Raw genomic sequence first — 144,179 nt, 5'->3', positions numbered from 1 at the left:
TTTTGAAACATTTTATTTATTCATTTTTCTTCCAGACTCCATGTTTCCTAATCATTAAAATAGTATCTCGTAAAATTTGCTCATTCCAATCAGATCCCCACATTGAAAGGCCTACCTTCAATTCCCACTCAAGACACTGAAAACCTATTTTTATTTGCAAATAACACCACTAAGACTTTATCAAAAGTATGCCTTGCAGTAGTGGATGATAATCTTAATTTTGCATGATCAACTCCAGTGATCTTTTGAAGACCTATAGCCAGCAGTCCTAGAAATCCTAGCAAGATAGAATTGAGATCCCTTTCTATTTCTCTTCAATACTTCAATATCAAAAATATCTTACTCATCTGAGGTTTAACACTTCACTCAGAAGTCTCTCTAAATGTAACAGGGATTTAAGACTTTCACTAAGTTGAGTTCTAATTTCCTCTCATCCATTTCTCAAATTCTGAGTTTATTTTTTCTCCTAGGAACAAGAAACTTTAGCTAGCAATCCTTTGATTATTTAGTAAGAGTTGCACATTTTTTCCTTGGTAGAAATATGTCCTGTTACTGATGACACTAATATTTGTTCCTATTTTCCCTTTTCCCAAGCAGTACTATAACTCTGTCAGAAGGACACTTTCCCTTAATACAGCAGGTAATAAACTCAGCTTTGGTTGATCAATAGGCTATTCTGATGGTATTTTGGGAAGTCAAAAAATTATACTTTCTATGTCACAGGCTTACTATAAATGTTACAAAAAACTTTGCAAGTTAAATAACATACAGTCTTAAATTTTTCCCTGGTTGTGATTAAATCCTTCACCAATTTATAATGGTTTCCCTTTTATTTTCTAAGATTTCTTCTTTTGGTCTCATTTTTACAACTCAACTATTTTTAGCCAAATGTTATTCACGGTATCTCACAATTAAATAGTAATTTCTTTTTATATTAATTAGTCATTAAAGAGAGTTTGTCTGTGGATATCTTTTGAAGTTTCCAAATTTCACTTCATAAACTATCATTTTCCTTCTCCTATGACATAGATTCAATTTTTTACAATTTCATGTTATGCACCTTAGGTTGTTAATTTCTAATTGTACAATCCACACAAATAGTTGAAATTTAAATTTTCTCCCAAATGAATGCTGTGTTACTGCCTTAACAAATGGAATTGCTTTACCTTTCTGTCAATACCTTTCATGGTTGTCAACTTAAGGACTTTCTTTTTCAGCTATTTTTTGGCTGAGTGTAAGAAAGCTGACCTGTAATTTGATTAAAGTCTAATTGTGTTAGGCAGATTTCAAGAGGGTCCCGGTGATCCCTGTTCCTAATACCCAGGGCCTTGAGTAATATCCTCCTTTCGAGACAATTGCATCTAACCTACAGAGCACAGCAAATTTGAGATGTCCCTTTTAAAATTAATTTACAAAAGACTGTGACTTCGGTATGACTAGTACCATCTCCAAATTACTTTCTCACCTTGCATACATTGATAAAGCAAGCTGCCATGAGAGAGAGACCTACGTGGCAAGAACTTCAAGCAGCCTCAGGCCAAGAGCCAACAAAGAATTGAGGCCCTCAGTCCAACATCGAGAAAGGAACTGAATGTTCACTGAGTGAGCCTGTAAATGGTTTCTTCCTGAATTGAGAATTTTGGTGAGACCATACAACCTGGACTTGCACCATGATTACAGTCTACTGGGAGACTGTGAAACAGAGGGTCCAGCTGTGCCATACCTGGATTGTTGACCCACAGAAACTCTAATATGATAAGCATGTGTTGTGTTAACTGCAGAATGTTGGGGCAATGTGTTATTCAGTCAGTGGTAAGTAATACACATGTTCTGATAATATATCAAGTAGAACTTCTTTCTGTGTGGTTACTTCTTGGTGCTTCTCAACTTATGTTCCTCTGGAGGCAAGGATGGTTTAAGAGATAAGCTTGCTATGTCACAGAGGTTTTATGGTTTAACCATTCAGAAGCCATAATAATCAAATTTGTTGGTAACAGATATAACTCTTCCTGATTAAACAGAAAGAGAAGTTTTTGTGTGCAGGTGCTGATAGGACTGGAGAGCCAGGCATGAAACAAAGCCTCCTTAAATATAGAACAGGATGCTAAGGAAGCCATTCCAGCTCCTGCTGCCTCCATAAGCTCTAGAGGAAGCTTCCATGGTCACAGAAGCTGATACAGGAAAGGACTCAATCTTACAATCACTACCACTTCTCAAAGTTAAACATGTGCTTCTTTTTTCCAAGTTGAAGTCTCTTGTGGGTTCATCTTTGGCAAACCAATGCTGTACATCTAAATCTTGACAGAGGCTGATATCTTTAGTTTTTTTGAGATCAATGTTGAATTGGTGGCATTTAGGAAGCTGAAAATTCCCCTAGTATAGCCAGGGCATAAAGAAATAAAACCTTAAAAAATGTGGCCACACGTTATGAAGCATGTAGTGTGTTGTTTAATGAAAATCTACTGAGGGAAGAATTAAGGGGTATTGACCACCAGGAAGGAGATTATCATACCAGTTACAACATATCGAAGTTATGAGGACAATTCAAAATTGTCCCAGATTTCCAATTATTATTTTGAGGTTTGAAGTTGTAGGAAAAGTCCTTGCATGCAAAAGTAAAGGAAATTCCAATGCATAATAACATATACTTGGAAAGTGATTTAACTATACATTTTTGAAAGAAAAGAGGAAGGAAACAACAAAGTAAATCTACATCTGAAAAAAATACTTTCATATATATTTTTTTTTAAAGGAGAAGTTCAATAAAGGTAAAGTATATAGCTGGGAGATTTAAATACATGTTTGAAAACAAAGTGAATCAAAATAATTTTTAAGAAGAAAAAACAAAATATGTCAATGAAGAAGTAAAAAATATTGAAGATATATTTTGATGATTTAGTTACAGATGCTACAGTTACAGAAACTGGAATGGCTTCCTTAGCATCCTGTTCTATCATAAGGTTCTGTTGATTGTGGATGAGAGACCTTTCCCTCATTACTAAGCAGCCAGAAAACATTGCAGTTGTCAACTACATAAAATCCCATATGACACAATATGGTCACGCCATATCTAGTTTTCTAGAAATTTTTCAGGAGGATTCTACCCTGTATTTCCAAGGCTTGGATAGGTGTTGCTCTTCTAGTTTCAAGTATCAGTTTTAATTGTAACACTTGGCAAATTATAATTTCCTGTTTACTTTTCCAGAATACTATTTGAGTACAAATTTCTTTAGGACACAGAATAAGTCTCATCCACATTGGGTGCCAAAACCTGAAGCTAAAAATTATGGATACTACACAATTTTCTGTGGGCAAAAGTAAGACCATACATTTCACATACATTTGACAGACTAAATCATGTAAATCTATGGGACAGGAGTACTAGAATATTTTTTTAAGTTAGAAAGTCTACTGGAAAAAAAATTAATATTAAAGAAGTGATATTCTGAAAGCTCTATATTTTAAGATGTTAACATGATATTAAACTGGAAAGATGAACTTAAGAATTTAAAATCAACTCTTAAAATAGCTTCAAAAAAGAGGAACCTATATTTGAAATTATTTGGTATGCAGTAAAAGGTTTTTTTTTTATGTGTGCAATAAAGATTTTTTTTTCTTTTAATTAATATACATACTTTGCCTGGGATTGACTTTTCTATGGTTGTTTGGCAGTAAATTTTTAGAGTTTGTCTTTCCTCGTAATAGTATTATTTTACATATAGGTTACGGAGATAGAAGTCACATAGGACACCTCTCTCTTATAAATGTTATCTTTAAAATGCAAATACCCTTCATTAGCTCATTTATGGTAGTCTCTAATAAATACTGTAAAATATAGTTTAAAATATTATTATATGTTTTAAAATTGTCTTTTTTCAAAGAGGATATTTCCTGATCTATTCATTCACATTTTTATTCAAGTATTTTAACCGGGAGTGTATGTCAACACCAAATTTTCTAAAGACATCACTAAAATCAAGCTTACTGCAGTAAGAAATACTATTATTCTGCTATTGTAGGGTTTTGATAGTATAAGGGAAGGAGAGGTCAAAGGTGAAATACTTATAAGAGTTTGAGATTGGTTTAAGATGGATTTTTCAAATTAGAATCCTAATAAGAATTTGTGAAAAAAATAGTTTAGTTATAGTGCTCAGAGTGAGTTGAGAGTTTTGCAATGAATTTTAAACAGTACAACAATCAATTGCTCTGAGAAGAGGTCTATTACCCTGACAACTTGAGTAGGCTAGTGTTTGGATAGAAAGATATTGCGGAAGTTCCTGAAATAAACAATGTGATTTGCAATTTCACCTCTCTGGGTGAGAAATTTCCTTGAATAGTAAAGTTAATTTGACATAGGTTTTTAATTAATCAATTTAACTTAATGTAAACAGTGAGCTTTGGACTGGGGGTGGTTTTAGTTTGGACTTGCTATCTTAATGTTTTTCCTTATGGAGCCAACTGTCTATAAGTGTAGAAGACCAGACATATGACTAGGTCAAGATCATATACAGGATGTACAGGACCAGGAAATATTTGCTGTGCCCTACCTATATAAACAATTTGACTATAAAATCTATTATAAAATGAATGACCATGTGAGTTATAGTGATTTATCAATGAAGATTTAAATTAATGAACAGAGAAGAGGGACTAATGTATTTATTATTCAATCGGTGCCTGTGAAGATTTTTTCAGTGTCCAGGCACTATCTTTTCCTATGCTGGTATAGGGATTATTGGTGTGTGTGTGTGTTTCATTGTCAAATGTAGTTGTTGGCTAATTTCATATCATCTCCATTGAAAAAGCACAATACAAAGCCATGGCTCTTCAGTATGTGTTTATATTAAAACTATATAGATCTTCTTTCCTCACAGTTTCTTGAGACCATTTATTTAATGCTGGTTACATCATTACTCAAAGTGCTGCATCACCCATTGTGCCACTTGGAAGTTTTGGCTTCTAATGACTCAGTGTGTATTACTATGCTTCCTTGATGATGATGAATAATGCAAGTCTTACCCATTATTCAAAAGAGGATGTACAAGGTAATTTGTTCTCCACCCCAGGTTTTCTGGGACTAAGTGTGGTAATGAACCCAGTTATTTGGATACTACTGTTATAGACCTTTGGAAGATCACTTTGAGTAGGGACTTTCTTCATCTCCATTGTCCTTGGAGCTGTATTTATTTTTCTTTTATTCTAGTTCACAGATTTTGTAGACAGACCGCATGAAAGTCAAATCAACTCAATCATGTGATTCTCTTTGTTCCATTTATTAGATTCTTACAGCTTCCTTTAAACTGGGTGTAATGCTTGTATAGAAGTTGAATAAGTACCATTTTCCTGTTTAAGAGTGGGGAGAGATCTCTGTTGAACTGCTAGTCTCATATCTTAATAACTACATGGCTAGAGTTTATGAACTTTCTTCTCTTCCTGTCTTCCTTTTTTTCCTTTATCCTTACATGGCTAATGTTATGATAAAATGTGTCCACAAGACAAAGAACTTTGACTGAAGATGGTAACACAGTATCATTTGTCAAAAGAATATGATGTTAAGAAAAATTATCTAAAATTTGAAATAAAGCAAAATCGATTATTGACTGTAAAGTTCTTTTAGTATCAGAATTAGGCATTTTTTAACATGTCCATTTAATGATGGTGATAAGAAATGATTCTAATTAAAAGAGTAAAATCCACAAAATGAGAGATGAAATGAGACTTACTTCAAATTATTGGAGCCTAAAAGACACAAACTTAACCAAAATCGTAAACAAACAAGGGCGAAAAAGGAGAACAACGATAGCCATTAAAGAGCCTAGTAAGAGAAAGAACCAGGGTTAACTCTGGCCTTCCTTAACTGTTGACCGAACAAGGAAGGCGATATCACCCTGTCAAAATTATGAAGCCACTCTGCCTTGTTCTGCTGGAAGGTAATCAAGGGCCAGACAATTGTCAAGAACCACATCAGCCAAGGAAACAAGTTAAGGCTTCAAATAGGAGCCAACCCACTACATCATTTTGCTTATCTGCTGATGGTGTCTGTCTTTGGAATAGATATATCAGATCTTCCACTGGCTTATAGGTGTATTGTTATTCTGTTGTGATCTAAGGGATTTCTGGAGGTAAAAGCTTTAGTCTGGACAATTGTACCCAACTAGATATCCCTTGTAGTTTGACAGCAGAGGGTGTGGTTAAAATTGTTTTATTGGGGTCCTCCCATCTTGGCAATTGTTGGTCTTGGGGGGGATCCCTCTTTTCAGGTTTTAGGAAGAACTTGGTCCCCAGGGTTTATTTGTGAAGGAATTGTTCCTTCCTCTGTAGTTTTAGTGGTAACCTTGTGGGCATAGCCCTGGATTACCTTCTGAACTTGTCCTAGATTAATAGTATATCTCTGGGCCTGGTTCACTTTTTCATCCAGTAGAATGTCAGTAGTGAGAAAAAGCCTCCCATAGGTCATTTCAAATGGCCTAAGTCTCAGACCACCCCTGGGGGCTAACCAGACCCTGAGGAGTACAAATAGGGAGCAGGCTGGTCCAGGGTTCACACGTTTCTTGGCAGAGCTTTACTAAGGTTTTCTTTAGATGGTTCATTTTCTCTACTGTCCCTGAAGCCTGGGGGTGCCAAGAGGTGTGTAACTTGTAGTCTATCCCTAGGGCTGTTGTGAGGCCCTGTGTGACTTTGGCTATAAAAAAGGGCCCGTTATCACTCTGGAGGGACTTTGGGAGTCGAAACCGAGGAATTACTTCTTTTAAAAGGGACTTACAGACGTCCATAGCCTTTTCAGATTGGGTGGGGAAGGCTTCAACCCATCCTATGAAAGTATCAACAAATACCAGAAGATATTTACATCCTGACCATGGGGGAATTTGGGTGAAATCTAACTGTCAGTATTCCCCTGATATGTCTTTTGGCGTTGAATTGGCCTGAGTAACGAAGGGGGGATTGGATGGGTCTGTGGGTTATTATGGGCACATAAATCACAGGCAAGTGTTACTTGTTTTATGGTTCTTTTAAGCCTGTTCCCTGAAAAAGCCTTTTGCATCAAGTCCCATAGTGCATCCCATAGTGTATAGTGGGTGACATCATGTAAGCTCTTAGTGAGTTTCCATTGTTTGTCCTCAGGGATTAGAAGCTTATCATCCTTTTTATACCAGACTGTGCTTCCCTTCTCACAGACCCATTTCTCAGCATTTTCTTGTTCCTGTGTGGAATACTGGGGAAGGCTAAGGCGTTCAGGGGGACCATGTTACTAGAGCCATAACTTGTCCAGATTCCTGCAGTTGAGCTGCCTGTTTTGCAATTGATCAGCTTTGCTGTTCCCTTGGCTCACAAAAGATTCATCCCTCTGATGGTCCCTACAGTGGATCACTGCTAGCTGTGTTGGAAGCTGCACTGCTTCTAAAACAGCCAGAATCTTATCTTTATGTTTTATGGGGAAATTTGTAGCGGTTAACATTACTCTTTCTTTCCAAATGGCAGCATGAACATGCAGTACATGGAACCCATATCTAGAGTCAGTAAAAATATTTAATTTCTTATCCTTCCCTGATTTCAAAACTTTCATTAATGCAATTAGTTCAGCCTTCTGGGCTGATGTCTGTGGTGGCAGAGCATTGGCTTCTGTGACTTCATCTAGACCAACTATGGCATACCCGCCTTTAGGTTTCCCATTTCTACAAAATTGCTCTCATCAGCAAACCATTTGACCTCAGGTCTGTTAAGAGGTTCATCTAGAAGATCAGACGTTCTGGAGCAAGTTTGTTATATGGTCTCTATACACTGATGTGCTAAATCTCCACTCTCGACTGCTGGAAACAGAGTCGCTGGGTTCAGGTTTTGGCACACCATTAAGGTTATGTTAGGGGTGTCCATTAGAAGGACCTGATATCTTGTTAACCCCTCCCATCAACCAATGCTGTTCTTTGACTTCCAGCACAGATTGTACCTAATGAGGGGTTAACACATCTAAGTGTTGTCCCAAGGTGAGTTTGGAAGCCTCATTAACCAACAAGTCTGTGGCTGCTACTGCCTGCAGGCAGCTTGGCCATCCCAGGGCCACTGAGTCTAGTTGTTCTGAGATGTAAGCCACTGGTCTCTGATCTGGTCCCAGCTTTTGGGTCAGGACTCCTAGTGCTACCCCTGAACTCTTGTAAATGTATAGGGTAAAAGGCTTGTCCAAATTTGGAAGGTCCTGTGCTCGTGCTCTACTCAATTCAGGCTTTAGAGTCTCAAAGGCCTGCTGGTGGTCCCTATTCCATTGAAGGCGTTCCCTTTCTTCTCCCTTCAGAGCCTCGTATAGGGGTTTTGCTATAAGGCCATAACTTGGAATCCAGATGTGACAGAACCCAGCCATCCCAAGAAAGCCTAGGAGTTGTCTCTTTGTGGTTGGATATGGTAATGCACAAATTGCTGTTTATTGATCTATGGCCAGGGCTCACGTCCCTGGGGTCAAAACAAATCCTAAATACTGAACCCATTGCTATGAGATCTGAGCCTTGTTTGAGGAGACTTTATATCCCTTTTTTGCCAGAAAATTTAGGACTCTAACACTATTTTCATCTGAATCTTGTTTGGTCCCACTACTTATCAATAAATCATCAACATATTGTAGCAGAGTTCCCTTCTCCAGGCTCAGTTCCCTTGCTAAAGCATTTCAAAAAAGATGGGGGCTGTCCCAAAAGCCCTGTGGAAGTACTGTCCATGTGTATTGGGTAGCCTCCAGGGTGTCAGGGTCCCTCCATTCAAAGGCAAAGAGGTATTGAGAGTCTGGATGTAGTGGAATACAGAAAAAATGCATCTTTGAGGTCCAAAACAAAGAAATACTGAGCATTTCCTGGCACTTGGATGAGGAAGATGTATGGGTTTGGCACCAATGTGTGAACCGGGATGACTGCCTCATTCACTGCTTGTAAGTATTGCAATAACCGATACTCCCCGTTAGGCTTTTGAAGATGGAGGATCGGGGTATTGCAAGGGAATTGGCAGGGCCTAATGAGCCCGTGTTTTAGGAATCTGCTGAGCAGTGGTTGGATTGCCCCCAGGGCCTTAGGCTTTAAAAGATATTGTCTCTTCCATGGGTATTTCTCCCCAGGCCTTAACCTTATTTTTATTGGGGGAATGCATTTTGCCCTTCCTGGCACCGAGGTATCTGAAACTGCAGGATCTACCTGTTCTGTAACTTCTTGGGGGATGTCTTTGGGAAATTTTTGATGCCCAACAGGTGGGTCATCTGAGGCTACTAATAGATGCATTCTCTGTTTGGATTCTTTACCTCCTTTGACTTCAACCTGTCCTAAGAATATAGTAGCTCCTAACTTATTTAGCAAATCTCTCCTGAGGAGAGGGGACAGTGCATTTTGGCATATACAAAAAGGAGTGAGTAATAATAATGGACCCAATTCCACAGGCAAGGGGAGAGGGAAGTCGCCTTACCTTTGGCCATCCTTCAACTCCCATCATGGCTGGAGAGGTGACCAGTTGGCCAAGTCAGAACAAAGCAAGTGGCTCCAGTGTCTACAAGAAATTCAGTTCTCCTACCTGCCACATCAAGAGTGACCCGAGACTCTGCTGGAGTCATAAGGATGGATCTAGTGGGATCTGGAACCGGGCAGATGCTCGGGCCCATCAGTTGGTGTGTGGGAATCTCTCATCTGAGAGATTCACAAGGAACTGGGGCCAGTTGGGGTTGCCCCTCGGGCATCCCACAGGAGGGTGCTCAGGACATTCTCCCTTCCAGCACCCCCCTTTCTGACAAAAGGCACACTGGTTCGAGCCCAGGTGGCTTCTCAGTGGTCTGTCCAGCTTTCTCGGCCCTCCAGGGTCCGCTCGAGGTGGTGGGTGAATCAGAGCAGCCCAAAGCTGCCTTTTCTTTATTAGCCTCTTATCCTTATTGGCCCCCTCTCTTAAGTCTCAGTTGTTATAGACCTTGAAGGCCTCCTCTACCAAGGTTGACAATGGGGTTGGGGCCCAGACTCAAGATTTTGTAATTTTCTCTGGATATCAGGAGTAGCCTGGGTGATAAAATTCATGGCCAATAGTGTGCTCCCTTTTGTGGACTCGGGGTCTGTATTGGTGTACCTGCTGAATACCTCTGTCACCCGGCTTGGGAAGACTGCTGGTTTTCACCTTTTTCCTGTGTAACCACCTGTGTAACCTTTATCATAATTTACAGGCTTCACCATACACCTTTTCATTCCTTCTGATAGACAAATATTATAATGTTTCATCCTAGCCTGGCCTACATGATCTTCATAGTCCCAGTGTGGGTCAATGTTCTGGGATTGCATCCCCACCCACCTGATAAATTTGGTGGTGTGATTGGTGGCCAGTAGGCCATCTGCATGCTTCCTGGCCTTTCTCAGTATACGTCCCTTTTTATCTGGGGTGCAACAGTGGGTCATAATAACCATGATGTATTTGGGAAGTCTGTCAAAAATTTCAAAAAAATTTAAAACACCTGGACAGATAGAATCATAGGTCACTGTGAAGCAATTATTCCTTGAGCTAAGGTGAAAAAAATATTTCAAAAGTAAATACAGATCACTTAAAGGCACAGAAACTCACACGATCTGTTATCAAAAGCAGCATTTCAGGAAAATTTTGTTCTCTTGTGAGAGAGAGAAACCAAAGCCAGTCTTGCATCAGCCTACTCTTAATAAAATCCACTTACCTAATTAAATTTAATCCAACCTTAGAAGACCCTGACCACATACAAAATTCTTTTCTCAATGTTCCCCTTCTGAAAACATTCCATAACTTTCTGTAGCCATACTTTGTCCCTTATCCTTTCCATTCAGAAATAACCAGCTCTAGGACAAAATCAACTTTTTTCCTTGCAACAAAATATATTTCCATTCCTCATACCTTCTTTTCTGAGCACACTCATCCTACTTTCCTTAAGCAACCATGAATTGTCTTTTACATTAGCATTCTATAGATTGGCAAAGAACATCTCAAGGTGGCACCAAACATCTTTAGTTTCTCTCTCACAAGAAGACAAAAGTAGACAAATTTAGACCTGTTTAGCAATTAATATTCCCAATATTTTATCTTATTTGAAATGGCCTGGATATTCAGTGAATTCCTATCATTGAACTTAATTTTATTTCAAATTTACCAAAATTTGGAGAGGCTATTTTAGATGGATGTTTCCTAAGCATAATTATTCCTTTAGAGTTTACCAAAAGGTTCTTATCCTAGTTACATTTACTTAAAAATTTAATCATATCAGGTTGTCTTCCATATTGACAGATTTATAACAGAAACAATATGTATTTATTGACTTCCAGTAACCCTAAGTACAATAAAATATTATACTTAATGTTGGTAACTCTAAAGACAGGTCTGTATTAATTAAACCCACAAGCTTAAGCTAGCTCTAATACCAGATATTAATTAAATATTGAATATTTCCCAGATCGCATGAACCCAAAATGTATTCTGCTGAGCCTCCTTTATATTTCTACAAATGTATAAGTGCTCAATTTCCTTTAAGCCAATTAAATACAGTTCATTTACAAGTTAATTTCTACATAAAGACAGAATCAGAGGGCTTCCCTGGTGGCGCAGTGGTTGAGAGTCTGCCTTCCGATGCAGGGGACATGGATTCGTGCCCTGGTCCGGGAAGATCCCACATGCCGCTGAGCCGCTGGGTCCGTGAGCCATGGCCACTGAGCCTGCATGTCCGGAGCCTGTGCTCCACTATGGGAGAGGCCACAACAGTGAGAGGCCCGTGTACCACAAAAAAATAAATAAATAAAAAAAATAAAGACAGAACCAGAGACCTCATAGTTTCCCCACTTGAATTTAAAATGGCCCCCCTATTTTTCCTCAGTCTGGGGGACTACAGATGAATCAGGTAGTTCCTGAGAGCCAAGGCAGAAGAGTTACATTGTAAAAGCAGAGGAGGGAAAAATGCAAGCTCCTGTCTTTTCTTTTTGTTCTTTAAAATCCCCTTAAGTAACCTATGGCTGGAGTTTCAGACAATGTGGGCTGTGAGTACTTCAGGGTGTCAGTGCTCCACGGTGTCCACAATATCGGCAGAGACTTGCAGAAGTAGTTGGACAGACAAAACTACAACACAAACAGTTACCAATCGCAAAACTTAAAGACACACACAAGAAATTTTCAAGAAGGATATAGGGAATGGGACTGTAGGGGTGAGGAACAAGGGACAGGTAAAGGGAGGATGGACAGAAAAGACTGAAAAATAGAAAGAGAGATTGCCTTTTTCAACACGCCCCCTGCACGTGTCTATTCAGGCACCAACCTGCGGGGTTACAGAAAGGGCCAATGAAGGGGGGATCACCCTGTCCACTGCCCACCAGGGTGATGAAGCCCAGAAAACAGCCAGTTGTACATCATCTGTGGGACTGCAACACACTGGTTGGACTCTCACCCACGCGTAAGCCAGTGTATAGAAATCTGCCGCCAAAAAAAAAAAAAGAAATCTGCCTCTTCAGCCCATTCCCAGCAAGACTTCTCTTGGCAGCAGGAAAATAAAGGTGAGAATATTGGGACGACCAGACTTCCAGCCACTCCACGATATGAGGTTTGAACCTCTATCACTCTCATAAATCTCCAGTCAGGAGAGCCTGCTGGACCAAGGTCTGCATGGTGTGAGGTGAGCCTCTTCCACCTCTGCTTGTCACCCATCAAGGTGAGCCATTACCAGCCAGAGGGAGCATGGTCTCACAAGCTTCGAGGAGTGAGGCTGAGGCTGCCCGACGTCTGCTCTCTTGGAAGAATAGGACAGAATTAAGAGAGGACAGAGAGAGAAGTAGAGAGATTTCAGGAGAGGGAAAGGGACAAAGGGGAAAGGGAAAATGGTGAGGGAAAAAGGGCAAAGGTGAGGGGGAAAGTGTTGCCTGAATGAGGATACTGAGGCCGCCAGGGGCCAGGAAGGCAGACTTATCAAACTCGGTGATGCTGAAACAAGAGGTTCAGGTGGCCACGTGTCACCCACAGGGAAGCTGCAATCGGTGGTCCCGGAGGGGCCCAGATCCTCTCCCCAGATGGGGACAAGTGCCCCATGTTGGGCGCCACAAAATATGTTACCGACCAGTGTTCTTGGCCTTCCCCAATCAATAGAAATTAACTAGAGGCCAGACAAGAAATTCAGGCAAGGCTTTATTGGGGCCCCTTCTGCAACAGGAGGGAGTGAGAACAAACAACAGTTTCCCCTGCTTGCTCACTCCAAGATTACGTTTAATGTGTGTATGTTATCACTGTGGTAAATGTTTCTATTTCATACTTCATATGATTTCCCAAGTGCTAGCATAGGAGGGCAATGGTGGGAAGATATTAACAATGTCTGCAGCCTTAGAAACTAGCATGTCTGGGATGTTCAGGGAAAAGGACAATCATAAAGGGTTAATGGCAACAGCAGAAGTACTGGGCATTGTAGGGAAATTGGGAAGAAAAACAAAAATTAAAAACACTTTTGAGACATTAGCAGATCTATAAGGAGACATCTGAGAGAGTGGGACACATGATTTAAAAAAAAAAGACTTACAAGAAGGCAGGACTGAGGGTAGGCAAAATGGTAGATTTGTTTACCATAAGTTTAAAGTCCATTGTTGATGTCACTGGTATGGGGGTGGGTGCCTGAGGGAATGAATGTATATAGGCATGAAAAATGAGCTAAGGGTTAATCCTAGGATGCTCAATACTAGAAGGTAAAAATGGAAAGAGAAATTAAGTGTCCATGTATCCTTCAAGGCATTCACATTTTACAAAGCCTGGTTCTCACACATTGTACAAGGAGACTGTGATTCAAAGTACCTAGGATACGGAGCCAAAGATTGTAAGTTATATTCTTTTTTCTATCCGATAAGCATTATTTCTTTTTTAGCATTATTTAATGACTCTTCTTGGACTTGAGTTTCCTTATTTGTAAAGTGAAAATAATAATATCTCTCCTTCTCTACTAACAGCAAATTAAAAATTAGGGTTGCATTTTATGTAAATACTTAATTCAAAGGTATACAGATACAGGTTTTATGGAGTGGTTTAACTAAAATTAAATAAGATTTTCTACTTATCTTGGAACAATTAACACAGTGTAGATAAGGCAAGTTGGGTCACTAATGAACTCCATGCATTTCTTAGTTACTTTAATAGACAAGGTTAGGAGGGGAAACAGTGAAGACAATTGTCAATGTTCCTCTGCTCATTGGATGAAGCATCGTAAAATTCCGATAAGAAAAAATTTGGCCACTTAACACACATCTGGAAATAATGGCTGAGAAGAAAGGAGATGACTCATTTACAGATGTGTAAATGGAATATTAGGTTGACTGATACACAATTTTTAGCCCTAAAATAAGAGTCCATCAATTCAAAAGCCAAATCTCCATATCTAAAAAGTAAATTAACATTTTTGAAGGGATCTCTAAAACACCCTGAGTTTGGAAAAAATAATCTGTTTTTCCATTTATATGTAGGGCTTCCAGATAATGAAATGCAGTACCCTTAAAAGGGAAATAGAGATGAAAGTTTCATCTCTGATAAACTAAATCTTTGATGCCAAAATGAAAGTGTTGCATTTTCCAATGAAATGTGGTTTCTTCAATATTTAGAATTCAATATCTGCAAGAGCTGAATGGAAAGGAGCTTAATTGCTAGAAGGGCAAGGTACAAGAGGGAATGGGGAAGAATAAGTTATTTGATGCATGCATTTTTCCTCAATTTCAATGGATCTCCTTTGTTATGATTATCTTTAAGCCTTGAGGTATTTTTTTTTTTGTATATCATAAACTCTTTAATTAATCATTTGCTAGTGCATATGAAAAATAGTTAGATTCAGCTCTGAATTATCTATAGAAATGGTAGAAAATATTCACACGTAGTTTAAAAATTACAATATGGAGAGAATCAGTAAATATTTTTTTTTTGCAATAAAGTCCAATACAAAGACTCTGTCCAATGTTCAATTACCCATACTATGCATGCACTTTCAGTTAATCATTGCTTTAATTTTTGTACCTGACTCCCAGTTGCCTTTAACCTCACTCCTTTAACTGGATCCCCAAAAATCAAGTAGTTGGAAAAGCAGCTTATAAGTTCATGGGATTTTCTGAAACATGATTCATCATCACCATCATCATATGTGCCATCTTTTGGTCCCTGTCTGAACATGCTAAAGTTTTGTGAAGATGGCTTACTGAATGAAATGTGTATCTCTATAGTTGGAAGATATAAGACTCACTAGAGGTCAATATTATCTGTATTTAAAGAAAAATTGCACCTTGTATGTCCTGAATTTCTCTCTCAGAACATTTTCCACTCCCACATTATAGTGCCCTTTGCTTATCACAAGCATGCAACACTCCAGGCTGTTGATGAGAGTTTTCCTTTAAAAGATAAGTCCTTGTTCACATTTTTGAGTACTAAAATGTAAATAAAAGAGTAGAAAATTGAGAGAGAATTGCTTTTCTAGTTGTTTATTTTAAAAATGTGTGGTCTAGTTGGCAGGGTGTTTGATTTTGAAACATATATATTGCATATATGCAAAAGATCAATCTATCTGACATCAAATGAGTTATTATATGAATTCTAACAACGTTTGATTTTTTGTTTTTTGTTTTTTGGGTTTTTTTTTTTTTTAGTATTAATGTTGGTTAAAGCAAACACACTTAAAAGGCCCAGATCTGGATTTAAGGCAATATGAAAATTGTTTCCAGGCATTTTGGACATGTAAACTTTCATTGCAGAGGGTTATAAACACCTGACAGAATTCTCTGTTTGGAGCAAATCACACACTACCCCAGCGATCAAATATTTTCTCTTTTCTAAATTTAAGAGAGAAGACACAAGGAAGGAATTTAAAAGTAGTTCTTTGGTAATTAGCCATGACTGGAGCAATTCAAAATCACAACTTAATAGTGATTCTGAACTGGTTTACTTTACTTAAAGCAAAATGTTCTCACTTAGATCTATCATCCATACAATGAGACATATTAATAAATACTATTTTAAAAAGCAGAGCTTAATTGAATACAAATACTTAGAAAAGATAGCTTCATCTTGCTGAACATAATATTTACCACCTACTGGGAAAGGTATATTCTCAAACTCAGAGGAAATAAGAGGTTTTGAGAAACCATTCTCAAATTTCCAAAATGAAGCAGACCCAATGGCCATTTTCCCCACGTCTAAGTGACAACCAACTGTAACATACCTTTGTCCCCTTCTCTGAAAGACTGCTCTGAGTTCAAATGCATATCCCAATAAAAAGCCTACAATTTATTTTTAAAAATGGGTAGGCTACCCTTCATGAGGAGACAGTAAAGTTTTTATCTTTTTGGATATCTGTGAGGTCTTTATTTCAGAAAATTTACTATAGGCAATGCAAAATATGAAAGATAGTCTCTGATTCCTTCATTTTACACAAAAACTTTGTTTTTTTCTTAAAATATTTCTGAATTTAAAAAATCATACATTTCATGTCTATATATTATTATAAAGTGATCTACAGTATGGTTCAGTTTATCTAAGAAGGATAAAGAACAAAAAATATCTGTTTATAATAAACAAATCATGAAAGAATATTCAATGAAATAAAAATAAAGGTTATTTATAATGGAAGAAATAAGATATAGAGGATTATCTTCTCTTAAAAACTAGGCTCCTTTAAATCATCATTGTTTTATCAATTTTAGTTTAGATTTTACTTGTAAATTTTATTTTAGAGCCATGCAAATAGTTAATATAATTATTAAACAAAATTATCCTAAAATGTCCAAGATAATACAATCAAAAGTAAAATGTAATGAGTCAATATAAATATGCACACAGTTGTTCATATCCACACAGGTAAAATTATGCCAATGGATTTAAAATACAGTAATTTGACTATAAATTTATAGTGGAACAAAAATATTACAAAATATCAATTTTTGAAAAAAGTTATATCATTTGAAGTGGTGTGATTTTAATTTTGGAGGTGGCTGTATTTGTTGTAAGGTATAAATACTGAGTAATTGTATAATGTTTTAATTTCTAATTCTCAATGTTCTAGATAAAAGAGTCTCTGAGCAGGGGTAAAGGAGACGAAAACATAAGGTAAAGCAGGTTAAGTAAACATCTCATAATCTGCATTTTAAATTAAAAATATTGCTGTTAGCTCATTATGTGCTTTACTTTGAAAACCAGCAAGCAGACAACAAAATTTTTCTAGCACTTTCTACTAAAAAGACCTCAAAACAAAGGGCTATTCCTTAGCAATAGCATCTCGAGTCCATATAGGCCATCCACAAAAATGATCCTGGATACAGAGGAAAAATGTTTCATTCTAGCTACAGACAAGATAATACACAAGATGAGTCTGCAATATTCTAATGTCAGATGGCATGGAAGCTCTGAACAGTGTGAGGATCATGTCAAAAAGTCATAGGAACCTCTTAGAAAGAGCTTTCACTAGCCAAAGATGACATACTTTTGAATCACAAAAAGTAAATCCATCAATTTATACCCATGAGTTAATTAAATTTTTTAAGCATTCATTTTTTAAGCTTGAGGAAAAATTATGCTGAAAGCTGATAAAATCAGAAGAAAGAAGTATTTAAGTCTTTCCCTTAGGTATTGTATGTACTACTGGGTAATCAAGCAGGAAATGATAGGCAATTTCTTTTTATAGAAATTTTCCAGGTAATACATGAAGAATGAACATCTGGATTATAATTTATTTTGCTGTCCTCAATGATGCAACGGAGCAATGCATTAATCAAAAATAGCTGCTGATATCATAAAAAGAAGACAAGAAGATGATATGCACTGCCTGATGGAAAATATGCATCTCCTGTTGAAAAGACCAGACAGCATACAGATATGCTATAAAATAATCTTGTCAAAAAAAAAAAATCAAACCTGAATCTAAATTTATCTACCAATATACGGGGGAAATCGTGAACAGAGGAAGCTGTTTCATTACTCCACAACAGTACTATCAGCAAATTCCAGAATGTGGGAAATGCTACAGGAAGAAAAATTGTAAAAATAAAATAAAATGGAAATAACACAAAATATGAAAAACGTTTATTCCACAAATGAATGAAAAGGAGAGAAAGGGGGAAAGGGGGAGAGACAGAAAGAGAGAGAATGAATGAGAGTCTCATAGAGGAAAAGAAACTTAAAAAACTAAAAACAATTTAAATATTTTAAAGCATTGTTAAAAATGTGACCCTTATGTTTGGAATTTGAACACTGACACTCAATATTGGATAGTATTAATATATCAACACATAGTTTAGGTGTATTGATTATACTATGGTTATGTTTTTAAAATGCTTACCTTTTAGAGATACATACATAATGATATGAATGAAATGTTTTGATGTCTCTAAGTCATTTTATAATAAAAAAATAGAGGGTGAGGGTGGGTGGAGATAAAGATGAAACATGAATTGAGATGAAATACCACCATAAGATGATAACTCTGGAAGCTGAGTGATGAACACAAGGATCTATAATACTATTAAATCTACTTTTCAGTTGGTTGGAAGATGTTCCACTATAAAAATTAAAAACAGTGTTAACATTTAGAGAAAGTGAGAATGCTTGAGCACTTAGTTTTATTGTTAAGTGAACTTTTTATGCATTTGTTTGAAGCAACTTAAAGATACTGCTTTGCTTTCTAGATTTTCCTGTCCAGTATGGAGTCCACTAGTCATATGTGAATACTGAGCACTTGAAAAGTGGCTAATGCAAATTGAGATGTAAATATACAATGAATTTCATATACAGTATAAAATATAAAATATCTCATTTATAATTTTATATTGATTACATGTTGAGATGATAATATTTTGAATATACTGGTTTATGTAAAATATCTAACTGAATGATTTTTCCCTGTTCTTTTATTTTTTCTAATATGGCAACTAGAAAATTAAAAATTACATACATCACTTACATTATGTTTCTACTGTATGGTGCTGTTTGAGATAATATAGGAAGACAAACTAAGTGATACTACCAGGGGTCCTTTAAAAATTAGCTTTAATGTAAAAATATGGTTGATTTTACACATGCAGTGATTATAACTGGTTAAAGTATCTAAGCTATCAAGAAAGTCAACAATAACAAGCAACAAATTACTTATTCAGCTAACAGTATGTACTACAGAGAAATGAAAAAAATAAATAAATTCAAAAGTTCAAAGTAGAATACTCTCTGAGCATAATTTCCTGAATGTTGTCATTTAATTTGTTAGGATCAGAACAATAAAAAATAGTTTTGTTAAATGTTGAATGATTGATGGTTATTTTGCATAATCAAAACTTTTACTGGCAAAGTTTTCTTATATTTTAGAGAATCACTGTGACAATTATAATATCCTAATGCTACAAGATTATGCTTAAATATTTAATAATTTAGAAAGAAAAATGCCTTGGTCATATCAATTTATTTTATTGTTCAAAGAAAGGAATTTTTAAAAGCTGGTACTACAAATAATTAATGTATATGAAAGCAAATCCTTGAATTTACTAAAACTGAGCACCTTATATTTAATCCTGTATCATTTATTATGTGTCTATCTACATTAAAAAAATTAATTTTAACTCCTTTCTCCTACTTTTTGTTACTCTTTTTCTCCCTTGCTACTTCTCTGTGCACGTAGGTGCATGGAAATGTCTTGACTGAGCCTGAATCCCACCCAATTCTAGTATTTATCTCTTCTATGCAAGTCCTCTGACCTTCTGGGCTCAGGTTTGGGGTAGCCATAAAACACTGGGCTCATATATCTGTTGTGGTTTGGTGGGAATATATGAATTTGAAAGACTATTTTACCAATATGACATCAAATTCCATACAAAATTGAGATCTTTGACAGTACTACCCTGGAACTAACTTTCAGACTTTAAGACCTTGACTTTTCCCAAAGTGTCAGGAGTGTTACCTCTGGGTCTGGCACTTCAGTGGGAGGCACAGGTCACTGACAAAAAGTCTGACATGTAACAAAATTCTGCCTGTTTGTGAACTGTGCTTACCCAACAAAGTGGAGGTGCTTTCCTGTGAAGAATGGAAGAATGGAAGGGAACAGAATCCTCAAATAGCTGTTTTATATTAGGTGATGGTGAAATCATTTAAGCAACAAGAGGAAAACTCTTTAGGAATCACAGTGACAGCCTCCATCAGCCTTGCTCTGTGCCTGGATTATGGAATGGAGAACAGGTGGCAGGTGAGACTGGTACTCAACTGTTAGAGGCTGAGAACCTCTAGTTGAGCAATGCCCCAAACCTAGGAGACAGAGTTTATTATTAAAATAGAAGCTCAATAACACTCAATGGACAACAATCAGAGTCTTAATGGATAAACACTGGCCAAGGAGATGTTAACCTTAAAAATGATGATCAGGGAAATGTAAAATAGTTGGCTAGTGGGAAGCAGCAGCATAGCACAGGGAGATCAGCTCCGAGCTTTGCGATGACCTAGAGAGGTGTGATAGGGAAGATAGGAGGGAGGCTCAAGAAAGAGGTGATATGGGGACATGTGTATGCATATGGCTGATTCACTTTGTTGTGCAACAGAAACTAACATGGTAGTGTGAAGCAATTATACTCCAATAAAGATCTATTAAAAATAGTAAAAAAAAAGAGAAAGTAAACAATATCAGTGTGTATGCCTATGTATTTGTCTAAAATTTTTCAAAGCTAGTTTACTAAGACAGAAATGAATGAAATATCAGACATCTCTGGTTTTACTACAACACAGATAGTGTGGACCTCTTGTTTTCCATCTATGAATGCGAGTCTTTATAGGATGGACAGTATTACTGAAATCACAAAGCAATGATGTGTGGGATCCTTGTTTTATGGAAAAATGTTACACAATAACAGATGACCTAGTAGGGTATTTGTAAATGGAAAGAGAATATAAATGTGGACTTGCCTAATCCTTATTTATGTAAATAAAAGTAAAGCTGAATATCTGTTGAGACTACGTTATAAAATGGAGGGGGATAAATTCTAGAGACTAAGCTACCTCAGAAGACAAATTGCCTCCCTTATATTTTATTCTTTCTTGGACACGACTGCACTACTTAATAGAATGGTTGAACTGCAAAATTATGCAGAGGCTGCATGACCGAACAGAAAAAGTGGGGTCACAAATTTTTTTTCTAATGGGTAGTAGCCTATGGTTCTACATACTTCTTTTAATGACTGTATTAAATTTTTTTCATTGAATAATTATCCGGTGCTTTGCTGAAGAACACAGGGAATGAATATATGGCCAATTCAACTTTTTTATTTCTTTTAAAAATTTTAATGCAAAATGATTACTCTTATGTGATTCTTGTATTTTCTTAGGAAAATTTCTTTCCTAAGAGTAAATAAAATTAGAAATAACATTTCAACTTCATTTCTATCAACTTCTCACATCCTTTCTCTCTGGCACAATCACTGTAAAGGAATCTCATTCTAGTTTGGTTTCCATTGGCATAAAAAAGGACTCTGGCAGCCAGCAAAACAGAAAACAGGGAAAATCAGTTATTAAAATTTAAAGTGCTCTTTTTTCTTGGCAGTTGTAACTGTGATTTACAGTTCAGGAGTGTGGTGAAAGTGTAGGTGTGATATATGTGTGCCATATCATTGTAAAGTTGCTTGCTTAAGGCCGTCAATAATTTCATGTACTCAAGACTGCTCAAAAAAAAAAAAAAAGCAAACTTAGAGGAACTTCATTTCTTGTTCTGATTGTTTCTCTAATCTCTGATAAAGTCTTCAGGTATAATTCTAAGTAACAAAATACGAGATGTGTTTTTTTAAAAAAAACACATTAAAAGTTTATTTAGGGGAAAATTGTTACTTAGGAGGGCATGCCTGATATTTCAAGATTCAGTATAATTTTCTAGATTTTAAATTATAAGCATCAATTTGAGGAGGAATAAAGAGAAACTCCAGTTCCAAATCCGACTGTTGAAAAGGACATATCCTCCCAAGAATAATGATCTATAATTAATGTCAATCATTTGAGAAAGATTAGAAACTATACACAGCAGCCCAAAGGAAAAACCTAGTGTTTTTCACCCACTATTTTTACTGAGAGAAACGGTGATCAGATTCAATGAATGAGCATCTTTGGGTGTGATGGGATGATGGTGATGATGATGAGGATGATGATTATGACAATGATGATGAGACTCTGAGCACACAGAACAGTTTGAGGAAAAATGGTAAAAACAGTCAAATATGATGAAATATTTATTTTAGGTTGAAATAATAATTTAAATCATTCTTTTTCATGATCTCCTACTCTCTTGAATGATTTTTATTTTCTTGTATCTGTCCTGGCTAAATGTTAACCTTAAGATCAATCGCAAGTATTTTTCCTCATGTTCAGTGCTCATACTTAGTTCTTGACTATTGCTGGTTGGAGTTACTCAAGTGCGCATAGAGTTTACCAAAATAAATTACTATTTCTCTGTATTATTATTATATTATTTTATATTATATTATTATTATGCCTTATTTAGGCACTCAACACTGCTTCATATATCCAACCATTTTTCTCTGGTTAGTTCACTTTAGCACCTGCGGAAAAAACATAGTCTACATTATTTTCCAATTGTCTATTCTTATGTAACAAACCATCCCAAAACTTAGTGCTTTAAATCAATAATTTATCATTAATATGTCTCATAGTTCTGTGGATTGCCTCTTCTCTGCTAAGTAGTTGCCTCTTTTGGTTGTAGACAGATAATGTCTGAGGAAGGAGCAGTCTGAATTCTTAAGTGTGCTGGGAATTCAAAGTGGGTGCCTTACTCAGATTTTGTATTCTGGTGTTTCTTTCCCTATGTCTCTCCATGGTATCCCCTGTGGCCCCTCCTCATGGCTTTACCTTCTGCTAACATAATGGATTCAGAATAGCTGCAATTATTTTATGGAGCTGGCTTCCAAGAAGAATCGGAAGCTGAAGCCCAGTTAAAAGCTACATCTGGAACTGGCACAAAATCATTTGGGTTGCATTTTATTGGTGAAAGCAGTCACTAGACTCAGGAAGGTTGAGACAAAGACTTCAATTCTTGATGAGTGATAAGGCCACAGTGTTGAAGAGCACGTGACACAGGAGATCCTGTTGTGTCTTTGTTTAAAGTACTATCTGCCATGTAGTCCCTATTTTTTTTTAAATTTATAAGCCTTACTCATGCTTTCTTCCTCATCTGTACACTATAACTCTTCTAAATGCTCTCATGTCTTACTTTACAGATAACATTGAAGCCATAATGTAGATGCAACCTCAAATTTCGACCACCCATTTTATAAAATATTCTGCATCTGCATTCATCCATTTCTTTTTCTCACCTGTCACATGGAGAAGGATCTGTTCTTGACAAAGGCTAAACCTTCCACAGCTGATATGGATTTTTTCCCTACATTCCTTCTTGGCACTTCCCCAAGCCACTTAACTGCTTCTTTCCAAAATCTTTGACCTGCTTCTTTCTATTATTTAACTCTCTGTTCTTTAACATGGCTCATTTTCCACCCATTGTTAAAACAAGCAGGCACACATACAGCAAAACAAAGCAGAGCTTTCTCTGTATTCAATGTACCCATTCAATGTCCATGAGAATACAATCCTACTTATGTCTCCTGTATTTTCCACAAAATTTTAGGAACTTGTTGTCACCATTCACTTCCACTATATACTCACTCTATATTAAAGGGACTTGTGCTAGGGTCAAAAATAAACTCTTGTCTCTAAATCCAAAAAATAATTTTTAGTTTTTATCATACTAGAAATCTCAGCTGCCTTTGACAGACTAGACAATTTATTCTGGTTTAAAATATACTGATGTATTGCTGTTTCAGCCTCAATATCTTAGAATAGTTTTAGAGAAACGGTTCTTTCTGAATTTAGTTAAATTTGCTCCAGGGCTTAGAGAAGAATCCGAGGACAGAAGCTATGGCTGTTTCTTCCAATGGCTTAGTTAGGGCTGTTTCATTCTATCTAGATTTTTATCCCTTGAAATGATTTTGTCTAGGATATTCCTCATTGTCTTAACAGAATTCTAATTTTTCATCCTGCCAATTTTGTGTGTCAAGTTGACTGGGCCACAGGATGCCCACATATCTGGTTAAACATTATTTCTGGGTGTGTCTGTGCAAGTGTTTAGCATTTGAAAAAGCAGATTGCCCTCCCCAGTGGGGGTGGGTGTCATCCAATCCTTTGAGGGCCTGGACAAAGTAAAAATGTGGAGGAAGGTTGAATTTGCTCTCTTCCTGAGTGAGCTTGGATATTGGTCTCCTGCCCTCCCTGCTCTTGGCTCTCAGGCCTTCAGACCTTGACTGGAATCTGCACCATCAGCTCTCTGGCTCTCAGGCTTTCAAAATTAGGCCACCAGAATTCCTGGGTCTCCAGCTTGCAGAAGGCAGACTATTGGGCCTCTCAGCCTCTATAATCATATGAGCCAATATTTTATAATAGATCTCTCTCTCTCTAAGGATATATACACATACATATATCCTTTGGTTCTGTTCCTCTGCAGAACCCTGAATAATACAGGGTCCCAACTGCACAGAATGCTAATACTTGGTTCATTTTTACTTATATTCAAGGATCAGTGGTAATATTATAACATATATATAATCCTTCTAAAATATGTGCTTTCTTATAACACCAAATATCTAAGATGCTGCACATATGGATTTTTATCAGGTAATGAATACAAAATGTTTATGGTAAAATTTATTCAATTCTAGATCATTATTTGCATGGACCATGCCGTATATTCTACTCTGTTTAAAATGTAGTGTTCCCATATATTTTCAGAGTCCATGTGTTGAGTATGGACAAAGGGCATAAAGAAAATAAAAACTTGAACAGTATAAAACCTCATAAATGAAAACAGAGTTGTGAATTGTGTTCATGGAAAGGAAATTTGAAAACCAAAGAAGAAAATTATGCAAAAAAAGAGAAGTACTAATGTATATATGGTGTTTTACTTTGCTTAAAGCTACCTCCTTTAGTAATATAATAATAATATTTATAGAATTAATGGCATTTACTAAGAATATATCCTAAAATACTATGAGTACATGCCTCAGGTTTTCCAAGATTTCAAGGTCTTTAAAAAGTGTGGGGCTCCCTTGTGGCGCAGTGGTTGAGAGTCTGCCTGCTGATGCAGGGGACGCGGGTTCGTGCCCTGGTCCGGGGGGATCCCACATGATGTGGAGCGGCTGGGCCCATGAGCCATGGTTGCTGAGCCTGTGCATCTGGAGCCTATGCTCTGCAGGGGGAGAGGCCACAACAGTGAGAGGCCCGCATACAGAAAAAAAAAAAAAAAGTGAAGACCTTAAAGGTTTCTTCCTAATATAAATTCCTTAAGGTATAAATGTAGATATTTTATATATATTTGTGTGTGTGTATATATATATATATATATATATATATATATATATATATATATATATATATATATATATATATTCCTATTTGCTTAGAAGAATATCTTCTCTGGCTAGTCCTCAAATCAAATACATGTGAGATAAGATTTTAAAAATCAGTCATATGCTGAGTTGTTTGAACCCTCTGGTAACTTTTCTTATAACACAGAACAAAAAATATAAACAACACAGAAATCAACTAGAAAGATATAAAGCAAAATAAAATTAAATAGAGTTCTTTTCTTCAATAAGAAAATAGATAAAATATAGCATATGTATACCATGGAAATAAATACACACCATAAAAAATTATACAGCCATTTAAAAAAAAGAAATCTGCATCATTTCAGTTTAGTGAGAGAGTTATTTAAGTCATTTTTGGATAAAAAAGCAGAGTGCAGAAAAAAGTTGTACATTTTTTCAAGATTAAAGGCAAAAGGAGAAATGAATATTCAGTGTGATGGTTAATTTTATATGTCAACTTGACTGAGGCCTGAGGTGCCCAGATATTTGGTCAAACATTACTATGATGTGTCCGTGAGAGTGTTTCTGGATGAGATTAACACTTGAATTGGTAAACAGAGTAAAGTAGCCCTCCCCAATGAGAGTGGGCCTTATCCAATATGTTGAAGGGCTTAATAGAACAAAAAGTCTGACCTTCCAACAAGAGGGAACCCCTCCTGCCTGACTGCATTGAGTTGGGACATTGTTTCTTTCCTGAACTAATAACTCAAACTGGGTCTTGAGCCTCACTGGCATTCTGACTGGAATGGTACCATTGGATCTCCTGGGTCTCCAACTTGCTGACTGCAGATCTTGGAACTTGTCAGCTGCCATACATAACTGCATTAGCCAATCCCTTATAATAATACATATCTCCCATTTGTTCTGTTTCTCTGGAGAACCCTGCCTAGTACAAAGTTGATGCAATAACCCAAAGCATTGGGCTTGAAATCAGGTGCACACAAATTAGAGATTTTACTCAAATTTAATTTATTTCTAATAATTACAAGGATACAAGCAATCACAAGGTACAAACAATGCAGGGAGATATCAGGGACAGAAACACATATCACCAAGTGCTTTTTTATGACATTAAGTGTGTTGTGGCACAAATTAACATGTGAAGTTACCAAGCAATGACTGTGGCCACATAAATAATACCAAAAAAAAATCTCAGTCATAAACCATCTCCATTGTCCTCAGATGGTAACAAGCTTACATGACATTTCCCAGAGAGCCATGCTTGGTAAATGCCATTACAGTAATGTGCTTTTCAGGAAGCCTACAGTTACCATGTTTACTAGGAGGCATAGATCAGTTCACCTGACTTTCTCTTCCCTAAGGATGCTAATGTCTTTTCAGAATTGAGACTAGATACTAGATCTTCTACTCTAATCATTTACTTTCCAGGTGCTGATGTGGATTATACTGAAGCACAGGCATGAAGAAAGAAAGAAAAGGCAGGCAGGCAGGAAGGAAGGAAGGAAGGAAGGGAGAGAAAGCTTTATGAAAAAGGAAAATAGTAAATATAAAAAGGCTTTATTTATACAAAATAGTTTTGCATTGGATTATACATACATTTTCAAAAGTTTTTCCCTCATAGCACCTGTTAAAATGCCTTGCATATTATAGGCATTTAATAAATATTTATTAAAAGAATACATAAATCCAGTGTTCAAATAATACCTCAAGCAATCAAAAATTTTCTTACATTGCATATAATATTATTTTAAAATTAAATGTTGCCCTCATTCTTTATGTAAGTAATTCGGTTGAAAAAATTGGTGGAATGAGTTCGATTGAGAAGAATAAATTTTACTGAAGATTCTGTGGATCTGATTTACCCATGAACATTGACGTGGGATTAAAACAAACCCAAAATTCTCAATCCTTGCTTCATAAATTGCCTTAGAAATGTGCTATGAATATTGAAATCATGAACATTCTCATTTTTATAATTTTCCTAATGCACATGCAAATTCCATCTTTGATTCACACTGGGAATAGTCATTGCTTTCAACCTGATTGTCTCAAAGGGTAAAAGTCTAACGGTCCAGATTTATGACCAAACTGTTATAATAAAATTGAAATGCTTTTCATACTATCTGATGTAACACTTTTAAAGAGTATGCAAATATTAAGTTAAATAAAGTGATATTGCATCTTTTAAAACATAAAGTGTAGAAAGGAAGAGACACTTTGCAAAGTTGGTTAGCAAAAGGTTGCAATGATATTCAGATTTCTCTTTTTCTTCCTCCCCTTCCTCCTCCACTTCCTCCCTCCCTTCCCTTCCCTCTCCTCCCACCCTCCTCCTCCTCCTCCTCCTCTTGTTTTCCTCTTTTTTGTCATGTGGTGCCTCCTTTATCTTCCAGCATTCCTTATTTTCTATGATTAGGGGAAAAAACTCCTCTGATATTTGATGAAAAATAATGGCAACATCTCTAATTTATTTCATTTTCTTACAATGTAAGAACATTCACTGGCAGATTTTTTAATTTATATCTTTTATTTTTGAACAACTGTAATATGACACACAATAAATTTACCTAATTATTGAACTGAAAATGTTATCAACAAGATTCGGTGAAAAGTTGTCATTGATACTTTTTCGTGAATTACACTTCTTAAAATCCAAATGTCCAGCTATTTTGTAGACATATGGTAGGAAATGTGCTCAGTTAGTATCCTACCTATAATTTTTTTTAAGGTAAAGGCATGGTTGATCTAAATCAAACATTAGTTATCAATGTGTTGCTTTTAAAACATATTTGTAATTCTTTGAATTAGGTTATTAGTGCATATAGATTCTTCTCCAAAACCAAAAACAAGTTAAATATGTATGGAAAAAAACATTATGGGACAAATTCCATTTTGAAACCAGAGGTCAGAAAACTTAAGAGGAAGCTAGATTGAATATCTTATTCTCTCTTAATATACTTTTATAGTATCAACTACATTCTATTCATACTCATATTCTGAGTTCCCTGCTAATAAACTATAGTATTCTGTATCCACTGCCCATCCTACAGTACATACACACATGTATTTGCAATAAGATTCTGCTCAACTAATGCCTTCTTAAGAAATGTTGGAGAGAGTTCTTCCATGCAGTGTACGCCTTACATTACACTTGAAAAAGTTAGTGTTTTAAGATTATTCAATCATGTGTACCTGTTCCCATAACATTTATTTCTAGTTGTTTGGCTGCAAATATGCCTTATACTTACAGCACAATTTCCATATATCATAAGGGAAGTTCCTGTAAGAATTACTTATAAAATATTCATATTACCTCTATTGCAATTCTTTGCCTGAAGTGGTTGATAAAAGATTGTCCAATGGCATTAAGTTGTAGTAGTTTATTTGATTTGGTTTGGTTTTCACAAAAATTTTTAAAATAGCTCATTTTTCTATGCTATTATAGTATTAATATATGATATGGCCTCTGTTTTTAGTTCTTTGCCTTCCCTATCCATCAGCAGAAGTGCTAACGGTTTCTCCTATTTTAGAAAGTAAAAAGCAGAATCTAGATTCATACATTCCTCATTTTCTCCATAGAATATCTTATAACGATTGTTGAAAAACATGAACTATTCTGCAGATTTCACCTGGGAATTCAAAATTACTTGGCCTTACTTAAAAGATATTTAAATGTCCATTAAAGAAAAATAACTCCTGTGTTATAATAGCACTTTCTGTGTTATTTTTGAAGCTTGAAATCTATACTCTTCTCAAAACTCAGTAATAAGTATTTTTCTTTTATTAAAGCACTAAAATTTAACTGATAAAACGTTTGCCACTGGATGAGTTATTTTTATTAAACAGACTTATAAACTCATATTTTTGATTATTATAACCAAATCATTTTTGAACCAATAGAAAAATCACTTTCTTACAAGTAAATAAATAAGGCATGTCTCTATGTATGTATGTATGTGTGTATACTTGTTCGTAAGTAATCTGCTAACCAATAAACCTCTTAAATAACCTGACAATCAACAACCACAGAGATGGCATACATCAAAACAACGAAAATATTTGGAAATTTTTGGTTATAATTTCTTAGAATATTTTTAGTCTCATTTTTTATATTAAGTTGTGTAAAACTAAAGAAATATTTAGGATCAACACAACAATAGACATAACTTCTTACCTTAATTTTTAATTTTTGAAAATTCTTTAGGTTTGTCAAACTCACTGATGTAGACAAAATATTCTAGGAAATTACTTTATTGAAAATATTTTTTATCAGTAAAGACTCAATCAGGAAAACAAAAATATCACAGTAGGTATTTCAACAGAGCTAATTTAATGTAGGGTAATTTGTTATATGGTTGCTAGATGGTTGGAAAAGCAAAACAGGAAGACTCAGGTAACATAGATATCAGGTTAGAGGAACCTGGGGTTAGGGAAACCTAGACAAGTGGAGAGGGACCCCTTAACCATGGGGATGAGACCTCTCCAGAGAGGGTGTTGCCTGGCTGTTGCTAGCACCTCTGAGAGAGGTTAGCCCTGGGAGGACTGAAAGAAGCTGGAACTGTGACCAACAGCTGCTCTGCTCTTGCCAGGCAGAATATTAATTTGTGGCGAGAAGCTGTTCGAAACAGCCTGCAAATAAAACAGATTATGTTCTTTTTTGACCTTCCTGTCTTCCCATCTCCATCTGGTTCCCTCTATAAAGAGAATTATTAGAAAGTCAGAAAGAAAGGAAAGGACTTACTGACAGGCAGTTCCAACATCACAAAACAAAGGATAGAAGAATGTTCCATATTTGGAGTTAAAAGACAGTAGGTGAAAGAATGGCACCATCTTTTGGTGACTCAAACATCGAACCACAAAAATCCATTATTGAGATTAAAGGTAAAAATACTTCTTCCAAGATGAAGAATTATCAAAGCCTCAAAAGATACAAAACTGTTCATTACATTTTTCAAAACATGTTTTATTTGTCACATAAACTATGCATGAACTTAGATATGTTTTTTCTCCCTTCACAACTATAAAGAAAAGACATTAGAAATATTTAAAAAGTGTGCTTTTATCATTTTTGTATTTGCCAGTCCTTTTAAGTTATGATATATGGTTGCTCATCCTGAAAAAAAAGTATATATTTTACTAGAAGCCACATTGATTGACCCGTTCTGACGTGCATATCAAGAGGATTTCTAATATCACCTCTAAATAAATCTTGATCCATAAGCATTGTGCAAAGAATAAAGTGATATTTTTAGTGTTGAAATGTATATCATCTGTTGCTAACTAAAACTGATTTTGTAGCTACAACAAAAACCCACCTGTATAAACCACAATTTGACTAGTTCTTTTTTTTCAAGAATTATTCATAGAAAGAGGGAATTTCAGGAGAATGTTTTAATTGTGAAACATTTGAGATTGTTTTGAGTGCATAAATTTTGCTTGCTTAATGAAGCAACTGGAGCATAGCAAATGACTCACCCATAATTACCACACCTGGAGGGACAGAGACCCTCTGCACCCTAGATTACATGATGTCTAATTCCCATACTAAGTTCCTTGCACATGAAATTATTTCCTGGCAACAGCATACTTAGCTCTATATAGGGAGCGATATAACATGTCAATCCAAGTAAGGAGTTATGCTTCACAGATCATATTTCAAATCTCATTATTACTTGAACTTTTTTCTACTCTCATTTCATCTAACCTCTTTCAAAGTTCTCAATGTACAAATTCTCTAATCTTAGCTGTCTGTTGAACAAGTGTCAGTCAGTTGGTGTTGCTATTATTGCGAGGACAATTAATATTCAAATGTAATTCAAGGGGCCCTCATTCAAATGCCTTCAAACCATTGGAATAAGGTGTGTTGCATGTAAGTATTTAATTTAATATACTGTATAAGAGAGTTAAAAATAAAATGGAGTTGCAACCTATGAAATATAATTTTGTGATCTGGCCAATTGTGCTTTATTTATAGGTGAATATAAAAAGAATTTAACATGAGATATATCAACTTTTATTTAGGAAAACAGGATTTCACATAGCCTTGCCAGTCTGCAATATTCACTAGATTATATTAATGGTTAGAACACAACTTTCCTTAGCTCTTACACTATATAAGACCTGGGACGCCCTTTCCCATCAAATAAAAGTCTATATAAGGAAGACAGTTCCTTATCTGTCTTGTTTCTAAATATTTCCTCTTTGCCTGGAACAGTGCCTGACTATAGTTATCCCTCAATACATATAGGTTGAATGAGTGAATAAATTAATGAACAAATGTACTACATACCTTATGAAACACACTATATGTAAAAGAACATAGGAAGCACACTTGAAAGTCCATCATTTAAAGAAGTGATCTATTTGCCTTTTATAATATATTATTGAGCATTTAATTTACTAAAATTATGTTTTCATTAACATGGTTTATAATATTTTTAAAATATAATATTATGAGCTATCCTATGGCAGCATATGCTTTTTATGCCCCATATCATGTCACCTCTGCACACCTGCATTTTCATCACAGCCTTCGTGGAAAAATCTTATAGGCTGACTGATCCACCTGAAAAGTGCTGTGTGACCTTTCTCTGTCTTTCTGCCTGGTGCCTTTTTCTAAAGCTGAACTGGGCCACTCAGCCCTTCTGAATATGCCTCACATAAGTTCAAAGACTTTAAGACTACTGGGAACAACTTTTTCCATTAAGGATGGGAGTCAATGGGTAAATGTCCCAACTTCCTATATTTTGCAGGACAATTCTAAAGTCTATTCTACACAGTTCTTCAGAGGGTCTCTAGAGGGTTCTAGTCCCAGATGCTCATGGAAATAACAATATTAATCATTCATCCTTTGCTGTCTTTCTCTTCCTTTCCATCTCAATCTGCCTGCCCTTCACAGCTACTCTACTGTTACTCCAGCACCTGCTTACACTCAAGTCATTAATTAAAGCATTATTATTGGGAACCCAAACTAAGAAACACAGTTAAAAATACTCATGTCGATTTATTAAAGTCTTGCTCTTTTTAAAATATAAAGGGAGTGCTGGGATATTTTGCAGAAGCAGTTTTGACTTTGACATTGTTGGACATTCTGAGGGTAGTAGTCAAAGTTTAGTTTAGTCCCACACATATTTATTGAGTTTCTACCAGGTGTCTGGCACTGTTCTAGGTGCAGAAGGAACAAAGGCAAGAATCAATCTGCTTTTCTAAAGCCTGAGAAGGACAACAGGACAGAAAAGCTTTTTAGCAGAGATGCTAGAAAGTATGGAGGGCTGGGAAAATAACATTGCAAGTTAATTAGCATTAACTGACCACTTACTTCAACAGAGGAGATTCAAATATTTCTGTTTGTGTCTATTGTATTTTGGAACACATGGCAGCCAGGTCCATCACTGTTTACGCATAAAAAACACTGTTGATGGCTAAAATAACATTTAATCGAAGAGGCTAGTTTCATTGTTTTTTTTTTAGTTTAGAAAAAGAGATTGAATTATTAAGTTATTGTTTGGTGGTATATTTTTATGTGAGACATATTTAAGTCTAGAATACAGGTTTCCTAACTTTGAATACATTTTCATTATTATTTTAAGGAAGATAGATGTTTTACTTAGACTGGTTTTCTGTCCCATTGTGTGGTGGGAGGATGTGAACCTACATGGGCCTTGTAGGTTGCTGTGTATGACAGCACATGACAGAATTATTAAAGAGCTGTCTGCTTCACTTATATTTTTTCCTTAGGTCTCCCATGTCTATTTCTGAATCACTTGCCTTGCTGCCCTTTCTGAGTCTCTAGAACTCAGATATTTTGATTTCATTGTTCTATCCCCTACCATTCTCTAGCCCACTGATATAATAAAAACTTTGAATCATAAATTACAGACTTGGCTTTCCTCAAATTTTGTTTCAAATTTCCACTGCATTTTTATTGTCTCAAGCTACTTTGGATTTTTTCCCCTTCTTCCTGCTTTGACAAAGTTCACAGAACCATCTTAATCTGGTTACATCCATGCTGTGTGTTGTGGATTATGGTCCTTTCTGGTTTGCCTTGAACTTTTGGACAATACTCAGATATAATCTATTACTCATCTCATTTGAGACAAAAGAAGGTTTCTAAGTTCTTTCTGATTTTTCTCAATGCAATATATTGTACCTTTATGAATGGACTTAATACATTTATGTGAATTTACCTTTAGTGATTGTTTTTACCTATAGCAAAACTATTAATATTAGCACAAAACCACTAATTCTGAATCGAGATATTTCTGATGATAATACTTAGACAAGGCCAATTAATTTTTAAAGCATTTATCAAAATGCTTAAAATAACATTTGCCTAACTTTTCAAGGGTGTTATGAATTGTTAGCATGTGGAATTCAATTATTTTTCAGCTTGGTAGTGAAAGTACAAATGAATGTACCACTATGTCACATTCTATTTTAAAGACAGAAATTGCAAAATTTTCAGAAATATAGCACGTGGGCTAATTGCTGGCAATATATCTACTTGGACTAGAATCTTACTCTAATCAGAGCAAGATTGTGAAAGCTTAGGTCATCTTTTATTTCTTGAAGGTCATTATTCATTTCCAACTGTAGATGCATTTTTAAGACTAACAAGACTAAAAAAGAATTTCTCAGGCATGGCACACTTCCATAAGTGTCCTTTCTACAGTCCCACAAGGATCATTGCTCTCTGCACTTAGTAGAATGTGATCCATCAATGACTTTTATATTGTTGTTGCTCTCCTTTCTATGCTCATACAGTGAGAGAGTTGGCAGAGCCTCTCCAATCACCCTGTAGTCCCAGAATTACTTTCCATACTCATAAGCTTAACATTTGAATATTTAAAATGATACACATAACAATCTTCATCCACACATACATTCATTTATTCAACAGCTATTTATTCTGTCCCTGCTATATGCCATGAATTGCAAGTATCTGCTGTGTACAACTGATTGTTGTGTACGTTTCTCTAAGACTTTTATGGCAAATTATGGAACACTCATAGAGCGAGAGGATGGAAAATAAGAAGGGAAACAAGAAATTTAGTAGTCCTGTCTCCTTTTTTATGTTGTTGTTGTAACAGATTATATCACTGAAGCCCAAATTAAGTAACTTTTCCAAAACTAGTCAATTACAAACTGAACAATAAACAGAACCGTAGATCTCTTATTCTTCATCCAATGTTTTTTCCAATAATCCAACACTTTCTAAACTTAGAGCTGAATTAAGATAATGTCCATACCACATTTTAATCATTCATTCATAAAACAAATATTTAGTTGATGCCTATTTTATAACAAAAACTATTATATGAACTTGGCATACAGATAAAATTTTCTGTTATCAATGTGACTATTAAATAAATAAATTATATTATGTGTCAAATGATTAGACATACTATGGAAAAAAGAAATGGAAAAGATTAAGGGGGATTTGGAGTACAGAGAATGAGTTTGGGAACTGCTGAACTTTGAGAAATGTAGTCAACAGCTTTAATTTAAAAAGTGACATTTGGGCTTCTCTGGTGGTGCAGTGGTTAAGAAGCCGCCTGTCAATGCAAGGGACATGGGTTTGAGCCCTAATCCGGGATGATCCCACATGCCGGGAAGCAACTAAACCCGTGCACCACAACTACTGAGCCTGTGCTCTAGAGCCCATGAGCCACAACTAATGAGCCTGCATGCTACAACTACTGAAGCCCACGTGCCTAGAGCCCTGCTCCACATCAAGAGAAGAAGTCACCACCATAAGAAGTCTGCACACCACAATGAAGAGTAACCCCCGCGTTCTGCAACTAGAGAAAGCCCGTGTGCAGCAACAAAGATCCAACACAGCTAAAAATAAATAAATAAGATTTTTAAAAAGGTGACATTTTAGCAAATAATTGAAGGAGGTAAGGAAGTTCACCAAGTGGACATTCTACAGAACAATATTTCAGGCAGAAGAAGTAATCACAGCAAAATCCTTAAGCTTTGTGAGAAAAACAGCTCTTCAGAGGGCAATGTTGCTGGAGCTGACAGGATGAGAGAGTGAGTCTGAGGGCAAAAGGTCTGAGAAGCAATGGGAGAGTCAGGACAGGAAGCACCTTTGGGTCATCAGAAGGAATTTGTTTTTTACTCTGGGTGAAAATGAGAACCACTGCAAGATTCTAAGCAAAAGAATGGTATGACTTTTATCAATTGCTTTAATAAAAAGAGAACATATGGGCACAACAGTTGACAAAATTTGACCAGTCTGGTGGCTCCTGCTGTCACCCAAGCTCAGGAGAGGGTGGTCAGATTAGGTGCTGTATTTTATGGAGAGTTCTGACTATGGATGCAAAGCAACACACTCTTCCAATAAATTATAGTACAAGAGCACATTTCTCTCACTACATATGAGAGGGCGCTGGTGGAATCCCAGATTCCAAATATGGATAATGAGACTGCCAAAAATGTGAAGTACTGGGTACAATGAGATCCAAATATATATGACTTCCTGGAAGGACAGTAGGGGTTGTAGGTCCAAGGTCAGAAAGGTCCTTCTTAGCTCTGATCTTAGTACAAAGAGCTAAGAATGGAGGACTATGAAGAAAATTTTAGGCTCTTTTACTTACTTACTATAGAAAAGTATCCTTATACTTTTGCTTCCTTTTGAGGTATAATTGAAAATTTAAAGCTGTATATATTTAAAGTGTACAACTTGATGATTTGGTAAGCATACACATTGTGAAATAATCATCACAATCAAACTAATTAATATAATATGACATCACATATTATATTATATTTATTCTTTTTTTTTGTAGAAAGAAAACTGAGGATCTACTCTCGTAACAAATTTCAAATATGTAACAGAGTATTGTTAGCTATACTCAGTGTTGATCTCTAGAACTTATTCATTTGCATAACTGAAATTTTGTACCCCTTGACCAATATTTCCCCATTTTCCCCTCCCCCTGTTTCCTAGAAACTACCATTCTACTCTTTGCTTCTATCCCTTTGACTATTTTAGATCCCACATATAAGTGAGGACATGCAGTATTTGTCTTTCTGCCTCTGATTTATTTCAGTTAGTGTAATGTCTTCCAGGTTGATTCATGTTGTTACAAAAGGTAGGATTTCCTTCTTTTGTAAGGCTAATAATATTCCAATGTGGTGGTGGTGAGGTGTGTGTGTGTGTGTGTGTGTGTGTGTTATTTTTATGAATCAAGAAGAAATGGAAAGCTTGAAGAGACCAATAACAAATAAAGAGGTTAAGTCAGTAATTAGAAGGGCCACAACAAAGAAAAGTCCATGAGCTTATGGCTTCATTGGTGAATTCTACCCAACATTCAAGGAAGAATTAATACCAACTTTTCTTAAACTATTCCAAAAATAGAAGTGGGAAACCTTCAAACTCATTTTGTGAGGTTGGAATCACCCGATATCAACATCAGTTGAAGACACTACAATTAAATAAGACTACCAATATCCTTGATGAGCATAGGTGTAAAAATCCTCAATAAGATACTTGCACACTGAATTCAATAGCACATTAAAAGGATCATACACCATGACCAAGTGAGATTTATCCCTGGGATGCAAGGCTACTTCAACATATGGAAATCAATCAGTGTCCTTAAATATTTATACATGTCTATAACCTCCTTTCTGAAAATCATGAAACCAGATCTGTTTAGAATTTAAGTTTTGGAGATATTTTGGAGAGCTATATGCACATATACTATGTATATAACACTCCTGGCAGGGTCTGTAATCAAGCATAATGTTATGTTCACAGAAACATCAATACTCTGCCCAGTGGGATAACTATAAATAATCCCAAATCTATTAATTTACTAAGTGAATACAAAGAAGGTCAAATATTATTGCCCATTGAGTTATGGAAGTATTTTCAGCTTTCAGAGGTTTTTGGATTTTATAATCACAGATAAAAGATTATTTTATCATCTATTTATTTCAGTTACTGCAAATATGTAGTCACTTAATCTAAAAATAGCTTAATAAAATAATTAAAATGTGCTTTGTGGAGTAAGGCCTTAAATTAATGCCCAATATTATGTGCTGTCTTGATATCTGGTGAAACCAGGCTGCTATGATGAATTAGAAAGCAATTTAGTTTTTAGAATAAAAATACTTTGAGAATAGTGGAAATTTAATTGTCAAGTCTAAAATGGACTAACCATATACAAAAGCTTAAGTTCTCAGATTTTTGTCTGATCTAACTTTTAATATCAACAGAGTTGGGAAGTATATACTGACTATGTCTAATTTGCATCTGAGCACCAGTTGAATAATGAAATGTACATAAAATATAAGACATGCTTAATTGAAACTTGTTCACATTTTGGTGGTTTATAGTAGAATGTGTTTCTGGAAGAATTAGGAACATAAAACACACACAGACATTTTGATATATTTTTTATTGATGTCCAGAGGATGAATTCACAATGTATTTTATGTTGTCATAATTTTATGGTATGCGAGACACTTGTTTGCCATCACTTTTCTGATGGAAAGCTTCTGAAACAGAGAAACTTCAGTTGCTTTCACAAAAACATAATTCACTTGTCATTAGATTTATCGAGGGAAAGAAGCTGACTACTACATGTGTTCAATTTTTTACTTTCTGGGCTATATTGCTATTACATTTAAATATTTGGAAGGTAGACTTGTAAAACATAGCATGGTAAAATATTTATTCTATTAATTTTTCCATCAGTTTAATTTGGTAAATGTTGAATCATTTTAACATGATTTCAACAATCATTTCAACAAAAAAAAATATTTTTATTTTTCAAATACAGTATTTTTATTAATATTATAGCAGTGAAAACGTCCAAAATAATTTTCTTTTTTTTATAAAAAATACATAGAAGTGGCATTTTCTTACACAACAGGAACTATTAACAGATGTTTTTTTTTTTTTCTTCAGTTACATAAACTTATTTCCCAGAGCCCTCTCAATTCAGCAAGAAAAATTCTCAAATTTAGTGATGTTTAAAACTCTTCTTCATATTCCTCAAGTTCCTGGAAAGAAAAGGCAGTACAAAACTTGACCAAAACTATGTATTAGCACATATTTTAAATCTATTTTTGCCTGTATTTGCTCAAGGTCATTGTTTTTATGCTAAAACTTTCTTCAGCCTTTAAACAGATGTGCCCAATAGTGCTTTCCACACATTCTGGCTGTAAACATTTACTAAGTGTTGTTTCTTATTTTTCCTCAAATGTTTAAACATTTCCTTTTTTATTTAACTTGGGCCCTCTCCACTGATACCGGTCTTAGAAAAGCCTGAATGAGAATATCAAGAGCATTTTTATATAAGTTCTGCCAACTTCATTTTGTAGTCTAGAAGCTATATATCTGGTATTTTAAAGTGGTTGGAAACAGCTGATGCATCTTTTTTTCAAGATGATGCTAAAAGTCCCATGTAATTTAATGGACAGAATGGTTCTTTACAAGTTGTTGTTGTAAAAATATTCATTAACATTGATGGAAAGTGCTACTCAAACAGAAAAAAATGTGTCTGTAAAAGCTTATGGAGATTCAGAGACCCGAATAATGTAACATAAGAGTTTAAAAACTTCAGGTAACTCAGCTGCAGGGGTTCTAGCAGAGGCACATTTCAAAAATGGAATTTGAAACAAATATGTTTCTAAGTAACAATTTGACTGTTGTGGTTTTAAACAAGTGAAAAAGATTTTCACTTTGAAAATGACATTTTCAAAGTAGCCCTTAATATGCATAGTCTACATAGCTAATAAAAAATTAAGATGGTCTTGCTTAACCCATGAGTGTAGCATAGCATGCTATTTAAAATTATTTACACTAAGATACTTTACTTGGGCTATAAAAATGATATTTCAGGTTTTATACGTCCTTAACATGTTTGTGCTGAGCTATGGAATCTCTGTATAATACCGGCTAAAATGAAATTGTTAAATTTTATCTCCATTTTTGAAAATATAATATTCATTTTGTTTTTCAATGAATATACTTTTATTTATGTTTCAGTCTTTACATGTCCAGTACTCACTTCTTGAATACACACAAATATTTTAAACCGAATAAGTTGAAACAATAATTAATGTTATATAGAAGACTAAACAGCACATGTTTTATTACTCCGAGTGAAATTATAAATAGAGTGTTGCTTTGCATTGAAAACTTTGTTATGAATTAAAATGTTCTTGTTATGAAGATTTTTATGTGTTTGAACAGAATGGGAACTTCACATGTCAGTTCTGTCTACCATATTACTGTAAATTTTCTTTTCAAAATATAGATAAGGAAATTAGGTTCAGGGAAGCTTAAAACTTAAAGGCAGAAGGCTGTGAAATTTCCCATTATGGCTAAATAATTAAGAATTTAACTAGAATGATATATTGTGAAGAGCTAGAGTTACATTTTTAAAAGTCAATCAGATACTTTTTGCTGTAGATATAACTCTAAGGCCTATATTCCCAATGATAATTTGATGATTTAACAGCCTTTTCTCACCTTATTTTTACAGGAAATGATGAAGAACATTTAAAAAAAATATTGGATTAGATATCACATCCTAATAAAAAAGCTTTCTCCTCAGAAAATAAATCATACATGAGGGACATAGAAGATCAAATCATAGTTTAGAATAGAAAACCAAATATCAACAAATTTATATTTTGGAGAAATCTTTCTCTATGTAACCCTCTACCACATTTTTTTAATCTGTAATTACTCCTAACATTTCAGTGCCTTTTTAAAAAAGAATTTCAATGTGATTTGTTTATTTAGTTTTCTCATTTAAACTTTTTTGCAACTGAAAGTGAGTAACTCAAAAGGCTAATCAAGGAAGTGACATTATGGTGCATTTATGTTTACCCATTTTTAGGTCACTGTATAATTTTAAGTAAACACAAACCAACTCACCTTTTTAAAAATTTCTGTATTAATCAACTTCTTACCTGAGCATTGAATTAAAGGGAAATAATATGTCATGTTAGTCTCTTAAAACTATGAGCTTAGCCCTCAACTAAGGCCATTGATTGAGTGATATTAGAAATGAAAAAAAAAAAAAAGAATATTAAAAACATGACACTGAAAACACTTTTATAAGATTTTCTTAGTGTTTCCACCCCAACAGGTATTCCACGATCCTAATTCTATGCTACTTTTTCCCTGCCAATGTGTAATTATTGTAAATATTACATGAATATTGCAAAATCTGATCTGTTTAATATCAGCAGAAGCCAATGTATCAAAAATAAAAGCACAAAGAGATAATTCAGAAGTGTGCCTATCCCAGATTTAAGCAAGCAAACATCTTCAAAAATAATAGAAAAAACAACAACTCTCCCTGTCTGGCTCTTAACTGGTGCATAACAGTGGTGAATGTCTTTAAAGTCATACTTTCTTAGGAAAAGCTGGCATCCTCATCACTTTGTTCTCTGACTTTATCCTTTATGGTGCTAAGGTCTGTACTTGAGCTCTCAGCCTATTAACCTGACATTATAAACCATATGATTTTTAGTGCAGTCCTTTTTTTTTTTTTCTTTTTTTCTTTCGGTACGAGGGCCTCTCACTGTTGTGGCCTCTCCCATTGTGGAGCACAGGCTCTGGACGTGCAGGCTCAGTGGCCATGGCTCATGGGCCTAGCCGCTCCATGGCACGTGGGATCTTCCTGGACTGGGGCATGAACCCGTGTCCCCTGCATCGGCAGGAGGACTCTCAACCACTGCACCACCAGGGAAGCCCCTAGTACAGTCCTTTTAAAGTAAAGCTATTGTCTTAGTCTGTTCAGATTGCCATAACAAAATACTACTGTGTGATTTAACTAACAGAAATTAATTTTCTCACAGTTGTAGAGACTGGGAAGTCCAAGATCATTGTTCTGGCAAGGTTCAGGTTCTGCTGAAAACTCTCTTCTTGGCTCACAAATGACTGCCTTCCTGCTGAGTCCTCCTGTGTGCTTGTGGAGAAAGATCTCTGATGTCTCTGCCTCTTTTAAAGGGTACTAGTTCTATTGGATTCAGGCCTCAACATTATGATCTCATTTAACCTTAGCTATCTCTTAGAGGGCCTGTCACCAAATACAATCACATTGAGGGTTAGGGATTCAACATATGAATTTTAGGGAAGCACAATTCAGTCCATATACCATCCATTTACAATGAAGGAGTGTGTTATACTCAGTAGATTCTTTAGCATCTACATTTTATCTCAATTTATTTTCCAGAATTTTCCATTTTTAACATTAGTTCAACAAATATTTAAGTAAATACCATGTGATTGGGGATGCAGTAAAAAACAAAACAAACAAAACAACCTGACTCTCCTATTTACTTGAGACTGATACTCCAGTATTATTTATGGTTAGGAACATGTATTGTAGTGTCCAGCAAACACAAGATAGGGTACATATTCCAGCGCATGAGTGTGCTTAATTTTGTTAAGCCTGTTCCTCCTTTTAAAACTGAGATTGATGATTGTGTCTATCCATAGAATCATTACGAGAATTCAGTGTGACTAAGCACAGAATGTGATCAGCATGGCTCCCAGCAGAGAACCCGTGAATCACTGGTAATACCCATCATCACCATTTGCAAGATCACTTGTGAGGCTGGGACTCGTTCCACTGTGTCATGTTTGCCTCAGTGTTAGATCCTCTCTTTCTCCACAGCACTGTCATTTTCTCTATTTATAAATGTATACACTGAGCAATATATTTTTTAATCAGTTTGTCTGACCAACATTAAGAATGATAATATCAAAATGTTTATAATGGATAAAGGTAACTCAAAAAGATTTAATGCATAATTTCCTGTTCAGTAGAATTTTACTTAAATCACTCTAAGAAAGTTGTAATCAATTTTTATTTTTGTCTTTATAGCAACTTATATTGGTATCTTTTCAAGTATTTGGAATTCATCCCTCATATGTAGTCTGCCATGTTACTCTTATCTCTTAATCCCTTCCAAACTATAAAGTTTGGTGGAAATGGCCTGGACACCACCTTTTGCAGAACATAACTCTTAGTCACCTTTAAGTATGGTCACTTCTTATTTACTCTTTCTTTATTGAACTTACTAATTAACAATTTATATTTCCTTTCTGTGTATCTGCCCCACATTTTCCATAAAGCGCCTTGATTTAAGTGTAAAGAAAAGAAAGAGAACAGACAAAACACTGAGAATATAATTTGAGAATCTGCATCATCTCCGGGTATACTGTTGCTACTTACAATTTAACACTACATTTGCTTTCCCTGGAGCTGATTCACTGATCATGGCTAGTTTGTTATCTACTATGACACTTAGCTATGTATGTGCCACACTTGCACATCTTATATTTTTGCACTTAAAAAATTATTTTCCGCTCCAATTATATTTCCCTCATCTCATTTTTAATGCATTTTGTTCTGTGTCTTTACACTCTTGGAGGTCACATTAAATCGTTATCATAGTCTTTCAGTTTTAAGCCACTTCCTTTCCCTCTCTTGTGCTTTACTGTTATCTGAAGAGTTAATGAACACAGTCAATATTCTATCATCTTGATTTCAGAGTTCCTTCTATTAAGTGATTCACAGTTTAACATTGATCATACACTTCTAGTAAGAATTCAGTTAATGAAATGATTATTCTGATTATCTTTAATTAACTAGAGCCTGGGATTTAAACACCCATGTTCTTGCCTGAATGCTTCTTAAAAATTTTCTGTGACTCCACACTTTTTAACAAATTAAGTCCAATTTACTTTTTCTAATATTTGTCATTGTTTGTTATTTGATCCTAATATAGTTTTCAGGTTTATATTTCACTACAGTTACAACCTGCGAAGATTGGACTGTGGCATGCTTCTATGGAAAGGGGAGAAAACTGGGATAGATGGAACCAAGGGGTTTCTTTCATTCAAGCTTGCATTCATTCATCTGCTCAGTATGAAGATAGACCTACTGTGAGCCAGGCATTTTGTAGGTGCTGGAGACACAATAATATAAAGAGATTATGATATTTTGTTTGGTGATAAATAATTACAAATGCAATTGAATTACCAAAAGTTAATTGGAGGGGAGATAAATATAAAAGTATAGAAAGAGAAAATGGTGTGGACAAAGGATTAGAGAAATAAGAGAAAATAGCCCCTTTGTAGAAGGGAATTTTTTTGTAAAGGGAATTTTGAATGAATGATGGGGGTATCATGAGATGCTATAAAAAAGCTCAGCTCATAAAATGCTTCCTGAGCTAAAAATTTAGACTTGAAATAAAAATATCTGCATGCATTTTTGTGTCATATACTGAGATTGGTAGTACAAAAAGAAAATTTGTCTGATGGAGAGATGATTTATTTTAGTTTGCTCAAGTTGAAATAAAGATGCAGTCATTGTTTCAAATGGAAATGCCAAGTAGTTCATATACTGTATAACATTGGTACTTGATCTAGATTAGAGGTAAATTTTGAGACACAAGATCATAAAGATGGTAATAAAAGCCATGCTAGTGGAGGAGATGGTTTGGTGAGTGTGTTTGAATGTTTTCTCTCATGTCAAAGTCCAGAGGTTGGTAGTACAAGTCTGGAAAGTTCTCTCAGGGTTCCAGAACTCACAATACTTCCCTACTTATTACTCACTGAACTTGGCCACTGTGTTGAAAAATGCGATGTACTTTCAGATGCGCACCACTGAAGGATCTGTTTTCCCAGTTGTTGGTGAGCTGTGAACACACAGTTGTCAACCTCTGAGGGGTTACTTCAGCTGCAAAGAAGTTCCTCACTCAAGGTCTTATGCCTTCCCAGCGTTACCCACAGCCAGTGATTGACCAATACATGAATGTAAAGCTCTGGCCACTTTATCCCACCATAGGACTATTTTGAAGGGCAAGTCTAGCTCCAAAGATCTCATAAGATTTCTGGAAGCTATTGTGGGACCTCCATCTCAGTTCAACTTTTCCCTCTGTCTAATCCTGTTTCCTTCTCCTAACTTCTACTGTGGATGACCCAAATGGCACTGTTAATAAGTATCTTGCATGTTACACTTCATTTCAGTGTCTGCTTTAGGGACTCAACCTGTGAGAGTCTCCATTCATAAGGATTTCTCATAGTCAAGCATGGCATCTCCAGCTATAACCATTATGTACTCATTCCAACCAGCAAAAAGGAAGGGAAAAAAAGGATATGGGTTAGACTCATTCTTCATTCATTTCAGTAGTTGCCAAGGTTATGCATGCTTATATCTTAGTGTCCTAAACTTAGTTTCAAAACTATACCTCACTGAAAACTAGACTTACAAATATAACTTTTATTTTGGTTGGGCATGTGCCCAGATAGAACAGTCCCCAGGTAGAACAGTCTCTATAACATCCACCTTCCCTTCTTCATTATAAGAAGCTGTCTTAAGCCTTGGTAAATCATCTCAGCAATGTCTGTGAATTCAAGCCATGAGTATAAAGGATAGATGAAAAATAAGGAGTGTACATTCTTCAAATCACAGCTGAGTCATGATTTTTCCACAGAAAAAGTGACAACGCCTTATTTGACTAAGGATTTCCTGATGTTGAAGCATTATTTTTTTTGTGTGTGTACTCATCTTGAAAATAAATTATTTATCTGAGTACAGATTTTTTTTTTTTACAAATTACATTAATGAGTTCTATTCTGTATAATTTTACTGATTACATGCTATGTCTGAGGTGCTATACTAAGCATTAGAATAGATGAAAAAGTTTTCCTTGAGTGACTTCAGATGACAATGAATTTTGAACTCCTGGGCTTACCATTGTCAAAAAGGAAACAACATTTTTCTTAGAGTATGTATTGCTATTCATGATTGTGTCTAATGCCTAAACTATGCTATATCCCATCAGGGGTGAAAATTCTAGTTGAAGAGATATTATATACACATACAAAGAGTTAACTAACAAAGATGACAGCACATAATAGCCCAATTAGTGGCACATAGACACTGAGCCTCATGTCTTGATTAAGAACTTGTGAAGATCTGAATTGGCACATTTGTCTTGCCACAATAAGCCATGTCAAAACATGTCTAGGTCTCTGTTTGCTAAGGCACAATTTTCCTTTCTCATTTGAAATTAAAGCTAAATATATGCCACCTACTCTTACTAATCTGTGATTTTAACAAAATATTTTAAACAGTATTTATGTTTTCTGCCATTGTTGTCTCTACCAATTGTAGAGTGGATCCAGTCACTCATGTCACACATACTTATAAAATGATCAATTATTTATCTGTCTACCTATAGTTTATATATATATAATTGTATATATATATATATACACATACATATACATATATATTTATGCATATATACATATACATATATACAAAAATATAAAGAATCCTAGACAATTGGTAGAGAGGAATATACATTATTCTCACTTCATTTTGGGTATACCTGGTTCTTGATTTTCATTTGATCTCATGATATTCTGCTTATATTCCTACTCTTTCATCCATGGGCAAACACTTGCTAGGTAGCGTTTTTGACAGAAAAGTGCTGTGGCCGGGATATGTCCTCACAGTTATGCATTCTTGGAGATTTGTGGGTGAAGAAAATGACTGCTTTTAGAGTTTGAGTTCAGCCTTCTTTACCAAGGATTTGTAGAAGCATGATTTTCTGACACCATATGCTCCTTTAAGTATGTAAGTTCTTAATTATTAATGGTTTTCCTGACAGTTTCCTTTTCATACATTAAAGGGAAACACATTAGATACTGTGTTACAGATTATTTTATGCCTTATATGCTGTGGTAGGCTGAATAATGGATCATCAAAAGATATCCATACCCTAATCCATGGAACCTGTGAATGTTACCATATGGCCAAAAAAAAAACCTTTGCAGGTATTATAAAGTCAAGATCTAAATGCTATCATATGTATCCTTATATAAGAGATATTTAACACAGACTACAGAAGAAGAAAGCCATGTGAAGGAAGTAGAGGGAAGCAGAGTCAGAGAGAAAAGGGGCTATGTCACTGACTTTGATGATGGAGGAAGATTCCATGAGTCAAGAAATATAACTCTAGAAGCTGGAAAAGGAGAGGAAACAAATTCTCCCTTAGTTCATCCAAAGGGAGCTTGGCCAGATGGACATCTTGGTTTCAGTCCAGTGAAACTGACTTTAAACTTCTGGCCTCCAGAACTGTAAGATAATAAATTTGTATTGCATTAAGCCATGAAGTTCATGGTAATTTGTTATACCATGACATGAGAAATTGTATAAAAAATACATGCTGTATAATAGTTGACCACAGTGATCTTTGTCCTTGAGGGCCGTATTATATTTAGAGAATTAATGTAGAAAATTCTCATAATAAATAATTATTTTTAATATAAATATAACATCAATTCCTTCAAGACAACTGAAACTATTATAACATCATTTCACAGCAACCTGGTCATTTACTGCTGTAGCAGGATTTTTTATCTGTTTAAGAGGAATATTACATGAGTTATTGATAGTTCAGTATGTTAGAAATATATGATTGGTTTGACCTAAAAGATAAAAAGGTCACATTTAAATTGCAAAATTATTTTAATAAATCTTTCAACTTTTAATTGATTTCTAAACTTCCCTCTAAGTCATGCTGTTTTTTTCTTATTTTACAAGCCTGTTACATGTTGTGTGTTATCTAAATTTTATCTCATTCATCATGTATCAGTTAGAACACGAAAAAGTCTATGGTTTAGGTCATCCTGCATCATTCTCACACAGAGTATTGAGAGAATTAAATTAATCTAATTATTTTCTAATCTTTGTTTCATATAAAGCTTCTAATTTTTAACTTATTAAATCCAAAAGTGTTCCCAGTATGACTATTAGCAATTATTTTCTCTGCCTGGAGTAGTTCAAAACTTTTACATATACTTTTACTTTTTCCTCTTCCCTTGAATTTGTTTTCTCTCACACTCAAAAATTTGAAAGAAAAAAAAAAATGGAGGAGAACTTGAAAAAGAAAATCAAAGCCTGCTTTTTCTGATGCAGATAGACTGACCCGAGATTTGGAAGGGGTGTTTTGTTCATACAATACTCATCATCAAAGCAAACTGAAAAGACAAAGGTGTCTGAAATGGCTTTACACTGACATGACGCCTTAATTTGTTAAGGAGACGGACTGCTCGCTAACCGCCTTCTCATTTCATGTTTTTTTTACAAACTCCTCTCCTTTCTTGATGGAGGCTTTTAGCTCAGAAATGACCTCAGCAATCATCTTCTCTTCAAACGGGGGAGATTTTGTGGATGCCTAGATTCTTTTCGATGCCCTTTCCCCCCAGCATCGACGGTGTGGAGAAGTACAGACGGTCTGTTTCTTGGGACTTGACGAAGGAACATTCGACAACTTCCTTTCAGTTCATCGCATCCACGAGGGAGGAGACAAATCGGCGGGCTCCAGCGTATGCTGTGGACAGGGTGGCAGGGTCTGCTGTGGCCTTAGCCTTGACCACCTCTGGGCCAGCCTCCTGGATCCACCTGGTGAGGGTAGTCAGCAGGTCCCAGGAAAAGTCCACTTTGGGGGTGCACTGAGATCAGCGGGATGATCCTCCCAGCAAGGCCCCCAATGACAAGAACGTTGAATCGAGCCGATCCACACCCTTCAGTTCTGCAACAAAGGTGTTGGCTTGGACAATGTCCAGGCTTGTCACCCCAAATATTTTATTGGGGTTGTAAACTGAATGCTTCTTGAAAACTTCCGCTGTGATTGGGATGGTGGAGTTAACTGGATTTGAAATGATGCAGATCATGGTCTCGGGGCTGTGCGGGCACAGGCAGCGGTCAGGGTGGCCAGGATTGTGGCGTGGGTGTTGAGCAGGTTGTCCCGTGTCATGCCTGCTTTTCTTGGGACTCCTGTGGTAATAGCCACCTTGTCGCAGCCCTCCGGGCAGTCTGGAAGCTGTCCAGCTCCAAGGTGTCCTTTCACTATTGCTCTGTTCTGGATGTGTCTCTGATCGGCGGCCACTCCGGGTGTATGGGCAATACCGTGGAGGGTCGGGTGGCTTACCAAAGGGCCGTTCTTCAGGAGAAGTGAAAGAGGCTGCCAGATTCCTCCAAACCCCCAGCATGGCTGCTTTAGCACTGTTCTGGGCCAAGGTGCCTAAGAGCGGTGGAGAGCGGTGTCCGCAGGCCGGGCAGTGGCAGACAGGGTGTGGACCAGCGCGGAAAGGAGCCCGCGAGGGACAAAAGAAGAAAGAAAATGTGATATTTCTATTTTTATTTACTACTATATTGCAAAAGGAAAGTCCCTGTAAGGAAACATGTGACTGAACAAACTTTGTCCCTTGTAATTCTTACCTGTTTTATTTTACCAATGTAGTCCAATAATACTCATGTGTATTTACGTATGAAAAGGTAAGTACAAAGCTCAAGGTGGTTCAATAAACCCATGACTGCTTAGAAAATTATTAAGTAATTTGGAGGCATATGTTATATTGCTAATGATTATTTAGTTATTATAGAGTTTTAATGTTAAGTTTACTAATATTTTTAATATAACTTCGTTTTAACAAATATCTTCAGCAAGGTCGAAAATATTATTCCAGTTTTTCTGCATTAAAAGTAAAGTCATAATGTGTTCCCAATAAAAGGCACCAATGTTCTTTGGAGAAATGGCTGATTCTATATTTGGGACAAAGTACAAGGTAAGCATGTAATATGTTGTTCTAGGAAGAAAGTATGTGCTCAAATTCTGATGTGAAAGTGTGAAAAGGACAAGAACCTAGTGAAAAGGTGTTTCCTTGGGCCAAATTTAATACAGATTGTGTATTAAAAAAAAACGCAGAAAGAAAGAAAGAAAAGGATTGAAGGTAATACATTATAAAGATTCGAATAACAAAAGTTTCCATGGATCCATAATGATGTTTTAACAAAGAAGGAAGGAGGGTAAAGAAAAAGCTCTTCTTTACTTGACAATGAAAGCTAATATGCAGTGAAAGAATGAGATAATTGGAAAGGTCACTATCTTACCACCCTTTGTGCCATAATCATCAATGAAGCTAAATGACTAGATAAAATATTGTTGGAGAACAGGATATTTATAAGATATTTACAGCATCTCAAAGTATCACCTTACAAATTATTGATGGCAAAGAGTGAAAGATTTTCTACAATGAAGAAATCTGGTAGACAATACCATATCCAAGTGATTCAACTTAGCACACAAATAATGAGACAAAATGACTTTATGTATGATACCTACATATGTGAAGCAATGAAAATACATGTCACCTCTGTAATGCATTTTGCAATGAAGCTTCATCTAGTTATAATTATGAGGAAAAATCACACTTATCCAGGTTGTGTGTGATATTCCATATTAGAGACTGATTATACAAGTGGACAATGGTTAGACCTGCAAACTAAATAATGCCACTTGCCATCTGTTTCTACAAGGATGAAGTCACTAGCCAATAGAGTCACTGACCTTTAACACACCCTGAAAGGAGTTCAGGGCAGAGATCAGGAATGAGGCACTCGATGCTCTGGGAAAATCTGGCTGAACAGGGCTTCAGATAGATATTTTCAGAAGAAAATTTAAGGAACACAATTTCTTGCATCTGCTTATACCTAGGAAAGCAGTAAAATCACTAATGGAGACATTTGCTCTTCATGACTAGCAACAAACTTCTACTGAGGTGTATAATTGATTGCAAGTACTCCCATCACCAAAATCATATATATACTGACCTCCTTCTCCACCACCTCTTCAGAACAGTCCCTCAGAGCTATCTGAGAGGCTATGTCCTGGGCTACAGTCCTCAATAAGCTACAAAGAAAACTGAATTCACAGCTCTCACATTGTGCTTTTTTTTTTTTTTTCCAGTTCACAGACCATCTATAAAGGTAGAACTTTCACCCACAATCTGCAGCAACGAGCCCAGGAAGTCAAATCATTAACAACAGTAGGACTTCCAGTCCAGAAAGTCAACCTACTATCTTTCCACAAGACTTGTAGCATATCAGAATGTTTCTCTAGCAACCAGTCTAGGATAGCTTTTAAATGCGTTTTCGGTTGGTCTACAGAGAGAGTCTAATGCCTGGAAATCATTAAAGTAGTGAGATAAAAATCTAAATAGGGTGGTAGAAGAAGAAATTTAAAAGAATCATGGATGCTTTAGAAAAATATATTAATAGTTCATATGGAGCTATTGATATTTGTGTCAAAGGAAAGTGAATTTCTAAAAATAGCTTCTGGGATTAAACTACATGGAAGAATATGGTAATATGGAAAGACACAGGATTCTCCATTTCTACTGTGAAGAATTGACTGATACCACAGTACAAAGTTATGTTTATGTTGAAGGAAGAATTTGCTAATGGTAATAGTAAGAACAGTATCAAGGGGTAATTTTATGTATTTATCACTGAAGTTTCTAAAAATTCTTTTTCATTGCTTCTTTCTCTATTTCCTTTCCTCCCTCCTTTCCAGCTTTCCTTCCTGCCTTCCCCCCCTCCTCTCCTTACCTTCATTTATGTTGTTCATTTTTTTTCTCCCTTTATCCTTTCCTCATTATTTTAAAATTTATTCATTAAAAAATGAATATTCATTAAGCATCTATACTGTGAAAGTTTCTGTTTCCTTTCTGGGTCAGTAGCAGTCTTATGAGTTAGCTTAACACTGGAGTTAGATATTTCAGTTTCCGATCATGAAGTCAGCTTGTTCAATCTGATAAACTACCACTTCCTTTACATAGATGATGAAAATATCAACTTCATTATTAAGACAAATTTGAAATGAATGAATGAATTATTTGGTGCAATAAATAAGCCTACATAATTAAAACTATGACCTAAAGTTTATTAAAATCATCTATCAAAAAAATAAAGCATGTGTGCATGGTTGTGTGTATGTGTGGATATGTTTGGTGTGTGTGTATGGTCCCAAAGCCAATTATTGTATTATCAGCCAATTCTTCAGAACTAACAGCTGAGACTTGGACTTAATGGCATTTTGAACTTATTTCTGCCATTTGGGATATGTTTGCCAATGTTAACTCACATTTTCTTTTTAAACCTGTTTCTTCCATGTAATTCCTCATGACTGTATGAACCATTATTGATATCATTTATTTCCATTTTGCAGGAATGTTTAATGTTTCTTTTCTTTGCTTCTTGAAATCTAATAACTAACCTTGTGAATACCATATGTTTCTCCTCATCTTTCTCCGGTGTAAAATTGTAACGTCTGTTCTAGTGCATACAGATTTTTCCCACTGTTGCCAAACACATTACAGATATTAAAATTGTGTGTAGTTCATGTTCCAGTGAATTGAATTAGCTTATCAGCTGAATGGTTACATATTCATTTGTTTTGTGAAGGAAAGGTAAAAGGCTTAGGTGCTCACAGACTGAAGGTGAATTTAAGGACATGATTTAAGCCTTGCAATAGTACAGAAAATATGCAGTGTGTAAAAATGTGGCTGAATTTTTTGCATGTGATAAATGTTGATTTTGTTGTTGTCCTTGTTCTCTCTGTAGTTCACTCTCTTATTCCAAAGCATTTAGGCTATTCTGTGTCCTCCATAACTGGGAATGGATGTTTTCAGCATTAAGCACATAAGGGCCACAAATAACCTTCCCAGGATTTCCATCCCAAGGGAAGCAAAGAAGCCACAGAATGTACCTGTCACTTTAGGATTGGTATTAAAATAGCAACAAGAACAATAGAATCTGAATAAAGTCAGCAGATAAGAAAGAGGAATATTTCAATGATAACCTAATGAATGAATGAATGAAGACTAGATGGGATGAAGAAAATCTCAAACTTCCCCTATTGAGATATTACATCAAGGATTAAGTGAACCCAACAAAAAAAAATCTTAGCACTGAGTAAAAACCCTAGATTGAGCGAGTTAAAATTTTCAACCTTAGTGTTATGGGCATTCAAAATAGAAATCAAGTTGAATCATTGGGAACAATATGTTATTTCTTTTATACAGTTGAATTTGTGTTGACATTCATACCTACAAATGTCAAAAGAAAAAAACAATCAATAGGCCTTTAAGGCTTGTATGTTTCTTGCCATATTTTAACTGTGCTTCCACTTTAACATGTTGAGTTATTATTCTTTGAAAAGACACTAACCTGACGTTATTTAACAGTATCTATAGTTTTTATCAAATGACCAAACTTCCTTCTCACTTATGTATTAAACATTTCTTAAAGTATTTCATCGTCACTTGAAATGCAAATTATTTAAGTAGTTACATTTACTATGAAAATTATGTTCTCTGGTTTCATCATACTGACTCATTGTTTAATTCTGGTTTCACTTCGTAATTTCTGTGTGATCTTATTAATCTACCTCTTCTAGCCTGTTTCCACCTCTCTGATATGAGACTAAATATAACACTTCACAGCTATTTTTAATTGAATTTAATTTATTTTTATACAGCAGGTTATTATTAGTTATCTATTTTATACACATTAGTGTATATATGTCAATCCCAATCTCCCAATTCATCACACCACCAGCCCCCACGCTTCCCTCCCCACAACTTTATTTTAAGAACTCTAAAACTAATCATAATAGTAGTAATGGTATTAAAAATAGTACTGTAGCAATAATAGTAATAGTGGAAATAGTAGCAGTAGTATCAAAAGGGGGGAAAAAACAGCTAAAATTTCTGAGCAAGCATTGTGCTAAGCATTTTCTCCATGAACCACGGTAGACATTTTCTATGGTTTAACTCATTTAATATTCACAGCAACTTTAGAGGTAGGCAGTGTTTTACCCCATCATATAATTTAGAGAATTTAGGTTCAAAAGATTAAGCCACTTCTTTATACTACCCAAATGATGCATGTTGGCTATAATTCACATTTAGAGCTTGCTTTCCCAATCACCATACATGATATAAAGGGTAAAACATAAGTCAGGAAACAAACATGAGCTCTTTCCCTGACCTTTACAGTAGTTCTCAAACTTTGGGACATCAGAAATATCTGAAGGACTATATGATGGCAATGATGCTGCTGGTGTTGTGATCACACTTTTGAGAATAGCTGTTGTGGGTCAGATATGTGAAGGAACCCATGAAGTTATAATATGGCCTTGCTGAATGAAATGTAGGTGCTACTTATACATAGATAAGTACGGACTGTCATCTAATTTGAGGATATCATTGACAATATATTTTCTGTTGTCTGAAATTTCATCATTAGAAAATCATTACATTCCACTATTATATTTTCTCAAGTGGAATTAATATTTTGGAAGATATATAGTATCTATCCATCCAGTTATGATCACTTCAGTGGACAAAAGTGTAATACAAAGATGAATAATATATGACCTTTGGCTTTATGAGTCTTAAAATCTAAAGAATGAAACTAAATCTATAAGCAAATAATGCAACAAAGCTTATAGACATTATGCAAAAAGACAATAAGTATACATGGCATCAAAGCAGAGGATAATAATTCTACCTGAGTTGGAGTATGCAGTGGAAAGTTGAAACATTGAAAAATAGCATAATTGGATAGAGGAGCTGATGTTTCAGCTAAATGTTGAAATCCAAGAATTTATACTAATCAGATAGAGCATAGGGATCAGGTTGGTAAAGCATGGGATGGAGGGAGCATCTTATAGTAGATGACTGAATAGCTAGGTAGGTACCAGATTAAGTATAGTTTTATGTATCCAACTAAAATATTTGGACTTCATGCTGATCACAATAGTGAATTTCCAAATGTTTTTTGATCAAGTGTGAAATATCTGCTTTGTGATTTACAAGGAATAGTCTGATGAGAGTTTGCAGGGTTTACTGACCAGGAAGCAGATCAAGGTTAGTAATATTAATTTTATTAATAAACTAATCCTGAGAAATGAGGAGTTCCTCAAGTAAAGAGGTGACAATGTGCATATACAGACGGAATAAATTTGACGGGTAGTCAACAAGTGAAAGTAACAGGACTTTTTGGTTTTATTTTATTTTTTTTAAATTCTATGTGACTAGTGTAGCTAGAGACTTAATAAAGGATGAATCAGAGTTTGGCTAAGAAATTATATAAATCAGTGGTTCTCAAACTTTGTTTACTAGAATCTTCTGGGAACAACTATTAAGACTTTTGGTACACAGTTCACACCCCTTACAATTAATTCAGAATCTTTGTTGGCAGCTGTAATCCCCAGGTGAGCCCAAGGTCCAGCCCAGTTAGGTATTCACCATTATTATAGATAATCGTGCCATATCCTAGGTAGGAAAGAGATATGTAATGTGGATAAGACTGTGCCAAGAAATAATGTAGAGAGAAAAAGAAATTGAAAATATAAGAAAATAAATAACAGTGGAATGAATGACCTGGAGATTTTAGGATGAAGAACACAGGTGGAGACACTAAAGTTCAAATTAAAAAAAAAAAAAGATATAACTCTTGAAGCTAAAGGAAAGGAGGTAATGAACGATTTAGATATAAATACAATCTCACTGAAATAGCAGGGAGCTGGAATGTTCATGCACAATAGCCTCAATTCACTCTGCTAAGGAGTGGCTGTGCTGCCAGCAACGACAGAGGAGAAAGAGGAAATTGGAGTAGAGAATTTGAGGAAAACATTCTCAGCTGTTGAACTGCATAACTGGGCATGATTGGTAGTGGGGTGCTGGTAGAAATTAGGAATTTCTAAGTGAGAGAAATCATTTAAAAAGGAGAGAAGATCACCAATGGAAAGTGCCTGTTTGCTGTTATTTTCTCTAATCATGAATTATTTTCTTACTTCTGGAAACACCCCTGTTTTTTTAAAGCACTACATTAAAAAAATATAGTGTGCTCATGTTCTTATATGCCTTGTTCTTTTGGTCAAGTGTATGTCCAGAATTAAGTACCTGATCCTATTGAAACCAGTTACAGTGCTTCCCCAAGGCTTTTGTAATTTGAAATAAGAATAACCAGGAGTCATTTTTTTTCCTCTGGTGTGAGGTTCTAGCAAATGTGAGACTTGGACTCTGTGAGACTACTTTCTTCACCATATGGGATGGATGGTCTGAAGTCAAAGCTGAAGAAATACCAAAAAATGAAAAACACTAAAAAAAGACAAGATTGGGAGGAAAATTATTAAGATGTTCCAGCTCCATTCCTGAACTTCCTGTTTTGTGGTTGTCTAATCTAAATTGGAAGTATACTGATGTATCCTGGTGTATGTCAAGAAATAATTCCTTTTGTTTTGGATTTTCAAAAAGATAGCTATCAAAAATGCGTAGACCTTATAAAACTGTAATGTGGAAAGTATACTTCCCAATCCCCTGCAGTAAGTTGAGGTCACGTTCTCTAGAATATAACTGGAAATGATGTGGGCTATTTCTAGGCCAAATGAACCAGGAAGCATGGATGGCTTTTCTACCCTCTCTTTTTTTTTTTAAACTTGGATGAAGAATACTCTGAAGTCCTTTGAAAATGCAGAAATACAAAAAGAAAATAGCCTAAATCCCTGAACTTTCAAGTGGAAAAAAACAGTTAAATGAAAGCAACAGCTGCTACAGATATTTACAGGATAGAAAAATAGCCCTGATCATGTTAAGTTACTGAAATTGTAGAATTTATTTATTATAGTGACTAGTGTTTCTCTATCTGCCTAAATGATGCACTAAGAAAATTTGGACTTAACTACATCATAACAAAGAATTTCCGGCATAGTCATTGTTTTGTTTGCTAAATATTAACAGTCTTTAGGAAACATAACACTCTAAATTATCCCCTTGTAGGACTAAGTGATCATTTCTGGCCAACAGTTATCAGCAGAATTGACTTATATCACATCCCTGTAAGAACTTTAATTTGCATTGTGAAACACAATTGAACTTTATTTTTTCTTATATCTCCTTTCCTTTGGTAACTCTACCTACATACATATCTAATTCTTTGCAGTTGTAAGACATTGCTTTTTCATATATTACTATTTATATTGTGTCTCAGAGCTTTATTTTAGAATGTTTCTTTTGCTATGTCTTTAAATTCATTAATATTTTCTTTTGCAGTGTCTAACCTGATGATAACCCCATCCACTCTATTTTTCATCTTGAACATTGTGGTTTTCCATGCTTCAAGTTTGCAGTACACGGGCCTCTCACTGCTGTGGCCTCTCCCATTGCAGAGCACAGGCTCCGGACGCGCAGGCTCAGCAGCCATGGCTCACGGGCCAGCCGCTCCGTGGCATGTGGGATCTTTCCAGACCGGGGCACTAACCCATGTCCCCTGCATCAGCAGGTGGACTCTCAACCAATGCGCCACCAGGGAAGACCCAGAAGTTTTTTTTAAAGAAGAAAATGCATTAAAGCTATTTTTATTATTGAATCCTTTTAAAAATTTGTATAAATTAGCATTATGAAAGACATACGATTTTTCTTTCATCTCTCCTTCTCTTCAGTAGCTTTGCTGTTTTTAATAAAGTCATATTTTTCCATATGTATATTATATTTAAAATTTTATCTTTATCTAATTTTATCCTTGTTATAACCCTGTGAGATAACAGACATTATCTCCATTTTATCTTTACCTTTCCTTGACTCATTTGCCTCTATTTAGGGAACAGGGCAGCTTAGAACAATGGTTCATCAGTGAATAACTCATAGTTTTTTAATTCAACACTTACAGTCAAGAAATATTTTTATCTTATTTTCAGGAAACCAATACACTTGAAAAATTGGCTGTCTTCATTATCATTCTTGGAGTTCCACAGGCTACTTATCCATCTAGATGAACTCACTGTGGCTCTTTACGCTAGCATTTCACCTTGGATATTACATCTGTGGCCCTTTGGAGACAATGCCATTGCAAAGCTACTTCTTAGAAACATGAAAGACAAGACTTTCAGCCCAGGTTAGGCTAGGAAAGAATGCAGTATTATGAAGTCCAAAATTTCTATCTTTCCTCAAATAATGCCCCATAGTGCAAATAAATTGGCTACAGTTGAACTGAGTTCTATTTCATGGAAATAATATGGAAGTTGTAGCTGTGCACAGTCACCAACTAAACCATCTGAGGTGTGCTCACAATGGCCTGCTAGTGGTAAACCATCAGTGGTGAGACCAAACATTTTCTTAAGTGCTAGATGGCCTTATTTGAACTGTGGAGAGAAAGGGAAGTTCTAGACGGACTATCAATGTAACAAATAGTTGCCCACTTTGGGCTATCAATGTTGCAAAATATGGAAAACATACTTTCAAAATTAACCTTGTGTTTCTTTCTTTCGTGTTTAAAATTTATGGATATGTCTCCATATCATAATTATTTTGAAAGCCTCTGTATAGTTTTCTAATGGTGCTGTGATAAATTACCACAAACTTGGTGGCTTAAAACAACACATATTTATTTTATTTATTTATTTTTTTTTTGCGGTACATGGGCCTCTCACTGTTGTGGCCTCTCCCGTTGTGGAGCACAGGCTCCGGACGTGCAGGCTCAGTGGCCATGGCTCACAGGCCCAGCCGCTCCATGGCATGTGGGATCTTCCTGGCCCGGGGCATGAACCCATGTCCCCTGCATCGGCAGGCGGACTCTCAACCACTGCGCTACCAGGGAAGCCCCAACACATATTTATTATCCTGCATTTCTGTAGAAGTCTGACACAGGCCTCATTGTCCTAAAATTAAGGTGTCAGCACCTACTTCATTTTGTTCTGGAGGCTCTGGACAGAATCAGTATCTACATCTTTTCCAGGTTCTAGAGGCCACCTACATTCCCTGGCTCCTAGTCAACTTCCTTCATCCTCAAAGCCAGTTCCTTTTATTTTTCTGACCATTTCTCCCCTAGTCATGTCTCCCTTTGATAACAGATGGGAAAAGTTCTCCATTTTTAAGGATTCATGTGACTAAATTGGGCCCAGGCTAATGTAAGCATATTGAGGACCTTAATCACATTTGCAACATCTGTTTTCCCATAGAGAGTAACAAACAAATTCTTGTGATTGGAATGTGAACATCTTTTTTTGGAGAGGCAGGGGTAGGGGTGCAGTACTCTGCATGCCACAACCTCTATCACTCTGAGCATTTCCACAGGACATATGTCTACTAAAAGGAATAATTCTCGTCTTTTCATTTCATAAAGATATTCTGCTGAAGGACACGTTGTAAAATTTTTTTTTAAAAATCCTGCTCATCTATCAATCAAAAACCTTTTTAAAAGCAGTTTATCTCATTATGACATCTTTAAGTCAGTTAATCCTCTATCTAAATCAAAGCTTAGATTTGCACATTTACATGGACACATAAGAAAAGTTAAGAAGTAAGATTTACATTAGGCTTTATACTTTTCCTCTTTTAACCATGGCAAATTTTATAGATCTGACATTTTTACTTTACTTTCACTGACATGAGAATTTTTTTTAAATATTTCAAAAGACAAATCCTATTTATGATTCAAAATCTTATTTAAGATTCAAAATAAAGTGATTAGGAAGACTCCTTTACATTTCCTGCTGAGTTGACCATTTTTAAGACAGGGTAAATATTAAGCCATCATCAATAAAAATTTATTTACTGTTAGAGTTCTCCAGAGAAACAGAACCATTAAGAGAGATATCTCTATCTCTATATCTATATATCTATCTATTTATCTCTCATCTATATATCTATCTAAAGAAAGATTCAATTTAAGCAATTGGCTCAAGCAATTGTGGTGGCTGGTATATCTGAAATTTGCAGTATTAGCTAGCAGCTTAGAAATTCAGGCAACAGTTGATATTTCAGTCTTAAATACAAAATCTCTGGGTACACCAGTGGTCTGTAAACTCAGACAAGATTTGTATGTTGCAGTACTGAGGAAGAATTGCTTCCTTTATTATGGAGGGTATCTGCTTTACTTTAAGTCAGCTGAGTGTAAATGTTAATAGCCTCTGCAGCAACTTTTATAAAAAAAAGAAAATATAGACTAGAGTATGATTTAAAAACAGGTTACTATAGCTTACCCAAATTGACAGATAACAATAACCATCCCCTTTATGGAAATTGTTATGTAATAAAAGCTTCATCTGAAGAACTCATTATTTTTTTAAAGATATTTTAAAATTAAATCTGTTGATTCAATAATTATACAGTGCTTACCACATAGATATTTACTATGTAACATTATATATATATACTTATATGTGTTTATGCATATATATTTATAGCATTGGCCATATAAAGATGAATGAGACACTGACACTGAGCTCAAAAAGTTGTTGCCTAATGAAAAAGGTAAATATATGTGCAAATCATCACAGTGTAACATTCTTGGTGCTAAAAGAAGTATGAATTCTGCAGCACGATTGCAGCATGAAAGGAGTGTCCACTAACATAGGCCTAGGGAGTCATGCTTGAAGGAATGGAAGAAACTGGTTAAGGGACAAAGTAGAAAGGGCATTGCAGGTAGATCATAGACCAAATAACATTAGATTTCACCACCTGTTTGTAGAACTGAACATTTTAGTGTATCTGGAATTCAGGGCAGGATGTTGTTAGGAAGGTAATTGGATTCCTACTGTGAACAGCCTTGATTGTCAGACCATATCTGTCTTGGAGGAACCAAAAGCCCATTAAAGTAGTGGCTGTTGTTTAAGGGTGTACATCAGATTTAACTTCACAGTCCTTAAAAAAGGTTACTTCCCTTTGAAGAAATATACCAACTCTTACTTGATCCCTCGCCAGTGTGTCTAAAGATAGAGAACATGAAGATTCTTATTCAGTAGGCCCAAATATGAAGGAGCGGAGAATTGGTTTTAATTACTCTTGTAGCTTTTTAATAACTTTCACAGATGATTCTGAGTTACAACTCTGCTTTATAACCAAAGCATTTAAGGACTCTAAGTCGGGAGAGAATTGCTTTTATTCTCCTGTCTACTTTTATGCTCATTTTAATGGATACAGGGCACATAATAGAAATGAAATAATTTCCTTGTTAAATATTTCTCCTTAAAATGTTAAATAATTATTAAATATGGAAGTTTTAAAAAATAAATCATGGCTGATTTCATATGATGCAGACTATTGCATTCTACTGAAGCTGCAGGCACATGAATGCATGAGTGTATTCATCTCTACACTGTGTAAGAAATTACCACAAATTTAGTGTCTTAAAACAACATTTAGTATCTCACAGTTTCTGTAAATCAGAAATCCTGCTACAGAGAAAATGGATTTTCTGTATAAAAAAATATACACACACATATATATATATATGTGTGTGCACATTTACATATATATATTTTTTCAATGCTTGAAAGCACTGAAATGGAAACCTTATTTGTACGTAAATAGGTATTTCTATGTTGAATTGTTGACTATCACAGATTTACATTAAACATGTGAAAATTCAAAACAAGGTATATAATGATCCCACATATTGCATTTTTGCTACAGTAAGTTTAATGGATCATTCTCAAATTCTCTGTAGGAGGGCGTTTCTGTCTGTCCAAGTCTTTCCAGGGATGACTTAAATTCGGTAGAACATTCACATTCACAGGCACACGTGGCAGCAAACAGTTCATGTGCTGTGGTCCCTACAGCACAAGGTATCACTTCACAATGAGAAAAGCACGCAGAAGATGATAAACGCCCTTTCAAGACTTCGGGATGGACAGTAGTTAAGACCAGAATTAGATGATTCTGAGACTTATGAGCGTTTTGCATCAGAGGAAATATTGTGTTGCTAAAGTGAACTTTCATTGGAGGGTCAAGCAAAACTATAACCGAAAATCTGAAGCTGTTCATACCTTCTCCTAGAGGCACAGCTTCTATGTTGTTTCTACAATTATAATGCTGTGGGTCAGGATTTCCATCTCATGTCCAGTATCCAGTTCTGTAAATCCTAATTTGGGACAGAATTCCAATCTTTATATGAAATATTAATGCAAATTATTTCTCTGTTATAATTTGTATTCAGTGGCCCTTTTTTTGTTCCACTAAGAGAACCCTATTTAATGAAAAATAACTGTTATTTTGTGCATCATGTTGTCAGAAAAAAAAAGTTTCTTTGTATTCTGATCTTCTTTATTTCCTCTTTCAGGTCCTAACAACACAAAACAAATGCTCCCAACTTATCAATATCATTTTATCTCCATCAGCTTCTCCCACCATGGCTTTCTCACTCTTCTGTGCTCCCATTTTCATATATAACTAAGATAGCCAGGTAATATGCACAAAATGTTTAGAGTATCTGAGTTGAACAGAGTATTTCTAAAATTTGTCACCAGTTTTTTGAGTTCCTACCTTAGTCTTTCAGTGTTTTACACAGAAGAATTCATGTTATCCATTCATAAGCAAGCACTTAAAAGTATTGTGTCTGGCTCATGATTAGGTATTAAGCTTGAAATATTTTCTTTAGTAGATAGGTTAGAGCACACATGTGTCCTGATAACATACATAATAGGATAGATTTAGATAACTGATTAACTAAACAAATGAGCAAATTGCTTCATAGATCATTTATTTTCCTCTGTGTAGAAAAGTGCCTGACTCAGTGCTTGAAAATTGTCTGACTTTTCACCATATACAGTATGGTTTCATATTATTGTCAATAAGAGTTGGCATGAACTCTATTTACAATATCCCAGTGTCATAGTGGCCATAATAAAGAATATAACCCATTGGTTCCTTCATTCTGTCATTTAATAATGTATATAACATTAGTAGATTATTACTGTGTCAACCATAGTGCACGGAGTATGAATCAGACATGTACCCTGAATGCAAAAAAGATGCAATATAATAAGAAACCTGATATTGCAATTGCAAGTTCCATTATGTCATTTTGGATATGTTACTCTTTACACCTGTTCTCCATATGCTTTTGCAATGGAAGCTGCCTACTCCTGCCTCATCCCACCTTGCATCCTTTCAGCTCCATATGCCTCATTGGTCAAGCTTCATGCTAAATGACCCAGACCTTCCACTTTAGGGTCATAGTGATTCCATCAGGATGTTGATGCATCACCAAAGCATTCAATTTACATCACCTACAGTCTATGCAAAATGCACTTATAAAGATGATACTACCTTAGTACAATTTCTTGCAAAGAAATTTGAACTAAGACCATGTAAAGACTTTGAGTGGTGAAGTTTCTGAAAGTTAGTAAGATTGAACTAGGCTAGACAAGGTATTATGGGCCATGTTTCCCTGCATTGGAAGAGAACAATATTTCCTATTAGTACCTGAGGTATGTTGGATATTTTGAGGACTGTGACAGGTGATCCGGGGTTAGTTGCCCTGGGAATCTGTTAAGGAAGAGGATCCTCAGTGTTGCCATTATTCAAGTAAACAGGGCTGGGAAGACTTTATCATTTTTTTTTATTTGTTAATTTAATTAATTTTTTTTGACCATGCCATGAGGCTTGTAGGATCTTAGTTCCACAACCAGGGATTGAACCCAGGCCTTGGCAGTGACAGCGCTGAGTCCTAACCACAGGACCACTGGGGAATACCCTATAATCTTGGTGACTTACTTTGGGAAGAAGTTGAATACCAAAATAATCCAAGGTTGGTGATCATTATTCTGTGTGTGGTTCATACGAGGAGTAAACTGAGGCTCTTCCCACCATGACATTTCTAGGCATGAGTATAAAACACACCATCTATAAATGGGGAACCAAATGAGGGAAAATATTATTTACCATTTGATTAAGTAGTTTATAAATCCACTATCACTAACAAGTTGTTGGTTGCTTTAGAATGGGAGACAGAGGGGCTTCCCTGGTGGCGCAGTGGTTGAAAGTCTGCCTGCTGATGCAGGGGACACGGGTTCGTGCCTCAGTCCGGGAAGATCCCACATGCCGTGAAGCGGCTGGGCCCCTGAGCCCTGGCCGCTGAGCCTGCACGTCCGGACCCTGTGCTCTGCAACGGGAGAGGCCACAACAGTAAGAGGCCTGCGTACTGCAAAAAAAAAAAAAAAAAAAAAAAAAAAGAAAAGAATGGGAGACAGAAATTTCAGTGATGTATTTTGGTGTGTGAGGTATGTAGTCAAAACCATTGCTGGGGATTGAGTTTTCTAATGATGAACACAACAATATCTCCATTCCATAGGTTCTTTCTATAGTGTGACTTAGAATTTATTCTCTCCCCTCGAAACTGAATGGCTCTTTATGACTATCTCAGTATATTGCATAATCATGCCATGCTCATCTACCATGGTCATTTGCAATGCTCGCTCTTGAAAAAGCAGAAACTCCACGGAAAGCGTCTGTGTATGAGTATTTGCTGACAGTATAGATGAGGTCCCAGCTGATAGCTAGTGCTAACTCACCACCTATGTGAATTTACCTTTTGAAAGTAGATTCTCCAGCTCTAGTTGAATTGCTTCAGCTGAACCTCTTAAATTAAAGACAAGCTTCCCACTGAATCTTTCCCAAACCTTGCCTAAACTACAGATACATGTACAAAATAAATGATTTTTGTTCTCTTGGTCCACAAAGTTTTGTGATGTTTTTAGGCAGCAATGGATATAACTAGCAACTAATATATTGTGTTATCCTTGATCTTTTTTTATTCCTGTTATAGATGTGAATTGCTATTGCAGTTTTTCTGCCATTATCCCAATACTGTACTTAAGTTTTGTCAGTTGTGGTTGTATTTACTATTTGTTCCATTTGATTCACAGGAACTAACATTAGGATGGGGTTATGACTGAACTAGGAAATTAATGAACACACCTTGGAAATCCTGGATTCTAAAACTGGAAAATGCCTTTAAATAAGTTTTTTATTTTTTTTTCTTACCTCTGGATTTAGTAACAGGTTATGTTTCTGATCAGACTTTTTGTGAGGTGGTTATAAGGATGATTACGGTGGTTATGTAAGATGGCTAGATCATATTTAGCAAACATCTTTATAATTGATGTGTGTCAAGTAAATAGCAACATGAATAATAATTAGAGAATGACACATTTTGGATTGGTGCTCATTTCATCCATACTTCCTTATCATGGAAATGTTTTGACTCATAGCCTATTTTATCTAAGCAGTCTTGGTTTATTCCACATACTTATAGACCCAGAAGAAATAATGAAGAGAAAGAAATCCAGAAGCTGCTTTGGGACCCATAAGGTTTTGTGACATGGTTCATACCAAAATTAGCTGGATTATTCAGATTAGCTTTCCAGATTTGAACTAAAAATATGATTTTCTGGTTGCACAAAAAGCAATTGGAACTGGAGCAGGACATATTGAGTTTTATGCATATTAAATTTATGGGGACTTTACCAAGTAGAGAAAGAGAAATTTTGAGCAAATTGAAAGATAGTAAGAGAGTTTTAGAATGTGAATGCGTCATACAGAGCAAGGGAGAATAAATAGAAACAATTCATATTGTTAAGTTTAACACAGTACCTTGAAGCCAGAACTTGCTATAGAGCTAACCTCCATGAAGGCTAGCTCTCTGTGAATCATATATTTAAATCCCCATGAAAATTACCTCTTCCTTACTGCACCATCTGTATTTGTGTAATACTCATTTCTGTCACCATTAACCACAATTTCTTGCAATCAAAAAAGCCAAAGAGAAACAAGAGTATCCTATGGCGAATGGGTTCACAAAGGAGATTGTGATCTATAAATGAGGGGTGGGTGAATCTCATTATGATAATGCTCTCAAAATGAATCTACAAAAGTGAATAATTGTCCAATGATGGAAGAGGATATTAAAGGAAAAAATAGCATAGAAAAAAATATGAAACATTCAGATTTAAAGGTCTACAACTAGTTTAGAAGCTGAAGCAGGAGTCCTAGAAAGGATATAGTAAAAAATAAGTCAGAGGTAAGATCGGAAATCTTAAGATGGAGGTACATATATATCCCACTATGAAGTTTAGATTTGATATTGAATGTGATAAAAAAGTTATGAAAGACTTAATGCAGGGCATGGAATGCCTGCACTTTCATTTTAGAATGTTTTAGAAATATAATTTCAAGGAGAGGAAGATTAAACGTTGGAAGTTCAATGTATATATAGCTAGCAATATTAACTTGGATAATGCCTGACACTGGTAGGGAAAAAAGACACAAAAAATATTAAGACCTTATAATCAACTGAATATAATTATTGATCCAATATGAAGTATGTAGGTAATAGAGTCTACAAAGACTCCAAATGAATAACTTTCCTGGTAATGGACAAAAGTTTCAGATTGGGAGCCAATAATAGATTCAGTTTTGCCAGGTTACATTTTGTTACATTCAGCCTCTTATCTAGTTTCTTAGACCAAGAACCTTGGGCACATCCTTGATTTTTCTTTCTCTATTACAACAACTCTACAGAGTAGCAGATAAAATGATCCCAAATCTAACCATTTCTTGTCACCTTTATCGATACATCTTAGTGATTAAAAATATCTGCTTGCAAATCAGTACCTTGATACATGTGTTAATGTTCTACCTTTTGCCATCAAGTCAATATGGTTGGAGCTTATTGCTGAGTGAGAAGACTGATGGAAGTTGTCAGGCAGACAATCAGAATTCAGACTGACATGGCTATGCAGGCTAGGTAAGTCATTTGGAATGGAATTTATTTTGCATTTGAAAAGAAGCTACTGGAGTTCTTTAACTAGACAAGTGGATTATGTGATGAAATTTTTAAACAAACACTGATGTTTGGAGAACTGTATATAGGATGGCAAGGATAGAAATAGGAAATTATTCCTGTAATGTAAACAAAGATAGCTGAATTTCTTTTCCTTTACTGAATCAAACTTGTTTCTAGTCTCAAGACATTATGCTTGCTGTTTCTTTGCCTGGATGGTCTTAGCCCCAGATTTTCATGTGGCTTATTGATAAGATTTCAGGACCGCCACCCCTCTGAGTCTTTCCTTCAACATACTACCCAAGTAGCTTTTCCTCTTGTTGTTCACTGACCAATAATTCTGCTGTGGTTTTTCAAAACACATAGTAATCTCTGAAATTATATTATTTATATACTTGTTTATATTCTGTATTCCCCCATTAGAGTATCAGGCCCATGAAGGCAGGAAATGTATTTTTCTTGTTGACACTGTGTTTTCCATATCCACCATAGTACTTAGAGTGATATATGTATACAATATATGTTTGTGCCTAGATTGGGAAGTGAAAGAAAAATAAGATATAATTTAAAATTTGTGAGATATTTGCTTAGAGATGACAAGTGAGAGAGACTGTCCAAGAATGAGGGATTGCTTTAACTTTGAAGATAAGGGGGAGAATTTTGACCTGCACTTGTAATTTATGGGTTGAGAGTAAATAAAAGTATTATTTTTGAAGATTGTAGAAAGTAAATTATAAACTTAAAATTAATAAAAAAGGAAAGTTTTTTTTCTTTTTTAAATAAGTTTCTATTGAGTACCTAAACTCATATATGCCTCCAAGAGCCATGATATGTTTTGTTTATTAATTCAGAATTATTTCAATAAAATACATATATATATATATGTTTTACTCTCTCTCTCTACATATATATATATATATATATATATATATATATATATATTTAAGCATGAAGAGTTAAATCTGTTAAAATCAATGTACTTACAGAATAGTGAAAAAATCACATGTAAAACACAGCATTCATTAAATTCAATATTGACAAATATTTATATCTCTTTGGGCATAACAAATAGAGAAGCTATTTGTATTTGTGAAAAAATGTTTTTTATATATTGGTCACTAAACTGTGAAGTAACATGTCTTTGTTGTTTTATATTTACCTGCCTTGTATAAGCCCAGATTTGACTAACAATAAAAATGTCCACTGTTAAAATGCCTGCAGAAATATTGTTCATGTTAAATTATAACAAGATACTTATGCTTACAGTGCCAGGCTATCAATAAAACAATTCAAAGTTTATAGCACAGTGGTACATTGTACCCAGTGTTGTTACTGTAACATATTATGATACCTTGTGCTATATTATACTGTAATTCAGGCATTAACTTATGTGACTACTATTCTTTATCCAGAAAAAAGATAGTATTCTCATTTCCTGCAAAAAGATGTAATATGCATATTTCAGACTACAAAATATATCTATTTTCATAGTAGTAGTTTCAATTATTTATTGGGATTCTTCATAATATACTAGTAAACATATTTTAAATTAACTTGTGAAAATAAACAAATACATAAATAAAATAAGCAAAGAGCTTCAAGCTAATGAGATCCTGGAACATGTGAATATATTATTTTAATAAAGAACTGACTATACAGTAGTGTCCTAGTTCTCTTTCATCTGTGTTCCTCAGGCTAGTGGGGGAAGGGATTTACAATAGTACAGGTGTGGAAAACCATTTTTCTTTCTCTTTTCCAAACTTTTAAAAAACTTATCCCTTACAGATAAATTATTAGGCAAAGGAAATGGGATAATAAGGAGTTGTGGGAACTAAAAATAATTTTTCAGAAGGAACCTATATTATCATTCCTGTATGCTAGGGCTGAAGATGGACACACAGCACCACCACCTCTGACCACACACACACACACACACACATACACACACACAAGAACAAACACACTTTATATCTTTAAAATATTACAATATTGTAGAAGATAAAATCTATACTTAGGAAAATATAGAGAGTTCAAATATAGTCCTCCTATAAATTGGTATATCCCCAACAACTCTTTTTTTAAAATAAATTCTCTAGAAGGTTATAACAGTAGGGTGAGAAGGTAAAATGAAAGGATGAAACACTGAACTATCAACCTATGATTAAATGATAGCAGCTTTGACTTTATTTATTTTACTTTTTGGTCATCAAGGATTCCCTGTGAACCAGGAGTTTCACAGCTAAATAAGACTGAGAAACACTGAAGTAGGTTATTTGTGCAATTCAGCAGTAACATTGTAAAAACTCAGGGGAAAAGAAAATGTAGGATATATACAAATGATAAAATGAATCTAAACACCAGTGTTTTGCCTTCATTTAGTATAAATGAATAACTTTGAGTAAAGATGCTAATATATATTTCAAATGATATACTAAGTTTTAATGAGGAAGTACTGTTTTCAAGAGAGTTCCAGGAAATTTAAATCCAGTATATCTAGTTCATTAATACATTTAGTTTTTTTAAAAATCTTCAATCTCTGTATTAATACCTTCATTTTAAGAGTAAGAATAATTTAAAGAATAATTTGTTGACTCATAAAACTAAAAAAACCTACTCAATGTTACACATTTAATTAATTGTTAGAAAGAGGATTTCAAAGCAGTTTAAAAAACACTCCATAGCCTATTCTCTTAAACTACACTGCACTGCTATGAAATTTCATAAAAATCTCAAAAACTTGTGTTAAAACATTTTGGAGTATTGCATTCAGTTATATGAATACTTGTATGATTTTTCAAACTTAGAGAGATCGAAGAAATTGCATAAGTGAAATATCTACAGAGGTAGAGAATAAATAATAGAAAATGCTTCATGAATTGAATATTTTACTAGAGTTTTTACCATATCTTCTAGTTGTGATTATCCAACATAAAAATGCATGGAAAAGACTAGGAGAGTTTTCATAAGAGAGCAAATACAAGAATGATGGAAAATATGATATGTAAAGAAAGAGTAGAAGAATTGGGAATATCTTACCTGAAAGGCTTAGACAGATTTAATAACTATACTCAAACATATAAAAGGTTATGCTTATTAGCAAGGTTTCCAAGCATCTTTACAGTGGAAGCAACAGAAAATAACAGCTTAAAGAACTTACAGAGCAGGATGCAGCATCCCCTGCCTCTGCCTATAACTATAACTCGATCATTAGAGTTGAAATTTTTTACAGTTTCTAGAAATCTTCAGAAAATAGTGAAAATACTAAAACATAATATATGGGAAAGAATAAAGGGCTATAGATGAGGAAACATTGTTCTGGTTTTAATTTTATAACTAATTACCTCTGTGACTTTGTTTAAGACATTTCATTGGTCTGAATTTCATACACCTTGTTTGAAAAAAGAAACAGCTGGACTCTAATGGTGACTTTTGATCTTTTGAGTCATGAACATTTTGAAAATATGATAAAAGTCCTATATCCTCTCTCTGGAAAAATGACTTGCACTTAGAATTGTACTTTTACTTTCAGGAGTACAATAACAACCTGTAGTTTACTCATGGATATTCTCTAGAGGTTCCTAATAATTAAATAATTTCAGACTCAGAGTCTACAATTGCATAAAATTCTAGAATCTCCCTTTTGTTTATATGTTACCACTATTTGGAATGTAGATTCATATTTTGCTAATACCTCTTTTATATCAGAGTAATACAAGCAAAACTTCCCATTTATTATGTAATAAAGAAGAGCAAAAGAACTGCAATGATTTCCTTGGAACAAGAGAGCAGAAACCCTGTCTGCTTTGACTGGCATTGACTCCTTTAGTGTTTGACATGTAGCTGATATAAACAAACAAAAAATTCCTTCAAAAATATTTGGATCATCTTCATCTGCCCAGACCTAAAAAGGAGGGTGAGGGCTTCCTTTATGGTGCAGTGGTTGAGAGTCCGCCTGCCAATGCAAGGGACATGGGTTTGTGCTCCGGTCTGGAAGGATTCCACAAGCTGTGGAGCGGCTGGGCCCATGAGCCATGGCTGCTGAGCCTGCACGTCCAGAGCCTGTGCTCCACAACGGGAAAGGCCACCAGAGTTAGAGGCATGCGTACCACAAAAAGAAAAGGAGGGCGAGAGACAGAAAATTTAAACAATAGATCTGGAAGACAGGTACATCATCTTTGTCTACATTCTGCTGGTCATAACTTGATCACATAATCTTACCTTCCTCCAAGATAGGGGGAGAGACATGGATAATTTAGCTTTGCACCCAGGAAGAAAATAATGATTTGATGGACACTTAGGAAATTCTTCTAAGACAGCATTACCCCATCACCGCTTAATTAATCATTTCTTTCCCATATTGGTTGACTCAGATCTAGGATATCTTTTCCATTATTTTAGTATTTGCCTCTGGTAAGAGCTGCTTATCAGTAACTGTCCTTCCTTATCTATTCTGTGTTATGGACAAATACTTTCCTTACCTTCTCTCATTTGTATGATACAAGTTAGTTTCACTGGATAATTCCAAACTGCAAATATGAACTAGAAACTTGGCTGAAAGAGTTTTACCGCAAATACTCTCCTCTGATACTGACCACACTTTCATTCCTTTTCAGTTATGCTTGGGTTTCTAGATTTATTGAAGGCCTTGGTAAAGGATCATTTGATACCTCTGCCAAAATCTTAAAAGAGAAATGTGAGTTGATTAAAAAAAACAACAACAACAACAACGTATCAAATGAAGAAAGACTTATTTTTCTGGTAATTAGAGCTCAACAGCTGAGACTCTTTTAAAGTACAGAAGGGTCTACTTCCAAAATATTCCAAAGTATCTAGAAATAACTTGAGATAATTTCATTCCTCAGTTCCCCATTGTAACAACAGCCTCCAGACGAAAATACCCTTCCCATTTCCCTTAGCTTGACTAAACCTCAGAAGGATTCTTCCTGACTTTAGGCCCTTGACCTCCCTTTGCTTAGAACATTTACTTTAGAAAACCTGTAATTGAAAATTCTTTCTCTGTCCTTTTGAAATGTAAATCTTTTAAAAATCGTCTTTCCAGTTTTGCAACCAAGGACTGTCTTTCTTAAGGACCTGGGAGTCATCTTTTTGAAATGTAATCATCAAGGAAGAAAGAGCCACTGTCTTCCAGTCTAATTCCAAGTTGTAAAATTCCTTCCTGCCTTAAGGATAGGAGAAAGTTGACTTTTCCATAGGTTACATCAATTAAAAAACAGAACAGTCTACTATGCTTCACCCCACATCTTAAAAACTCACCAGTCTTTTAAAATTTTTTTTCAAACGGTGGTAAGTTCAGACTGCTTTGTTTTCTCTTCCCTATTGCAATAGTCTTTAATAGTCTTCATTATCCGTTTAACTTTTATAGTTTCAATTTTTGCTTGACACTGCCTGGGAACTTACCTAATTTTTGCCTCAAATTTTGGTTCTACCCTTAGTTATTTGCTCTCAGGCTTTTGTTAGTTTTAAGTATTCATATAATCTTATTATTTATTTTTGATCAATTCTAATAAAGCTGATTATATCCATTAATCTTGCTGAATCTACCTTCATGGTGCAACAAGGCTATCTTGTATGACCAAGCTGGCGGTGTTGCAAACAGTCTTGTATTGTCTAAATTTCCATCTATCTCATGCCAGGTCATAAGTGAGCCAGCCATGAAATCTGCCTCTTCATGAATCCAGACTTCCTGCTCCTTTGCTGAACTGGTCTATTCTTTTTTTTTTCCCTTAAGATTTTTTTTTATTAGTTTCTGCTTTATAACAAAGTGAATCAGTCATACATATACATCTGTTCCCACATCCCTTCCCTCTTGCGTCTCGCTCCCTCCCACCCTCCCTATCCCACCCCTCCAGGCGGTCACAAAGCACCGAGCTGATCTCCCTGTGCTATGCGGCTGCTTCCCACTAGCTATCTACCTTACGTTTGGTACTGTATATATGTCCATGCCTCTCTTTCGCTTTGTCGCAGCTTACCCTTCCCCCTCCCCATATCCTCAAGTCCATTCTCAAGTAGGTCTGTGTCTTTATTCCTGTTTTACCCCTAGGTTCTTCATGACATTTTTTTTTTCTTAAATTCCATATATATGTGTCAGCATACGGTATTTGTTTTTCTCTTTCTGACTTACTTCACTCTGTATGACAGACTCTAGGTCTATCCACCTCATTACAAATAGCTCAGTTTTGTTTCTTTTTATGGCTGAGTAATATTCCATTGTATATATATGCTACATCTTCTTTATCCATTCATCCGATGATGGACACTTAGTTTGTTTCCATCTCTGGGCTATTGTGAATAGAGCTGCAATTAACATTTTGGTACATGTCTCTTTTTGAATTATGGTTTTCTCAGGGTATATCCCTAGTAGTGGGATTGCTGGGTCATATGGTAGTTCTATTTTTAGTTTTTTAAGGAACCTCCATACTGTTCTCCATAGTGGCTGTACCAATTCACATTCCCACCAGCAGTGCAAGAGTGTTCCCTTTTCTCCACACCCTCTCCAGCATTTATTGTTTCTAGATTTTTTGATGATGGCCATTCTGACTGGTGTGAGATGATATCTCATTGTAGTTTTGATTTGCATTTCTCTAATTATGAATGATGTTGAGCATTCTTTCATGTGTTTGTTGGCAGTCTGTATATCTTCTTTGGAGAGATGCCTATTTAAGTCTTCTGCTCATTTTTGCATTGGCTTGTTTGTTTTTTTGCTATTGAACTGCATGAGCTGCTTATAAATTTTGGAGATTAATCCTTTGTCAGTTGCTTCATTTGCAAATATTTTCTCCCATTCTTAAGGTTGTCTTTTGGTCTTCTTTATGGTTTCCTTTGCTGTGCAAAAGCTTTGAAGTTTCATTAGGTCCCATTTGTTTATCTTTGTTTTTATTTCCATTTCTCTAGGAAGTGGGTCAAAAAGGATCTTACTGTGATTTATGTCATAGAGTGTTCTGCCTATGTTTTCCTCTAAGAGTTTGATAGTTTCTGGCCTTACATTTAGGTCTTTAATCCATTTTGAGCTTATTTTTGTGTATGGTGTTAGGGAATGATCTAATCTCATACTTTTACATGTCCCTGTCCATGAACTGGTCTATTCTTATTCCTTCTACATTTCCAGTCACAGATCCGTTCCTGAATTATCATATATACATAAGTTTTCCCACTGTTGCCAAAATCTTGACTCTCCATGCACCGATGCTGAACAGAAATATGGAGACACAGTTATGGAGGAGAAAGAAAGAGTGGCTTTATTTCTTTGCCAGGCAAAGGAGGAACACAGTAAGCTAGTACTTCAAGAACTGTGCCCCCCTCACTGAGGAATAGGGAGAGGTTATATAGTGGGGGGGGGGGTGGTCAGAGGTATGTGATAAGGATCAAGGCAGTAACTGTCTTGCATTCTTCTTTCTTCTGCAAAGTTTCAAAAGTGTGGCGTTGCTGACAAGATTAGGGTGTATGAAGGGTCTCAGGTGGTCTCCTAATCTTGATGAGATTTTCTGGTCCCTTTAATTTTTCCTTAGGTGGTTTTGTGGCTGCTCCTCCCTTGATTAGCAACAGTTCAAACCTTCCCTTTGGAACTCAGGACATTTCATGGAGGTTGGAGTCTTGCCTACAAAAAATGGGGGACAAAAAACCCTCCATGCCCAGCAGCTCCACAGGGCCCTGCTCGGTATCACCACCTTGTTTTCATGCTTTCATATGGTCCTTGTCCTTATGACACAACTAGTCACTTCAACCTTAATTCCACATATTATCTATTTTGAGTTTTTTTGTGATGCCCGATGCTTCCATGGTAATGGATAAAGTGCTTCACTTTCTTTTCCCAAATCCATAGCCTCACCTTTTACAAATATTTTCCTATTTGTTGCAAACATTTTCCTAACTTTTTTTTCTTTTTGGTCTACTCTCTTTACATTAGTGAGGATTTTCTTAATTTTTTTTTTTTATGAACTGGAAATAGAAATGGAAGGTATGAATCAGCTGGAAGAGACCTTGATCTATAAAAAGTAATCAGTTGAGGCTAGTTATATCATTGGTGGGATATTACTACATTGAGTTGGATTCTATGCCTACTTCCATTGAATATTTCACTGAATCTCTGACCTGATGAATAAACTAATTCATAATTTTTCTTTATGCATTACAACAAGAGCTCTCTCCATCTTTTACTTTTTGTGACCACCCTTACAGTACTTTTTCCACTTTCAGATCTGCTTATTATTCAAGGTGAAATTTCTGAATGGAGGCAGAATAAGATCCACTGATGAGAGAGAAAGAGAGAGAGAGACTGAGCAAAATATTGTATCTCCTGACAAAATAAATATCTCTGTACCTCTTTTCTGGAAGGTTAGCTACGCAGTTTTGGCATAGACCTCGGGTCTTTGAAGCAAGTACAAGAAGGTAAAACATTGTTTTTTTTTTTTTTTTTTTACTCAGTCATACTGGAGGTCAGCTTTTCTCAGAAAATATAGTGACACAATATGTCAATTCAAGTCCATATATCAAGATGAACTCTTTCTTTGACTGTCTCTTATTATGAAAAAAATCCATTAATTTTACAGATAGAGAGAACAGAATAATAAACCTCTAAATATATATCATTCAGGTTAAAAATGATTAACATTTTCTAAACTTGTTTCATCTCTTTTCAATTTCTCCCTTCTTCCTTCCTTTTTTTTTTCTCTTTTTCTATGATGAAGTATTTCTAAGCAAATCTCAGTCCTTCATAGCTTTTCACTCATCATGTGACTATAAAAAGTAAGACCATTTCCTTAAATAATCTCAATGCCATTATCATATCTAACAAAATTCCTTAGTATCATTAGTATCTGATTTATACAATGAATTCTTCATAGATTTTATTTAAATTTTCCCAGAGGTTGGCACAAGGTTAGACTTAAAATGAGATTTTTGGAGGTCTAATGAAGGCATTGGTATGCCTGACTTATTTGACAGCCAGAGTGAATCATTTTTTAACATCCACTTTATCTACATGACACAATTATTTTCAGGAATAATAATAAGATGAAACAAGTGTCAATAATGGCCAGAAAAAGGATAGTTTTATTTTATCAAACTGCATATATATGAAATTATTGCAGAAAAATAAAACCATATATAAAATAAAGAGAAAAATAATGGATGTTTACCTTTTAATTTCATTAAGTATAATTTTTGTAAAGAAGGAAAAACATATGCCTTTATATTACTCTGTTGCATTAATAAATAACATTTTTTTGTTTTTGTTTTTGACCCTTAACTTATACAAATTTGTCAGTGACTTCTTTAAAATTAATCTTCTTCATGTCCAATAGCTATTATAGGCAGATTTGTCAATGTATTTTCTCTCTTTATTGATCAGTGTGTTTCTTATCAATTTTAATTTTGATAAACATTTTAATTTTCAAATTATTCTTTCACAGGAAGTAACATATACAAATCATTAAGAAAAGTCTTAAATATAAGTTGTGTAAAGATTCATAAAACCCTTACTTGGGAATCTATTATAGTGTTTTCTTTTCCTGCTGTAACAAAATTTCCATTAAAATATCTTAAAATATGAAAATACATCATAAATTTCAATTATATTTATTAAAAACTTCTAAAGTTATTTTCTTCTACAAAAATTAATAAAAATGGCTAAACATTGACATTGTTGATTCATTAATTCATAATGAGTATCCAGTGCTTGATGAAAGTAATCAAGGACATAAAATATTTATATTTTGAAGTCTTTGGCAGTATAAGATGAGCATGTTTTTTCAGTTCTCCAGGCATTCTTCTTTGACATTTGAAACTACTTTTGTTTGGAAGGTTCCATTTCCTTACTTTTGTGTTTACATAATTAATGGCCAACTCTGCCATTTCCATGCCCAGATTGTCAAAGAATTATTTAAAAGCTTAGTGTTACACTGTACATTTTGCAAGGCTGATTCTGGCTGTTTGTGAATATATTTTGCTTCTGATTAACCTCATTTAAAGTTTCACATAGGGGGAAAAGGTAACTGATAAAAGAAAAATTGCATACAGTTCTTGCCAAAAGAATTACATAACATTTTTGAGGTTGGAGACAAAGTGCACTGAAAGAAGGTAAAATAATTGTGAATTCTTACAAACTTACTCTCAAGATGAGCTTGTGTAGCAAAGCCTCAGAACATTGGGGGAGTTTGCATAACTAGAAATTCTCCATATTAACTTCCACATAGAAATTCTTTGTATTAATGTTTATTAAAGGGTAAATAATACAAATGTAATAAGATGAAGCTTACAGATATATTACTGAAACTAAATGTTAACCTCAGTAATTGTTTAGAACTTAGGCTAACAAAAGATAGTTTCTGATATTGTTTAACATTGTTAAATCACAGTGAGAAAACAAAGCTGACAGACTTTCAGTTGGTGTTTTTATGTTTTCATTTTATCTACAATGTACACACACCTCATTGCCTTTACCCAAAGTAGCCTGTTCTTATTACCCCACTCTTGACATACAACTGAATGAGGACACACCAGCCTTCTCTCATTTTTACTGTGGGAAATTGGAAAGGTTGAATCAAGGCAGCCAGTATCTCTCTCATTAGCCCTTACAAAATTCCCTCTTGTTTCCAGGCTCTTGTGTGCTGTGTCAACCACTGACACTGAACTCAGATTTGTAAAACAAATCTGTGCACAAACCCTCCAATTGTTTCCTCCTGCCTGTAGAATAATGCCTTAAATTCCTGGCACAAAATCTTTCCTGTCTGTTCCCTCACACACACCCCACCCCAAATCCTCATTCCCCCACCCTCACAATCTCTCCCTTTGTCAGCCATGTGTCCCAGGTTCTGTTACACCTATGAGCCCTTGCACATGTTGCTTTTTTTTTTTTTTAATTAGGAAACTAATTTTGAGCGGGGAATTTAGGAAAAAAATATTTAAAATTTAAGGCCCAGAAAAAATACCCATTCATCTGAGAATATTCCTGACATCTATCACACAGAATGCATTTTTCTGGGTCCACAGCTTTAGGGCCAGTCTTATTCCTCTTCAAATCTCTGGTGTGAAGAATATGAACACCATGAGTTCAGTAAATGCTTTTGGTTAAAAAAAAAGTATGAACTGGGATTCTGTTGGAGCAAAACACATTTATATTTGTTACAAAAAATTTCAAATACATAGTTTAAACATGAAAACAAGTAACTATGTTTAATTACATCTGCAGAGATGTTTTAAATCCATAAAACTCACTTATTGTGAAAAGTTTATTTGCTATATTCTGATTATAGCAACTAACTTGAGATCCCTTTCAACTTTCTATATCTTACTGTATTATTTATACATATTTTTTTACTGGTTTCCTCATCACTTTCTATATGTCTATATTTATAGTTGTATAAATAAATAGTGAGAGAGATTGGGGTGGGGAGAGAGAGGGAGGGAGAAAGAGAGCAAGAGCCTATTGTGCACAGAATTGTGCCTATGACTGCAGAATTCATCATGGCTGGAACTGATTCAATGGCCAATATCTTAGAAATCTTGAAAATATTGAGATGTATATGTTTTCATTAATGTTCTATTTCTGTCTTCAAAACATGCTTATGAGTAACCCAGTTTTTTAAAAAAAAACATATTAGGCCTAATTACAGTGAAAAATGATAAAATATGGGTTAGTATATTCCTTAGCTACATTCACTGTCAAGTATTCATAAAGAACCCAGTGTGTACAATGTATATTGCCAAGCACTATATGTCATATGATATACACCATGTTATATATTTATCACATATTAAATTCAGTTATGGAAGACAATGTAACTGTGACCAAGGAGCTCACAGGATGGTGGTGCTGAAGGTCAATATGCAACTGTTGACATTGTAGTGTTTCTATCAGGTTTCCTGGAAAACTTTTCTAGTACCCTGCTAGTCCTGTATGGAAAAGTATCACTTGATGTGCTCTCATACTGTCTAGGGAAGCTCTCCATCACTGCAGTGAACTCATTGTGTTATAGTATCATTATATAACTCACCAGAGTGTGAGTTCCTTGAAGACAGACATAAAAGATAGACTTATCATTTTCCCTCTCTGATTCCTGGAATCCAGTGCATTGTATATTCCTTATATGATTGTTGAATGCATTTATAACTATATTTATATAAATATACATATATATATATATATACACACACACATATAAATATATACTATTTCACATACATTTTCTTCGAGAAGGTGCAGTGTGTGTATATTTAAATTTCTTTAAGCACTGTTTTGTTAGCGCTTTCACAAATTCTGGAAAATTTACCATAGTGTAAAGGATTGTGTTTGCCAAAAGAAAGACTGAAAAAAAAAAAAAAAAGATTAGTTAAAACTTTACTCTTTGTTTCTCAGGGATTTGAGAAACAATGATGAAGATGACCATGAGCAGAAAATGTTTTGTTTCCCATCTGACCATTTCTATTAAGTTAAAAGAAATTGTTTATCTGTCTCTCCAGAGGCATTGATGTGGGGAAAAAAAAAAAAAAAACATGGAACAAAAATGGGAATAATTATTTTCAGTTAGCTGTAGTTTATTTTCTTACCTTACAATTAGAATAGTTGTTATAAAGAGTATGCTCAATTGCACACAGCTTCTATGATTTAAAAATTCAAAGTTTCAGGGAGACCTTCAATATTGATGCAGAAAAATCTTTTGAAAAATTTCAACACCCATTTATGATACAAAAACCTCCAGAAAGGAGGCATAGAGGGAACATACCTCAACATAATAAAGGCCATATATGACAAACCCACAGCCAACATCATTCTCAATGGTGAAAAATTTAAAACATTTCCTCTAAGATCAGGAAAAAGACAAGGTTGTCCACTCTCACTACTATTATTCAACATAGTTTTGGAAGTTTTAGCCACAGCAATCAGACAAGAAAAAGAAATAAAAGGAATCCAAATTGAAAAAGAAGAAGTAAAGCTGTCACGGTTTGCAGAGGACATGATACTATACATAGAGAATCCTAAAGGTGCTACCAGAAATCTACTAGAGCTAGTCAGTGAATTTTGTAAAGTAGCAAGATTAATGCATAGACATCTCTTGCATGCCTCTACATTGATGATGAAAAATCTGAAAGAGAAGTTAAGGAAACATTCCCATTTAGCATTGCAACAAAAAGAATAATAAACCTAGGAATTAAACTACCTAAGGAGAAAAAGACCTGTATGCAGAAAACTACAAGACACTGATGAAAGAAATTAAAGATGATACAAACAAATGGAGAGATATACCATGTTCTTAGACTGGAAGAATCAACATTTTGAAAATTACTACCCAAAGCAATCTACAGATTCAATGCAATCCCTATCAAAGTACCAATGGCATTTTTCACAGAACTAGAACAAAAAGTTTCAAAATTTGTATGGAAACACAAAAGACCCCGAATAGCCAAAGCAATCTTGAGAAAAACGGAGCTGGAGGATTCAGGCTCCCTGATTTAAGACTATGCTACAAAGCTACAGTAATCAAGACAGTATGGTACAGGCACAAAAACAGAAATATAGATCAATGAAACAGGATAGAAAGCCCAGAGATAAACCCACCCACATATGGTCACCTTGTTTTTGATAAAGCAGGCAAAAATATACAGTGGAGAAAAGAAAACCTCTTCAATAAGTCATGCTGGGAAAACTGGACAGCTACATGTAAAAGAATGAAATTAGAACACTCCCTAACACCATACAGAAAAATAAATTCAAAATGGAACAAAGACCTAAATATAAGGCCAGACACTATAAAATTCTTAGAGGAAAACATAGGCAGAATGCTCTATGACATAATTCACAGCAAGATGTTTTTGGACTCCCCTCCTAGAGAAATGAAAATAAAAGCAAAGATAAACAAATGGGACCTAATCAAACTTCAAAGCTTTAGCACAGCAAAGGAAACCATAAACAAGACAAAAAGACAACCCTCAGAATGGGAGAAAATATTTGCAAACAAAGCAACTGATAAAGTATTAATCTCCAAAATTTACAAGCAGCTCATGCGGCTCAATATCAAAAACCAAAGAGCCCAGTCCAAAAATGGGCATAAGACCTAAATAGACATTTCTCCAAAGAAGATATACAGATTGCCAACAAACACATGAAAGGATGCTCAATATCACTAATCATTAGAGAAATGCAAATCAAAACTACAATGAGGCATCACCTCACACTCAGCAGAATGGCCATCATCAAAAAATCTACAAAGAATAAATGCTGGAAAGGGTATGGAGAAAAGGGAAACCTCTTGCAATGTTGGTAGGAATATAAATTGATACAGCCACTATGGAGAACAGTATGGAGGTGCCTTAAAAAGTAAAAATAGAACTACTTATGACCCAGGCATCCCAGTACTGGTAATATACCCTGAGAAAACCATAATTCAAAAAGAAACATGTACCTCAATCTTCATTGCATCACTATTTACATTAGCCAGGACATGGAAGCATCCTAAGTGTCCATCGACAGATGAATGGATAAAGAAGATGTGGCATATATATACAATGGAATATTAATTCAGCCATAAAATGAAACAAAATCGAGTAATTTGTAGGGAGGTGGATGGACCTAGAGTCTGTGATACAGAGTGAAGTAAGTAAGAAAGTAAGTCAGAAAGAGAAAAATAAATACCATATGCTAACCCATATATTTGGAATAAAAAAAAAATTGTTCTGAAGAACCTAGGGGCAAGACAGGAATAAAGATGCTGAGATAGAGAATGGACTAGAGGACACAGAGAGGGGGAAGGATAAGATGGGATGATGTGAGAGTGTCACATGTACTTATATGTAAAATATACCAAGTGTAAAATAGATAGCTAGTGGGAAGCAGCTGCATAGCACAGGGAGATCAGCTCAGTGCTTTGTGAACACATAGAGTGGTCGGGTACAGAGTGTGGGAGGGAGACACAGAGGGGAGAGATATGGGGACATACATATATGTATAGCTGATTCACTTTTTTATAAAGCAGAAACTAACACACCATTGTAAAGCAATTATACTCCAATAAAGATGTTTAAAAAGTAAATAAATAAATAAATAAAATAAAAATTCAAAGTTTCATCACCTATGAAATATAACTGACAAATGCACTGTATTGTAGTGGCAATATTTATACTTTTATAAGGATAAGATAATTTATAATCATGGAATGGAGAAAATATAGGCAAAACCATAAAAAAGTTCCTCATAAGCCATAGGGTATATATTATATTAGCTTTTACAAAGATATAGATAGATAGATGGAAAGATAGATGATATAGAGATATAGGTACATTTCTTTTTCTTTACATGCAGTATCTATTTGTATTACTCTGAACACTTCTAACACATTTCATGTAATGGGCTTTAGGCTACAGATGTGCAGTGTTTTATGTTTCATTTTGATATTAAACCAATTTTCATTGCTTACTTTCAAAGTTTTGAGTGTAAACTAAGTAAAATATGTCACATTTTAATTTTCAGCAAATTGATTTTTATAATTATCCTTTAAATTAAAAATGTTTTTAGTTATCCTGTATCTCTTAATAATTTATAGATCATTATATCTCCTGAGATATTGAAAACTATTGATTTTTCCTCACCAATTAGCAGAGATGCACATAGATAAAATATTTTGCATGCGTTTTCAATATATCCATGCACACAGTGAAATCCATTAATGAATCCCTGAAAGTCTTTGGAAATGAAGGAAGGGAAATATCCTGATTTCATACTCCATGATATCTTATTTTAACTCCAGAAAAATGTATTAACTACATAATTTATATGTAATATCTTTCCTTTGTTACTATTTAATGTTTTGGAGAGGTAGATTACAGTATTTAAATAGTATCCTCCAATTCTTAATTGATTCAATATATACGTAATATTTCCCATGTTCCAATAGATTTAAATTAACATCACATTATACACTCATATGTATATGTATAGACATGAAAATAAATGTGCACACTATATATACCATGCTACGTTGTGTTAATGGTTATACTTACATTAAAAGTTATTATGACCTCCAATCGTGGTAACAGACAATAACAGTAAACAATGAAATTTTCCTGATGAGATAGTTTGGTCTTAGAAGTGTTTTAGCAAACAAGAAAAGTGCAAAGTTTCACTAAGCCCCTCAAATAAAAATGATGTAAACCCACAGATGACAGTTTAATGGGTTTAGGCAGGAGGATGGGACTATATAACATCAAGATAGATGGTGTTGAATCCCATGGATAGATTCAGTTACTGGTTCTACAGATCAATAATGGCAATCATGATGATGATTTACTATTAGGGAAACATATTTTGGTGGTATCTAAGGCTTGCCTGACAATGCATATTCAGAAGACAGATTGAATGCCCTGAAATGTTAACCTTGTCATTGATGATTTTAGAGTTTTTTTGAAATGCACTAAAAAATACTACTTTTTTCTTTTTAAAATTACTTGGCTGAATAAAAATATGTAGTTATATCAATTTTAGATGAATATTTTTGTATGTTTCAAAATATGACACAAAGGTTAAACTGCATTTCAATCAGAAGGTCTAATATTAATCTTTATTCTTTTAAATACAAACTCACTATGGATTAGGAAACAAAATAGTTTCACCTCTATTTAGCACATTCCAAAGAGAAAAAATTACATTGAAGGATTCTTGTTATAGTAAAATTGAAAAATGATATATTGTGTTGTATTCACAGAGGGTATCAGGATTGCATGAAGCTGGACACCACTGCATCTTTTAGGAAAACAATCATTGACATCTTTGCTATAAGAAAAATCGCACTTTTTGTTATGGAGATTGGCAAAAATGCAATTAATCAAAAGTAAATTTCAAGGTATTTGAGAGTTCCTCTTTCCTCATCCAGAATAACAAACAATAGCATATTCAGAATTTTATTCCCTCAGGTTGTTAATTTTTTAACTATTATTTATTTTTGGTATGTCTTTAAATATTTCATACAATTATAATGTTACATAAAACAATAACATGAATAATAGTTTAAGTCTTCTGCATAGGAGAACTCCTATCATTAGGCACTACAATTAAGTTTTCTTATGTCTGTTGCTCTCCTCACACAGTGATACAAAGAGATGAGGTTGAACATATCTATCAGGGAGGACATGTGGTTTTTTTCTCGAAAGCACTAACAAGGGTCAATCTCTGTGTCAAAGTCCTGGAACCTCTATCAGCAAGCCATTTCTTTATCCATGACTTTGTTTCCATATCTGCAAAATGCCAGCCAATATAAGTAAGAAAAACAAATGCAAACTTCCAATGTCACCTCAGTGACCAATGTCAAATTACAAATAAAACACTAAAATGTTTAGTTCATGTTTTGGGTTCAATTTGGTATGATTTTAATAATTTTATTTTTCCTAATGAAAATACTCAGTATTGTACTATATTATTTTATTATTGTTTTAGATTTTTTTTTTTTTTTTTTTTTTTTTTTTTGTGGTACACGGGCCTCTCACTGTTGTGGCCTCTTCCGTTGCGGAGCACAGGCTCCAGACGCTCAGGCTCACTGGCCATGGCTCACGGGCCCAGCCGCTACACAGCATGTGGGATCTTCCTGGACCGGGGCACGAACCTGTGTCCCCTGCATCGGCAGTTGGAGTCAACCACTGCGCCACCAGGGAAGTCCCTGTTTTAGTATTTTTATAGAAATATAAACAATTTTACTTTTTAGACAAAAATCTTTATTATGTTATACATTACCAATATATGCAAGCTTAATTTTATATAACGATCCAGGTTTAGAACAGTGTATTCCCTATTATTCCCTCATTTAAGATATTCCTTGATCTACAAAACATATTTCATGGATTCTACACAACACTTTTTTTCAACTGTTCTTTGCTGCTTTGATGTTTTCTCTGTCTTGCTTACTAAGTTTAATCCTATGGTCAGTCATGATAATCATCCTTTGCCTACATCCACAGAGCAATTTCCCTTTCTGGTTTCACATACATATTTTGAAAAACCTAATTAAATTTACCTCCCTGACTATCCCATGCCTATATTGCATGCAGTTGATTGTGGTCAGAAAGTATATTTTCAAACCCCTTCATCTATCCATTCTCTCCGTCTCTCATTCCTCTCTCTCCTCTCTCCCTCTATTTTCCAATTACTTATTTTCTTTCAACATTATATATAATTTGTATACTGTGACTACTATTTATTTCTTAGCTACCTCCTTTCCTAGAATGTACATGCTTACAACAGCTGGGATCTTTGATGTTTTGTTCAAAGATATATATCAAGTGTCTAATATATTAAACACTCAAAGATATCTGTTGAAAGAATCAATACTATGTGTCACTTAAAATTTAGGTTCTCATCTTCAAATTATCCATTTTATATGGGTTTTACAGAAAATTGTTTTACTTTTGACCTATTGAGATTACTAAAATCACATCTACTCTGTGTGTGTATGTGTATGTTTGTATATGTTTTGCAGATAAAATGTTGATTCACTTTTCTTTCTCATTCCCAGTCTCCATCCTGGCTGGATATATTGCTATTGAAAACTTTCACAGAATAATTATAATGGGCTCTGGACAGGTTGTCTTCCTTTTGACACCTCCTTGCTGCTTGGTCACGTGCTTTCCAAGAGATGCATAGTTTCTGCAGGAGACAAAAGCAGAGTTGCTCCAAGCATATGTGGGCAAAATATAAGTTTACTGAGTTGCGGCTTTTACCATTTTTCTATAAAACACTTTTTAATTAAATTTCAGCTTTCAAAGTCAATTTAATATTGTAATTGCTTCAATCTCATTAAATTGAAAAATCTCACTGCATCTTTCCTTACTTAAAAAACTGACTGTTTTCTGGACTCATAAAACTTTTGATTAATAATATGGTGAGTGGACAGTGGCTTATAATTCTCACTTTGGAGATGAGGAAACTGAGGCCCTGAAAGATTATAGAGCTTGTCCAAAGTTACGAATATGAAGTACTTTGTACTTTGAAATGGTTCCTGAGACTTTTATTTTCAAAAGCTAATATAAGACATTTCATGCATGCAGGAAATTATACCTTCATGTCTCTTTTGGGAAAGGAAAAATTACAAATGAAAGAATTTCTCATTCAGATAGCCTTGACTCTATTTGACATTTTTACTGTACTATCTTTATCCCATATAATGAATGGATTAAGTAATTACATTACTCTATAGATTCTGTTAGCATAGGAAGACATTTGAATTTGGGAAACCAATTTGACTGGTAAATTAGAAGAAGTTAGTTGGAATAGCTTGAGGAAAATGAAAAATGTGATTTATTTTACTCTAAGTCACAGGTTACAAAATTAGAAGTCTACATTGTTCTTTGTTTTTTTGTTTAGTTTTGTTTTTAGAAATTTATTTGTTTATTTATTTTTGGTTGTGTTGGGTCTTTGCTGCTGTGCAGGCTGCATGGGCTTTCTTCTAGTTGTGGTGAGTGGGGCCTGCTCTTTGTTGTGGTACACAGGCTTCTCATTGTGCTGGCTTCTCTTGCTGTGGATCATGAGCTATAGGCATGCAGGCTTCAGTAGTTGTGGCACGCAGGCTCAGTAGTTGTGGCACGCAGGCTCAGTAGTTGTGACACACAGCCTTAGTTGCTCTGGCATGTGGGATCTTCCCAGGCCAGGGTTCGAACCCGTGTCCCCTGCATTGGCAGGTGGATTTTTAACCACTGCACCACCAGGGAAGCCCTGTTCTTTGTTTAAAAAATAAAAATCCTATCTCATTCACATGATAATACATACTACTACATTTTATACAAATTCACTGCCGAATATCATATTTTTCTTCTTGTTACCTGATATTACAATTCTCTCCCTTTAATGTAGTTAATAAGATGGTTGAGATTCTATAGTTCTTTATCATCTTCTTCTTTATTATAACACACCATCACTTCAGAATGGAAGCGAGATTAATTTCACCTTTTAGATTTTTTACACTTGAATATGCACATCATATGGTAATAGAGTAGCCCACTGTGTCTGTTGGCCCTGTGGCCACAGCTGTGATGATCAGATTCTCTGTTTATAAAAGATACTGATTATTTGATAAGGCATTCATTTGTAAAATGGAAACCGAAGCAAACAGAGGTGTTTTTTTTTTTTGAGATGTTTTAAAGTACCTGAATAATTATAAATGATACTTATACTTCCAATAATAGTAATTGTGTCCTTAAAAATACTCGATGTCATGGGCTTATGTAAGATTCTCTTCTGTCCTTAGAAAAATCTTTACAGCTTCATCATTTTTGGTTTCTTATTACATCAAATAAGGGGAACATAGTCAATGAAAGCTCAGATATGTGTGTGACACACAATGGGAGAGCTAGAAATGTCCATATTAAAAACAATATATTAGCTGGGCTTCCCTGGTGGCACAGTGGTTGAGAGTCCGCCTGCCGATGCAGGGGACATGGGTTCGTGCTCTGGTCCAGGAAGATCCCACATGCCGCAGAGTGGCTGGGCCCATGAGCCATGGCCGCTGGGCCTGCATGTCCGGAGCCTGTGCTCCTCAACGGGAGAGGCCACAACAGTGAGAGGCCCGCTTACCGCAAAAAAAAAATATATATATATGTATATTAGCTACTTTGGAACATATAAAAATATAACTAGGAAAACACCTCCAGGGCCTAGTAATAACTATCATTGAATGAACATTAACTATGGGTTTCACTAATAACTCACTCTGTTCTCAAACTATCTGTATTAGGAATTGACAATTAGAGAAGTGTAACACTGTGACATGGCTGAAATCTGAAACAAGAAAGTGTGAAGCCAAAACCCATTTCCTAATGGCTTGTGTTGACTGGCTTTAGACTATAAATTGTAATAGAGGCTAAATAATTAATATTGCAAGCTCAACAAGTATTTCCATAATTACTTTCTCTACTTTTTTCAAAGACTTTTGTCTGAATTTCACATGTTTAAGACAATTCCAGAAATAAAATGATGCTTAATATCAATCATTCAAGGAGTTGAATGATTGCATGCATGTAATTGTTTTTAATTATTACAAAAAGCATAAATAATTGTATTAGTAGTGTACTCTGATTATCACCATTCTTCAATGATGTCTTGACTAACACATTTTTTTACTAGTCAAGCGTATGATATTACAGATGAATTAACCAAATTGAAAAAAAAAATTCTTTAGTGTGTAATATGCTTTAAAAAGCCCATTCTTGTCCAAAATTTATGTAAAAATCCATTGGAAAATATTGAATATTTGGAAATCTCAACAGATCAATTAACCAAATTACTTTAAGAATTAGTTGTTTAGCTATTTTAGGAGTTACTTCAAACACAGATTTGTTTAGAACAAGTTTATAAATTAAATCTGTTTCTAAAATATGAAGTCCATGGAAGTAAGCCAAGGCCAGGATCTTGAAACTAACCAAGTATGCTAATAATAAGAAATCCCATATTAGCTAAACTGAATTATTCAGATGTAATTAGTAGTGTCTGAAATTATAAATTCCATAGAACAATAGCAATATGATATTATGTTCAAGTGTCTGGAAGTCTTCACTGCATCTCTGCACTCTGTCGTTATTGCATTCTTGACACTTGGATAACATTTTTGTTAGGGCAAGACATTGGTCTACCTTGAAGGAGAGAATAGAATTGAATTCTTTATACCACATGTAAACAAATTCAAGTACATGTGTAATTGTTAGTGGGCAAATTGCATCATCTAAACATTTTTAAAAGACTTACTCTTATGTACATTGTACATTTTTTAATGCATTCATTTTTAAAGTGTATAAGAATCAGATCTCTTTTTCTCCATCCTTGTGATTCTCACTAAGTATTTCTGGGGTGTGAATCAGGAATTTGCATTCTTAAATAGCATCCAGATGATTACAGGTGAATCAGTTATTGTACTCCGAGAAACATTGATAGTATCTGTGATTTCCAACACACATAAATGTAAATATAAGTTTCTGGGATGCATTGGTATTGAGAGTGACTTAGTTAGATTGGATAATTTGTTAAGATAAGTCTATCCTGATATTTGGAGTGGCTGAATTGATTGAAGACTTAGTAGTCTGCTGAGGAAAGTTATTTAGCTTGATCTTGATTTTTATCTGTGATACATACATATATATATTAAAAATAAGAATATTTGGTGATTTCGTATTCACAAAGATTGGAATGATAAAAAGAGAGAATCTGCCTTACCCCTGGACTAAGTGAGGAAGGGGAAAGTTATAAGAAAAATGGAAGACTTGGCAAAGAAGCTTGTCCCTAAGCAGAACTTAATCCATTAGGCTGAACCTGGAAGGGAATAACTAAAACTGGGAAACTCACAGGAAACTGAATCTCAAGACAGACTTATGCACAAAGTAATGGCATGATCCTAGAGATTTTGCTTACCTAAACATGGCTCAAGTGAAGAGGATAGACATTGCTACTGGGTTTCCATAAAGTGGGTTCTTAGATAACTTCATAGATTTTCTGCACATCCTAGCAGCATGACTACATAGGGTATAAAATAATTTTCTATGTAAAACTGGGAGGGTATGGGCTTCCCTGGTGGTGTAGTGGTTGAGAGTCTGCCTGCCAATTCAGGGGACACAGGTTCGAGCTCCAGTCCAGGAAGACCCCTCATGCCACAGAGCAACTAAGCCCGTGTGCCACAACTACTGAGCCTGTGCTCTAGAGTCCCCGAGCCACAGTTACTGAGTCCATGTGCCACAACTACTAAAACCCATGCACCTAGAGCCCATGCTCCACAATAAGCCACTGCAATGAGAAGCCCATGGACCACAACCAAGTATAACCCCCACTCACCACAACTAGGGAAAGCCCGTGAGCAGCAACGAAGACCCAACACAACCATAAATAAATAAATAAATAAATAAATTCTTTTTAAAAAGTCCCAAAAAACTGGGGAGGGTAAAAAGACTAACACAACCCTGCTGAATTTTCTGCAGTTCTAGAGTGCCTCACAACTAGGAGAGAAAGTAGAAAGGGAGAAAAAGAGAGAAAGAGAGGGAATTTAATGGTAGAAGTTGAGGGTGCTTCTGAGACTGACACTGATTTGTATCCGAAGATCAGATATAAAAAGGAACTTCCCAGATGATGCTTGAACAATGAAAGATAAAGAGGGGTAGTAAATATATTTTTAATACTTTGTGCTGCCCAAATTTATTTAGTCTTCTTTAGTCTTATTCAAAATGCAGAGGCTCAAGATGCCATAAATTAAAAGATCTGTAGTGTTCACTACTTGGTAAAGTTGGGCTTCAAAACAAAAACGAATTCATCTATAGAAGAATAAGGTAATAATACTTCTCAAATACCTTAACTTATATCTGGAAAAGATTCAAATTTTTTTCTGGGAAAATTCATATAGAATGAACAAATGTATTAAAGAATGGTATTGATAGTGTGTTATGATTACAAATACACATTTCATTTCTTTCTTTATTTATTATTTCAAAAAATATTCATTGAATTATTAGTATTTGTCAAAAACTGCTACAGGTTCTGGGAGATATGAGTGAAAAAGCCAGGTCAAATCATGCTGAGAGCTTACAATATAGTGGAGGAAATGCAGAGAAAAAAGAAACAAACAAAAAATCAGATGGTTACAAAAGCTATGAAGATAATTTAAAACAAGATGACATTTTAGAGAGTATCAGATATGTTATTCTAAGAATGTAAGGGAAAGCCTCTCTGCTATAATTGTTAGCTTTTGCTTCATAAACCACCCCCAAATTTAGTGGATTAAAACCACAACCATATTTTTTTCCCTCAAATCTATGATATGTCTGCCTGCTGGTTTTTTTGGTCCGCACTTTCCCATGTGTTTGCAGTCAGCTGGAGAGTTGTCTGGGGGATGGCTTATCTTGAATGGTCTTTCTCACATGTTTGGAGATTTGTGGGCTATTACCCAAGGTAACAGGGGATACTGGTCACATACTTCACATCATCCAATAAGCTAGTCTGATTTTGTTTACATGTATGTGATAGACTAGTCAAAATGATTCCAATTGTCAGGAGAGTTGTCAAGTGCAATTAATTGGAAAGCTTTACTTGTATCACGTTTGTTATTATCACATTAGCAAGTCCCACAGCCAAATCTAGCATTAGAGTGGGAAGGCGTTACCAAAAAGAAATGTAAAAAAAGAGGGGAAGTTTTGTTCTGTTTTGTTTTGTTTTGGGCATGTATCAAGGTAGCAGGATAGGAGGCTCTTAATTTTCCCTCTTCCTAAAGACCTGCTGAATATACAACTACAGATTGATCAATCTTCTCTGAGAGAAATCCAGAAAATAACTGAATGACTCCTACATGTCAGATGACTGGGAAAACACCCACATGGAAGCAGATAGGAAAGGCTGAGATACAGTCTGGCCATAAATGCCACTCCTGGCACAGAGTCTTACAGTTAGGAGAGAACCCCAAACTCCCAGTTTCTCCCTGGAGAATAAAGAGTTTGGGCAACACACATAGAGCCCAAACTTTTAAGGCTCTCACCTGAGGCATGGGTGCCCAAACCATCCAGCTCTGAAAGCCAATGAGTTTCGCATTCATGAGTCTCACAGTACTGAAATGTTTAAGGCTGAAAGGTTCCACATGATAATAAGAGTTAAGGAGTGAAATGGCTTTTCATCACTGACATAAAATTAAAGTCCCAGTATTGGACAGGCAGCCCACATGGAGTTTGGTATTCCAGAATAAGGACAATTGAAGTGAGAAAGACTTTCAAGTAAGCATCTTAGTTCTCACCAAATGAAGATACAGGATCAAAAAGCTGATGTGTTCTCTGGGTGTTTTTTGAGTAATCATGCTACTATTTCACCTCGTGGAATCAACATATAAGATATAAAAGGGTGCCTTGGCAGTTATAACTGGTATATGTGTTTCATTTGGTGAGAAATGTTTAAGGTACGATTCAGAATGCTGGAAATACTTATAATGATAAGCCTTCTACATCTTGAAGTTAGATGGCAGGAACTTTTCTATTCCATTATGTGATGTGCAATAAAATTTTGCACAGTGCTTTAATGGCAATTGATGTCATAAAGGAAACAATAGGAATATGTTAATTGGTTTGTGAATTTTTTTTTTCTAAGTAACCACACTCATTTCCATTTTGGAGTGAAGCTCCAAAGCTAAATTCAAGTTTACTATATTCAGTTATATCCTAGGTGACCTTATTTAATGCATGGTTATAATTACACTGAATAATCAATGAAAAAACAGGAAACTTCAAAGGCTAATGTATAGAATACTTTATGGTATTTAAGATAAAATATGACTAACTTTTCATTTTTTTCTTTATGTTTTTTGAAAAACTAATTCCCATCTTTCACCTTGAATGCACCATTACTGAGACACGTGCTATTCTCTTGACCATATAGATTAGTTCTATTAAAACTCTTTTGCTCACAAAGATAGATTTGCACTTTTCATCCATCACTTATCATTATTGACTTTTAAAATAAGTTTGCTCTGCCACGGGGTGTTTGCACAATTCATCAAAATAGGAATCTGGGTCAAAATGATATCTCATAGTATTTTCTGTTAGAGCAATTCATGGTCTCTGATCATATCTCCTATCCTATTGTGGTAATCTAATATTAACAATAAAATTTTAAGTATTACCAGCTTTCATGTGTACTGAAAGTCTCCCTAGACAAACTATGGTATTTGGGTCATTTCTAAAAAAAAATTTCTAAAAATATATAAGCCAAGAAAATTATAAATTTAAGAATTTACTCAAAATTCTCCAGAAAATATTTTTTCTTTGCTATTCAAGCAATAGATCTAAAGGACAGTTGCTTGCTTCATAATGTTTACTGAATAGAAGAAAGTTAATTTCTTGACTAATGCAAGTATTTTACAAATCTGTGCAAATGAGTGATGTAGAAAACAAAGACAAGAATTTTTCAGTGCATATTTCAGAAAACACTAAATCCACAAAATATTTTGTAAACATTCCTGTTAATGTAAAGGTATAAAAGGAAGTTTAAAATGAACAAACAAAAAGACCATCTATCTATCAGATTAAAAGTACCATGTGAAAATCCAGAGTTTGGCTCACTAGGCTTTTAGCTATGACTTCAGGATATTTGGTTTTCAGCTATTCTTCTGGTTCCCCAGGACCATCAAGTTTCTGGCACCATTTATCCTGCTTTCATATCCATTATGACTGTTTCTTCTCCTTTCTCCACTTTCCCCAATCTAGTTATTCATTTAATATGTACTAACTGAGTGCTTACTTTTTGCCACTGTGCTAAGTACCATGCTAGATATTACTAATTTTGGTTAGACATAATTTCTTTGCAAATGCATTTTTCTCAATTGCCTGGACATGGCAGCTTCTACTATACTTACACTCAAAAGTCATGGAAAAGAGTCTCTAATCATCTTCTGATCATAATTACATAGCACAGAACTTGAGAACTCAGTTTGAAAATAGAAAACACTGGTATAGAATTCTTATGTCATCTTTTGACATGTCAACATGGCTATGCTGAAATACATTCTCTATGATTTCCTTTCCTGTATGTTTCTGTTTAGGGTGGGTTATAGGAGAGACTCTTGTGAGAGATTCGAGGATGGCTGTGAAGCGGCAGCCATTTTGTAGCCCTCACACATTTTTGCTGATGGCCTGACTCCTCTCTTTTATATAAGGCTGCAGCTGGGCCTGCAGTTGCTTCACATTTCCTTTGTTCCTTTTTGGCTTCACCAACTCCTAAGTTGGATATGTGTTAGCTCTGTGACAAAGCTCAGCTTCTGTAGAACACCCAAGCCACTGAGGGCAGAGACAACAACAAGTGACACAGGTTTCAGCTTCTCCTCATGGGCTATATAGCTTGTGCTTTGGGTTCTTGCATTCACCCTGACATGACATCTCTCCTCCCCTCCTTGCTGCCTGTCCCTGTGTACCTCAAGATCCAGGATCAGACACAAGAAAACAGATTTATAAATACTGCTTAACCAGTTCTGGATAAGGTCAAACCGCTGAAATTACTGCAAAGGTCAAATCTCTGAAACAAATCTCTTTGTCTCTGTCTTTCTCTCACAGAAATACAAGCATTCAAATATTGCTGCTAGGAATATAAACTTTTATAACTCTTAAGAAAGATAATGTTTTAATATATGTTAAAATAATATATGAATTTAGGAATTTCAATTTTTTGAATGAAAAAATATCTCAAACTATATGAAAATACACATGCACCACATTATTTATTGCTGCATTATTTATGAGTGCAAGATACTGGAGGAAAATATAATCACAAACATAGGATATTGGCTGAAAAAACTATGGTATATTACACACTGGAGTCTATGCAGTTGTTAGAAAAACTGAGGAAGCTCTATATAACTAATGTGAAATAATTTCACTTAATAATATTAGGTCAGGAAAAAACAGCAACAGATTGTATATTGTATGCTACCATTTGCATAAGAAAGAAGGGGAAATAGGAAATATATATGTATTTACTTTTAAAAATCAAAACCTAAGAATGATAGATCTAAAACATCTCAGATATCCCTTCTTTTGGTATAGTTTTGACATTTGGATACACATTAAGGTTTTATACAGTCAATAAAATACAATAAATGATGCTGGAAAAAAAAAACTTTAAAATGTAAAACAAATTAACTTAACTGTATTTCAAATGAATAGCACAACCAGAGTGAAGGGTGGGACAAAGAAATAACCCAAGTAACTTGTAAACATATTACCATTATATTTTGCCTATAATGCCTTCAGTATAAAGACAAAAATATTTTTTAAAAGGTTCTGAAATCTAGTTAGCAAGATTTCTGTATTGGTATGGATTAGTAGATTTGAAACCACTTTCTAGGTATTCTGGGACTGACAAATGAGATTATGCATTGTGGACAATTGCAGCAAGGTATTTCACTGTTGAAAAAGGGAGTGACGTGGGCTTCCCTGGTGGCGCAGTGGTTGAGAGTCCGCCTGCTGATGCAGGGGATATGGGTTCGTACCCCGGTCCAGGAAGATCCCACGTGTCGTGGAGTGGCTGGGCCCATGAGCCATGGCCTCTGAGCCTGCATGTCCGGAGCCTGTGCTCCACAACAGGAGAGGCCACAACAGTGAGAAGCCCGTGTACCGCAAAAAAAAAAAAAAAAAAAAAGGGAGTGACAGTAATGGAAAGGGGTGGGGGAGAGTAGAATAGATCTTCCAGTGTGGAATTGAAAGTGGAAGTATCAGCTTGTTATAGCTAATTACAGGACAATGATTCTCAGATTTCCACATGAAAAGAGTAACTCATCTTATACTCAATTCTGAATATTTTGCTAACAAAATTTATGGAACAATGTTAGGTCAGAATAAAAACAAACATTCTGAGACTGTTCTAACTACTGGGATTCATTTTTCTTTTCTAGCATTTCCATTTCTCAAAGTAAAAATTGATAAAAAATTATATTAAAAAATGGGGCTTCCCTGGTGGCACAGTGGTTGAGGGTCTGCCTGCCGATGCAGGGGACACGGGTTCGTGCCCTGGTCCTGGAGGATCCCACATGCCACAGAGCAGCTGGGCCCATGAGCCATGGTCGCTGAGCCTGTGTGTCTGGAGCCTGTTCTCTGTGGCGGGACAGGCCACAACAGTGAGAGGCCCGCATACTGAAAAAAAAATAATAATATATAAAAAATGAATTAAACTCTCTCAGAGTATGTGGACATTGGAAAAATAAACTTTGAGTTTGTGACTATTTTGTCTTTTATTATGAAGAGAACTCTTAGAGTGATGTTTCTTTCCAATTTATTACAACCATCCTTATAGACTGACAGCAAGTATGCTGCTGAAGCCTTAGTTTTGAGGGTTAATACTAAATCACCATTCTTATATTCCTCTTCCTCATTAGATCAATAATGCAAAAGGTCTAATGTAATGTCAAAGGTATTTCATTTATCGAACTGGAAATATCTTGTGGCTGCTTGTCAGGGTCGCCTCCCCAACCCTTTTTTTTTTGGAGTACAAAGACCTCTCACTCTTGTGGCCTCTCCCGTTGCAGAGCACAGGCTCTGGATGCACAGGCTCAGCGCCCATGACCCACGGGCCCAGCCACTCCACGGCATGTGGGATCTTCCTGGACCGGGACACGAACCCTTGTCCCCTGTATCGGCAGGTGGACTCTCAACCACTGCGCCACCAGGGAAGCCCTCCCCAACCCATTTTTTAAAAATACTACTGAAAAAAATTTTTATTGAATCAGTGAGTAACTATAGGAGATTTTATGAGTCAAGTTAGCAAGTAGTTTGGGAAAAATGTATGGATAATTGGTTAATAGAATGAAATATAATAAATATAAGATTATGTAACACAAGTTCCTTCTTGTCCCAGATTTAAAAATCGAACATATATAAGATTGTTTAAAACACATATGTGATGGATTTGAAGCCTCTACTTTATCACAGCTTACTAGATACAACATTGGTGTTTAATACACACTGAAGAATTTGAAATCAACTTTGTAGTCATATTTTATTGATTTTAATGTTTAATTTTCATTTCTTAGTTGGGTGATATTCAGTGTGGTGCCTCCAGTCTGAAGCAGTTGTCTGAAAACTGATTTGGGACATTTAAAAGACATCCAGTGAACCTCACATCATCCTGCAGTTTCAGCATTTATTTTTGGTAATATACTTAATTTCTCACAAATGCCTTGCTTAATACTATAACAATCAAAAATTACCCTATTGTTTCCTAAAAGCAGCTTTCTTTGATTAACAGTCTGCAACATTAACAACTATACAACTTTGAATTAATTAAATAAGATATTATAGATTTACTGAGTTACTAAACCAGGAGGTGTTTATTGAAATAATAAGCTGAACAAAAGTTCATTTAATTGTGACTGGAATGTTGTTTAATCAAGGAACAGACAGACCTGGAGTCACTTAAAGTCATAAAAACTGTCTAATTTCTGTCATTTGAAATGTTCAATTTTAGGTAAATTGCAAATATACACATTAATATATGCTCAACATCATTAGATTTTTTTTTAACATCATTAGATTTTAATGAAAGGAAAATTAAAATCACAATGTGATACCATGACATGCCCAATCAAATGGCTGATATTAAAAAAGGCTGATTGTGTCAAGCACTGAAGAGGATGCAGAGCTATTTGAACGCTTTCATTCACTGCTGGTGTGACTAGAAAATGACACAACCACTTTGGGAAATGTTTGCCAGGTGGTTTCTTTTTAAAAGTCAAGCGTATACCAATGGTATGACCCATCCATTCTGCTCCTAGGCATTTACCCAAGAGAAAAAAAGTAAATATATATCCCTACAAAAAATGTACATTTATTCATAGCATAAATATTTGTACGAGACAAAATTAATCTAAATGTCTACTACCAGGTGAATAAATTGTGGTATACCTAAAAAATGAAATATTAGCAATAAAAATGAGTGAATCATTGATACAAACAATTGATACAAGAATACCATGGATGAACCTCCAAATAATTCTGTTGAATAAAAGAGACCAGACCTCTCCTCCCCACAAAACAATGGATGCAATATGATTTCATTCATATAAAATTCAAGAAAATGCAAACTAATCTCTAGTATAATAGGTTAGTGGTTATTTAAGGATGGCAAGGTCGGGTGAAGATAAGAAGGAGGAAGGGAGGACTTCCGGGTAAGATGGCGGAAGAGTAAGACGCAGAGATCACCTTCCTCCCCACGGATACACCAGAAACACAGCTACACGTGGAACAACTCCTACAGAACACTTCTGAACGCTGGCAGAAGGCCCCAGACCTCCCAAAAGGCAAGAAAACTCCGCACATACCTGGGTAGGGCAAAGCGGAGAGATTCCCGCACAGAGGATCGGTGCCCAGCGGCACTCACCAGCCCGAGAGGTTTGTCTGCTCGCCCGCCGGGGCGGGAGGCGCTGGAAGCTGAGGCTCGGGCTTCAGTCAGAGCTCAGGGAGAGGACTGGGGCTGGTGGCAAGAACTCAGCCTGAAGGGGGCTAGTGTGCCACAGCTGGCCGGGAGGGAGTCCGGGAAAACTCTGGAGCTGCCGAAGAGGCAAGAGACTTTTTCTTCCCTCTTGGTTTCCTGGTGCGCGAGGAGAGGGGATTAAGAGCGCTGCTTAAAGGAGCCCCACAGACGGGCGCGAGTCGCGGCTGAAAGCGCGGAGACCAGCGACGGGATTGGGATGCTGGGGCTGCTGCTGCCGCCGCCAAGAGACCTGTGTGCGAGCGCAGGTCACTGTCCACACCGCCCTTCTGGGAGCCTGTGCAGCCTGCCACTGCCAGGGTGCCGGGATCCTGGGGAGGCTTCCCTGGGAGAACAAACGGGGCGCCTCGGGCTGGTGCAACATCACGCCGGCCTCTGCCGCTGCAGGCTCACCCCGCACTACGTGCCCCTCCCTCCCGCCCGGCCTGAGTGAGCCAGAGTCCCCAAAGAGGCTGCTCCTTTAACCCTGTCCTGTCTGAGCGAAGAACAGACGCCCACCGGGGACCTACACGCAGAGGCGGGGCCAAATCCAAAGCTGAGACCCAGGAGCTGTGAGAACAAAGAAGAGAAAGGGAAATCTCTCCCAGCAGCCTCAGAAGCAGCGGATTAAAGCTCCACAATCAACTTGATGTACCCTGCATCTGTGGAATACATGAATAGACAACTAATCATCCCAAATTGAGGAGCCAGGAGTCAGTGCTGTGCCTCTGAGGTGGGAGAGCCAACTTCAGGACACTGGTCCACAAGAGACCTCCCAGCTCCACATAATATCGAACGGCGAAAATCTTCCAAAGATCTCCATCTCAAAGCAAGCACCCAGCTTCACTCAACGACCAGCAAGCTACAGTGCTGGACACCCTATGCCAAACAACTAGCAAGACAGGAACACAACGCCACCCATTAGCAGAGAGGTGGCTTGAAATCATAAAAAGTCCGCAGACACCACAAACACACCAGCAGACGTGGACCTGCCCACCAGAAAGACAAGATCCAGCCTCATCCACCAGAACAAAGGCACTAGTCCCCTCCACCAGGAAGCCTACACAACCCACTAAACCAACCTTAGCCACTGGGGACAGACAGCAAAAACAACGGGAACTACGAACCTGCAGCCTGCAAAAAGGAGACCCCAAACACAGTAACATAAGCAAAATGAGAAGACCGAAAAACACACAGCAGGAGAAGGAGCAAGATAAAAACCCACCAGACCTAACAAATGAAGAGGTAATAGGCAGTCTACCTGAAAAAGAATTCAGAATAATGATGGTAAAGATGATCCAAGATTCTATTTCTAAGATCCAAAATCTTGGAAATAGAATAGACAAAATGCAAGAAACAATTAAGAAGGACCTAGAAGAACTAAAGATAAATCAAGCATTGATTAAAAACACAATACATGAAATAAAAAATACTCTAGATGGGATCAATAGCAGAATAACTGAGGCAGAAGAACGGATAAGTGAGGTGGAAGATAAAATAGTGGAAATAACTGCTGCAGAGCAAAATAAAGAAAAAAGAATGAAAAGAACAGAGGACAGTCTCAGAGACCTCTGGGACAACATTAAACGCACCAACATTCAAAATATAGGGGTTCCAGAAGAAGAAGAGAAAAAGAAAGGGACTGAGAAAATATTTGAAGAGATTATAGTTGAAAACTTCCCTAATATGGGAAAGGAAATAGTTAATTAAGTCCAGGAGGCACAGAGAGTCCCATACAGAAGAAATCCAAGGGGAAATATGCCAAGACACATATTAATCAAACTGTCAAAAATTAAACACAAAGAAATCATATTAAAAGCAGCAAGGCAAAAACAACAAATAACACACAAGGGAATCCCCATCAGGATAACAGCTGATCTCTCAGCAGAAACTCTACAAGCCAGAAGGGAGTGGCAGGACATAATTAAAGTGATGAAGGAGAAAAATCTGCAACCAAGATTACTCTACCCAGCAAGGATCTCATTCAGATTTGATGGAGAAATTAAAACCTTTACAGACAAGCAAAAGCTGAGAGAGTTCAGCACCACCAAACCAGCTTTACAACAAATGCTAAAGGAACTTCTCTAGGCAAGACACACAACAGAAGGAAAAGAGCTACAATAAAAAACCCAAAACATTTAAGAAAATGGGAATAGGAACATACATATCGATAATTACCTTAAATGTAAATGGACTAAATGCTCCCACCAAAAGACACAGATAGGCTTAATGGATACAAAAACAAGACCCATATGTATGCTGTCTACAAGAGACCCACTTCAGACCTAGAGACACATACAGACTGAAAGCAAGGGGATGGAAAAAGATATTCCATGCAAATGGAAACCAAAAGAAAGCTGGAGTAGCAATTCTCATATCAGACAAAATAGACTTTAAAATAAAGACTACTAGAAGAGACAAAGAAGGACACTACATAATGATCAAGGGATTGATCCAAGAAGAAGATATAACAATTGTTAATATTTATGCACCAAACATAGGAGCACCTCAATACATAAGGCAAATACTAACAGCCATAAAAGGGGAAATCGACAGTAACACAATCATAGTAGGGGACTTTAACACCCCACTTTCACCAATGGACAGATCATCCAAAATGAAAATATAAGGAAACCCAAGCTTTAAATGATACATTAAACAAGATGGACTTAATTGATATTTATAGGACATTCCATCCAAAAACAACAGAATACACATTTTTCTCAAGTGCTCATGGAACATTCTCCAGGATAGATCATATCTTGGGTCACAAATCAAGCCTTGGTAAATTTAAGAAAATTGAAATTCTATCAAGTATCTTTTCTGACCACAATGCTATGAGACTAGATATCAATTACAGGTAAAGAGCTGTAAAAAATACAAACACATGGAGGCTAAACAATATACTACTTAATAACGAAGTAATCACTGAAGAAATCAAAGAGGAAATTAAAAAATACCTAGAAACAAATGACAATGGAGACACGATGACCCAAAATCTATGGGATGCAGCAAAAGCAGTTCTAAGAGGGAAGTTTATAGCAATACAATCCCACCTTAAGAAACAGGAAACATCTAAAATAAACAACCTAACCTTGCACCTAAAGCAATTAGAGAAAGAAGAACAAAAACCTCCCAAAGTTAGCAGAAGGAAAGAAATCATAAAAATCAGATCAGAAATAAATGAAAAAAAATGAAGGAAACGATAGCAAAGATCAATAAAACTAAAAGCTGGTTCTTTGAGAAGATAAACAAAATTGATAAACCATTAGCCAGACTCATCAAGAAAAAAAGGGAGAAGACTCAAATCAATAGAATTAGAAATGAAAAAGGAGAAGTAACAACTGACACTGCAGAAATACAAAAGATCATGAGAGATTACTATAAGCAGCTCTATGCCAATAAAATGGACAACCTGGAAGAAATGGACAAATTCTTAGAAATGCACAACCTGCCAAGACTGAATCAGGAAGAAATAGAAAATATGAATAGACAAATCACAAGCACTGAAATTGAAACTGTGATAAAAAATCTTCCAACAAACAAAAGCCCAGGACCAGATGGCTTCACAGGCGAATTCTATCAAGCATTTAGAGAAGAGCTAATACCTATCCTTCTCAAACTCTTCCAAAATATAACAGATGGAGGAACCCTCCCAAACTCATTCTACGAGGCCACCATCACCTTGATACCAAAACCAGACAAGGATGTCACAAAGCAAGAAAACTACAGGTCAATATCACTGATGAACATAGATGCAACAATCCTCAACCAAATACTAGCAAACAGAATCCAACAGCATATTAAAAGGATCATACACCATGATGAAGTGGGGTTTATTCCAGGAATGCAAGGATTCTTCTATATACGCAAATCAATCAACGTGATACACCATATTAACAAGTTGAAGGAGAAAAACCATATGATCATCTCAATAGATGCAGAGAAAGCTTTCGACAAAATTCAACACCCATTTATGATAAAAACCCTGCAGAAAGTAGGCATAGAGGGAACTTTCCTCAACATAATAAAGGCCATGTATGACAAACCCACAGCCAGCATCGTCCTCAATGGTGAAAAACTGAAACCATTTCCACTAAGATCAGGAACAAGACAAGGTTGCCCACTCTCACCACGCTTATTCAACATAGTTTTGGAAGTCTTAGCCACAGCAATCAGAGAAGAAAAGGAAATAAAAGGAATCGAAATTGGAAAAGAAGAAGTAAAGCTGTCACTCTTTGCAGATGACATGATTCTATACATAGAGAATCCTAAAGATGCTACCAGAAAACTACTAGAGCTAATCAATGAATTTGGTAAAGTTGCAGGATACAAAATTAATGCACAGAAATCTCTGGCATTCCTATATAGTAATGATGAAAACTCTGAAAGTGAAATCAAGGAAACACTCCCATTTACCATTGCAACAAAAAGAATAAAATATCTAGGAATAAACCTACCTAAGGAGACAAAAGACCTGTATGCAGAAAATTATAAGACCCTGATGAAAGAAATTCAAGATGATACAAATAGATGGAGAGATGTACCATGTTCTTGGATTGGAAGAATCAACATTGTGAAAATGACTCTACTACCCAAAGCAATCTACAGATTCAATGCAATCCCTATCAAACTACCACTGGCATTTTTCACAGAACTAGAACAAAAAATTTCACAATTTGTATGGAAACAAAAAAGACCCCGAATAACCAAAGCAATCTTGAGAACGAAAAACGGAGCTGGAGGAATCAGGCTCCCTGACTTCAGACTATACTACAAAGCTACAGTAATCAAGACAGTATGGTACTGGCACAAAAACAGAAAGATAGATCAATGGAACAGGATAGAAAGCCCAGAGATAAACCCACGCACATATGGTCACCTTATCTTTGATAAAGGAGGCAGGAATGTACAGTGGAGAAAGGACAGTCTCTTCAATAAGTGGTGCTGGGAAAACTGGACAGGGACATGTAAAAGTATGAGATTAGATCACTCCCTAACACCATACACAAAAATAAGCTCAAAATGGATTAAAGACCTAAATGTAAGGCCAGACACTATCAAACTCTTAGAGGAAAACATAGGCAGAACACTCTATGACATAAATCACAGTAAGATCCTTTTTGACCCACCTCCTAGAGAAATGGAAATAAAGACAGAAATAAACACATGGGACCTAATGAAACTTCAAAGCTTTTGCACAGCAAAGGAAACCATAAACAAGACAAAAAGACAACCCTCAGAATGGGAGAAAATATTTGCAAATGAAGCAACTGACAAAGGATTAATCTCCAAAATTTATTAGCAGCTCATGCAGCTCAATAACAAAAAAAACAAACAACCCAATCCAAAAATGGGCAGAAGACCTAAATAGACATTTCTCCACAGAAGATATACAGACTGCCAACAAACACATGAAAGGATGCTCAACATCTTTACTCATTCGTGAAATGCAAATCAAAACTACAATGAGATATCATCTCACACCAGTCAGAATGGCCATCATCAAAAAATCTAGAAACAATAAATGCTGGAGAGGGTGTGGAAAAAAGGGAACACTCTTGCACTGCTGGTGGGAATGTGAATTGGTACAGCCACTATGGAGAACGGTATGGAGGTTCCTTAAAAACTAAAAATAGAACTATCATATGACCCAGCAATCCCACTACTGGGCATATTCCCTGAGAAAACCGTAATTCAAAAAGAGACATGTACCAAAATGTTCATAGCAGCCCTATTTACAATAGCCCGGAGATGGAAACAACCTAAGTGTCCATCATCAGATGAATGGGTAAAGAAGATGTGGCACATATATACAATGGAATATTACTCAGCCATAAAAAGAAATGAAATTGAGCTATTTGTAATGAGGTGGATGGACGTAGAGCCTGTCATACAGAGTGAAGTAAGTCAGAAAGAGAAAGACAAATACTGTATGCTGACACATATATATGGAATTTAAGAAAAAAAAATGTCATGAAGAACATAGGGGTAAGACAGGAATAAAGACACAGACCTACTAGAGAATGGACTTGAGGATATGGGGAGGGGGAAGGGTAAGCTGTGAGAAAGTGAAAGAGCGGCATGGACATATATACACTACCAAATGTAAGGTAGATAGCTAGTGGGAAGCAGCCGCATAGCACATGGAGATCAACTCGGTGCTTTGTGACCGCCCGGAGGGGTGGGATAGGGAGGGTGGGAGGGAGACGCAAAAGGGAGGGGATATGGGAACAGATGTGTATGTATAACTGATTAAATTTGTTATAAAGCAAAAAAATAAATAAATTTAAAAAAAAGGAAGGAGGAAGTAATTATAAAGTAGCATGAGGTAATTTTGGGAGGTTATGATATATTCACTATCTTGATTATGCTATGGTCTTACAGAGGCATGCATCTGTCAAGCTTATTAAATTTTACACTTTCAATTTGTGTAGTTTACTGTATGTCAATTATTTCTCAAGAAGGCTCTCAAAAACAAGACAATTAGATTGTCTCCGTCACCTCCTGCTGAGGCCTGTTGCAGGTGAGAACCTACAGTTTTAGAAGTAGATTAGGGGTCTTTCTGCTCTCTTCTATCTGATATTTTCCTTTTAATAAATGAGTTTTGTCCTTCTCAGAGCTGGTCTGAGAGGAGAGAGGAAGGGAAAGAAAAATCAAAAGGTTTTACCAAACAGATATCATCTTAAAGTGTTTTGGGGCTTTTGTGGTCTGTGGTCACATGTCCCATAAAGGGCCCCTTCAGCTTCAACTCTCTCAATGTAGACCAGGCCCAGCTTTCATCTGCACGCTCCCAAACCCCTTTCTACTTTGGCATTTGAAGATAGACTCCTAGGACATCTCACTCTCTGGCCGAATTCATCAGAAACTGGAAAACTTTTAAAGAGGTCATTGGAATTCACACTCCTTTGACTGGCTTGAGAGAAAAGTACAGTTCATTCCCAGACACAGTCCTGTTCCAACCAGGTCCTCAACCTCATCTTTGTCAGGCATGGGTCAGACATCAGCTCCCTCGATCTCAGTGGCAGGAGACACATAGTTAGCTTTCAAGTGGTACTGCATCCCGAGGATTTGGGATAGTGGCCTGCATTCTACACTTTGCTGGAGATTGAAATTTTAGTTCAGGTCTTTTTGATTATACTTTCTTCACAAAATTCTACAGACAAATCTGACCCTTTTATATATTAGATATGGGTGAACCTCTAACTAGTTCTCAATCATCTACCATAAAATGTCGGCTTAGAGTTATATCTTACAAGCTACTTTGGAATGTAACATCGAGAGGGGATATATGTATACGTATAGCTGATTCACTTTGCTGTACAGTAGAAACTAACACATTACATTGTAAAGCAAGTATATTCCAATAAATTTTTTTTTTAAAAAGTAAGTTAGGAAACTTTCCTTTAACAACCTGTTACAGATTTACTGAGTCAAGAGATATTATTGAATATGTCTTTTGTGTAAGAAACTGTACCAGATTCTGTAAAAAATAAAGAAATGGTAATAAACATATTATATCCTCAAATACCTTTTTTATAGAATCTAATACAAAACATAGGTATATGGGCACATAAGTATAATTCAGATAGAGATTGGTGTGCCAGAAAAGAGATAAAAGTAAAGTACAATGAGAAATTAAAGGTACAAAATAATGTTTTATTCTGGTTTGTAGGATTTGGGACAGTGGAGAGTGTTGGGAAAATCTATATGAGTAAAAGATGATTAAAACTAGAGAGTATGATACTTTATAAGAAAAATAGCCTTTCATCACTGGTTATTTCTATTTAATATAATAATTCAATTTTAAAACCTCAGACTTCATGACTTTGGTGTTATCCAAATATCTATTAGTATGTTTCTGAATATATTTGAAATGAGCAAATCAAAATATTTATGTGCACATTAATTTCTAAAAATATAATAAATCACAAAGCTTCATTTACAGTTTATTAGTGAATAGATTACCTCCTATGCTTCCTGGCTACTTTCATATTGATCAGAGACTTAATAGCCAGATAGAAATGATACTTACACTTTGTAACTACCTTTAATAATGAGGGTTTCTTTTTTGGGGGGTATTCTATGAACAACATAGCAATATCTTATTTTGATTAAAAATATGTTATGAAAAGTAGACTTTCTAGAGATGATAAAAAACAAAAGGAAAAGGAACCATAATATAATGAATCTTATATAATAAAAGTTTCTCTTGTTTAGATATGATTATCTGAGGATATTTATGAAATGGAAATATGTAAATCAAGCTTGAGATACCAGATATTTTAGGGTAAGATTTTTTTGGGTAGCAATTATAAGCTGGGATAAGGTGGTGGCAGGATAAATGATCTCTCAGAGCCCTCACTTTGAGGACAGTAGAATACATATCATTTATAGGGAAAAAAAGAAACTATGAAATATGTATGTGTGTGTGTACTTGTGCATGTTCATGTATATCTCTGTATACACATTCTTTCATGCCCCAACCAGAGTCAGTGGTAGTTTTCTTGGATCCTCACCACCTCTTTTTGTACCATTCACCGAAACTTCCCTTGGAACACAGCAACATTGTTAGGTAAATTCTTTCTTTTTTAACATCTTTATTGAAGTATACTTGCTTTACAATGTGTTAGTTTCTGCTGTATAACAAAGTGAATCAGCTATATGTATACATATATCCCCATATCATCTCCCTCTTGTGTCTCTCTCCCACCCTCCCTATCCCACCCCTCTAGGTGGTCACAAAGCACCGAGCTGATCTCCCTGTGTAATGCAGCTGCTTCCCACTAGCTATCTATTTTACATTTGGGAGTGTATATATGTCAATGCTACTCTCTCATTTCGTCCCAGCTTACCCTTCCCCCTTGATTTTGCTCTCAATGCCATTATCCAACGTCTAAATCTTACTTTTTTTTAAACCTACTGCAGTCCTTTTATTTCAAAAGCAGACAGAGAAGCAGCAAAATTAAATTCACAGATTTAGTGGCAGTAAAGAGATGACCATGATGAATATTTAGACCTATGTAAGTACCATAAGCTGGTTATGGCCCATATAGCAAATTTACTTGAGAATAATTGTATCAAAACTATCAATATCATTGCCATGCTAATTTAGGCATTTAAAATTTTAATTATATTTTAATAAAATAATAACATGATAAATGAATTTGACAGGCCTTTGTCATTTGCAATAGTCTGCAAAATATGATGTAGCATTTTGTTTTAAATTATTTATAAAGTATTCTCAGTTAGTTGGAACATAAATAATTTTAAAATTTCTGATCTTTCCAAAGAATAGCATATTTTTATTGTTATTCATGGTTTAAAAATACTTTCATATTTTTAAAATTAATTTTTAATTGGAGTATAGTTGCATTCCAATGTTGTATTAGTTTCTACTGTACAGCAAAGAGAATCTGCTATACGTATACATATATCCCCACTTTTTTGGATTTGCTTCCCACTTAGGTCACCACAGAGCACTGAGTAGAGTTCCTTGTGCTGTACAGTAGGTTCTCATTAGTTATCTATTTTATACATTGTAACATTTTTTTTTTTTTAGTTCTTCTTTATAACTAAGTAGAGACTGGATCTTCCATATTTTTAAGAGAATGCTAAGAAGCTCAGAGGAAAAAAAGAGATCATTATTTAATGGTCTTCTGACTCCATGACTTTTGATTTTTCTACAATATTTTAGACATGTTATGACGATATTCAGATATAAGAGATATGGCTATTTTGAATAAGTGGTCACAAAATAAAACCTAAAGCCAAAAAGCAAAAGAAAAATAAAAAATTAAACTCAAAACATAGATTAGTCTAAACAACTCTATGTAGTACAAAATCAATAAGAAAAGTACATTCATTAAAAGGAAATTAATTATTAGTATGGGATTAAAATGTATGGTAATAAAATAACCTCATGAAACTACAAATGAAATAAAACAGACCTGGAAGGTCCACATTGACCATAAGCTTGAAAGAATGTACTCAATAGTCAAACATCCTGTGTGATGTAGTAGGACTTTTTTTTTTTTTTTTTGTATTTTAAAGATCTTTAATTTCTAGAGAAAAAGGTAAAAGAGATAATTGAGAAATGAGGGAAAATAAGATGTTCTTGCTAAGGGATTTTTTTCTTTTATTCCTGGAATTTTCTCATTTAGAATAAAGTTCTCCAGTAGGAATTATTCAAGAAGTATAAATGTTGCCAACTTTCCCAAGAAATTCAAAGTCAAATTGCTGATTAAAGTCTAATAAATAAACATGAGCAATATAGATTCAATTAAGAGCTAAATTGTGCAGCTCTGATATCCTAGCATAGAGAGAGAAGAATGAGTACTAGGACCTAGAAAGTAGAAGCTGACTTAGTTATTAAAGATCAGTAGTAGCAGGAATAGAAAAAAAAATAAATAAAAAGTGAGGTGATTCATGAATAAATACACAAAAATGGGAAACTATGCGACACAGTGAAGAAATAGATATGACTACAGAAAATTTATTTAGAGTATTATATTAGTCTGTTCACGTTGCCATAACAAAATAGCACAGGCCGGGTGACTTAAACAACAGAAACTAATTTTCTCACAGTTCTAGAGGCAAGAAGTTCAAGATTAAGGTGCTGGAACATTTGGTTCCTGGTGAGACTTCTCTTCCTGATTTATAGATCACCACCTTCTCCCTGTGTCCTCACATGACCTTTTCTCTGTGCAGAAGGGGAAAGATAATTTTGGTGGTTCTTGCTCTTTTTATAAGGTCATCAGTCTTATCAGATTAGGGACTCACCCTTATGATCTTATTTAACCTTAATTACCTCTTTAAAAGCCCAATCTCTAAATACAGTCACATTGGGAGTGTGGTCTCAATATATAAATTGAGGGAGGATACAATTCAATCCATAATGGGAGGCATAGGTATTAAGGCCAACTGGATAATAGGTTTGCACCAATACATTAGAGCTGAAATTTGTGGGCAGGTTTTGCACTCTGACCCCGCATGCAGCTTTAGAATGTTTACTCAGAGTTTGTGAAGGAGAAAGAGATTTCCATTAATCCACCCAGTGACAATGGGGCAAATGGTCTGTTTATAAATAAAAATGAAATTTATCTGTTGCTGGGTAGAACTTTTTCATAACTTCCCTTAGGTATTCTAGAAAATACATTAGGATTATTTCCTATGAGCCTTTTCATTAGGCTCCAAAGTTTCCATTTCTGCTGAGGACAAGGGAGTTTTGGAAAATTACAGTTAAAAGTAAAGAAGCCTTTAAAAAAAAAAAACAGAAAAACAAAACAAAACAAAACAAAACAAACAAACAAACAAAAAACCTTTTGAAACAGTCTACTTTAGGGAAATGCCCAGTCTTCCAGGGATTCTTCTGCTCTTCAGTATGCCTGATGTGTGGAAGACTGCTTGTGTCCACATCATGACAAGGTCTTGAGCCTAGGCTTTGTATGAGATCCTTCTCCTGTCTTCTGGGTCCTTACTGGATTGTACATTGATACTCTTTAGCATTGGGTGTCCCTCTGCCATTTATGGTGCAAACTATGGCTGTGAAACTCATCTGTGTCTTGGCCACTGTCAGAGCCTGCTGGACCCTCCTTGTGGACCCATCCCCACCACTGCTTTTGCTGGTACTGTTGAACACTGGGGCCTCCAACAGGTCCTACTACTTGTCCTAGGCTCTTTTAGGCCTTTGCCATGGAATCATCATCCTCTCTTAATACAACAGACCTACTAGCTCTTGACTACCCTTCCATAGTGCCCAATAATTGACTTGGGTGTAGGAGGGATACTCTTAAACACACCTCTGGCTCTAAATAAATCAAGCACTATCTAAAATTGTATAAGTAACAGAACTCTGGTCCAGATTCCCTAATGGGAAGATAAACAAAAGCCCCGCTGGACTCAAACATTTCCTTTATTCAGGGGCATTTTGTAGTTTCATGGTCCCTTATCTATGAAGTTATAACCCAGATGAGTATTCAGGAACCTCAGGTCTGACTGCTTTCATTTCCCTCTTTCTCCCTTTCTAGACCTAGGGTTTCTTTACCCAGGAGCTACTGCTGTGTCTTATTCTCCTCCCTCCAAGATAACATGCACCCTTGTCCTTTTTGTAGGATAGACAAAAAGTTTAGATTTGGACATGTCTAATGAGCTGCAGAGAAATTTTATTTATGAAAGTATTTAAATACATTGATTTCATATTTTTACAATATTATTTGCATGTTAATTCATTTACATATTCTGAATAGCAAGTATGTATGGACAGTCTTAGTGCTATGCTAGTATAAAATACCAGGCTGTCAAGATAAATAGTCCATCGCATAGTCAATATTCTCAATCAATTTGGATTAGGACAGGGAAGACAAATATTTAAACAGAAAAATACAAAAGAGTATTATAAATACTATGACAGAGGAGGAAGAGAGTATTATAAGAGAAATTGTCAGGAATATCCAGCTCACTTCATGTCCAGGGATGTAATAAGGAACATCTTTAAAGTAGACAGAAGGGTTAAAGGGACAGTTAACAGGAAGTGGTTTCCCATGGGATGTAGTGAAGCAATACTACTTTAGGATGGCCAATCTGATGGTTTAAGATAGATGGATTCGAGAGGATAGACACAGAAATAGATGGCACTGTCAGAGCCTCAAAATTATTGATATATGAATGAATTAAGAAGAGAACCTCTGGGGAAATGTTATAAGATTTAGGGGAAAAAAAGGGTTACCGAAGATTGCATTTATAGCATTGGTGTAATCTACAGTGAAATACCATGATAAAAATAATCAAATAAGATACTAAGAAATATTAAATAAAATAATTATGGAAGAAGTAGATGTAATCTTTCACTGTTCTACATCAGTCAGGTTTCTATAATAGTATCTAGTTTTGGATACTGAACATTAAAATGTAAAAAAAAAAAGAGAGTAGAAGAACAGGAGATGGTTAGAAAAGAGAAGCAAAGATAATTAACCTTTGGCAAACAGACATTAAATGAATTAGATTTGTTTAGCTTAGAGAAAAGGACAAAGTTGATCTGATTATAGAAATGAGTCATACGTAGAGTAATTAGGAGGGAAATGCAGTTTTCTATGTCCTCAGTTGACTGAACGATAGGAAATGGGCTTTAATACAGTTGTAATTTTATTTTCATATATAAATGGGAAAGAAAACGCTCTAAAATCTACTACAAATAAGCTATTACATAGCTTATTATATTGCATAGTTTGCGAGGTTTTCCACAGGACTGTCTTTCGAATTGATGAGCATCTGTCTGTGCTGACGGGTTATTTATGAGGTTAGGGAGGGAAATTAGATGTGCTCATGGGTCTGTGATTTAAACAAATTTGCAACAGTTTCTTAACTTAATTTGATAGGTTTGTTCTGAAAATTAATGTAAAATAATGTAACTTTTTCCACTATGCTTTTTTAAAGTCAATAGCCTCTCTACAAAGTATGATGTAAAATTTGGAGAAAAAAAAATGTTAATTGCTTTACTTTTTTATCTTGTTACAAATAAAAAATCAAAATTCAGTCCTTAAAAATATATTATTAACTAAGAGAGTTTTCAGTAAATGTTCTAGTAATTTTACAACTCTTTATGGTTTTGCCTTTTATAAATTACATAGAAAAAGCTGAATTTACTCAAATCAAGGTAGACATTTTTAGAACACTATAGGAAGTTCAAGATCTGATTAAATTTGTCTTTTTACAAATATACCTAAACTTCCTGTAAATGTCCATAAGCTTCTAAAGTTGTCTGTGCACAAACTGGAGACATAATCAAAGGTCTTTGGGAAGAGAATTAAGCTCCACCTCCTAGAAGGAGGAGTATCAACAAATGTGAGGACACAGTTAAATCCACCATAGTAAGAGAAATATATATCTTGATGAAGATGCATTTAGATTGTATATAAAAAAAAAAAACTGTTTCTTTAGCCTTTAAATTTGTAAAGGTTCTGTGCATTGATCAAGTCAAATGTGCCCAGTAGTGACTAAAGAGTTTAGAGTAGCAAGATCATAGGATGCTCTGGGAGGAGATTGAGCTTCGAGTGTCATGAATTTTAAACAGCTAGTTCAGGGGAAATTGGGTCATACATTTTGAAAGACGTTAAGTAGCCAGAATCATAAGTCTATCTGGTAGGCAACAGGTAGCTAACACAAGTTTGTTTGGGCATGCTGATTTGCTTGTTATTGGTGATTTTTCTTATTTTAAGTAGAGAATGTCAGTAGCATTATTGTTGTTAGGGAATAAAGTTTAGTTTGTGTCAGTGGTGACTGGAGTGAACCCGAGATTAAGCATAAGGGGTATATTTTAATAGAGAAGTTGAGATATCTTATCATCTCACCTAAATGGAACTACAGTATACTGTAGATGGGAAAAGAAAGGTGGGATATGGAGACAGATGCTTTGGAAGTAAAATTGACACATTTAGTTGGCACATTGGATGTGGGAAGTATTATGTCTTAATACCCAAAGCACAGCATCTCCTTATTGCCAAGTTTCCTCTGAGGGTCAAATGCTTACAACAATGTGAATTATAGTTGCTCCTGATTATTAGATAATGCAAAGATTTTTATAGAAATGTAAGTTGTGTCTCTAAGGTATTAAAAAAATTCACCCTACATATATATTACTTCAATTGTTCAACTTCCCTTGAACATGATAAATATTAATGCCTGGACTGCTTTGTATTCGGGTTTGTCATCAGTTAGCTCACTTTATTATCTGCACACTAAATTGAAGATGATTATATTAAGAGCACTTCATCTTTTCATTATCTTACATTTATTTGACTACCCTACTTGACTGCCTCATATTTAATTGAAATACCAATTGAGCTGGGGAGTTGGAAATAGAACTATTGTGTATGTCTCTCTGTTTGAAGTATTTTTCTTGGAGATTGGCAGTTACCTTCTTTCTTTTCTTTTTTCTTTTTTTGGTCTACTTTTTATTTCTGTATTAAAGGAGAAAAATAGAGTGGATTTAATAAAATTTCACAAGTGCTCAGAAAATTCTTCTTCCCCTAAAGTTTCCCAACATTCCCCAAACATAAAAATAAAAATCACGGTTTGCAAATAAAGTATAAATCACTGTTTTCCAAATAAAGAATTAAAATCATAATTTAAATGTTATATATTTAACATGGTATGAGAATTTTTCCAAGACATTTAAAAAAGTTTGATATTTCTAAAGCACAATAGCTCCACTTTATTATTATTATTATTATTATTATTTTTAAATTTATTTATTTAATTTTTTTGGCTGTGTTTGGTCTTCGTTTCTGTGTGAGGGCTTTCTCTAGTTGTGGCAAGCGGGGGCCACTCTTCATCGTGGTGCACGGGCCTCTCACTATCGCGGCCTCTCTTGTTGCAGACCACAGGCTCCAGATGCGCAGGCTCAGTAGTTGTGGCTCACGGGCCTAGTTGCTCCGTGGCATGTGGGATCTTCCCAGACCAGGGCTTGAACCCGTGTCCCCTGCATTAGCAGGCAGATTATCAACCACTGAGCCACAAGGGAAGCCCTCCACTTTATTATTTTCATTTAAAATATATCAAAAACAACAATAAATACATTAATTGAGAATTTAAGGAGTCTTTTGGGTAATTACAATTTAAAATGTGTGACAGTATGATTTGGAATCCTTGTGGCTATTTCTTTGGTTCTTTTTAACATATCATTGATTTTTAAATAATAAACATATAAGAATAAATTATTGCTCAAAAACCCATTTTAAATTACTTTTAAATATTTAACTTCAAGTAGAATGCAAAACTGAGCTGATTTTCTTGAGTGTATAAATTAATTTTACATTTGAAATACTTAAAAATGAACCATTAGCATGAGCAGAAATTTTAAAATATGCACTATGTTTTATACAAGTTTAATATATATTGTACATTCAAAGAACAATATTGTTAATAAGTTAGATACACAATTGCATTCCTATAACAAATGTTTGTATTTTGTTTTAATCAGGAACAATTGTAACTCACATTAATGTAAGTAGTTTTATTTAAAAGATTTAATAATTATAGTATCAACTATATAGTCTGTTTATGTTAAATATACCAATTTATTACACAGAAAACAAACTTTTTGAGTTGCAAGTCCATATAAGTTCATTTATGCATGCAGAATTGTTATTTTCTTTTAAATTTGTTTAACTGCTACTACACTCTTTTATTCTTATTATTTGTTTTTATTTTCTTATTTTTTGTAAGCCTCTTCTTCACATTGTATTTGGAACCCTATGCTCATGTCCATGTAATGTGATGAATTAGCCTAATTTAACTACATGTTGTAAGAAAAACTAGCTAAAATGTTATCAAAATTCTCATTTTTGAATACAGGCCTTTTAGAATTAATGCAACATTTTCTTTTTCGGCATGGTGCCAGTCTGTTTAATGGATTTTAAATATTTATCAAATTAACCAATTGATTGAATAAAAAAAATTCCATTAGTGGTTTTAGATTTGTATGAATACAATGTGTAGACAATGGGCCACTCATATCCTAAGACAGTTATTACCAAACCATTTTAAGCATGAACCACTCATCATTTTTGAATTTACTCCCAACATATGAATATTATTTGTTTACAGTTTATATAATTATACTGCCATACTGATATGTTCATATATGTGTTATAAAATATCCACAAAGTATACACTAAAAAGTAGAAAAGTAGTTAGAAGATAGAATAATGATAAATATGTAATAATTCTGCATGATTTGATATTTTATATCATTTATTATTGACACAGAAAACTCTCAACAAAATAATTATTGATATTTATGGCTCAGTAAAAATCAACACTTTTCTCAGCACTTAGTTCTTAACAGCTTAGCTAATGATGATGGCTTAATACTGTCATCAACCATAATCTCCAGGGGTAACACATACTTAGATGAGAATTAAATTCACTTTTCCAATTGTTTTCTGACTTTTAATTTTTGTCATCTTCCCTTTAAATTTTATTATACTGGCATTGTTTTTATTCTGTCAGTTGTTGATGAAGAGCTTATGTAAGTACTTTGCTAAGTAAGAAAATGTACACTCTGCTATTTTTAGTTTACTTGTGCTTGTACTACTATCAATATCTTCAATCCATAGTTTCTTGCAGAGATATTTTTCAGCTGCTTGTCCATTTTATGACTTAGTTTTGTTAAAGCTAAATAACGCTATCCAGAAATTTACTGACCCTGAAACAGGTACGTCACAACCCATGACATCCTGTTAGGGGAGAAAACAAAGTTTGTCACTGTAAATCCATTCTGCTAGTTGAACTCCCAGCCTTCCCAGAAGGAACATCTTAGATGACTTGCGGCAATCCTCCAACTGATGTTTGGATAGAATGAGAAGATCAGTATTCATCTATATCTTAAATATTAGTAGAATTAATTTATTTATGTTTAAATGTTATTTATTATAATATTTTTGTCTTACATCCCAAAAGATTATCTGGCTCACTTCCTGTAGTAATACATATACCTCGATTTGGAGACAACTAATTTGGGGAATGCAGAGAACAAGTTTACCATAGCCAAAGAGGGGTGTAGTTCAAGCTTTTGGAATAGTGCCCAGAGACTTCCAAACTGTCTAAGCAGTAAATCTAGTAAATCAGCTTTTGAAAATTAGGAATTTGTCTAATTCCAGACTTGGATGTGGACTGGTTATTCTGTTCTGCCTTTCTCTTTGGATAGCATATGGCAAACAAGTTTTGGAAGACTTCATATCAAAGTATTCAGTAATGAATGACAATATTTTATCACTCAGATAAGCAGTTAATGTTGTCAATTTTCACTTAAAATAAGAATATGGACAACATGAATTTTGCTTAAATTTTAGCTTAACTACAAAGGTATCTGGACTAATTAGAAAATTTTCACTACATGCATGGACTTTTAATTTATTCAATAAATATTTGTTGAGTGTCTACTTATATCTGGTACTCTTCTAGGAATAAAACATTATTATTTTTTTCCTCATGGAAAAAGAGAAAACACAACCCAGATTTAAACCCACCCTGGCATAAGGGAGAAATTGGCTATGAAGAAAACAAGGTCAAATAATGAAGAGAGAGATTGGTGTTATTTTCCACAAAGTGATCAGGGACAGCTTCTCAATTAAGGTGGCATCTGAACAGACCTGATAGAAGAGAGGGAGCAAGACAAGCAGGTATCTAAGGGAAGGGCATTCCAATCTGCAAGAACAGCAAATGCAAAGGCAGAAGTGAACTTGGCAAGGAGGCCTGGAGGCTGGAGAAAGTGTGAAGTCAGACAGGAAAGAATGGGTCCTGGCAGATAAATCTAGCAATGCCTGTAGGTTAAGGATTGTGGATTTTTGTTTGTGTGTTTTGAGAAAGAGAGAAATGTAAGAAAGAATTGAAAGGATTTAAGAAGAGACATATGACAGTATGTGGATGTTAAAAAAAAACAAAGCATTTTGAATTTGAAATATAAAGGGTAAGAGTAAAAGTCTGGAAATTAGTTAGCAGGAGGCTGCAATACAAGAGTTGAGAGATAGCAGTGTTTTAGAGCAAGTCAGTGACTGTGAAGGCCCTGAAAACTGATTGAATTGGAGTCAGGCTATATTTTGAAAGTATATCAGACAAGAGCATGTACACTGGAGTCAGGCTACTTTGGTTTAAATCAGAACTGCTAGTTTTATATTATACAGCCAGGTACTACTTAAACTTACTGTGAAACCTTATCTGTACAAAAATAAATGAATGTATTACCTACCTTAGTTATTGTAAATGTTCATCATTAATATGTGTGTGTATATGTGTTTACCAGATAGAAGTATATAACCACATAGTAATTATTATTAATTTTTATTACCAATATGGTATGAAAGAGAAAAAATGAGTTCATGATGAGTCCAAGGTTTTGGTATGAGCATCAGGAAAAATGGAATTGTGATTTACTAAAATGGGAATGACTAAAGGAAAAGTAAGTTCAGGGAAAAGTGAAAATAAAAATTCAGATTTAGATATGCTATGGTTGTGATGACTCAGAAGCACAAAAGTGAATGTTTTGAGTAGGTATATTTGAGATAAGAGATCCAGGCAAAGGAAAAAAAATAAATAAATTTTCAACATTTATATGAGTTTTAAAGCTATGAAACTGGATGCAATCACTGAGAGAGTGATATAATTGGAGAAAAGAAGAATGATCTGTGCATTACTAAATGTAGAAAATGAATCATCAAAAGTGACTGAAAGATGTGGTGGGAGGAGAGTTAGGAGGGTTTGAGTCTTGGATAGTAAGTAAAGAATCTGTATCTATAAAGGGATGATCAGCTGTGCCATTTGCTTCTGATAATTAAGATGAAGGCAAATAATTGTCCAGTTACTTTAACAACTAAATTTCACTGGGGACTTTAGCTGTACTTCTTGAATTATCTGACATGACGGAGTTTAAAAGAGAATAGGAGGAGATAAATTGGATACAAAAACTAGAGAAAAGTCCTGGAAGAGTTCTGTAAAGAGGGAAGAACAAAGTGGTCGTTGATAGTACAGGGAAGTTGTGGCCAAATCATTTCTAAATATATTCTGCCTTTAATTTTTTTAACTACTAATAAATTTACACAATACAAAATTTACAAAGAAATTATGAAACAAAATAGTTTGAAAGGGGATAATTTCATTGCAAAAATGTAGGATTTGGCCTTTGGCACTGATTAGATAAGAACTTTAAACCAGGAGGAAAATCAGAATGTAAATATGAGTGCAGGTAGATAGGTAGATAGATCATAAAAATGTGTTATATTTTACCTTTGATACATTATACTTTCCCAGTTTAAAAAAAAATGATGTTTGAGAAGAAAGAGGAAGGTGTGATATAATCCTTGAGATTAGAACTGGAGAATAAACAGACAAGGAACACTGAGTAGGACTGCTGAGCAAGAAGGAAGTCGAGGCTACTGGCCATGAGTTAAAAGTGACGTCAAGCTCAAGCCAAGGAGTACTTCCCAGAAATTCTGCTGCCAGTGTGCTTGTCCTCACAGTGAGCCACAGACACCCCCATCACTGACAGAGACCCTCCAACACTAGTAGGTTTATTGAGATATAATCAACATGAACATTGCGTGTGTTTAAGATGTATAGTGTGTTGACCAGAGGGCAGACAGCAGAAGCAAGAAGAGCTACAATTCTGCAGCCTGTGGAACATAAACCACATTCAAAGAAAAATAGACAAGATGAAAAGGCAGAGGGCTATGTACCAGATGAAGGAACAAGATAAAACCCCAGAAAAACAACTAAATGAACTGGAGATAGGCAACCTTCCAGAAAACCAATTCAGAATAATGATAGTGAAGATGATTCAGGACCTCAGAAAAAGAATGGAGGTAAAGATTAAGAAGATGCAAAAAATGTTTAACAAAGAATTAAAGAACAAACAGAGATGAACAATAAAATAACTGAATGGGCTTCTATGGTGGCGGAGTGGTTGAGAATCTGCCTGCTAATGCAGGGGACATGGGTTCGAGCCCTGGTCTGGGAGGATCCCACTTGCCGTGGAGCAACTAGGCCCATGAGCCACAACTACTGAGCCTGCGCGTCTGGAGCCTGTGCTCTGCAACAAGAGAGGCCATGATAGTGAGAGTTCCATGCAATGCGATGAAGAGTGACCCCTGCTTGCCACAACTAGAGAAAGCCCTCACAGAGAAACGAAGACCCAACACAGCAAAAATAAATATATAAACTTAAAAAAATAAATAACTGAATGAAAAATACACTAGAAGGAATCAATATCAGAATAACTGAGGCAGAAGAATGGATAAGTGACCTGGAAGACAGAATGGTGGAATTCACTGCTGCAGAACAGAATAAAGAAAAAAGGATAAAAAACAATGAAGACAGCCTAGGAGACCTCTGGGACAACATTAAATGCAACAAAATTCACAATAAAGGGGTCCCAGAAGGAGAAGAAAGAGAGAAAGGACCAGAGAAAATATTTGAAGAGATTATAGTCAAAAACTTCCCTAACATGGGAAATGAAATAGCCCCCCAAGTTGAGGAAGTGCAGAGAATCCCATACAGAATAAACCCAAGGAGAAACATTCCAAGACACATAGTAATCAAATTGGCAAAACTTAAAGACAAAGAAAAATTATTGAAAGTAGCAAGGGAAAAATGACAAATAACATACAAGGGAACTCCCATAAGGTTAACAGTTGATTTCTCAGCAGAAATCTACAAGCCAGAAGGGAGTGGCATGATATACTTAAAGTGATGAAAGGGAAGAACCTACAACCAAGATTACTCTATCCAGAAAGGATCTCATTCACATTTGATGGAGAAATCAAAAGCTTTACAGACAAGCAAAAGCTAAGAGAATTCAGCACCATCAAACAAGCTCTAAAACAAATGGTAAAGGAAATTCTCGAAGAGGGAAACACAAAAGAAGAAAATGACCTATAAAAACAAACTCAAAACAATTAAGAAAATGGTCATAGGAACATGCATGTCTATTATTACCTTAAACATGAATGGATTAAATGCTCCAACCAAAAGACACAGGCTTGCTGAATGGATACAAAAAAAAAAAAAAAAAAAGACCCATATATATGCTATCTACAAGAGACTCACTTCAAATCTAGGGACACATACAGACTGAAAGTGAGGGGATGGAAAAAGTTATTCCATGCAAATGGAAATCAAAAGAAAGCTGGAGTAGCTATACTCATATCAGATAAAATAGACTTTAAAATAGAGAATGCTATAAGAGACAAGGAAGGACACTACATACTGATCAAGGAATCAATCCAAGAAGAAGATATAAAAATTGTAAATATATATGCACCCAACATAGGAGCACAACAATACATGAGGCAACTGCTAACAGCTATAAAAGGGGAAATCAACAGTAACACAGAAATAGTGGGGGACTTTAACACCTCACTTACACTAATGGACAGATCATCCAAAATGAAAATAAATAAGGAAACAGAAGCTTTAAATGACACAAGAGACCAGGTAGATTTAATTGGTATTTATAGGACACGTTCTCTATTTTAAAGTCTTCTTACTTTAAAAATGAACGAAATTGGGTCATTTGTTGAGACGTGGAGGGATCTAGAGACTGTCATACAGAGTGAAGTAAGTCAGAGAGAGAAAAACAAATATCGTATATTAATGCATATATCTGGAAGCTAGAAAAATAGTACAGATGAACTGGTTTGCAGAGCAGAAATTGAGACACAGCAGATGTAGAGAACAAATGTATGGACACCAAGGGGGGAAAACAGTGGGTGGTGGGGTGATGGTGTGATGAATTGAGAGATTGGGATTGACATGTATACACTGATGCATATAAAATTGATGATTAATAAGAACCTGCTGTACTAAAAAAAAAAAAAAATAAAGTGACCTTCCCGTAGGAAAGTAACTTTAAAAGAAGGCCAAGAAAAATCACAAACAGAATAGAGAAAATTGATAATTTAGAATATATAATAAAATTAAAATGTCTGTTAATTAAATGACAACTTTAAAAGTTTGAAAATAAGGTCACAAACTGTTATAAATTTGTTAAAAATTGAAAAAAATCTTAGTATATAAAATATATGAGGGACCCCCACACAGATAACCCCCTCAAACAGGTAGACATCAAAAGACCTTTCACAGAATAAAAACAATGAAAATATACTTAGCAGAAAAATGCAGATATAAACCACATTTAGAAATTATTTTATCTAACAAAATAAAAAGCACTATAATAACAAATGTTGTCAAGAATATAGTGCAATGAAAACTCATAACTACTTATTTAAGTATAAGTTGAGAAAAATAAAGAAGATAATGAAAGAAAACCTTTAGAAAGCAGTTTGGCAATAATATGCAGAGTTAAACGTGCATATTCTAGGACCCATTAATTCTGTTTCTAGATATTTATCATAGACTGGAAACTCTTGAACAAATGCATAAGAAGGTTATTTTTCTCTATCTTTCCTCCCCCTTCCTCCCTCCCTCCATTTGTCCCCCTTTTCCTCTCTTCTCTTCTTTTTTTTTCTACCTCCCATCCATCATTTTTGTATATTTAATAAATACTCATAGAATGCTCACTTGCAAGCATTGCCAAAAGTGCTTTACTCATACTAACACATTCAATACTGTTATGATCTCCATTTTTTCAAATGAGAAACCTAAAGCAAATAACTGACAGCAGCTCCCTAGAAATCTATGAGGGTTTTTGTTGTCAGTGCTGTTTTTAATTTTCTCCCACTTTTCTAAAGATTATTTGTGTTACAAAGCAGTAGCAAGTGTCCCTTACTTCAAGTTATTTGCTTACTGACTATAACATTCTCACCTTATTCTTAACCTGATTTAGAATTCAGTTTTCATATTCCAGCCTCCCATGTATCTTCCCTATACTTGAAAGTCAAGTGTTGTGTCTCTAAGGATCAAATCAAAACATGGCAGCATTCTAAGCAGGAAGGAGAGGAATGGAGGACAAATTTTTCTTCTTTTAACACCCACATTTATTGAAGTGAAAATCTTTCTCCAAATCCTTCTCTCCCTAAATAGTCATCTCTCAACAGTTCATTGGTGAGAACTGGGCTGCTTGACCACTACTATCTGCAGGAAGTTTGGGAAGACAAAGTTTGACACCCTTCAGCCTCTCATGGAAGATTTTTTTTTTTTTTTTTTTTTTTTTTGGTAAGAGGAAATAATGGGGAGAAAAATTGCTGCTAGGAAGACAGATATCTGCCACTGTATGTTACTATACTATGTTGTAAGTAGTCCTTTATAGTTAAGATGTTGAAAGAGCTACAGAGAGAGAGGTTTTAAATGAGGACAATGACTCCTTATCTCCTACAATTTCCTTAAGCTTCCATCTTCCTATAAGTAAAGGATAAAGTATTTCCATTTAGTATATGAAGACTATGATCATTTATTGAACAGTGTACCTATTAGGGTTTCTGTAAGAACCAGTCAAATCAGGAGAGTTGTGTTTATTTACCAAGATGTAGATGAAGCATAAGTGACTGTACAGTGACCTGGGCTTGGTAGCAATGGAACAATCACCAAGTCACAACCTAAAGCAGAGAAAGAGAAAAAACCCTGATAATAACTGGATAGAAGAGAATTGTACAATAGAGCCTCCTTTGAGAAAAGCAGTGACATTCAATTAAGATACACAGCCTGTTCAAAGCAACTTCAGAGGATGGAAGCAGGGGCATGAATACCCTGACCTCTCTCTACTTCCTGTCAGAGCACTGCATTCACTGAGACCAACTAGAACCCCAGAGCACATGGGAGCCCACTGATGTCCATAACCGAGGTCAGCCCTATGGGGCAGGTGACAAGGCAGAAAAGGCTGACCTGTGAATCAAAAGTAGCAAAGGTAAGATACACTACATAGTAGGTGAAACATCCACATGGTAAGAAATTCAAATGGAAGATGTCTATGTTCTGTCCCCATGCCTGCTGTTCTAGTTCACTGCTCTAGAGGTAGCCACTATCAGCAGTGTTTTGCATTCTTACATGTAAATACTAAGACAATAAACTACATACAGAATTTTGTTTTAAAATGGTAAAAGTTGACTTTTCCAAGATGAAAATGAGCCTAGATCAAGAGCACAGAATTCCACATATATTATAAAAATACATATATGCACTGGCTGAATTGAGAAGATTGCTAAGTATTTGAAATGATAAATATAAACATGAACCAATTGCATAGCAAGGCTTGATTATGGCCCATATTAATTGTGCAGATTTGGTGGAATCAATCTTGCTGATTTTTTAAATTTTTAATTTAATTTTTCAATTCTTCATTATCTTCTTATCCTGTTGTATGTTCCTCTACCACCACACCATAGTATGCCAAATTCAGAACATTTTTTCCTCCTATGGTTTGGAATTTAAATGTTGCATTTGCACTCTCTTAGAGGTTTCCTGTAGCGTACATATTTAAGTAAATATTTTTATCATCAGTGCCTCTAGCCTTTGGCTATAAAAGAGGAAAACCTTAGCAAATTTTAAAGAGAAAAACATGCATTTTTTCCCACACTACCCTTACTCTTTCTATCTAGAAATTAATTTCTGATATTTTAATGATGAACATTGCTCAAGATTATTGTTTTTGCACATAATAGTTAAATTATTAATATGTTTTGGGTTTCTTTTGTGTGTGTGTTCACCTCTCTTGGCATCTCACTCCTTTCATATAGGTTCACATCTGACACAATCTATCCTTTAGTATACTTTAAGGTGATATTATGTGTATGTGAGCATTCTTCATAGTTATACATTTGAAAAATATCTTTATTTTGCCCTCAATTATGGATGATAGTGCCCCTGGATGGAGAATGTTTTGTTGGCACTTATTTATTTGTCATAAATTTAAAGATTTTTCTCCACTGACTTCTGGCATATATTGATATTGAAAAGTTTACTGTCAATCTAATTATCACTTCTTTCATGAGATGTTTTTTTTCTTTTTTTTTGCCGTCAGTTCTTAGGACTTTTCTCTTTATTTTTGATGGTCTTCAATTTTACTACAAAGCGTCTTGGTATGTTTTTATTTGTATTTATCATTCACAGTATTCAATATATACTCTCAATCCAAGATTTCACAACATTTAAAATCACAGGAAATTCTAGGTTGTTTTTGTCTTTGCCTATGGTTTCTTTGATATTTCTTCTAATTTTACCCTCTGGAAAGCCTATTCGACATGTATGGTTGTTTCTACATCTTACCTATTTTTATATATTTATTTTTTGGTCAGGTTCTTTCATTGTTTTGCTCTCTGGGCAGATTCTACAGAACTGTCTTTTTTTTTTTTTTTCTTTAATTGAACTATGGGTGATTTACAGTGTTGTGCTGGTTTCAGAACTGTTTTTTGATACATTAATTATTTTTTTAATTATATGTGGCTAATAGTTTATTCTGCTTATTCATTTTTTTTAAATTTAAATACCCTATTTTCTCATTTTCAGGATATCTAATAACTTAATTTGCCAAACACGTATTTTTATTTAGTTTCTACCTTTTAAAATAATTTTCTTTTTATTGATGCTCTTCCATTTTTCATCCCTAAAGGTATCTAAAATATTTATGTTAAAGTCATTTTCAGTTTCCTCTGTTATTTTCATTATATCTAGTGTAAACTTATCTTCCAATTGATTCAGTTCACTATCTTTCTTAGCATCAATTTGAATTTCCAAATTTTGGGTTGCAAGTTCATATTGAGTGAGGGTTACATTTATTTTTGGTTTTGTTTTTCTCTTTTTTCGTGTGTGTACTCACCCTTTCTTATAATGTAATTTTGTGTATCATAATTATATTTCTCCCAATCAGAACCAGAACAGTCTTATATACTTGCTCCAGAGTTCCTGTCCCATGGTTATAGCTATACATAAGTTAACAAATATGGTTGACTGCATGGCTGTACCTGCTTCATTAATTCTACCTCCTTAAGTGCTGACTTTATCTGTCATAATCCCAGACAGAAGATTTGTCATAACATTTTTTCCATCTCCATTCAGAGTAGGAAACAAATCTAATATTTTTACTTCAAACTGTTACCAGGTCTTACATTGCAGGGAACACTTTTAATTCCTATTACCCCCTAAGAGACCTTGCTTCCTTCTTCCTCTGCTTGTTTCCTGGCTCTGAAACTAGCAGGCCTGAATATTTAAACCTGCTCATTGCTTTATGTTTACATTCTGTTTGGTTCTGAAAGACATTTGTTTTGAATTTAGTTTGTGCCTTTAAATATTCTCTTTTTTTTATAGTTTTTCTAATATCATTATGTGCTTTAAAGTAGGCCAGAAGGGCTGTAGAAATCAAACTGTAATCCTTGATTTAATTATTTATTGGCTAATATTTTCTAAGTGAAAATATTATTATTTTATGCATCTTCATGTATACATATGTATAATGAAATTAAATATGTTATTCTACTTATTGAGAGAAAATGTTTTACAAGTGAAAATGTGCAATGCTTTGTTTTCTTTTATAGGTAGATGAAGCAATTACCCTTGGGAACTTTGCTACTTAATCCTGTGGATAGGAGGATATGTGAGACGTAGCTTCTGTAATGAATAAGATGTTAATTATGGAGATTTACAGATTAAACGGGAGAGAATGTATTGCATTTGGCAATGTAATGACTATAATAGATATTAAGGGTGATGCACTACATATTTTATTTGTGCCAACTATTTTTCTACAGTGTTGAAGAAGTCATAGGTAGATAAAAGCTGTTGGGTCATATGGATCAACACTTTGACATGCAGGGTATTCTCTACAATATATTTTTTAAGGACTTTTTTCCAGTTTTAAATGACATAATCTATAGTTCATAAATGGCTCCATAGCTAGAATAAACCATTAAGAAATATTTATAATGGTATGTCAAGTAATCGTAAAAATATGCAGATTCTACTTTCTTCTCTCAAAGTTGCACACATTAGCACAATAGATGTGGCTATTAGCATACAATCCAGCACTTATAACTTCAGATTTGGAAGAAAGTCTTAAGGTCGGCAGTTCTACTGCTTCCATATTCCTAGCATCCTTCATAAAAGGTGTCCAATAAATTGTCATCCAACTTCAGTGCCCACATTTTCTAATCAAATTATACCACAGTGATCAGGGAATGTGTAATGATTATTAGAAAGTGTTTTCTTGCTCTGGTTCTGAGTTTTGTTTTGTTTTCCATAGAACTATGTAGAACACCTCCAAGTCCTTGACCTAATGCCATCCCTTCAAATATGTGCCTGTAATTGTCACTCTTAAGTGTCTCTTCTTATGAAACATTTTCATTACACCACAACTTCATAAATTTAAGGTTTTAATTGTCTACATCATTCTTATACTTTTCAAGATGAACTGCTCTAATGTGTCAGCATTTTTCTTAAATGTGTTTCATGAAGAATTTAACACAATATTCCAAAGAAGTATAAACAAAACTGAAAATAGTACACGTATTATCTCCCTTGCTCTATACACTGTAATTTATTAAACTGAATCCATGACCTTTCCAAACATTTCTTATTTTATCGCATTCAATATTTTTGTCATTTCTTTTTCTAAGTGCCGCAAAATTAAACAGCTGATGCTGAGTTCTGCTATCTAGTCTGGAGTCTAGACTTAATCTTTTTCCTCTCTGAAACATTCAGTCTACATTTTTACGTCTTCACTGACTCCTTGTCATCCTATTATTCTCACATGTATTTGACATTCATTTAATGAACTTGTTAAACTCATTCTTTCAGTGCATGGAGCTGTAATTTGAGCCAGGAATCTTAAACTCATTTAGTTAGCTAAGGTCTCTCTCACATTTTTTCTCAATATTTTGACTAATTTTCTTAATCAATGTTTTTCTTACCAATTTGGTTTCAATTTCATACCCAAATCACAGAGAAAATGGACTCAAAATAACATTTGAGGACTTTATCTTGTTATGTTTCAGTTGTTTCTGGACCAATTTTTCTAAGCATCAGACCTATGGCTTCTCTCCTTGTTTTTTCTCTCCAAATATAGCCAAGACATTCTGTTCCTGTCTTCTGCTTTTTTGCAAGTAGCAGTTATATTTTATACTTTAGGTCCCCCACAGCTATATTTATGGACTCCTGACATTTGTATTTTTTCTTGTTTATGAACTGTCCTTCTGTTTTTCTCACCCTTTAGATATGTTAATCTTAAAATTTTGTGTTAAATATGTTAATATCATGAAATCATTTCCATTTTCATTCTCATTTGGCCCATTCAAAATTATGGTTTTTGTAGTATAATTTTCATAGGTATTTAAAATACATTTATGATTTTTAAAATTTCAGACATTGATTTAATATCTGTATTACCTCTGGTTAAAGTTTGAGATACACATCCAAATCATTCAAAAATGTTGTTCCTCAGATATCACTAATTTCAGGTTATAATGCGATAACTTTTCATTTGATTTAACCAGACAATTCATCTTTCTTACTCAAAATTAGTTTAGATCAGTATTGCTTTTACAATATTCTGGGAAATAAAATGATATAGAATAATCAGGATATATGAAACCAACTTTATTCAGGTCTATTTTATTTTTAAAACTATTTCTCCTTCAGTGAAATTTGGTTCTGTTTGTCATTCAAGGAATTTAAAATATTGAACTGAATTTTAATGTATTAGAAAAGTTATTCATAATATTCCCTAATCATCTGTTAGCATCTAGAATTTTGTTATCTTTCTGATTCTTTATAATGATGATTTGTGACTTCTCTCTTTTTTCCTGAGCAGTCTGACTACAGATTTATTGACTGTATTTGTTTTCTCATAGAACCAGTTTTGTTTTATATATATATTTCTTCATTGTTTGTGTTTTCTATTTTATTGATTGCTTTTATAATCGTTATTATTTCCTTCTTATTGCTTTCTTTTGGTATTTCATTTATTCTTCTTATTCTAGTATCTTGAAGTCAAAAGCTGAAAGTGCTGATTAAAGATTATTTTTCTTCATTGCCATGAATTTCCTGTTTATAATTGCTTTAACTGCATCCTACTAATTCAGATACACATGCTTTTATTTCATCCTGTCAAAAGTACTTCTCAATAACACTTTTGATTTCTTTGACACGTGGGTTATTTAGAGTTCTTTTTCTCCCATATATTTTGGGTATTTTCCATAAATCTTTATATTATTTGCTTTTAACTTAATTCCACTCTGGTCAGAAATAATACTTCATGTGATTACAATTCTGTTCAATTTATTGAGATGATTTATGGTGCAACTTGATAAATGTTTCATGTGTACTTAAAAACAATGTGTGGGTTCCTGTTATTGGTTGGAATCTTCTATAATTGTCAGTTAGGTCAAGTTCATTGGTAATGTTGTTCAAGTCTTTTATATCCTCATTGATTTTGTCCATTTGTTCTCAGTTGTTGGATGGGAGGAATTAAAATCTCTAACTATATTTGTGGATTTTTCTATTTCTCCTTGAACTACATTGGCCCTACTTTCATGTACTTTAAAAGTCTGATATTAGGTGCATATATATTTAGGATTATTATCTCTTTTTGAAAAATTGACCCTTTTATTCTTTTGAGATGGCCTTCCTCATACCTAGTAATATTCTTTGATCTGAATTCAAGGTTGTTTGATATTAACATAGTAACTCCACCTTCCTTTTGAGTAGTGTTTGTGTGTTTTACCATTTTCAAACCTATTGCTTGTAATATAATTTTATAGTTGTATTTTTTCTCATTAGCAGCATATATTAGAGCTTGTTTTTAATCGAATCTGAAAATCTCTGCCTTTTAATTGAAATATTTAGACAATTAAATGTAATATGCTATTGATACATTAAGATTTATACCTTATATCACACTATTTATGTTCTGTTTGCTTCTTTTCTTTATTCACTTTTTTCCTCTTTCTCTGCATTTTTCTAGATTGAGTATTGTTATATATGCATTTTATCCCCTCAATAGCTTATTTAGTTTTATCTCTTTGTTTTGTTATTTTAGCAATTGCTTTAACTTATCACAGTCTAGCTTCAAGAGATATTATACCACTTGACATAGTTTATAAGAACCATAAAATAATAGAATACTTTATTTTTTCCTTCTTAGTTTTTATAAAAATGTTGACATGCATTTTTAGATGTGTATTTTTATTTTATATGTGTTTATGTATTTATGTCTGTGTATGTATGTGTGAATGTTACATATCCCCAAATACATTATTTTAAGCAGCCAATTATCTTTTAAAGAGACTTAAACAAAAAGGAATGAATCTCATATATTTATGCATGTAGTTAACATATCAGTGTTTTACATTCCTTGGATGTAAATCCATATTTCCATCTGGTATCAACTTCCTTCTGCCTGACAAATTATCTTTAACATTTCTTGTAGTCTATGTATTGATAATAATTTTTTTCAGCTTTTCTGCATTAGAAAAGTACTTTATTTTTCTTATTTTTTTAAACAAATTATTTTATTTTGGAATAAATCTGTCACCCAATTTATTCTAAAATATTTTCTGAAAACAAACAGATTATAAACACAAAGTGACTTATGGGTTTAAGTGTGCAGGACTGCTAGCTTTAGAATCAGGAAAAAAGCAGAGAAAGGAGAAAATGAAGACTCTTTTCAGGGTAATAGGAATGAAAAAGGGAACTTGTGATGTAAGACCTTACTGACTCCTTGAAATCAAGGTCTAGATGGGTTCCTTACTCTGAACAGAGGCTGGGAAAAGAGTAGCAATGGATTTTTTGGCTGCTGTTATGAGTTGGATATAATTGACATTTAATGAGGTTGAAGGAAGGAGATACAGACACATCCAACCAGGTTGAATCTGTTATATGTCTGGAATTCCAACTTTATGTATCTTAGACATTCCCATTTAATATTATACATTTCTTAATTTTTATTTTAATTTCCCATGTCTTTAGGTATCTATGCAATATTTTGTGTAATTTTAGCTTGGTCTTCCAAGTCATTAATTTTCAGTTCAGCTTCATTTAATGAGCATTTTAACCAACCCACTGAATTTTTAATACAGAATATATAAATATATGTATTACATATGCATAAATATATTTTCTATTTTCATAGAAATTCTAGTTTTAAGCTGACTTAATTTATTCACAATGAATTATATATTATTCTTGAATTGCTCTTTCTGCTTATTTCAATAAAATAGGCACAACTTTATAATAATCATAAATTTAGGATATTTTGTTGTACAAGTTAGGCTGGATAATGAGATCAGCTATTTTTCTTAAAGATAATTTAAGATGTGTGATGAAATGTGAATTTTGGTCCTTAAATTTCATATTTTATTTATTCACATTATAATTTTTGAATATGACTCTTTACTTTGAAATTGCTTTTCATATGACAGAGGAAATAAATATATATCTTAAAAGTGTAATGACATGACCATAGGTTTTTATTTCTTGGGAGATAAAATTAGGCATTCAACCCCAAAACCTGAATTGAGGAAAATAAGATTATGTGATGAATAATGAATACAACATGCTTTTAAAGAAATAAAATGTTTCCCAAACCTGCATAAAATTAGATATGACCTGGTTGGATACACTAACATGGGGTAAAAGAAAATAAAACTAAATAAATAATATGCTTGCTTATTCAGGCTTTGAAGATAGAGACAAAAGAAACATAGAATAATGTGAATATCCATTTCTGGTAGATTGTATAACTTTTCACCAAATATTCACTACCCCCATGCCCTGTGGGGAAAGAGTGTACTTTTCCCCTCATAGATGTTGAGCTTGACAATGTAAGTTGCTTTGACCAATGGTATGTAAACAAGAACAACACACCCCACATCTAAGTAAATTATTTAAAATGTTTGCATGCTTTGACATGGTCTCTTGAGCCTCTTCCCTCTACCGTAAGAAGAACATAGTCCAAGTGTCACTGCTGCAACATCCTGAGTTTTGAAATGAAAAAACAAGAGGATCAGAGCCAAATTCAACTCACGTCTGAACCACCACAGCCAACCTACAGGTATGTGAGTGAGAAATAAATGATGGCAATTGTAGGCTACAGAAACTTGGATTGTAATGTTGCATTAATACAGCAAAATTGGATTAAAACCTATCCAAATATTGCCCAGAAGACTTGAAACAAGATACTTCAGTTATTCCAGTTTCATTAGAAAGGGTCTACTTAATGCAGAGAAGGGTACATCCAAATCTCCAGTGTCACCCTTTAATATTTAATTTGTTTACTCTTCCTTTTATGGTCACCAACAACCTACTGAATGCGATCTGATTACACACATAGCCTGTATAAAGAGAATGAACCGGTTAATGACACATATACATATATAATTGTACTTACAAAACTTTTCCTCTTCAAGTAAGTAAAATGACTTTGTTGCTTTATTATAGTCTTACATAATTGAAAAATTAGTTTTCCTTGAGATGTGCATCTCTTCTTAGTGTGCTGAGATTACCCTTTAAATCACTATGTGCCAGGTAAAACTACATTTCAAATTATTATAACGTGTAACTATAAATTGTTATGAAAATAAATTATGTTAACATCAGTGGTAAGTTGTGTTAGTACAATAAATACTTGAAATTATGTGATGAAAATGGCAGTTTACCTTTATGGTCTTCCTCCTCCAAATATGTAACTCGAGTATAACATAAGAAAAATATCAGACAAAATAAAATCAATGGACAGTCCACAAAATACCACATAGGTCTCCTCAAAACTGCCAAGGTCATCAAAAACAAGGAAGAGAAATAGTCAAGAGGACTCTAAAGACATATGACAACTAAAAATAGCATGGTATCCTGTATAGGATCCTGGATCAGAAGAAGGACGTGAGATAAAAAATAAGTCAGTAGAATAAAGTATAAACATTAGTTAATAAAATGTATTCATATTGGTTTATCAGTTGTGACTAATGTACCTTATTAAGGTAAGACGTTAACAGTGAGATAAATGGGGTGCAGGATATAGGGGAACTCTATACTCTCTTTGAAGCTTTTCTGTAAATATAATACTATTCTAAAATGAAACATTACTAAGAATTGAAAAAGTATTGTTGGTATAGGATGAAAAAAAGGGTACGAATGAACTTATCTACTAAACAGAAATAGAGTTACAGATGTAGAAAACAAACTTATGGTTATCAGGTAGTAAGGTGGGAGGGATAAATTGGAAGATTAGGACTGACATACACACACTGCTTTATATAAAAGAGATATGTAATATGAACAGACTGTATAGCACAGGGTACTTTACTCGGTACTCTGCAATTGCCTGTATGGGAAAACAATCTAAAAAAGAGTGGATATGTGTATATGTATAACTGATTCACATTTTCTGTACTAATTAACAGAAACTAACACACCATTGTAAATCAACTATACTCCAATAAAAATTAACTTAAAAAATAAATAAACATTTCATGCATAGTTAAAAAATGTAGATGTAGTATATTTTCATTTATAAAAAGGAGAACATATCTCACTTGGTACCAGTTAATGTTTTAAAAAAGAAAAAAAATAAGAAGACAACCTAGGAAAGAGATTTGCAATAGCAATATAACATTCATCTAAGCTCGGGTACCTTTCCAAGATTAGATAGATCATTTTGAAATCAGAAAAATTTATATCCATTTCTTTCTTTATTTATGAGACTTGTGTACCATACTTTTAAAAGATGAGGATAGATATCAATTATTCAGAAAGGGAAGTTCTGAGAACTGTTATCAACTAGCAATCAAGTGTTATTTGAAACTGTATTATATCGAGACTCATGTAGACGTAAATTTTTTTTAGTTTATTTTATGTTGTTACAGATACATTAACCTTAGGTTTTATCCCAGATAGGAGATTCAGAAAAGCTGAAAAAGGCAGAGTACTGTAATTTAACTGTCTTTGCAAAAATAATAGACTGTTTAGAATGTGTCAGAGAGAAAAATCAATTTTGAAAAAAAAGTATTATACTATATTTTACATAGAAAATATTGAAGCCCTATAAAACATTCATTAAAAAGATTATATAATAAGCAATAATATTCAGGATAATTTAAATCTATTTAGAACTAATGTAGGGCTTGTTATTTATTACTATAGAATACCAATTATATTAAAGTTTCTACAGAAGCAATTGGAAGAAAGAAACAATCTGGTAAATCAGGTACTTACAAGTTATTGATTGATATATATAAACAGTCAGCTTTCAATTTTATGCCATATAGTTCTTACAGAAAATATATGAAAAACAGATAATTATATGCCTGATTATTTTCTCTGATGAATAGTGGACTTAATTTGAAGTCACAATATTGAAATAAAATTAAACAAATAGCATCTTTGATTATAATGGAGCATAGAAATAAAATAAAATTACAAATCCTTTTAAATCTAAAAAATGGCAGAACTATGATAAAAATTTTATAAAATTGACTTTTTAGTTTGCTGAAGTTGTCAGTGACTGAAAATTCATGATTGTGGAGTTATTAAATATTAAGAAGTTATGCCCAGCTAACTCTTGTCTCTCCTCTTAACATTGAATCAAGGATTACATCTATCTATGTCACATTATTTACAAAAGGTACAACAGAATTTTATGAAGAAAAGTGTACATCTTCCACAAGTATATAACCCTACAGTTGGCCAAACATCATATTTTGGTTTCTTTCTCTTTCTCTCTGTCTCTGTCTCTGTCTTAACATTGTGTTTGGAAAAAAAAATGAATAATTAGATCAGCTGCTATTTTATTTTAACACATTAACTAATTTTTCATTTGGCCATTCCACTACGCAGTTTTACACAAAGATTCTACAGCTAATCCTATATTACTTTGCTGAAGCAGATGGAAATATTATGCTTCATAAATGACTGCAGATTTCCTGAGGGCTGATTTTAAAATAAGGAGGCAAATTATATGTTTTGTAGTTTTGTATTCCATTTTCTTATCACATAACAAATACACTACAAATTATTAAATAATAATTTATTAAAGCACATTTGTGTTTCAGGCCATGAATCCTGAATGCACCAAAGAAATTATTATAATTTAATGTTACTTTCTTTGAGCTTTGAAATGGACTTGAAATAATGTGAAAAAAGAATACAATTTTTAATTCTCATAATCTCTTGGGTGATTAAAGAAATACTTGAAGGCTTCAACATCAGAGACTGTAGATGTTATCTGTCCATTATGTTGCATCCTCCACATCTGGCCTCCCTCTCCTAGGATGAATCCTATTTGCCTGATTGATATATTAAATCAAATAGCTGCCCAAAATATTTTGGAAGTTCACATTCTCTTCCCTTAATCCACCATTAAGAAAACACCAATTGAAATATCTTCACGTCCATGTAAACTCTTACTGGAATGCGGTCTCTCTCCTCCACCAGGTTAATAGCAAAAAAAGTGTATCCAGCAAAGCCTGGCAATGGTTTGTTTACACCTCCTTCCTCTTGTTTCCTCCCACCTTGCCAAAGCTGTTCCTTCTCCTGAATTTCATGACTGAAACTTCCAAGTTACCAAAACAGAAACTTGGACACTATCCCTATCATTTCTTGCTCCAACACCTCCAAGATTTGGGGCCATTACACATGAAATTCACTCAGTTAATATCAATTGAAACAATGAATATATAGAGCCTTGACTTCATACTATATGATCCTGCTATCTAGATTTTCCATTTGTGACTTTGGATTTTAGGATTTTAATATATACATCTTGGGGTAACACAAACATTCAGATCATAGTACCATCGTATTTCCTTATGAGATGAATCAGTCTGTCTTAAGCCACCTGTCTTTCCATTTCAAAGAATAACAACCCAAAATGGAGATCATCTAATCATTGTGAAATAATTTGGGGTTATCCTCTTTAGTGTTTACTGTTTTCCATCCACCATCCTGTTTGGTTAATATCAATTATTGTCCATTCCAGAGTGTGATGTAACCAGTTTTAAAGGGTGACATCTTCCAAATCATGAACTTATGTATTAAGGTACTGAATAGTCCAACTAAAATATTATGCCAGTTCTTTCCTTGAATAATTACAATAACTCTACATATTCTGCATGAGAAATAGGCAGGATTTAGACATGCTATTTCCAGCACTGATTTTTGTTTTATGCTCTGTCACATTGTGTAGAAGGTTCTGAAGACAATAACACATTTTTTGTAGCATGATTGGGAGTTTACCTGCATAGTCTTAATTTGCCCAGAGAACTCTGCCTGGGATACCCTTCCTCCTGCAACAAGCTTTATCCCACGCCTTCCTCTATGTCACCGTTCATCAAAGCAGACTTTCTATATTTGTCCTTTTACAATACATATCCCCCATGTCCCATCATTTTCTGTTCTTACCTTTAATTTTTAAAATACTATTTGTTACCTTAAATTAGAAGTAAATTTTTTTTTACTGATTTATTTTTGGTCTTACCACCAAAACATAAACTACATGAAGACATAAACTCTTTGATCTTTTATATCTACACTAATGCCCTGATGTGGTGTTTCTTAATCAGTTCAGGCTGCTACAAAAAAAATACCAAAGACCAGGTGGCTTATAAACAACAAACATTTATTTCTCACAGTTCTGGAGGCTGGGAAGTCCAAGATCAAAATGCCAGACAGGTCATGTTCTGGTGAGAGCACTCTTCTTAGTGCATAGTTGGCACCTTTTCTTTTCTCTCTGTGTCCTCATACGGTGCAAGTGGCTAGAAACATCTCTGGAGCCTCTTTTATAAGGCACTAATGCCATTTATGTGGGCTCCACCCTCATGACTCAAGCACCTCCCAAAAGCATCATTTCCTACTACCATGATCTTTGGATTTTATTATTTTAATATATAAATTTTGGGGTAACACAAAATTCAGATCATAGCACAATTATATTTCCTTATGAGATGAATCAGTCTGTCTTAAGCCACCTGTCTTCTAATTTCAAAGAATAACAACTCAAAATGGAGACATCTGATCATTAATCCATCTGAATTATTTGATAATATGGATGTTTTTTGACTGAATGAATAAGCTCCAAATTTGTGCTTCCTCATGTCACCGAAAAGTTAAAAAAAACTTTACAAGGGCAATTTTGAAAAATATAAAGCCAAACTTATCTCTTACAGTTCTAAAGTTTTTCCATAGGTAAAGTAAAGAAACTTTACTGTCAGTTTTTACAAGGTACTAACAGGAAAGCAGGCAGAATGTAAGGCTATGGTATGCAATGCAAACTGGAGAATTTATGACTTATTTAAAGAGAGAGCAGATACTCCAGGAAGGAGTATCTAGTTGCTAGGTAGAAATAAATGTTAGGTGCTATCATATCTTCCAGTTTTTTTGTTTGTTTGTTTGTTTGTTTGTTTGTTTTAAGTTTGACATCTGGATATTGAGTTAGTGTCCCCAGAGATTCAAGTTTTGGAAGTTAATTGTAAACTTTTTAAATAACTCAAACCATGTTTGAAGAGGACTGTGATCCACAGGTCTTCAATTTTTAGCCACAGACCACTGCACACTCATCATTCTAATATCTTTTTAGAATCATTTTTACTCAAATGCACTTTATATTCAGGGACAGCGTAAGAATTCCCATGTGAAATTCATTCTTGTGGTTATTGCTGGAATAATTAAAAAGTATTGTTTATAAAATTAATATGCACCCTTTGGAAAATTTAACTTAGTCCTTCACATTTTCTCCTCAGAATGGGTGTGTTTTCATTTTACAAATACTGTGAATTAAGTAATAAAGAATGTTCCATTCTTGGGATGGCTGTGGATAAACCATCTCCATTCAATTCAAACAAATATGTGGATATCATGACATGTAATTTTGGATGACTTTAATTTATTGCATCATAAAATTCTAATGGAAATTGAGATATACTTCAAATAAACCTCTAAGATGATGCTCTATTTTTATGATATTCCTATCTACAGTGCATATATGTATATGTGTGAAATACAATTATGTATAATGTGTGAAATACAACTGTGAAATATAGGCATTGTCTGTTTTGTTCTTATTGCATGTTACTACCACACAGAAAAGTGCCTGGCACATGGTAAGTGCTTAATAAATATACTTTGAATGAATGAACAAATCCATAAAGTTGTAAATTGGATTCCTACTAGTGTTAAAACCTATACTAAGTACTTTACCTGAAGTAGTTATTTGATAAAGAGCCATTTGAATTTTTTATGTATGTCTAAATTCTCATCTTACAAATGATGGAACTGAGACTAAAAGAAGTTACAAAATCTGTTGATGAACACACACAGGAAAATAATGCATCTCTCAAAACCCTGTGCTTTTTCCATTATTCCATTATTTAAAAAAAACATATTTTAAATCACATGCAATACATGATTGTGGAAGTCACTGATAGTTTATTAAACCTGTGCTAAAACATAAAGAATAAAAGCATGTCTCAGAAAAATCTTTCTTAAAGAGCAATTGCATTAACTCTGTTAATGAAGAAAAATTAGTAATTTGGATGTTAAGATTCATGGTAGTAGTAAAATGTTATGCAAATAAGAAACAAAATTATTACTATATATTTAATTTATAACAACACTTGTATTTATAATACAATTTTTTAATTTATAAAAATAAAAAATAACAATGTATATTGTGTTACTATCATATTTCCAGGGTCTATTATGTTTATAAAATTACTTTTGCAAACAAAATATTTAAAATAATTATATTATTTTAGTTTCCACATTGCCAGTATAAACACTAGCCCTAAATTCTAATGAAGATTATGATGAAGGTCTTGTTATATATTATCTTGATATAGATATTAACACTTACTTTGTAGTGGATGCCAACATGGTAGGGAACATACATGGAGTGAGGAATCCTGATAAAACTAGTATGTCAGTCTTAAATACCCTATATTTATAATTTATTGCAATGCAGAAAGAGATCTTGAAGCTATAGACAACTGAAAGCTTTTTGGTTATAGAAAATCTGACGGTGCCCCAGACATTATTCTTACTTTTCTATTTTTAGTGGTATTATAGGTCTTGGGATATCTTCAACATGAGGGTGAGGTGAAGGTTTCAAAAAAAATTCTTCTGAATTTATTTTCTAATACTGAATATAAAGCTGAATATACATAGAATACCTACTTGGGATTATAACAATTGCAGAAAATAGAATTTATATCACAGTATTTAATTAGCATATCCTCATCATAAAATTCACTTATAAGTTACATTTTTATTACAAGTATTTGAAAATTTAACAATAAACATTAGGTATGTTTTGTTATAGAAGGAGATGCTATTTTTTCAACTTTATTTTTTATTCTTATTGGAGTAGAGTTGATTTACAATGTTGTGTTAGTTTCAGGTGTACAGCAAAGTGAATGAGTTATAAATAAACTGGACAGCTACATGTAAAAGAACGAAATTAGAACACTCCCTAACACCGTACATAAAAATAAACTCAAAATGGATTAAAGACCTAAATGTAAGGCCAGACACTATAAAACTCTTAGAGGAAAACATAGGCAGAGCACTCTTTGACATAAATCATAGCAAGATCTTTTTTGAGCCACTTCCTAGAGTAATGAAAATAAAAACAAAAATAAACAAATGGGATCTAAATAAACATAAAAGCTTTTGCACAGCAAAGGAAACCATAAACAAAACAAAAAGACAACACTCAGAATGAGAGAAAATATTTGCAAATGAAGCAACCCACAAGGGATTAATCTCCAAAATATACAAACAGCTCATGCAGCTCAATATCAATAAAAGCCAATCAAAAAATGGGCAGAAGGCCTAAATAGACATCTCTCCAAAGAAGACATACAGATGGTCAAAAAGCACATGAAAAGATGTTCAACATCACTAATTATAGAGAAATGAAATCTAAGCTATAATGAAGTATCTGTCACCTCCCACCAGTCAGAATGGCCATTGTCAAAAAATGTACAAACAATAAATGCTGGAGAAGGTGTGGAGAAAAGGGAACCCTCATACATTGTTGGTGGAAATATAAATTGATACAACCACTATGGAGAACAGTATGGAGTTTCCATAAAAAACTAAAAATAAAACTAAAATATGACCCAGCAATCCCACTCTTGGGTATATACCTAGAGAAAACCTAATTCAAAAAGATACATGCACCCCAATGTTCATTGCAGCACTATTTACAATAGTCAGGACATGGAAACAACCTAAATGTCCATCAACAGATGAATGGATAAAGAAGATATAGTACATATATACAATGGAGTATTACTCAGCCATAAAAAAGAACAAAATAATGGCATTTGCATCAACATGTATGGACCAAGAGATTGTCATACTGAGTGAAGTAAGTCAGACACAGAAAGACAAATGAACTTATTATTTTTCCAACTTTAAATTGTATATGTCACTAGAGAGTTATTGTTATTTTTAAAGCTTAAAATTGAAAATATGCCTATTTCTCTACACAGGAAGTAAATGATTAACTTTAAAAATAAAACTGCATTTATGGAAATATTTTAACATTTATAGTATAAGATAAACAAATATTCTAGAAATATTCACAAACTAACAAAATAGGAGATGCCACTATTAATATTCACTCTTAATTTTGAGAAGTATTGAAAACTGTATTAGCATGCAAACTCCAGTGTCAAATTGTCAAGGTTTAGGTTGAACTTTGTTACTTACTGGATATTTGAATTTGGTCAAGTAAATTAACCCTTCTGTGACTTAATCTCCTCATCTTTAAAATAAAGAAAAAAAAAGAAAAATATATGAAGGGATTTTTCGAGGGTGAAAGAAGACAGTAGAATTAAACTCCATATAAAGCACTTGGAATTATGTCTGCCACAAAGTAATCATTCAATAACTCATTCTTGAATATGGATACTCTTCAAAGACGTCCATCAAATTCCACTAGATTCTTCAAGGTCCAGCACTCTGAAATGGGGTCTGGAGTAGATTACTCGTTTTCTGTATATATATATATATATACATATATATATATGTGTATATATATATATATATATATATATATATATATATATATGTATATACATATATATATATGTAAGTCATAGGGGTGTTCCTCCCATGATGGGATTTGTGTCCTTATAGGAACAGGAAGGTACTACAGTTTTTTTTTCTCTGAGAGGACACAGTAAGAAGGTGGCCATTTGAAACACAGGAATAGGGCTCTCACCAGGAACCAAATCTTCTGGCACCTTGATCTTGGACTTCCCAGCCTCTGGAACTGTGAGAAATAAATACCTGATACTTAAGCCACCAAGTATATGGTATTCAGCTGTAAGAGCCCAAGCTTAGACAGGGATTGATTAAAATTTTTTTTTTTTTTTTTTTTTTTCTTTTTGCGGTATGCGGGCCTCTCACTGTTGTGGCCTCTCCCGTTGCGGAGCACAGGCTCCGGATGCGCAGGCCCAGCGGCCATGGCTCACGGGCCCAGCCGCTCCGCGGCATATGGGATCCTCCCAGACCGGGGCACGAACCCGTATCCCCTGCATCGGCAGGCGGACTCTCAACCACTGCGCCACCAGGGAGGCCCTAAAATTTTTGATCTATTAGATTTCATCTTCTTTATCCTTCAAAATTCCTTCATTGTTATTATGTTTTCAATGAATCTCTTGCCCTAGATCTTCTCACAGCACAGTAACCTCTCATTTGTCCTTATTTCTATCACATAAAGATTCCTAGCACATAATAGGTATTTAGTAAATTTTGCTATTTGTTTATATGATTCTTTATCTGGCAACTTGGAAGTGTTTCCATTATTTCATTCTCAAAATATTCTATCTCCAATTGAATAAATTTTCCTGTCATTCTCCATGATACTATTTTCATTGCTGGGAATTACAATTTTAATAGAAACTCGTTCTTTTATTAGTGTGAATTTCAATGTCAGGAAACTTTCAAATTCATAGTGTGGGAGGTGAATGCTGTACTCAAGGTAGGCTGATATAATTACTGTCCTCATGGGTCACTGTTGCAACATTATCGTTCTCATTTCCTGCAGGTTCCCTTAGAAAATTTCAGTTATTCCTGGAGTAAGTTGACCTCAAAGTGTACAAATGCTAAGTATTATTTTTCTGAGTTCAAAAAATTACCTACTCTTTATTGAACTAATTTTATAGTAATCGGAATAATGACAAGTAGAATGATGAATGCTACTTTTTATAATAATATTTTGTATGATTACCAATCTTCCTATTTTTTCACATGTATGTTCATGACATAATATTCTTGACTGTGAACTGGCACTGAGACCCCAAAACTAAGATCTAATATTTTTTTTTTAAATAATAAGTCTTGTTTAGAGAGTTGAATTGTACTTTCTAAATTCATTGCTTCACTGAATGAATTTAGTGAATTGCTTCACTGAAAGGTTTAAGCAACCCTCCTACTGTTTCAGATGACAACAAATACACACAAAATGTGTAATCTTTGATGTTAAGATCTCATAATAACAACAAATCACAGTTAATCATTTTTTTCAGCATAACTTACAGAATATTGATGATAAAATTAGGTAACAAAAGTATTTTATCTTAGCTGCCAAACTATCCTTTGGCTTGTGTAATAACAGAATTTGGGATTAAATGACAATCTTATAGATGTAGTGTTAAATATTTTAGGACCATATCTGCTGATTGTAGAGTGCTAAATTATAATCATAGTGGTTGCTTTAAAATATGTACTTTACTTTTAATTTTCAGTGTCAAAAATATTTTATTTTATCAATCACTTGTGGTTTTTTTTTACTAATACATTTTGGGATTTACATGGAGAAGTAAATTGGCAGTTTTACTTGAACCATCTAGTAAATTCAGAAGAGAATGACTGAACAAGTATGTATATATATATATATATATATGTGTGTGTGTGTGTATGTGTGTGTGTGTGTGTGTGTGTGTGTGAAAAATTCAGATAAGTGGATTATTCTTAAGAATGCCAAAAGTATGATAAAAGAAAAATATGTAATCATTTTTTTCTATTTTTATTTGTTTTTAAAATTAATTTATTTTTTATACAGCAGGCTCTTATTACCTATTTTATACATATTATTGCATATATGTAAATCCCAATCTCCCAATTCATCCCACCACCACCATGCCCCACCAACATTTCCCCCTTGGTGTCCATACATTTGTTCTCTATATCTGTGTCTCTATTTCTGCCTTTCAAACTGTTTCATCTGTACCATATTTCTAGATTCCACATATATGTGTTAATATATGATATTTGCTTTTCTCTTTCTGACTTACTTCACTCTGTATGACAGACTCTAGCTCCACCCACGCCTCTACAAATGACTCAATTTTGTTCCTTTTTAGGGCTGAGTAATTCTCCACTGTATATGTGTACCATATCTTCTTTACCCATTCGTCTGTTGATGGGCATTTAGATTGCTTCCATGACCTAGCTATTGTAAATAGTGCTGCAATGAACATTGGGGTTCATATGTCTTTTTGAATTATCATTTTCTCTGGGTATATGCACAGTAGTTGGATTGTTGGGTCATATGATAATTATATTTTTAGTTTTTTTAGGAACCTCCATACTGTTCTCCATAGTGGTTGCATCAATTTATATTCCCACCAACAGTGCAAGAGGGTTCCTTTTTCTCCACATCCTCTCCAGGATTTGTTGTTTGTAGATTTTCTGATCATGCCCATTCTAACTGGTGTGAGGTGATACCTCATTGTAGTTTTGATTTGCATTTCTCTTAATAATCAGTCATGTTGAGCCTCTTTGCTTGTGCCTCTTGGCCATCTGTATGTCTTCTATGGAGAAATGTCTATTTAGGTCTTCTGTCCATTTATGGATTGGGTTGTTTGTTTTTTTAATATTGAGCTGCATGAGCTGTTTATATATTTTGGAGATTAATCCTTTGTCTGTTGATTCATTTGCAAATACTTTCTCCCATTCTGAGGGTTGTCTTTTTGTCTTGTTTATGGTTTCCTTTGTTGTCCAAAAGCTTTGAAGTTTCATTAGGTTCCATTTGTTTATTTCTGTTTTTATTTCCATTACTCTAGGAGGTGGATCATAAAAGATCTTGCTATGATTTATGTCAAAGAGCATTCTTCCTATGTTTTCCTCTTAGAGTTTTATAGTGTCTGGTCTTACATTTAGGTCTTTAATCGATTGAGTTTATTTTTGTGTATGTTGTTAGTGTGTGTTCTAATTTCATTCTTCTACATGTAGCTGTCCAGTTTTCCCAGCACCATTCATTGAAGAGATATGTAATCATTTTGTAAACCCTTACTTTGCACTTTTTCTCAACATTAACATACCAACTTAAACTTAGGGCAAGGTTATATTTTTTTCTCATTCATCAAGTTACCAATAAATATGTCATTTCATAGTTAACTAAGCCAATGTTGTATGTGACTTCATTTATTTAAAACAAATGTAAATATAACATTTTAGAGGAATAGTTTTTTAAAGCATAAAATCCTTTGAGATGCAAAACAGGACAAATTAACTTCTTACTTTTTTGGATGAATTAATTGCTTACCACAATTCAGTCAATTGAATTCATTTATCTTAAAAAAGAAACACTCTAATAAACAGTACACTGCTCATTTTACCTTGAAAAGTTTACAAAAGCCACCATGCTGGACTACAAATAAACATTTAATTTAGTGAAAGAGCAAAACAGAAATCATCTTTACCAACAATTGCTGCAGTTTTCATTGTCATGTTGGAGAGGTTTTTTGAAATTTTTATTTTTAAATAGGATAAATACTTATCCATGCTGGGCTTAAGCAGTGCAATGGAGTGTTATACAGAGAAAAGCTATTGGCCTATTAGTTATGGAAATGGTCTCTATATTTCTGAGAAATGCATCTATAAAATACTAAAAATAAATTGAGTTAAAGGAAATTATTTTCACTATCTATGTCAAACAAGTTAGAGGAATACTCAGTTTCTGTTCGCAACATTTAGAACTGGCAACTGTCATGATGTAATGTGTCATTTGCAATACAGTCAGCTTTTTCATTAAGTTTTCAGATTTAATTTCAGAAAATGAATTCACATTTAACGTTCAGAATACCTGGTCTATGACTAAGCCTTGAATCAGTAGAAACAATTGGACTGTTTGATGATAGGAACCTGCTTCCGGATTTAGTTGGCATTTTGTAACTATGGGAGCTAATTGTTAAATGACTTGGCTGGTTAGACACACTGACAATGCTCCCATGAACATGGAAATCCTCCTTTTAGCTACAAATATCTTACTCTGTATTGAGAGTGAGTTTTCCAAGTTTTTCCACATCTTCATCAAAATAGAAACTTGCAGAATAATTTATAATAGTTTTAGGAACTTAGTGTCTAGAGTCCACAGTTCTAAACTGATTCAATCATACCTTTGTAGGGAATTCAGATACAAAAAATTGAATCAAAATGTCAAAGTGGAAAGATCTTTAGGTCTTAAAAGTAACAGTGGACATATATACACTACCAAATATAAAATAGGTAGCTAGTGGGAAGCAGCCACATAGCACAGGGAGATCAGCTCAGTGCTTTGTGACCACCTAGAGGGGTGGGATAGGGAGGATGGGAGGGAGATGCAAGAGGGAGGAAACATGGATATGTATGTATACATATAGTTGATTCACTTTGTTATATAGCAGAAACTAACACAACATTGTAAAGCAATTATTCTCCAATTAAGATGTTAAAAAAAGTAACAGTGGGATATTGTTCTTAAATTATTACAATTAAAGATATATTTGGTTTATCAACAACTTACAAGTTTACATTTTAAACATATGTAATTTCAATTCTCTAAAGAAAAATGTATAGCTACTTTCCCGTTGATATTTGTTAAAGGAATAACACAATGATGTTTCTAAAATACTTTCTTAATCATAATCTAACTCAATACCTGTGCCAACAGCACAAAGTAGATATTATTTTTATTAATGTACCATTTTCAGCTGCATAGACTTAGTCACCTACACATGCATGCACGCACACACACACATGCACACAATCTTTCAAATGCCCTTCTTCTGAACTGTTTCTTTATTCATTGCCCTTGCTATTCAAAGTGGTGGTTAAAGGGTTCACAGGATCACCATTGATGAGAAGCTTGTAAAAAATGAAGAATCTTGGGCCCTATCAAAGACTCACTGAATTAAAATCTATCTGGGTTTTAAATTAAATTCCCAAATAACTCTTATGGACATTAAAGTAGGAATAGTACTGATATAGACTACTTTCATGTTATAGCAGAGGTAATATTTTTATGGTCTGAAGATAAATATAGGTCTCTGATATTGAAGCTGGCTCCTATGAACCATGCCAGAGACCTGATTCACAATCCAGAAGTGGCTATACATTTTGTAGGCAAATAAATAAGTCCTATTTCTATACTGCAATTAATATATCAGGAGACCTATTATTAATTAGTATTATTAATAATTATGTATTCTGAACTACACAATTCAGAAGAGAGTATAAAACTAAATCTATTCACTTGAATAATAGGGATACTAAGTTAAATGCCACAAAAGGGGTAAAAAATTAACTACTACTAGGGTCCAAAAAGTTAAAAATTAATTCCAATCACCTGAAAAATAAAAATTATTATGGTGAAAGTTTCATTCGAATTTGAATAGAAGAAGAATAAAATGTCAACTGATATAGTTAGAAAGTTGTTTCCTAGAGAGAAGATTAGAGTGTATTAGTCCAGCTATAGAAGAAAGGGATTTTTTTGGTGAATAAGTAGTCAGTCTCTGTTACTTGAAATATATTATATGATACAAGGTTAAAAATTAAGACAGGCAAAGTGAATTGGGGTGATATTATTAAGAGGTTAGAAACCTATCTCGAGGTGTTTTTACTTTATTTGGTACTGTGATTCTTGAATGACTTTCTTTAAGGGACCAGTGTGATTGTAACAAGGTG

General features: G+C 34.7%; 1 pseudogene across 1 annotated transcript; it reads right to left on the bottom strand.

The window, feature by feature from the left end:
• Positions 1–47,495: 47,495 nt before the first annotated feature.
• Positions 47,496–48,739, bottom strand: LOC308617902 (malate dehydrogenase, mitochondrial-like; annotated as a pseudogene). Its single transcript has 2 exons — positions 48,694–48,739; positions 47,496–48,559 (listed from the first exon to the last, which is right to left on the bottom strand). The product of its transcript is annotated as a malate dehydrogenase, mitochondrial-like (transcript).
• Positions 48,740–144,179: the final 95,440 nt, after the last annotated feature.

The sequence above is a fragment of the Mesoplodon bidens genome (assembly GCF_964165515.1).
Source record: "Mesoplodon bidens genome assembly, chromosome: 5".
NCBI lineage: Eukaryota > Metazoa > Chordata > Mammalia > Artiodactyla > Ziphiidae > Mesoplodon > Mesoplodon bidens.
The sequence above is the reverse complement of the archived record's forward strand: the minus strand, read 5'-3'. Positions and strand labels throughout refer to the sequence as shown.